Genomic DNA, 144,179 nt, shown 5'->3' with positions numbered 1-144,179 from the left:
TGTAATTCATCCCATTTTGTCTCATTCAGCATAGAGAAAAATATATTAATAAAAAATGATTAGAAAAACCTCAGATCTTGTTTGGGGCCTTAATTTGGGTATACATGCTTGCCAACAAAATTTCAAGTCATTTCGACATAGGCGGAGTCTACATGCTTCACAGAGGTACATAAGCCCTTTCATCGAACTATGACTATACACATAGGTTACCAAGGTTTCTGTGGTTCATACGTATTCCGATGTTGTATTGGTATCAAATTTTTCTTAGGCTTGCACGTGCAATGTGTGAAGGAAACACCTAGTTTGGGATTTTCTAGAGATGGTTTGCTACTTTCTGAGATTAAATTAAATTTTCACGCGGCGACACTGATTAATTATAGGTTGAACTGAGTCTACCAACGAAAAGATCCGGAATGGTACCAAACTTTTACGTAGGCTCTAATGTGTCCTAGGGATAAGATTTTTGTGGAAGTCGATGAAAAAATCTATTGGGTCCAAGATGAAATTCACCCTCTTTTGTCTTATTCAGCACACAGAAAAATATAATAAATAAAAAAACTAATAAAAAAACCTAAGATCCTATGTGGGGTCTTAATTTGGGTGTACATGCTTACCAAAAAAATTTAAGCCATTTCAACATAGGAATGCACATGCTTCTATTTATTCAGTATATAAAAGAAATTTTTTAATATATATAAACATCACTGTAGGTTTAAAAAACCGGCAGTGATGAGACAAAACTGACAGTGATGCTGGTTATCACTGTCGGTTTACTTTGAAAACCGATAGTGATATATAAAAAATTAAAAAAAATATGCCAGCCCTCAGGTTCGAGCTCGGGTCTCGGGCAGCAGAGTTCTGAGACTTAACCGTTCCGCTAGTATAGGATGTGTGAAGGCTAATTTATTTTTTCTTTTTGACCTTTGAGAGCGCTTAATAAATTATAAAATTAAACCAAAAAATTTGGGCCGCCTAGGACTCAAACACGGGTCTTGGGGGCTAAATTTCGGGGTCTTAACTGTTGAGCCGGTTAGAGGAATCCAAAAGAAAGGGAAAAGATATCCTCCTTAACCTGTAACCGCTACCCCGTAATCACTACCGGTTCAAAGACTAGCCTAGCAGTGATATTGCTTCATCACTGTCGGATTAGACTTACAACCGGTAGTGATGAACCATTGAGATAACAAAAAGGCATCGGGTGAAATTTTGCAAAGTCATTTAATAATTTTAACTTTTTAGATGAGAAAGTCTTTATTACAACAACAACAACAAAGCCTTTAAGTCCCAAACAAGTTGGGGATAGGCTAGAGTTAAAACCCAGCAGAAGCTATCAATGTCCAGGCATGTGAATAGCTATTAAGGTAGGCACTTAATATTGTGATACATCATGTTTGAATGACAACCTAATTTACTTAAATATATAGGCAACCATGGCATGGTATGTATTGCATGTTGGTCACGTGCCTATGATTTATCGAACCTAGGAAGATTGCTATGCTCAAGTCAATCGCTACCCTGGTAATTTGCACAAAAAATACAACACAGAAGCTAAAGCTTTGAGGGCCTACTATAGTCATTCGGCCTACCTTGCAAACTATGGGCAACCTGCCTACTATAGTCCAATGAATGCAAACCATGGTCATCCGATGGCACTAGAGATTGAAGAGAAGCTACCCACCGGAGATGTGAAGATTAGGAGAATTGCTCCTTGGTCTTGGAAAGATGTCATGCTTTTATTTATGGCTATGGTAATTGCTTTTCTTATTTGGAAGTTGATGTAGGCTTAGTTTTGTATAACAGTAGGTGGACTTTATTGTATGTGGTCAATCAAATAATGAATTTGTTCTAGGTGAACATATGCTATTATTTGACTCTGTTGTATGTGGACTTATTATTAGACTTTGCATTAAACATATTATATGTTTATATATAATATGAATATATGCTATTAGTAGTAGTCCATAGCCAAAACTAACCATGATCGTGTCACAGCCATGACTCATCGTCGCCTGTTACCCCATCGACGAAGAACAGATCGGCAACAAGAAGTGGCTGATATCGCTGGGATGGGAGAGCCGCATGTTCCGACAAATGGTGACGATGTCAATCAGGACGGTGAGAACGAGCAGCCATGGACCCCGTCTGGCCTTCTCGAGCTAGGTCAAAATGACCAAGATGGCCAAGTAACTTTGGTATCATGTGACTATGTAGCCACATGCGCTAATCAATTGAAAGGGTCATAGCTTACTTGGTGTCTCCAGCAGGAGCCTCCGTCAGCCGAGGAGCCAGAGGGTTTGGGTAGCAGGAAGGCCAGATCCAAGTGAGGCATGTTAAAGATTCCTGTTGGTAGGAATGCACACTAGCACATCACTGAGTTCGATGAATTCGGGGATCCACTCTCACCGCCTATAGCTTTGACAAAATACAAGACTATCCTCGGGTTACTTGTAAGGGACTTCATCCCGATTAGGTACAGGAAGTGGATTGGAAAAGATAATGACCCGTGGAGGGTTCTAGAAAGTGAGAAGGATTACATATGGGATATCATGATCCCAGAGTATTTCACTTTCCCAACGGAGTATGACAAGGAGTTAGTCAAGAAAAAAGCAAAACAAATCAATGGGACATGCTTCAAGAATTTCAAGGGGACATTGTACAAGAATTTTGTCCTCCAAAATAAAGAGCCAGATTTCGATGGTGGATAGTTTAGCAAACAGAAGGACTTCTGACAGGATTTCAAGGAATATATGTTATCCGAGGAGTACTTAGAACTAAGCAGGAAGAATAACGAGAACTCGTAGAAAGCGACTAATCCTCATCATCTCGGCTCTCATGGCTATACCAAAAAGATGCTAGAATTTAAAGCAAAACTTAAAATGATGGATCGCCTTGCTGAGGAAGGCGTTCAGGTTGAGACCGCCGATTGGGAGCTAAGATCAATAATATACTGTATGGGGAGAAATGTATGCCACGCCGAGGACGGGAGCTTTAGCTCCACAAATCAACCCATGAGCGAACTCATCTAGAGGATCTCCTAGGTAACTGAGGAGGTGAGGCAAGGGACTCGCACTTGTAATAGGGAGAAAGACGTGCTCACCCAAGCACTCGGAACCAAGGAGCACCCTGGTCGCACTAGAGGAATCGGTGCTGTTTCTTGGAAACTAGTATTTCCCCAAGAATCTAACACTTATCGGAGCCACTCGAGGGGTAGAGCGGATCAAGAGGTAGAGTGTTTAAGGCGACTAAAAGAGATAGAAGAAAGAATGGATGCACGAATTGAGGTGACTGTTGAAGCACGAGTCTAGCAAAATTTATAGTCCAAGGGGTCAGGATTACCACAAAACCCTACTCCTACTACCTTTAGCCCACAGTTTAGGGGTCGCAGCAGCTCGGATCGACCCCGCTCGACGAAGAAGATGCGAATGTGCCTCATCCGGTGGACGGCATCACTGAACCCATCAATATCAAGTTGTACATCCATCAGGAATGGACAAAGGACAAGGTGGCACTCGGCCAGGCTTGGCCTGCGGGAGATGGGACCATTAATGGCCACCCAATTCCACAGGGGTACGCTTGCATCACCATTGACAGAATACTTGATAAGAAGTATAATAAGATACACATTGAGTACCCCGCAACGAAAGATAGGCCAAAACTTGGTCATAACAAGGGCTCTCAAGTGGCTTGGCACAAGCGCTTTATTAAGCTTGACCACCAATTGTCCTCTGATGATGAGGACGACTATGAGTCTTCGCCTATCCGCGATGATCACCATCTCCCAACAGAGATCACTCCCCTCCTCATCCTTTGCCATCACCCCCAAGAAGACAGATGTCTCCTTCTATTCCTCCTCGTCCGACTCCATCTTCACCAGCCCCGAGAAAAGAGAAGACTCCTCCTCCTCCTCCTCCATCTTCATCAGCCCTGGGAAAACAGAATTCTCGTCATCATCCTCCTCCTCCACCTCAGCCCAAAACAAGATCAAAGGCATCCTTGTAGTCGCAGAAAAAGTCCTTGGATTCAGTCGCTAATCCTCCCAAAGTGGACCAACAAAAAATAAAAAGGCCATTCACCGGCAGCGTTACCACCTTGATGAAAGAAAAATTTACAGCACACATCTCGAAGGAAGATTGTGTTAGTTTCTTCAATCTCTATGCCTCATTGCCTCCGTGTTTGTTGAAGTCCAAATTCGAAATGCAAACACAGAATCAATACGCTATAATAAGAGCCGAAGAAATATACAATGAAGATTTAAGAAACATACAGAGGTACGTCGAAGACAACCCTGAATTAACCATGGAAGAGGCCATGAACATCTATTATGATGTACAAGGGATGGGAACATCGACAATAAATTATGAAAGGGGCAATCTTTTGGTTCCTGATCATGAGTATAAAAATTTAACAACATATATGCGTCAGTTGCATGAATATTACATGGCTCAAGCAACAGAGACTGAGGACTTTGGTTTTGAGGTTATTATCCGTTCGCCACATGTTTTTCATTATCCTGAAGAAGAGAAATTCGATATCGAGTGTGAGTGCTTGTTCCAGCTATACTAGAAACGCTCTCTCGATACACAAATGTTGACGTTGTGGACTATGTAAGTACCCTACACGCATGATATTACAATTAACTACTCTCTCGTGACACAAATTGTTAACTTTTGAGCTCTTTCCATGATTTTATGTAGGTGTATAGCAAAATTTTGCATTCTAAAAAGCAAATGGGATAACATAAGCTTCTTAGACCCCTTGTGAGTCAATGAGAAGACATGTTTAGACCTCCATGGATATGACGTGGAAGACCTGAAAGAGAGATTGATTGCTGTTTTTGATGAATTCAAGATGAACAAAACCCACATACTTCTAGCCTACAACTGCGAGTATGTGTTCTCGGCTTTTAATTTTATGCTTCTTTTTTCGTTAAGATTATTTGATAATTTGGATTCTGTGATTGCAGCAACCATTTCATCTTCATTTGTGTTAATCTTCCTAAAAATCTGATCGAGGTGTGGGACTCGAAGAAAAACCCATTTCATCATCTGGATGCACTCTGGTGGCAGTGCTAAATTAGTAAGCGATCCTAATAACATATTATTTTCTAATCACACATATCGCTTTCTAATGTTTCTTCTTTTAATGTTGCTCAGTGTCCGAAGAAGATATATCGGTGGGACGCATGTCCTATTCAAGGTTGTCGAAATAGAGAGAAAGTACCTAAAACAGCCGGCGGGAAACAATGAATGTGCAATCTTAGGATATCATCTTTTTTGAACGACAGCGCAAGAAATATAACCACGAAAGGCTGTTAGACATGGAGATCGTCGCACTGCAATCGGAGCTGGCAAAATTCATCTTAGCCGAGGTATTGAAAAAAGATGGAGTATTTTTCATTGCACAATCCGTGAAGTTCAAGGACCAGTATGGCCCAGAGCGGCTCGCTAGATTATTGTAAGAAGTCCGAGAAGCATTGTACAATATGTGAAGTTCGAGAACATTTCTTTTTTATTTTGAGGGATCGAGATCTTGATAAGAACATTTGAACTGTAACCATAACATTTGTAATGTTTAATATTGATGGACCTGCCGTCTACGCAGCGTATATAAAGCGAAACCCGATTCCACGAAAAAATATAAATTTAAATAAATTATAAAACAATAAAATACGAACGGGCCATCACTGCCAGTTAGCAGCATACCAGCAATCAATGTTTTCCTAAACGGTAAACGGTCTTTACACGATTGCCCTTTGTTTAGCGTTTAGGCTGTTTACTTTAAACGAAGTTAAACGGTTTTATACTTAAAAAAATATATAATTATATATGTGCATATAAAAAATCAAGTATTCTAGCATTTATACATATTTATCCGAGTAAAAATCAATTATTTTGGTATGTATATATATTTATGCATGTGAAAAGAAGTAAATATAGATATTTATGCATGTAACATATCAAGTGCACACATTTATAAATATAATTAACTTAAGTATATAAATTTGTCCATACAAAACTGAACTAGATTTACCTCGTGTTCGTCTAAACAACCATTTAAACAGCTGTTTAGTTCGTTTAATGCTGTTTATCTCCGTTCCATTTAGACCGTTTTTTCTCGTTTTTTTACTGTTAAAACGGTCAACTGTTTAATTTTTATTTATCCCGTAAACAAAACAGTTTACCACTGTTTATCATTTACTGGCCGTTTAGGCGAACACTGACGACAGTGTTGTCGTAGACATCACTGTCGGTTAGCAACAAACCAGCAGTGATTGCCAAGATGGCACTGTCGGCTTGAGCCACAAACCGGCAGCGTTGGTTTAGCCATCGCTGCCGGTTCTTGTCACAAACCAGCAGTGATTTTTCTGACAACTCTGCCGGTTGAAACATGAACCGGCAGTGATGGTTCGAGGTTACACTGCCGGGTGGTCTTATGAACCGGCAGTGTTGGTGGATCTAAATTCTACCGGTTTGTGTAAAGGACCGATAGTGAAGTTGAAGAACATTGCCGGTTTGTAGGAACCGACAGTGATAGCTAACCAACATCACTGCCGATATGGTTGTGCCGGTTCAAAATCCGACAGCGATGGGGTGTTTTGAACCGGCAGTATTGTCGTGATTTGGGTAGTGCCACAGGAAAAATCAGTGATTGCCAAAGTAGAAAGTCGGACAAAAAAATGTCATGCAACGCTTAGGAAATTACAACAATAGAGGTCTTTGCCAACAATGGATAGAGATTTAGCAATAGATCATGCTACAGGAATTGAGTTTTGTTTGGCAGTATTTATAGAACTTTTTTTTTTTTTGCTTCTGCTGCAGTTGCAACTATTGTAATAATGACTTGCTAAAGTATCTTATGATGTGGAGGCCGGAATGTCCATTCCTTTATCAAAAAAGCTACGAAGTACTCATGCGCTGTCATCTGCTTGGCCACCACCAACCGTGACCCCGCCATCCCAAACACCCGTGCCATGCACCACGTGATGGGACAACAGTTTCGTGGAATATGCATGCGGTGTGGTCCAAGGTAACGGTGGCAAATGGATACCAGATATCCAAATCCAATCCTATACTCCTAGAGCAACTCCAAGACACTTTTTATATCATTTCTAAATATTAGGAATAAAGAATTTAGTAAAAAAAACTACCCTCCAACAGTTTCTCTAAATATTTCGCAAGCCAAAAATAGAAGACACGAATGTCTCTCTAGAGTGAGCACGAGATATAGAAAAACTGTTGGGGGAATGAAAAGATATAGAAAATGATTTTTATGTAAATGACTCTTCAAATGATAATTTAAAGAGTGAAATTTAGAAAGGCTCTTGGAGATGCTCTTATAAAGCTAAACCTTACTAGAAATTTCTCTCAACAGGCAAGCTATCCACATCAACAATCCACTAAAACTTGCAATTATAGCCAACTAGCACATGTAATTATGATAGTTATCTCTTCATCCACTAACATACATTTAGCTGTTCACATCGATGTGTCAAACCATTCACCAAAATTAATTTAAGATAGTTTCATTCATATAACTATAAATATAAATAGTCTAATTTTTTTTAAATTATCTAGAATCCCCGCAGCAACGCGTGGGGTATTCTCCTAGTTATTCCATATTCATGTCCGTCAAAACATAAATATAAATATTTTGGATCCACATCTGATTTTAAAATGGATACCAGAGTTCATTTATTATTATTTTTCATGATCCAAATTCGGATCCGTATCTAAAATAAATATGGATATTTATGAATAGTCGATATATTTGTATAGAATAAAGCACTTCTCTAAACATGCTATAAGTATATTATTTTTATTTAGTTTTAAGCTAATACATTTATTGATATAGATTTTTTAAATATTTTATTTTATTTATTTAATAATTTATATATTTATTTATTAATAGATATGTTAGTTTTCAACCAGAAAATTGTATGTACATGTGTTATATACTCATATTATGCTTTTATTATCCCAAATCCATTGACAAAGCAATGGAATACTTGCTATCAATGCAACCAAATCGAGTAAACATGGAATCTGAATCCAAATTTTGGACAAGAAATGATGGTTGGTTAATTTACCGATCAGCCTGCCACAGTGGGTCCCACCACTTGTGTTTCTCTCGTGCTTAATTTAACGCTACTAATGAACACTGGACCCAGCGCTTGTGTCTATAGTCCGCAACGCCGAATATCGTGCCAGGCCAAAATTTTAGGGTTTTTTTTTATCAACGCCATTACAATCTTACAAGTTTAAAGATACGCCATTACAATTCGTCTATTTAGAGAATTGCCATTATAATTTCATGTCTCTCTTGTCCATGCCATTTTTCTACACTTATACCGTATATGCACCCATTGTCGGACATGTATGCATACAGATACGTGTACGACGTTAAGTCCCCGCCTCCTCTCCGTTAGAACAGGCCCACCCGCGGCGGACTGCGCGCAGGTGGAGCGGTGGCCTGCGCTCTCGCCCGTGGCGGTGGCCCTGTTTCCGTCCCGTCCCCTCGCCCGCTCCATGGCCGGAACCGGTGCCATGGCCGTCCTCTTCGATACCGAGCTCGCACGCGCCATGCCGCAGCCAAGCTTGCCCGGCGGCGTCCCCGTCCTAGCGTTGGAGGACGTGCACACGTCACTGGGGCCAAGGTTGTCGAACGGTAGCTGAGTAGCTCCCGCGGGTCGCCGGCACGGACGCGCAGCAGCCGTGGAAGACGGTGCCGTAGACGTGGAGCGAGAGCCGCCGCTCCGCCTCGCGCGCAAGCCTGTGTCAACGCTGCTCCCGCTCGACCTCCGCAACGTCCGCGGCGATCCCGAGCGACTGCTAGATGCACGCGAAGCTGTCGTCGAGCTCGTACATGGAGCAGGCGAACGCCTCCTCATCCGTCCCGCTGCGCCGTAGAGCTCCTCCAAAACGCCATCCACGGCCGAATCATGGAGGTAAACTAGCAAAACGCCCCGTGCCCTATGTTCGTTTCTGTTCCGCGATGAATAGCTGCAGCGTGGCTTCTCTCTGCAGTGAGCTGTGCTTTGCCTTGCGCTCATGGTTTGCTTGCGAGCTAATGGATTGGCCGTCAAGGATGCTCTCCCTTTTCGCAGTTCGTGGTCACCTACTGCCACTGACTGTTGGATTATCCGTTAGACTGGTCTGAATAGTGAATATACATCGCGAGTATTGCTTACTTTGCGTTAAAAACGAAAGAACCAAAAAAATGAATTAATTTTGATAGTCCAATGACATCGAAAAGGAGCAGCAGACTTTTGAGACAAAACAGAGCAAACTGGAAACCATGTGAAGATCTTGTGCACTGCGCTCCGCTCTGGTTCGTCGCGTGTTGCTGAACTTTAGCGTCAACGACCTCCGGCGACACTGCCCTGTCGTCGGCGAGCACGAGCTACTGCTGCTGGTGCTGCGCGGCGCCGGCGTTCCGCGCCACGAGCTCGCCAAGGCGTCGTTGGACATGTACCTGTACCACAGTACCACTACGAGCGCTGGGCGGCCAACACGACGCTGCAGGAAGGTGTTAAAGGGCATGACCGAGGCGCGTGGTTCTTCTCGCAGGGCCACGAAGCCGACGTGAGTTCACGGAGGCCGCTGCGGGCGAGCGCCGCCGCTCCGCCTCGCAAGCACGCAGGACTCCGACAGCTTTTCGGACTGCACGGCCGCCACCGTGTGCTGCGCCAGGAAGTTGCCCGCCATGTGGCGCGTCGGGCAAGCTCGGCTCCGGCCATGGCGCGGGTGAGGGGACGGGGACACCGCTGGGCAAGCTCGGCTCCGGCCATGGCCACAGCAAGGGTGGGCTCCGGCAATGGCGCGGGCGAGAGGACGGGAACGGGGACGCCGCCGGGGACGATGGCGCAGGCCGCCGCTCCGCTCGCGCGCAGTCCGCCGCGGGCGGGCCTGTTCTAACGGAGAGGACGCGGGGCCTTAACGTTTGTACACATCTCGTATTTGACAATGGGTCCATGTACGGGAGAAGCGTACAAAATGGCATGGATAGGAGAGACCAGGAATTATAGCGGTAGTTTTACAAATGGAAAAAGTCTACCTGACCCCCTCAACTATCATACTTGGTCTACTTCACCCCCTCAACTATGAAACCGTCTGTTTTACCCCATGAACTATCTAAAACCGTCTGATTTATCCCCGGTGGTTTTCAGCGACGGTTTTGCTACAGTAACAGCGGGTTTGCTACAGTGACGGAGGGTTTGCTACAGTACCCGTGTTTTGAATTTTCTTTTTTTATTTTCGGTGAATTTTTGAAAAATCATAGTAAATCATAGAAAAATCAGAAAATGAAAAATTTAATTTTATTGGACTCCACATGAGTAGATCTACATAGTGAATATATAATACGGTATACTTTAGTACAAAATTTTTACTGTAGCCTTAGATTAATTGGAAAATCTAATTTTGTCTGTAATTAATTAGAATAATTCATAGCTGCAGCTTCTATGGTCCAATTGTGGTGAAATTTTTATGGTACGCTAATTATTGTATGCTTGAACTATAGTAAAAATTTCGTACTCATTGAACTATGTATAACTTAGTTATAGATAAATTCTAATTAATTACAGACAAAATTGGATTTTCCAATTAATCTAAGGCTACAGTAAAAATTTTGTACTAAAGTATACCGTATTATATATTCACTATGTAGATCTACTCATGTGGAGTCCAATAAAATTAGATTTTTCATTTTATGATTTTTCTATGATTTACTATGATTTTTCAAAAATTCACCGAAAATAAATAAAAAAAAAGAAAATTCAAAACACGGATACTGTAGCAAACCCGCCGTCACTGTAGCAAACCCGCTGTTACTGTAGCAAAACCGCCGCTGAAAACCGCCCCAGGGGGTAAATCAGACGGTTTTAGATAGTTTATGGGGTAAAACAGACGGTTTCATAGTTGAGGGGGTGAAGTAGACCAAGTATAATAGTTGAGGGAGTCAGGTAGACTTTTTCCTTTTACAAATAGACGAACGGTAGTGACGTATCTCAAAACTTTTAAAATTATAATAGCGTGAATCAAAAAATCCCAATTTTTAAAGTGCTTCTCGCCCGCAAAACCCCTTCCACTACTAGCACACCTTTCCACTGCTACGTACCCACAGCAATATACATCTGAGGAAAGCTGTCCTTCTGCAGGATTTTGGCATCTCGTCATGAACCCGCACACCATGCTCATTCAAACCTAGCACACCTTTCCACCCGCAAAACCCGCATGTTTATTCATGAATATAAAATATTTTATATTCATAAATAAATAAAAACAAAATATTTAAAAGTAATATACTTCAATAAATATGTCAGTTTCAAATTAAATAACAATTAAATATTTATAGCATAGTTTAGATATGTGTTTATTCTATTCGAATATTAATAGTATCAGCTATCCATCCATATTCACGTTTATTTTCGAATACAAATCTAATTCGGATATTAAAAATCGAATATGAATGTATCCACTTAGTTACCATATCATAATCCGATGTACATCCATATACATTTTTGCGGATTCGAAAACCGGACATTTCGGATATTCACCTACCAATTGCCATCCCTAATCATTTTTTGCTTCTCCTATGCCACGTAGGCCCCGCACCGTGGTCCGTGGAATCAAGTCACGAGCGCCCAACGAGAGCGAGACGACAGCGGAGAAAGGCGCGGCTAGCTGCGCAATGCGTGCATGTCCTGCGCCGCGCCCGCGAAGTCTAGTCGCCGGACATGACTGTACTCCTCCACATGGTTGATGGGGGCCTGGCGCTAGCTGTGAAACCTGCAGGCTGCAGCTAGCTTGCCACTGGTGACGATGGTACATGCTCAGGTCATGTTTAGTTCCGAAAAGTTTCTCAAAAAATACTGCAATAGTAGTGAATCTTACGATACGTACATGGAGCATTAAATATAGATGAAAAAAACTAATTATATAATTTGGTTGGAAATCACGAGACGAATGTTTTGAGCCTAATTAGTTCATGACTGAACACTGATTGCCAAATAAAAATGAAAGTGCTACAGTAGCTAAATTCCTAAATTTCGCGAACTAAACACATCATTACATGCCATATATATCTAATTTTTTACAATTTAGCCTTTTTTAAGAAAATTTATGTTTAGCCCTGGTAGACTTAAACTCATCTTTGGATGTTGAGGATCGACGTCAGGACTTATGGCATCGAGGTAATACGTCTCGACGTCACAAATCTTTACTCATGGAGCTGACGATGATCGGTACGTCAACGCTAGAATACATAATGCCGTGCTCAGATGGACCTGTCGATCTTAGCGCTAAGTTCGACGCCGTACTTGCGCCGAGCTGGGCACGCACCCGCGCGGCGGGATGGGTGCGGGAGACACGGCCCCGACGCGGACTGCGCACTGCGGCGTGCGGCTGCTGCATGCGCTCCTCTCCCTCGGCACGCGTGGCTGGGTTTGCGGGGTAAGCTGTCCTCGCTCTTTGACCGGGGCCTTGTTTAGATTGAAATTTTTTTCAACCCGATGAATAGTACCACTTTCGTCTTATTTGACAAATATTATCCGATCGTGGACCAACTATGCTCAAAAGATTCATCTCGTGATTTCCAACTAAACTATGTAATTAGTTATTTTTTTACCTATATTTAATACTCCATGCAAGCGTCTAAAAATTGATGTGATGGAGAGAGAGTGAAAAAACTTAGAATTTTGATGGAATCTAAACAAGGCCTGGCTGGCTTTCAGCCGTTTGGCGCCGCGCCGCGAGGCTGAGCGCTACCTGACGTGACGGAGCGGAGCGTGCTGTGGGTTATCGTTCGGCGCGGAGCCCCACCTCCTGTACGGTAAGCTTGAATTCAGGTACCCCATGCAATGGCACAAGTGGTGTTTCCACACTGATGCCTGCCCTCGTACCCCGTTGGCTCGCTGAGTGCACAAGGATGCCCTTGTTTAGTTCGCGAAAAGTTTTTCCAAAAAGTGCTATAGTATTTGTCACATCGAATCTTGCGGTATGTGCATGGAGCATTAAATGTAGACGAAAATAAAAACTAATTGCACAGTTTGGTTGGAAATTGCGAGACGAACGTTTTGAGCCTAATTAGTCCATGATTGAACACTAATTGTCAAATAAAAACGAAAGTGCTACAGTAGCCAAATTCCGCACTTTTCGCGAACTAAACAAGGACGAAATTGCAATTTTGCTTGCAAGCAGTGATGAGCCACAGTTTTTTTTTCTAAAAGGTCACATCGCGTGGGGCGGTGGGTCCTCCTCCCCGACACAAGTGAGTGCAGTGCAGCGCGTAGTGCAGTGTTTACCGGGCTCCCGTCTCTGAGACTAGGCCAGCAGCGCACTGCGCATCGTGGGCTGGTTCTCACATCTCCCGCAAGATCCCGTCAGCAAAGCGTGACAAGAAAGGAGGCGCCGTACCGCAATGAAATCGACAGCAGCAGCTGGCCGCGGCCGCGCAGGCGCGGCGCATGTCCGGACGACAGTTCACAACTCAGGCCTCGTTTAGATCGAAAGTTTTTTCAAGCTGATGAATAGTACCACTTTCGTCTTATTTGACAAATATTATCTAATCGTGGACTAACTAGGCTCAAAAGATTTATCTCGTGATTTTCAACTAAACTATGTAATTAGTTATTTTTTTTATTTACATTTAATATTTCATGCAGGCATCCAAAAATTGATGTGATGGAGAGAGAGTGAAAAAACTTGAATTTTGATAGGAACTAAACAGGGCCTCAGAATGTGGCGTCGACGAGGAATTATAAATGCTACAGTCCGGAGCCGCGTCGACGAGGAATTATAAATGCTACAGTCAGGAGCCGAGCGAGCATTGCAGCGAGCCGCAAACATAGTAGGTAGTCCAGGGTGAACCCGCCGTCTACATAGAGGGGCAACAGAGCGCGGAGCCACAACCTGCCGCATCCTACTCTCACCACAAGCAGATCGATCGGCGACTCCCTCCTTCGCTCCAGGCATGTAACAACCTTCTTCTCCCTTCTGGCCTTGTTTAGTTCGTGAAATTTGGATTTTGGGACTACTGTAGCACCTTCGTTTTTATTTGGCAAATAGTGTCCAAATATTGACTAATTAGGCTTAAAACGTTCGTCTCGCAATTTCCCACCAAACTGTGCAATTAGTTTTTCTTTTCGTCTATATTTAATGCTCCATGCACGGGCCGCAAACATTCGATGTGACAGGTACTGTAGCAACTTTTTGGATTTTGGGGTGGAACTAAACCAGGCCTCTGTTACGTTCTACTGCTTTAGAGGTTTGGATCTAGCCAGTAGCTTGTTGGTGGAACTACATATATATGGTCACATTATCCAATCCGACCCTTGCTAGCTTGCAAGTGCTGTAGATTCTTAGTGTTTGTCGACAGCAGCATGCGTCTTCAACGAGTGTGATGTGTGCCTGGATGTTTTGATGCTGATAGGACCTTACATAGAGCCATCTAAATTCTCATGTTTATAGGAACTTGTACTCTTATAGCCCAACAATCTACTAGCTAGTGTAGATTGTGCAGTGGGAACGTAGCGTAGTCCTTAGCCCCCTTCCATTCTGAGGTGGATATGAGACACCCGCAACAGAGTGAACGCCACAGAGGGCTGCTAGGGATGGGGAACTGGCGGCAGGTCCTTGAGGTGAAGGGTAGCACAGGTGAGGCCATGAGGAGAGGGCAGGGGCGAGCTCCTGATGATGGGCAAACGGAGGTGAGGGGCCATGAGCCAGTGAGGGCTGCACAAGGTGACTACGTGCAGATCTTATTTGGCTTGTTGCATTAGCTGCTTGCTGATCTTTTGTTCATCTGAAAAGTGCTTCCATGCTGTTCGGTGCTCACTGTAAGCCTGTGAACTCTCTAATCTTGGAAGTTGGAATTGGTTATTTCTGAAGGGCATATTATTATTTGTTAATTTCTTGATTTGGTTATTATCTGGCAGCAGTTGTGTTGATGATCTAATATATGGGATTTTGTTTCTCTTGCTGTCCATGAAAATTTTTATCCCATTAGTATATATTGTCGTATTAAAGTCTACTCCACCCAGTGGGTTTTAGGCTGGACCCACCACTCCTCTGTTTTAGTCACTTTTCCTTTTTTTCACATGAAATTTGTGTAAAAAAGATTTTTTGAAAACTTACTTTGACAAGTTTCCCAAAAACTTACTAAGAAGTGTTCTTCAACTGAACTTGAGGTAAGTTTGTGAGGATTTCAACTAAATTTGATCTTTTAGGTTTCAATTTGGATAAACTTTATCAAAGTTTTTGCAATTTAGCTATACTAGCAAATTTGCCCGTGCGTTGCAACAGGAGAAAAACCTACCAGATGTCAATGAAAAACAATGACAAAAATAATACATATCTATTTATGATTTATCATTTTTTTTATAAATTTTAAGTCTATAATTTATTTTATAATGACCTACATCTATAATATAAGTTAATGTTGGCAATAATATAATAATGTTCTATTAAGCCTGTGTCAATTTAAAATACCACCATTACAACTTTTTTGTCCGGTTGCAAACCACAAAAGTAAAAGTATTTAAACTTAAATATAGAACAACTTTAATTTTAACTTTTAAGAGGAATTTTACTGTGCTTGCAAAAAAAAAGAGCCACTCATTTGGATCCCTATCCTCTCCCGCGACTCCCACTCGACACGCTGGCTGCGCGGCGACCCCTTGTACTCGCCATCGGCAGGCTCCACAGCGCGTGCGATCTCCGGTGGCCTTGCGCCGCACCTCCCTCTCCTAGTTCTTTAGTTCTTTAGGCCCAGTTTAGGCCCAGTTTAGTTACCGAAAATTTTGGCAAAACGACACTGTAGTATTTTTATTGTTATTTGGTAATTACTGTCCAATCATAGTCTAATTAGGCTTAAAAGATTCGTTTCGTAGATTTCGTCTAAACTATGTAATTAGTTTTATTTTTTATTTATATTTAATACTTTATACATGCGTCTAAAGATTCGATGTGACTAGAAATCTTAAAAATTTTGACATTTTGGAGTGAACTAAGGGTGTGTTTAGATCCAAAAATTTTTGGGTTTTGGGTACTGTAGCACTTTCGTTTTTATTTGGTAATTAGTATCTAATTATGGACTAATTAGGTTCAAAAGTTTCGTCTCGTGATTTCTCATCTAACTGTGCAATTAGTTTTTTTTCGTCTACATTTAGTACTCCATGCATGTGCCGTAAGATTTGATGTGATGGGTACTATGCAAAATTTTTTGGAAACTAAACGGGGCCTAAACATGCCCGCGACCCCATAGCAGGCGCACTCTACCGTGCGCACAGATTTCCCTGCCAGCGAGGCCCCCTGCTGTCGGATTCTGCTCTCCATGTGCGGCGTTCTATTTTGTCTGACGAAGAAAATTCAGGCACTGTTGGAAACGAGAAGTACATGCATCCAGCAAGTCCCCTTGCCAAATACATGCGTCCAGCATGGCCAATGGCCGAGGCGAAGCAAGATGCAACAGGGCCGCGACAAGGCATGCCGGAGGCGGAGTACTTGACAGGTTGCAGCGTACCGTTCGTTTTTTTGAATTTGCGGGCATCAATGCAATACGGTGGGCTGCAGAGCACGGTGAATTTCGGATGGCTTCGATGGTTGAATAGTGTTATGTGGAGAAAATAAGTTGAAGCTGAAAGTGTACCAGCCGAACATCCTCATAAGATCTATTTATATGAAGTAAAAAGCCCAGTTGAAAAAGACGCTTTGCTACATAGAAAGTAAAATAAGATTTTTTTCTAATTTATTTTCTATTTCAATTAGGATTCATATTCCTATTCAGGCTCGGAGAGATCTATTTATCATAACTATGTAGGGTCATATAAGTCAAGACAGAAGAAACTCTCGACTACCGGTAGCTAGGGCGGAGATGGACGAAAAAAATGGATGGACCAAAAAAGATGGCTGGAAATTTTGCCACTTTATTAATAGGTATAGATTTATTACTACATGGACCAAATGGAAACACCGGATGATACAAATACGTGCAGATTTGACCCTAGGTTCTATGTCTTATCCTACTCAGCTCTGAACCCTAAATCTCAAAGCCGTTTGAGGTGTCGCCTAAGAGTAGGTTCAGTAGTAGGACCTGTTATCTGGCCTGCACTCACAGAGGTGTGGTTCGATGACGAACTGTGCGTGTGTTTAGTTGGCAGGTCAAATTCTAAAAAAAAAGGTGCTACAGTACCTATTATAACGAATCTTGCGATACGTACATGGAGCATTAAATGTAGGAAAAAAAAACTAATTACACAGTTCGGTTGGAAATTACGAGACGAACGTTTTGAGCCTAATTAAACCATGATTGGACACTAATTACCAAATAAAAATAAAAGTGCTACAGTAACCCAAAATCCAAAATTCACCCAACTAAACACCCTCTATGTAAAGCATATGATTGCTCCTACCGAATTTTTTTTGCTCGCTCATAGGCACGTGGTTAGTACAAAAGGCTAGGGATAGTCGGCCAGTTTGTTTGGACCAATTTAGCTTAAAGGTCATGATTGAAAGTACTGTTGATTGATTTGATATGAGAGAAAAATACTGTTTGTTGACTGATAAGTCATGGCTTATAAGCCAAATACGACCAAGCGAACAGGCTGAGTGTTGTCCCTGTGGCCACCAAGGTCTCGTGTTGCCGGGGTCAAAGGAATGGGATAGATTATGGAAAGCCTTAAGATAAGGCAGGAACGAAAATGTTCCAGTGTTCCTGGAATGGGAACATCATTCTTGGGACGAAGAAATTCCTAGTGACATTGGTGAAAACATTAATAGAACCCTACCATGCCATGATGATGGACATCTCATGAAGGATCGGTTAATACCTCAAACCAAACACCTTGTTAAGGTTCCATACTTAATCTTCACACCTGATTAATCATATACTCACGTGCTGAACCCGTTTTGCTGCTGACATAAACTAGAGCCTCCACCCGGCCCCATCGTCTTGCTACTCTAGCATGAGTTATGTTAAGTTGGTAACTGTTCTTCTTCTTTGGCTATGTATAGTTGCAGCAGCCTCGCTGAGCAGGTGGTGACAAAAGAACTACTCTAGGGAACCAGGTGGTGACAAAGAAGTACTCTAGGGAACGCAGGACAATAGCAACTATATAACAAATAACGGAATACATAACCATGGAGCCACCACAAGTACTCACATATGAACTATTAGAATCCATAACTGGTGGTTTCTCGAAGGAGAACCAAATTGGCTCGGGCTCATATGGTGCGGTTTATCTGGTAAGATCATTACTAGTGTCGCTAAAAGTTCTGTGAAATATTTAGTACAGTTATGTGGAAATTACTCCTTACCTTAAATAGGGAACAATGCCTAATGGGGATAAGGTTGCTGTGAAGAAATTTCATGATTCAAGTCCAGCACGTGATGATTTTAATTTCAAAACCGAGTTTGACAACCTTACAAGGGTTCATCATCCACATATTGTCAAGATTGTTGGCTATTGCTATGAGGAAAAAAAGTTAAATGAATTGCACCAGGGACGTTTAGTTGAAGTTTTCAAGATATACAGAGTTCTCTGCTTGGAGTATTTACCCAAGGGGAGCCTTAAAGATTATCTATCAGGTACTAAGACCTGATCCAAAGCGACAATGCTAGTATGCAATTGAAGAGAAGTAGTTTTGCATATTTTCATTTGATTGATAATCTATTTGTTTACATCTAACAGATGGTTTCTATAATCTTGACTGGCATACATGTTACAAAATCATTAAGGGGATTTTTGAGGCAATAAAATACATTCATCTGGAACTGGGAGAAGCATTTTACCATTTGGACATAAAACCTGGCAACATATTGCTAGATGAGGTGGTGGGGGCAAAACTTGCAGATTTCGGTTTGTCCAAGGTCTTCCATGAAAGATTAACCAGAACCACAGACAGCTCCTACGGAACACGGTAAGTCCAGTGTTTGGTAGGAATGCTTGCTTTAGTAGTATTTGCCGCCGTTGACTTTTTGTCACGAGTTTAATCGCTCGTCTTATTTAAAATTTTTGTGCAAACATACAAAATATAAGCTATGCTTAAAATATTTTAGATGATGAAATTATCCATACATAAGATAAATGAAACTTATAAATTTTTTTGAATAAGATGAGCGGTCAAACTCGTGACCAAAAGTCAATGGTGACAAATATTTGGATACGGAGGGACTAACAAACAAAAAAGAGCTTAAAATAAATTGTTGTATTTGATGCCGTCCAGGGGATACCGTCCACCAGAGTTTGTGGACAGAAACCACGTCTCAGAAAAGTTCGACATATTCAGCATGGGTGTCGTAGTACTGGAGTTGGTGACAGGGCCTAAATGCTATCTGGAAATTGATGACACGCCTCACCCAGAATTTATTGATCAAGTAAGAAATGCTTTATGTCATGGGCAATTAATATCTTCTAACAAAAAAAAACTAGGCTATGATATACGTTTGCACAATATCAGTCCACCTCTAAATTCCAATTTCGCAGGCTCAAAAGAAATGGAGAGCAATGTTATGTCAAAAATACAAAGATTCCTTACTAGAAGCATATTGCAAACAAGTGGAGAAATGCGTTGAGATAGGATTGAAATGTGCAGAGAAAAATAGAAAGATGAGACCTGAAATAAGGGAAATCATTGACCAGCTGAATGAGACAGAAAGCTGTATTTCGATGTCAGATACAGTCCAGCGGGACAAGGTAATTGTACATATTCACTTACGCCTTTTTCATAATGATGTCGGAAAGTCATTTGGAAGTTATGATCCTCGAACTTCTCAATAGCAAGATTTTTATAAGATTCAATTAATGAAAGTTTTCAAAAATATTTAACAACGGCATATCTTGGGGCTTGTGGAGAGCCCCGGCATCGTGCCCTCCTTTCCGCCGACCCAAAGCATGCGCAGCGCCGCTCCTTCGCGAACCCTAGCGCCGCCGCCGCCATTCGCCGAGCTCCAAGCCCCAACGCCGATCCGCGCCGTGCTCGCCCGCCGTCGAGAAGGAGCCCCGGGATGCCGTCCGTGGAGCTGCATCGACACCGTTGGACCATTCCACGCCGTCCACCGTTCGCCTTTGCGAGCTCGGGCAACTGCCGAACCCCGTCGTTGCCGCCTTGCCATCGCTTGCTCTCGCTGCCGTTTGTCTGTGTGAGGTGAGGCCCAAGGTGGGTCCGCCGCATCGTGCGCCCCCGTTTCCACTGCTCGTCGGCGAGCTCCGCCGCCGGGAGCCCCAGCCGGCCAAGCCCGGCCATGGCACCACCGTGCGCCGGCCACCGGCCAAGCCGTTGGCGGGTTTAAGCCCTGCATGAACCATGGCAGTTGATGCTTAGATCAAGGGCCTGGATCCATCTAGCTTTTTTCGATTTATTTTATTAATTGATTGATTTTATAAAATATTTTTAAAAAAAATATGACGTCATGCTTGTGCAGTAAATCAATTTAGAATTGTTTTAATAGTTTTATTAACTGGATAATGTTAATTTGCATATAGAACCCTCGGTTTTACAAAAATTAACTTGATTTATTTCTGTTTCTATGATAACTTACGAAATAGCCCCTGTTATCTTTATTTCACTGCAATTAAGTCCCTGTAAACTTAAAAGAGGCATAACTTGTTCATTCTAAATCCAAATTTGACGAATTTTATATCAAAATGACCGACTCGATGTGTACTATCTGTTTATGCATGTTTCACTGTGCTTTGTTGATGTTTGGTGTACTGATGTTAGTATATATCTTGCTTGCATGTAATGTTGCTCGTGTGATGATTGATGCGTGTAGACGACTCGCAGTACGTGAACCTCCAGGATCAAGAGTTCAACACCTTTGAGCAGCAGCAATATCAAGAGGAAGGCAAGTGTTCCTTGAAGTATTTTGTACCTATTCTTTCTATCATTTATGCATGCTTAATTAATTTGCAACCTATTGTTAGCTTTTACCTAGTATTTTCCATATCGTCCTTGTCGTCATAGATACCATGCTAGCGTGTTCTTGGGATGGTTTGGGACTGGTATATCATACAAATGACTATTCGATCTCACGTGGGTTAATGGTTTAACATGTTAATTTTTAGCAACATGGAATATAGGGCCTTGAGCAAGTGGATTGTTGGTTCGGTTCAGAGTGCTACCAGTGATGTGTTCATGGTGGTGTGTTATTTCCCTGATCTTGCTCCAGTGTCCCTAGTAAGGACCAGTTCGTGGAGCGACCACCAAGGACAACAGTGCAACCATGGGACCAGAACATGGGTATGGCTTAGCTGAATAATTGGTAGGCTCTCAACACTGCTAGATGAGATGGTTAGTCGGCCTAGAGGGAAGTGCCAGGGCGGTGTATGGGAGAGGTGGGTAGCCTTAGCGATCATCATCGGCCGCTGGGTAGTACCGTAGGGTCTAGTGTGTGTTGAGAGACTCCTTGTCAGCCTGTTCGGCTGGGGTGAAACGAACGTAAACGATCGTAAATTTCTAGCCGGAACAGTATTTTTCTCTCACACAAATCAGCCAGCAGTACTTCTTCACGAACCAGCAAAGAAATGAACCAGCCAACCGAACAGGCTATGTAAAGGCTTCGTAGCAAAACTGTGCTGCACACCTTGTTTTGTGTGAAGTGGTTGGTCGCCACGGGCATTAACGGGGAACGTGACCCATGGGTAAAGAGCGTAAAACTGATATATCAACTATGCTCATGGTTACGAGCGGCCTGGACCCTCACATGATTAGAATTGGATGGTTGGGATGGTTGTCACAGTGGTTATCTGTGCTTTGGGCGTTGCGGGTGGTTAGCCCACTGGTAATGTTCTTTGCTACAGGTGGTTAGCCTGAGCACTTGTTGTCGGATGTGTCTCATTTATTTAATTCAACTACTTAAAATATGATTAGAATAGGTGCAATTCTGTTGTTTATCTTTATGTCAGCCTTTCTTGTTATTGCCTTACATTGCATTTATTACCAACATTTGCAGAGCACGACATATGCTCACATTTGCTATTTCCAACTCCATGTTGTGTACAAAACTAAATGCTGCTCAGAGGGAGGTGTTGCTGATTTCCCTGAAGACTTTGGAGATTGCTAGGCACACTGTTCACCGGTCGATCTGCCTGTGTGTTTATGGACTTCCGTTGCTATGTTGCTACATTAATACAGTTATGATACTCTGTTTAATTATGTCACAGTGATGTTATTTATCACTTTTGCGGACCAAAGGTGGTAATGTAAAGACTTTATTCGTGATGCCTGTTTCTGCTATTTACTCAAGATGTCGAGCTATATGTATGAAAATTGATCCTGGCATACATATGGTATGCATTTGGTTTAGCCTTGAAACTGGATGTGACAGGTACTACCCCACATATTGGAATCATAACTTAGGGTTGTCCAAGAGATGCACGATACACGCTCTGAGTGCTCTTTCATAGTTGCATTGTCCTGCTAATGCTTGGGCCTACTACATAGGTGCAAACTAAACCTTTACTTGACCATCCTTTGGGCTAGTCCCTTGCAAGATGCCTCACTTTCTCGCGTTCAGGACAATTCTTTATGAAGTGCCCCTCCTTCTGGCAGTTGTAGCTACCTTGGTGAGTTCACCTTGCTTTCCTCTATCCTTCGGTGTCTTCGGCTCGTGAATGCGTGGACTGTAGGCCTAGATCCGATTACGCCGCCGTGCTGGCCATGGCGCCACCGCCGCCAGGCTCGTCGCCGACCATGCCAGTAGCCTCTCCCCGTCCCATCTTATTTGAATTGTTGATTTTAAATCCAACGGTCCAGATTCACCCGTATCCCTTCGCCTGTCATTTTGCAAAAAAAAAGGCCCTTATAATTATTTGGATCTTAACCTGTCGTCCCTGTAATTTTGTTAAAAGAGCCCTTGTGTTTCTTCGTTTTCATGCCCACAGTCCCTGTTTCGGTTTAAAATCAGATTTTAATTATTTTAAATTCGGAAATTAAGTTTCATCTATTTACAAAACTGCTACTACCTTCTGTAGGCCATAAAATCTTCGTTTCAACTCTGATTTGATCCGTTCAATTTGCGTTAGGTTCGTAATTCCATAATCTACATGTTCATACTACTGTTAGGTATGTTTTCAACTTTTAAAATTTGAGGTTAGATTTAATATATTATTTTACTAAAGAAAATCTTGTTTAATTCATAACCTCTTCATTTTAGCTCTGATTTTCGTGATCTTCGCGTCTGTGTGTTCGTAGCAAGACGTAGAATCATTTTACAAACTTTTTATCTCGATTTTATGTTGTTGGTGTACTATTCTAATCTATAGCTTTTGTTTGCTATGCATGATTGCTTCTGGATTCTTGCATGTTGCTGTGATTAGCGAGTATATACGGTGAGCAATTCATGGGTGATCAAGAGTACTACTTTGACGAGCAGGATCAATAGGAACACTTTGTTCAAGGCAAGTATAGCATGGGATTATCCTTCACTACGGGAGAGCTTGGCTTTGCCGAGTGCTAAATGTCGGGCACTCGGCAAAGAGCTCTTTGCCGAGTGCCAGGAACTCGGCGAAGACCGGCACTCGGCAAAGCTCCCTTTGTCGAGTGCCCGGCACTCGGCGAAGACCGGCGCTCGGCAAAGGACGGCCCTCGGCAAAGAGCTGGCGGGGGTACTTGCCGTCACCTTTGCCGAGTGCCCCCCGTTAGGCACTCGACAAAGAGGCTTTGCCGAGTGCCAGAGTTGGGCACTCGGCAAAGCATAATTTTTTTGTTTTTTGCCTCCAAACTTTTTCTTCAACCCTTACACATTAAGTTGAAGTACATCCTCAAATTTGGCACATTTCTCGATCTTTTTGCTATATATCCTTAATTTATTTCATTTAATTGTATTTTTTCAGGAAATGTAAGTTTGAACTGCAGGTGCATCGAATCATGGAATTCGATGAGTGGAAAAATGATATTCGCGTTACTTATTGTATTTTGAGGCCGTTTCCAGGAACACGCCCGAAGTTTCAAACATCTCACGCACGAAACATGGTGACAAAATTATGGGTGAAGTGTTTTTTAATTATATAAAATGCAAACGAAGTTCGAAAATCATGAAACTTGGTGACGCGTCTTTACATCACATGTGGAGGCTATGGTAAAAATTTGAGAACATTTCACCTACGTTGTCACGTAGGATGGTTAGAAACCTAGACATCTCAGTTCTCAAATTTTTACCATAGCCTCCACATGTGATGTAAAGACGCGTCACCAAGTTTCATGATTTTCGAACTTTGTTTGCATTTTATATAATTAAAAAACACTTCACCCGCAATTTTGTCGCCATGTTTCGTGCGTGAGATGTTTGAAACTTCGGGCGTGTTCCTGGAAACGGCCTCAAAATACAATAAGTAACGCGAATATCATTTTTCCACTCGTCGAATTCCATGATTTGATGCACCTGCAGTTCAAACTTACATTTCTCGGAAAAATGCAATTAAATGAGATAAATTAAGGATATATAGCAAAAAGATCGAGAAATGTGCCAAATTTGAGGATGTACTTCAACTTAATGTGTAAGGGCTGAAGAAAAAGTTTGGAGGCAAAAACAAAAAAAATTATGCGGCAAAGCCTCTTTGCCGAGTGCCTAATGGGGGGCAATCGGCAAAGGTGAAAGTTAAAAAAAAACGCGGACGATTTCGGTTTTTTAATCTGAGCTTTGCCGAGTGCCAGATCTGCGGCACTCGGCAAAGAGGTAAGTTTTTTTCTTTTAAGTACGGTTGTTTTTTTTAAAAAAAAGAAAACTCTTTGCCAAGCGCCATATCTACGGCACTCGGCAAAGATATTTGAAAAAAATAAATAAAAATCCTTTGCCGAGTGCCAGTTCGCGGGCACTCGGCAAAGGAAAGGAATTTCCTTCAGCCGGCCCACCCCGAGGCCCCATCGGCCACACACGCGCGCCCCCCTCGCACCCGTCTCTATGGCCCGTCGCCGCCGCCGCCCGACCGCCCCCCTGCCGGCGAGACCCGCCACCGCCAGCGACCCCCGCGCCCCCATCCCCGCGCCGTGTCCCTGCCCTACGCCCCCAGCCGCGCCGCCCGCTACTGCGGGCCCGTGCTGCGCCGACGGCCACCGACCCCGCCGCTCTGGCCTGCCCGCCCCACCCACGCGCCCGCCTCTCCTCCCCTCCCCTCCCCTCCACGCCCCACCCACACCCCCGCCGGCGCCGCTGAATGTCGGCGGCCCACTACCACCAGAGAAGGAGAGGGTGGGCCGCCTTCACCTCCCCTCCCCATGGGGGCCACGCCCAGCCCGCCCCCCTCGCCGTTGATTCTTGGAGGGGAGGAGGCAGAGGTGAAGTAGGAGGAAGGAGAAGAGGAGAAGGAGGAAGGGGAAGAGAAGGAAGAAGAAGGAGGAAGGGGAAGAGAAGGAGAAGGAGGAGTTCTCGGCATCTTCTTCTACGCGTGCACGTCCCACCACCGCCCAAGGTATATGCACCATCCCTTTGTGAATGTCGGCCTTCATGCCGTGAATGTCGGCCTTCATGCCGTTGTGAATGTCGGCCTTCGTGCCCTTGTGAATGTCGGCCTTCGTGCCCTTGTGAATGTCGTGAATGTCGATATATGCAGGAGTACTTCAAACTTGACGATGGATTCGAGGGCACGGTGGAGGCAGTGGCTAAGCGAGCTTGCAGGAAACGCGTCGTCGACGTCCATCATGAGGCGCGACTCCAGGCCATCATAGATTACTATGGGACGAACCTCGAACAGAAGGTCACCAAGAAGGACATCCGAGAACAAGACTTGACGCTGACCAAACCCAATTCCTTGAGGTAGCTAAAGAACATTAAAATTGGTTCCTTTTGAGATTAAGTACGAATCGCTTGTTTTTCTAATATGTCAACTACTTGATGACGTGTAGGTGATTCCTTGGTGGTGCAATGGGTGCCCCGTGGCTTGGGCGAAGATGGTGGATAGGTGGTTAAGCGTGGAGTGGGCCGCTCAGCACGCGGCTGCCCGGCAGCGGCGTTTGTTCATGCCAGGTGTATCACACCATCAAGGCAACCGCAACCTCTCTAGATACGCCCGAGCGTGGGTACGTGGTCATGTTTCTATTCTTCTTGCTTTCGTTGAACTCGGCAAAGAATTCTAATCATCTTGTTTTCGTTCTTGCAGTCGGCGGCACATCAAGGCCAAGAGTGCTCCAACTTTGCCGCATTTGCCATGGCACACAAGGGCAAGGCGTCATCCGATGTCTCCTTCAACCCGGATGACCCGGCCGAGGCGTACACAAACTCGAGCGCCTACGAGAAAATCACGGAGTACACATCAGCGGCAAGGTCGATCCATGGGCCGGAGTACGATCCACGAACCGACAACATTGATGCAAACACCGTCATGAGGATTGGACAAGGCAAGAAGCATGGCCGCTACTGGATTGGCGACAGCGTGATCGACACAGCCTCTACTCCCACTCTCTCCTAGATCCGAGCACAGAGCATGACTGCCTCCTTACTCCCGGCGATACGCTCACGGCCGAGCATTTCACAACACCGGGTCAACACACTCCAGGTTGTTCATGTTTTACTCATCGTACATTGATCTTTACACAACTCTATTTCCTTTGCATTATTGTAACATTAGCTTTGCAACAATTTGTAGGCCCAGGTGGAAGAAGAAAACAGGAGGGCCCAGGAGCTGGAGCTAGGGTTGGCGGCCGAGCGGGCCACGCGGGAGGCCGACAAACTCGCCCAGGAGAAAAGGTTGGCGGACATTATTGCCTGGATGCAAACTACGATGGGTGCTGCTATGCCTCCTGGGTTAATGGGTCCACCTTAGGCTCCTCACTCCGCTACTCCAGTGAGTAATGTCACACATGCAAGGAATTGCTACAATCGCTATTCAACTAATCTTGTCTCATGCAATCTCTTCTCCTATGTGTAGCCTCAGTCGGCGGGTTTGAACAACCTAGCTTAGGGCACTCCGAACCAGCAGATGTTTCCTTCCCCGTCGTCAGCAGGATGGCCACATCAAGGGCCGCTTCAGTGAGTAGCGCTTGTAGTTTCATGTCTTGTTCTCTTCGCAATGGATTTCTGTCCGAGACAATGTTGTTGTCATGCATGTATTATTGTGACATGTGGTGATGGATTTGAACTACTTGTTGAATGATGTGGAATCCTGTCGAATAATGGATGGAATTACTGTGACATGTGGTGAACGGATGTGATTCATGTGGTATATGTGATGGATTGTGACATATATGGTGCTGGATGTGGTATATATGTGATGGATGTGATATATATGCTATATGTTGTGTTTACAGTGATCGATAGCAAAAAACAAAAAAAAACAAAAAATTTTGGTCACTTTGCCGAGTGTAACACTCGGCAAAGAGCCCTTGCCGAGCGCCTTTTGCCCTAGCACTCGGCAAAGCTGCCAAAAAAATACGCTACCAGGTCTCTTTGCCGAGTGCTAGTACCCTGGCACTCGGCAAAGCTGTGTACACTACCATGTGTTTCCCAGCTTTGCCGAGTGCCAGGACTCTGGCACTCGGCAAAGAATTTTCCAAAAAAATATTTTTTCTTTGCCGAGTGCCGTCTCAGCTAGGCACTCGGCAAAGGTTTTTTTTTAAAAAAATATTTTTTTCTTTGCCGAGTGCCGAGTGCCGGGTCAGGAAGGCACTCGGCAAAGGATTTTTCAAAAAAAAAAGGGAAAAGCTTTGCCGAGTGCCTTCCTCACCCGGCACTCGGCAAAGACACCGTCAACGGCTGACGGCCAATTTTCTTTGCCGAGTGCCGTCCTGGCACTCGACAAAGCCTTTGCCGAGTGCTCGACAAACGGCACTCGACAAAGAACCCTTAGCCGGATGCGGCTTTGCCATTTGCTCTTTGCCGAGTGTGGCACTCGGCAAAGCCTTTGCCGAGTGCAATAGGGCCTTTGTCGAGTGCCCCAGGCACTCAGCAAAGAGCGCGTCTCCAGTAGTGCTTGTTTCCTATCAACTTTAATGCATTTAATTCATGTTGCATTGTCACCTTGATAGGGATTCCCTAGAATTAATCTTATACCTTGCCACTTATGGGATATACATTGGGTAGCTTTGCTAGTGCTCAATTAAACCATGATCTTGTAACTTGACTAATGATATATGTAATAAACATTAAAATATGACTTTTCAGCAACTTAGAAACACGGGGCTGAAGTGTTTAGCTACTTTCTAAATGCTTTAGATTCCTTTCCCTAAGGACTTATCTATAAGCGAACATCTGGGACTTACAGTATAGCTGTGAGGGCTACATGGCTCTAGGTTTAGCTCAGTATGAGGACCTTTTCTAGCTTGTTAGTGGTTACCTTTATTGGCGTAAGAATGGCTTGACGAATCAGGTATAGGACTGCCTCTACTCTTTTGTGTATAGCCGTGAGGGAATTGTGCCATTCGACAGGGGGTTCCTATATCTATTTGCCGAGTGAATCTAATGGCCCTAACTTGTTAGATGAACCTTTGAAAGGCTTCATAGTGACCCCTGCCTGCTCACCTTGGAAGTGTTCTAGGAGTAATTAACCCAGACATATGGGTATCATGACTCACAGTGAATGTGTACAACCTCTGTAGAGTGTAAAACTGGTATATCAGCCGTGCTCACGATCATAAGCGGCCTTGGACCCTTATGGAATAGATGATTACTAAGAATTATTGGTTTATACTATTCATTATTTATGTTTACATTGATCATGTGTATTACTTTGGGATTGAAACAACTTGATGCTATTCTTATGCTAAAATTGTGACAACTAAAAGTTGAATGCTGTTAAATCTGTGTTAAGCCTTTTGAGCCTCATGAACCCCATGTTACACTTGTTGAGTATGACACGTACTTACGCTTGTTTATTTTCATTATTTGGATAAAAATCCTAGATGGGTAACAGATGTCTATGATAATGACGACTTTCCTGAGGATTACTAGACTTGTGGTCAACCAGTTGACGTCCCTGTGATATGGAGCTTCCGCGAGAGATTTTTTTTATACTTCCGCTACATTTATGTGAAGACTATGTATTATTATTCATGATATAATAAACACTTGTGATGATACTATTTATAATTTATCAACTGTGGGGGTATGGCCCCCGGTATCCACAAGACAAGACATGGGCCGCTGATCCATGGCGAACTAGATGGGATCTCAAGACTTACTTCCTGGCAAGATCAACTTTCATCTTGCCTACGACGTCTACACGGAGATTTGCTGCCGAACTCAAGTCGCCGTGCGAAGACTAACAGCCCAGATTGAAAACTCACTGCCCACCGGGTGCTCGCCGTCAACACCGACTAGATAACGCCATACGCCGCCAACCAGACTTTCTGTCTAAAGCTAAGTCACGCTTTAATATTCTTATAAATCTTCTCCAATCTCCGTATATCGCCATAATATTTCTCCGAGCTGTTTTCTCCATGTTTGCTCTACAAACGATTTTCTGAACCCCCGAACAGCCTTGTTGACGCTCGGATGTCCCTAGAGACGGCCCTGTCTCTGGCTCCTCCCTACACGTGCATGAGCGTCTGCCCTCTGTGTTATGTGTGGTCGGCAGCGGCTCCTTAGCGATGCTTTGTTCTTCCTACACGCACATGGGCTCCACGCTCCACGTTATGGTTAACAGGCTAGATAGGGCTAGAGACTCAGCTACACACTAACTGGTCGGGCGGTTTATATTAAATATAAATACATCTTCAGAATAACACTAAGTGTTCACACCAACTGATCGCCGAGCTGCATACGCTGTTTCATCACCATTGCTGATTTTTCTCCAGAGTTCATATATTTTTACATCATATACTACCCGTTCTACATATTTGTATTGTAGGATCATCATCCAGGTGATCGGACCACCTGGTGCTCGGACTTCTCCACCGATCAACTGGTCGGACCACTAGGTTCATGGACTTCGTCGCCGACTAGTTGATCAGACTGTTCGTCGGTCGCTTCTACTCAATGCTCACTTCGTCGCCGACTAGTTGACCAGACTGTTCATCGCTCGTGCTTCATCGCCAGCTACACCGAGGGCTCCTTGGTGCTTGGACATCTCCAGATACGTTGGGGACTCCTCGGTGCTCGGACATCGCCAGCTACGTCGGTTACTCCTCGACTCTCGGATTCTTCATGCTTGGGGACTAAGTGGGCACACTTCACCCCACTTCACCTTGGTGGTGCTCGGACATCGCCAGCTATGCTGGGGACTCCTCGGTGGTCGGACATCACCAGCTATGTCGGGGACTCCTCGGTGCTCGGAAATCGCTAGCTACGCCGAGGACTCCTTGGTGCTTGAACATCGCCAGCTACGCCGGAGACTCCTCGACGGTGCTCGGACATCGCCTGCTACGCTGGGGACTCCTCGATGCTCAGACGTCGCCAACTACACCGAGGACTCCCTTGATGGTCGGATCTTGCTACACCTCATCAGTGTGCTATCAAGCTGCTCCATGCTGTTCAGATCAGGGTGCTGATCTTGGGTGGCATATCTAGGGTCTTGATACGCGCATGTCAGACGACGTCTGCAAGCTTTCAGACTTCTTTTTCTTTGACCCTGCTACAAGATTTATTCTTCATCTTTGAGCAGGCTCGGGGACTAAGTGGGCACACTTCACCTTGCGGTGAATGTGCATTTTTCAATTCAGGGCTCCGCTCGTGGACTGGTTGCCTGCTCGGCCGGTCTTCTGCCTTTCTTCTACTTTCTGACCCTGGCACCATGTGACTACGTCACCTACTATTAGGCTTGGGGACTAGCTGTGGGGGTATGGCCCCTGGTATCCACAAGACAAGACATGGGCCACACCCTCAGAGGTGGCCTAGCCCACAAGATCAAGGCGTGCACGACACTGGTCGACATACACCGCAAGATATTGTATAGTACCAAATAGGATACTTTTCTTATAACCCTACCCCTCCAGAGCATATAAGGAGGGGCAGGGGTCATCGACATATATCTCATATTCAATACAATACATCAAAGACACATGACATAGGGTATTATGTCGATCAGATGGCCTGAACCTGTCTAAATCGCTGTCTCTGCGCCTTGTATCACCATCTAGTTCCTGATCACGTGCACCTCTGGCGATCAATCTACCTTTGTGGGATATCCCTCGGAGGACTACCGAGCATCTTTTGTCGACATCAACTTATGTGTATGACTGATCTCTGGGCTCACATAAGGTTATGCATCCCATTTTATCCTTAAAATCGGGTGTGACATAAACAAACCTAGGAGCCAAACACCTGCAACACAAAGATTAGGACAACAAATAAATAAATTTAGCATAGGCTGCTCATACAGGACACGTCCGATAGGTCACCAAGGCATGTCCGATATTCATGAGCTGTGCACACCAAGTTCCAAACTTGTCGCCTTTGATTTCAATTTCCAACACAAGTTGCAGGTATCTCCAGAGGGTTATGCCACCATAAATAAACCTGCACACAAGCTAGCACAACCCAAGGAGATTGAGACAAAACAAATATAAAATGAAATGCAATTGAGACATGATATTTATTTTATCGAAGTTTGGACTCCCTCGAGTCCTACTCTCCGTTGAGGAGGCAACGAGTGATCACTCTGGGATCCACTCTAGCCGTAGTCTCTTTCAAACACTTCCCTCAATCCACTAGATTGATTCCTTCCCTTGTAGAGGCAGAATCGAAGCCTTCACAAACTTGCCGAGGCACACCACAATCCTTGGTTGCTCTTCGCGACTCCTAGCCATCTAAGAGTGAGCTCCAAGAGTAATAAATACAAATCATGAGATCTATGAATGCCACAAGTGCTCAAGAGATGGATCTTACTCCTGGGGATGAAATCCATGAAGAACTCCCTTCAATCTCACTCATAAGGATGGGGATCCAAGAATGAGAGTGAGAGAGAGTGTGGGAGAAAGAAAGAAGGAGCAAGCTCTTTGTCTCAAGGTGGAAGGAGGCGAAAATGAGCCAGAGGGCCAGTAGGAAGGGGGCGTGGCTCCCAAATACACTCAGCTACGGCGTGTGACCGTTGGGCTAGATCAGATCTGAGCTGAATTTCTTATTGAGAAAAGAAAATTGTTGGTTAAGGTCTCACTGTTGGATGAGGGAGCCCACACCAGAATTTCTTGTTGAGAAAAGAAAATTGTTGGTTGAGGCATCACTGTTGAGAATTGATCAAGGAAATATTTGTGGGGTGTCTAGGAAATATATGATTGATCAACTGAGCACTTAGAGACAATCAACTATTATCATGTTGCATCCCTCTTAGTAGTATGGCATACCTATAAACACAAGTTTACATAAAATCAAATTCAAACCTCTTGAGTTAACCTTCATCGAACAATGCCATATCTTGCAATAATCATCAATAGAGGATGCCAACATGTTCATCTTCATTTTTGCTTGAGCATAGCCACCTTGAGCATGTGACTTGATCCAATTCCATTTATAAGAATCAACTCAATGACATCAAGTCACTTTCTTCAAATGATCCAACAATGATTTGATTCTCCTCACAATATAACTTCCTTTAGCATAATTAGTGACATGACTAAATGCAAGTACTTTCTTCTTCACCACAGCCATGGTCCTTTGGAGTCCAAGCCATCGCTTGCCCTTCACCTACGCTTGGCCATTCGAAGCCATTTCCTTGCTATCTTCACCTCACAAGCCAATCCAAGTCATACCATGATTTGAATCAACAATAAGCATACATTGAATTCCATAGAGTGAAAACAACTTCGTCAACATTGATTTCATAGCAAGCTCTTTAAACAAGACCATTCCATATGCAAGACCTCATGTCTCATATACCAATTCAAATATGCTTTTCGTATGAACCATAGATGTCCCATAATAGTCATTACTTGAATTTCATTTCAACACAATATGAAGCACCATCAAGTTAGCCTTTGTGATTGAGCCATTGATACACTTCACATGATTTAAAAACTCATATCTCAAGTGTATGTAATATAATAAATTACCTGTTTAACATTTAGCAAACTTGTTAGTCCTTTAATCGTGTTGTCATTCAGTCGTTCAAAACCCACGTACATTCACTTACACAAATCTTCTCCGCTTCGCGCCAAATCGGTGATTTCACATGCCAAATCCTATATTCCCGAAGCCGAATCATCTTCTTTGGTGATGATTTAAGTTCTCCTACTCTCTGTTCCAAGGTTTTCCATCTGTTACAACCCTACCTAGAACAAATCTGATGTCTCGTCGGTCAAAGAGAGAGATGGAGCCGCTGCCTCAGCCCACTACTACAGATATCATTTGTAGGGGCGACTCAAGACCATTTGTAGGGGTAGTTTGCCCAGCCGCCCCTACCAAACCATCTCTACAAATCATACATTTGTAGGGGCGGTTCCCAGACCACACCTATAAATAGATTTGTAGGGGCGGCTGTAGTACCAGCCGCCCCTATAATACCGATTTGTAGGGGCGGCCCAGTCTAGAACCGCCCCTACAGTACATTTTCCGCCAAAAAAATTCAAATTTACAATTCAATTTCGACCAGAACACTATTTGTTTCCACGTATTCCATCCAGCGTTCGCGTTGTCGAACGCCCCGCGACCAACATTCCGTCGAACGCCCGGTGACCAGTGTTCGCATTACCGAATGCCCCATGACCAACGTGAGCGAGGAAAGCGAGATAATTGTCACACCCAATTTTAAGAACAAAAGATGATGTATAAAGTCTTATGTGCACCCTAGGAACAGTCGCACACATAAGTGGACAAATTGTGAATTGTACCAGCACAGTGTTTATTACATAGCGAATAAATATTCAACACATAGTCTTAAACATAGATATAATAGCTGCTAAGATAACTCTCATGCAGAAGCTCCAACAGGGATGTCAACTGGTGAACACCAAGCCTAATACTCATCATGATAATCTTCAATCCAATCTTGATCTGTTACCCATCCGGGATTTGTCCAACATAAAAGATAAAGCAAGGCATAAGTACATGTTGTACTTAACAAGATAACTAAGGGTTCATGAGGCTCAAATAGCTGACACTGTTTTACTGCGGTTAGCATTTAAGTCATCATCAAGTTTAGCATTTATTAACATCAAGGTAGCAATAATCCCATAACACATGATCAATGAACATGAATAATCAATATCTTAAACAAACATAAATGATCATCTTAACAAGTAAAAGTCATTATCCCTTAATGTAAGTGTTTCAAGGCCGCTCGTATCCGTGAGTACGGCTAGTATACCAGTTTGTTAACTCTGCGCAGAGGTGTACACTTTCACTGTGAGTCATGATTTCCAAATGTATGGGTTTGCAAGGTCCAAAACACCAGAAATCATATAGAGCTACCTAAGAGCTCGTCTAACCGGCCAGGGCCGCAGGGTCATCAGATATAGGAACCCCCTTCCAAAAATAAAGAAAAAGGCCGCTTCCAAAGCTAGGCTCAATAGGACAGAGGCTGTCCTATACCCAACTCGCAGACCTCTAATCAGCTAGAAAAGGGTTTCTCAAATAACTAGAGCCAGAGCCATATAGCCCTCACAGCTGTATGTTAATCTCGGATAATCAGTTACAAGACAAGTCCTTCTATTGCTAAAAAGTCATCTTGTTTATGTTTATAACATATTCATTAATCAAGTTTCAAGATCATGATTATTGCACTAGCAATAGAACTACCCAATGCAAACCTCCTAGGGTGACAAGGTAATTGAGTATTCAAAATCTAAGAAATCCTACCATAGGTAGCAAGGAAGACACATGCATATGTATTTTAGTGAGCATCATGAATAGGACAACAAGGAAGGTCCTTAGCTATACTTGCCTTGATCAAAGTTCTCCTGAAAGTCTTGCTGGTCTTGCTGGTCGTAGAAGTTCTCTTGATCACCAACGTAAACCTCACCGTCTGAACTCGATCAACATCACCAAGCAGCAACATACAATCATCCGAGCAATCATACACGAGGCAAACAAATAAATTTAATTAGAACAGTACACCAACAGAGACAAACAGTTTTGAAAAGTTCATAAAACTATTCTACACATTGCTACGATCACACAGACGCGAAGATCACGAAAAACGGAGTTACAATGAGAAAGTTATGATTAAAACAAGTTTCCCTGTTAAAGAAATAGATTAAATCTAAACTCAAAATTTAAAGTTCAAAAACATGGTGACAAATTATATGAACAGATAGATCTCGAAAAGACGAATCTAACGCAAGTTGAACGGATCAATTTGGAGTTAAAACGAGCATTTTATAAGCATTTGAAATCAGTGGCAAAACTGTAATTAAATGTAACTTGATTTTGAATCTGTTAAATGAAAAATATGTTTTCCAAAAGAGAAAACGTATTCTCCGGATTATGTTTTGGACTGCGGGTTCAATTATTGAGAAATGTAGGGGCTCTTTATGAAGATTGCCGACGAAAGGGTACCCTCGATTCCTGGCCGTCCGATATGACTTGGATGGCTGGGATCGGATCAAGGCATCGGGTGGCGGCGCAGTCACCAGAGAAGAAAGGAACCGCGGTGGCGCCATGGCCGAAAGTTGCCAAACGGCACGGGACTGGGATGAATCGACTGCGGAGCTCAAGGCAAACTCACCTAGCTTGAAGATGGAGGCGGAGACCAGTTACGGACGGCGCGCGGCTGCGGAAGGCAGATGGCGCGCGGCTGCGAAAGGCGGACGATGGTTTCCTGCGTACGGCGGTGACCATGAGAGAGCGAACCAAAGCACAAAAAAGAAAGGAGAAAGGTTTGACATCTCCGAGAGAACCACATGGAGCTCGTACGACGGCTTATGGAGAGGATCGAGCGGCGGGAACGGCGAATCGACGGCAACAGCGGCCGCTTAGGGCTATGGCGGCTACTGTTACACCAAAGCGAGGCGGCGGGTGCAGCAGAGATCGAAAGATGACGTGGACGCGTGCACTATTTATGGACGCGCGGACGTGCGGGTTGCACCAGGACGTGAGGAAGCGCGTGGCTCGGTCGGTGCCATGTCCGACCCGAGTTCGGTTCGAGGAGGAAGACACCCCTTACGTGCGGGCCAGCCTCGTCAGCAAGATAGAGAGAGAGGAGGGCTGCCGCCGCAGTGGGCTGCCGTGAGTTGGGCCTCGACTTCGGCCCAAGAAAGAGGAGGAAGGAGGTCTGCTGCGCCCTGGGCCAGAGGGAAAGATGGGCCTCGTGGCCAGAACAGAGAAGAAGGAATTTCCATTTTTTTCCTTTTTATTTCCAGAATTTTCAAATGGATTTTCAAAAGGGATTTGAATTCCTTTTCACATGCAACAAAACCAGTCCATCACAAATAAAATATGCTCCAGCATGAGTGCATCAACATGTCTCTAGCCTTAGGTTGAATTTTAATTTCACAAAAAAATATTTATTTAACTAGATTTGCATGCTCACAAAATCACTAATAATTCAAATTCACTTATTTCAAAGTGATGCAAATTTTTGGGTGTTACAATAATCCCGCCGAACGCTCCGTGACCAACGTTCCAAACCATGTTCGCTCAAGAGTATTATATAAACTACAAGGACAAGAGTATTATATAAACTATAATTACAAGTCCAATTCATAAGAATATATACAATCCATCATTAAATAAACATAATTCACAAGGTAAAACCAATGTCAAATTCCGTACACATTGTTATCAATGTCCTAGAGCTATCCTTTCAGTCTCACGAAGGTGTTGGTACTAAGAATTTCTACCTAAGTCGGACTCTTGGTCATGGTAGGTGCCTTTGACGTGTATAATCTGGTCCAATATAAAGTTGCAAAGGTCGCCGACGAGATCTAAGAGTTGGTCATCCTTGTATGGGTGTCTTTTCATTTCTTTCTCTTCTTTCCACTACAAGAGAACAAGTTTCGGTTTAGTATTTCATACCATGTATGAAGTTTTTATACTACGGGTGAAGAGGTTCAAACTTACCCTTAAGGGGTGTCTCCTGTAGGCACTGGTGTTACTCATCATAGAACATATATAGTATCCATAATGTACACTCCCAGGCTTCTACTTGGGGCACTGTGTGTTTTGCATATGAAAATGTTAAGTAATGCTTTTGACAGCCATGTAATGGAGTACTAAAGAAGTAAGTTACACTTACCGCACATAGTGTTTTTATAGCCAGCTTTTCCTTCCTTGCTGGATCATGCCTTCCATGATGTTTAGTGACATAGAACCTAAATGCCCTGTTCAAATTATTTTAGCAAATACAACTTCTTAGTATCCAAAAGTGAACGTTACAAGTATGTATACAAACATATAAGCTAATGAGGATTGTCGATATGTATACGTCTTGAGAATCGATATGAAGTCTTTGTATGTCACTAGGTCCCTATCTATTGAATCAAAGACCCATACCATGCTCCTCCCGACATCGACGCCTATACAAATCCAGTGGTTGCTGCTTGGATTTAATCATAGAACTAGATAAGCTCTTTTGCATCGAATAAAATATATCAAACAAAGCTTTAAGTATAGAGTTGAACTTACTCGAAGTTGTATGGTAGCCATATAGTAGAGTACTATTGGAGAATTTTGAAAGCCAGGGCAATGTATGCTGCAACCTTAAGGGACTCTTCCCTTAGTTTCGCCGTAAGGATGTGCTCTTTCTCCCAAAGAGTCTTTCTAGCAGTTAGCTCTTTGGCATCCAGTAGCCATTGTTTAGGGTAATTAAAATTTGTTTGTGCTATAGCTTGAGGGTCTATATACCCGGCTTGAACTGGTCATCGGAATACCACTTGGACATCGATGAGACGTCTTTCATCAGAACATAAATTGGTCTTATGGTGATTGGATGCTTCTTTCGAAGTTCCCATTCAGGCATGTCCTCATCTTCTTGTGCATCTCCTTCTTCAGGAGGCACTCATTGTTCATATATCGGCTGTGCTTGTTGAGAAGACTGTGACATCTCTTCATGCACTTACTCGATACGAGCTGGAGAAGGCACATGCTCGCTAGGAGGCGGGGAAGAATGTGGCATCTCAGGAATGTGGTGGTCACGAGACAGTGAAAATATCTCCCCGACCTCAACAACTCGCTCCAAATTTGGGAGAGGAGGAGGCGACAAAGAAGCAGTTAATATAATGTCCCATTTGTGCCAGAGGATGAACTGCCCCATTATTTCTTCGAGTAACACTAGCCCCTCAGGAGTTGCGTAGTCTATCCTCCACTGCATGAACTCGGGCTTCACGGTATGCACCTCGACCCTAGTGTAGTCCGGTGGAATCTTATTATTATGGTGTAAGCCACCGGGAGGATGTGCCACACCCATTGCCACCTCCATCACAATGTATTGCCGGTCGCTGAGAAACACCAAGGTGCAGCTAGTTGGTTCCCATATACGATCGATAGGGGTTGTGGCTGCAGTGGAATATTGGCTACTAAGAACTTTTGAAGGGTTGTCAACTAATGCCAGTTCTCCTGATGGTGTCATTAATGTCCGTGGCTCCGTAGATAGTCCTTGATCCTCCAATGCCTTCGCAACTAGAGCCTTTACTTGGAGCTCAAGATTAGTCTCCCAGTCTCTGCCATGTTTCTTGTATATGTTCCTGTCCTCTTCGAATCCTTGCTTCTAGGTCATCCTTTTCTCTAGCCCCCTAGTGCGGCACGTGTGCTCCTTGTTTCCTAAGCCAAGGCTAAGCTCGTCCCTCTCTCTGGAAGGATTAAAAGAGCCCTTCTCCTTGTCTTTAGCATATTTCAGTATCCTTGATACTGCCTCTTGGTTCTCCGGCTTATCAAACTTAAGATTACCACCGGATAATTCTGTACTCCTCGCATATATCTAATTCCTTGAGCGTACCTTCAAATTTGTCACATCGATATTCCCAGTAGTTGTGGCCTCTTTGTCCATCTTCCTAAATTGCTCTTCTTTGGCATAGTGCCACCGGGGTCTAGATGATGGTGGTGTTTGTTCCTCTTCGCTAGCTCGGTGTTACGGGCACTGAGCTCCAATGCCTCCGGTGAAGTCTTCTGAGCCACGCGCTCCTCCTATTGACTAGGAGTTATTTTGTCAAACTCATTGAAGGGAGTTAACCCCTTTTGGATATACTTCTTGTTGAGCTTCGACCTCCAACATCGAAATGACTCTCCCATCATCCCGAAAGCATTTTTTTACCAGTTCGTGCTTACCCTCCGGAAATCTAAAATTGAGCTTCAGCTGCCTATCCCATAGTTCATCCTTTTTCTTCTCTGGTACCTCTTTCCAGTTAGGGATTGCTGGGTTGAATTTATCTCTTACTAGGGCCCGATCGCATTATGGAATCATCCTCTTAATTCCTTCAGCTCAAGGATCTCTCCTGCTAGCCCGACCTCTGTTATCACATAACATGCCTTATCTGGATATAGATTTGCTTTTCTATACCCTCATTTGCTCTTAGGCTTGATAGTCATGGTTGTGTCTTGAGGTTGTGGAGTAGAGGCCTCAATGTCCATCTTTATGGTTGTTGCCTCTACTCTCCTTTCCTCTACTCTATCTTGTCCAGCGAGATGTCGCGGACGTCGACATCATCTTTTCTGAGTTTCAGGAGCGACCTGTATATACGATAGGTCAAAGTGTTAGCAGAGGTAACACAGCCAAAGCTTTAGCAAAATTTACAAGTTAAGGCTTTATCCCTACCTCCTCGTTCGGGTCAAAATCCTTATCCAAATCTTCCTCCATTGGCCTCCTTCTGGCTTCACATGGGAAAGGATCCTTGGGACTTACATATCCCTCTTCTGAGTCATCATCATCATCCTCTTCTTCTTCGCCTTCAGCAGCCTCTCCTGCTCTTCCTTCTGCTCCCCCTTCCTCCTCGTCACACTGCTCCTGAGTAAGCATCACTTCTAGATCATTTTCTAACTCATTATCGAACTGCTTCTAAGTAAGCTGGTCCTCTAGTGCTTGCTCCTCATAGGTTGGCTGCTCATCATGCTCGGGGCATTGGGCTGCACTGTCTGGTGTCCGCGACATTATTTCACGCTTTGTTCTAATAGATGCAAGAAAGTGTGCTTTAGGTACGCGAGAAGGTATAAGAAATAAAAAAGGTCTATAAACTAAAGTAGTCCTATAAAACAACAGTATATAAAAAATGAGTAGTAGTAGTAGTAGTAGAGGCCTTAGAAACATATCAATCATCATCTGATCTTGAACTTGGAGCATCAAGGCATCATAACAGAGAAGAGAGGAGAAGGTAATGTAGGGGCAGCTGCTAATGATGCCAAGTTCCTCATAAGTTCTTGATCATCAGCTCATATTCCATATAATGTATGGACTTAGACAATTTTATCATCGGCAAAACAAAGGAGAGGAGAGGAGAGGAGAGGGGAGATTTGGCAAAAAAAGCAACAGCTGCTTAACAAACATAGAGAGGAAAAGGTGTAAAAAAGCAACTACTGCTTCCCAAACATAGAGGATAGGAAAAATAGCCAAAAAACAGTTGACTGCTGCCACATGTTTTGAAGACCCCTACATATCAAAATCTAGTAACTTAGATGTGGTAAATAATGGATTAGAGTAGAGGAGTAATAGTAGATAGAGTAATAGTAGAGGAGTAGAGTAGAGAAGGAGTAGAGAAGTGTAGCAGCCAGTAGTTAAGAGCAGCAGCCACTTAGATACAGTAGTAGTCGTAGATATAGTAGAAGTGAGCCACTTAGTAGTATAGGGAAGTGAGTAGAGTAGTAGTCAGCAGCTAGGGAAGAGAGTAGAGTAGCAGCCAGCTAGTAGTAGGAGTAGCTAGCAGTAGCAAGTAGAGTAGTAGTAGTTCAGTAGAGTAGTCTAGGACAATAGTATAGCAGTAGAGTAGTAATAGAGTAGAGAGTAGTTCAGTAGTAGTATAGTAGAGAGTAGTTGAGTAGTAGTAGAACAGTAGTATAGCAGGAGTAGTACACGAGCAGAGCCACTTAGTAGTGCAGTTGAGAGTAGTAGATGAGTAGTATGATAGTAGTATAGCAGGAGCCACTTAGTAAGTCAAACTGGAAGGAGATTCCAAGAGCTCAAATGCGAAAGATACGAACGAAACAGCTTGCTGGACTAGAAATTCCAAGAGCTGCAATTAGAAAATTAGTCTTCACAAGGCAACGCACAGCACAGGAAGGAGATGCTGCTGCTACACAAAAAACTTGGCTGATTTGCCTGGATGGCCTGGCGGATCAGTAGGCTTGGCCGAGCAGCCTTGCTGCTGCTACACACACACCAGAGAGAGAGAGAGGTATAGATGGAGATAAGCTCTCAACCATGCATACTACTCTAATCAAAATGAAGTAATATAACACATCCAATAAATATATAGCCAATGATTGATTATTGAGCTTTATCATGGTTTGTTGTTGTATTTCATTATTGAATACTACTTGTAAGTAAAAATTCATTTCAGCTTATATAGCATATATAGGAGATGCTATGTCCTTAAGCATGCATGAGTTGTGTTAGCAATGCTCCAGCAATGATATATACTAGATTTACAAATCCAAATGACATGCAACAAGACAATTTGGAAAGCTTATGAAATTGCCTAAAATTCATTTTCAGACCTCAAGGCATGATTCCAACTTTTACCAGGTCGAAATCACTTAACAACAGAAATCTGTCTTTACAAGATAGAGAGCAGCCAAAACTGGACTCAAACTGAGAACAGCCATATCTCCTAAATTACTTGGCCAAATGTCACCAAATTTTAACACAAGCTAGTTTAGTAAGTTAACTACAACTTTGGTACTCACATGATTCCCAGCAAACACAATTATAAAAGCCTAGTTCACCAAGTGCTAGAAACTGTCCAGAATTATAAAAATACTAAAATTAAATATTTACTTATGTGTCAAACATGATTTCTGACCAAACCAAGTGCATCACAAGTTCACACATGATATAAGATCACCAAAAAGTAAGGTGTTCACCACCAATTCATTTCTTTTAATGCCTTTCTTAATTTAATTTTTTATGATCAGAAAATATTTTCTAGAACTGTTATCATACTATACTATAGGTACTTTAATGGCTGATATGCATGCGTTGCAAGAGGGGTGTTCATGTTGTAGTGATTTAGCTAACTAATAGAGTGACCACAGGTTAACTATTTATTTTTAGCTAACTGATAGAGTGACCATTCATGTGCTTAAATTATTTGAGTCAAATAAATTATAATAAGCTGTCATTCAAACTTAAATCATACTCAGAACAGCTAATGTCGGGGACCAAGCAATAGGATTAGCCTTATTAAATAATATGAAAAACACTCTTCTATGTTCAATAAATGATGAATACTCGAATGTATTGATGCCTGCAATGTCCAATTTAGATTCCTATCAAGCAATCCATCATATATCTCATATTGTAAGAAACCAAACGAGTAAAATATATTGATGCTTGTGTAGAAATTGAACTGAAAGTGCTAAGGGAAGAAGTAACAAAAGAAAGAGTTGTGTCCATTGTTTCAGTAATCATAATGTATCCTAATGTTTCTATTATATATAAGCTCAGTTTTTTCATATTATATCCCATTCAGCAGGCCAATACAGGAAGATTACTTTTCACATTCAGTTACTACTTATTTGTTCATACTCTAACCCTACAAGCCAACAACTGAACAAATAATTCTCAGCTTTACAATCCTGCTCCAAATATCCAAAAGTCTACTTTTAAACTCTAACCCTACAAACTGAGCAGACAATTGAGGCAAGCACTTCAGCAGCAGCAGGGTGCAGAATAGAACATTTAATTTGGTACATTACGAGTTATTTTGAGTAAGCATTGATGCTAATTTCAGCAAAAACAAGTGCAAATTACAACTCGCTCTCATCACTCATCAACGTACGTTGCATAAAAACAATGCCTTCATCCTTCTACAACAAAGCTGCAAAAAAACAGCCTTTTCAGTCTGGTCAGTCTATGGTGCAAAGCAAGGGAAATTAGAAATAGTGCAGTTCAGGGCACTAGCACACCACCAATTAATCCTAACAAGATAAAAAATCATACAGGTTTCAGAATATTATAAGGGCACAAGCAGCTGGCCTCGGTTGCAGGCGTGGAACTGAAAGCACTGTCTAGGGAGGTCACCAAACTCATGGACCACAACGAGAGGCTCGCGAATGAGTTGGCTTTAGCAAGAAATTCAACACAACGATAGCGCAGATAGTGGAGGCATACCTAGAGCAGAGAGCAGGGGCGTTCAGATCAGCTCGCTTCACCAGGAAGTCGCGGACTGAGACAGGACGCGGTCGCTGGGGGAGTTCGTGCCGTCGGGAAGTCGCAGGGGCTAGGCGAGTCCGCGCCGCGGGGGAAGTCACGCCGAAGACAGTAGGAGGGTATGGTGCCAGCCCGTCTTCCTCAGCGCTGGGAAGGGGAAGCGGGAGGGGAAGGAGGCGGGCGACCTTCACTACCGTTGCAGATTGTGAGCTCTCGTGGAAACCCTAGCCACCGTGGCGGCCGGCCTGGGGAAGGTGGCGTTTGGGGGAGGAAGCGTGGTGGGGGACGGAGGCTGTCACAGGAGGACGACGGAGGTGAGAGGAAGCGGCATGAAGAGAGCGGTGGCTAGGGCACGGAGACGGTGGTGGCGGCGAGACATAGTTGGGTAGCCTGACGGCGTCAGAAGGAAGAAGAGAGCGGCCAACACCTGTTCACCTGAGTGCCAAGGATTTATACCCAGGACGATTTGTAGGGGCGGTTTCTGATCCAGCCGCCCCTACAAATACATTTCAAGGGGCGGTTCCTGATCCAGCCGCCCCTACAAATGCATTTGTAGGGGCAGTTCCTGATCTAGCCGCCCCTATAAATATTTTCTATTTTATTAAATTATTAATTATGTATTTTTTAAATCATAAAAACACAAAGTAAATGTATATAATATTTTGTATTATTCTATATATGCACAAATATATATATAAACAATTGTAGTCATAAAAGTTGTAAACATAACTCAATCTTGTCATGTGACTACAATTTGAATTTTAAAAATTTGAATTTTAAAACTTCGACTACAATTTTAGGACATTAAATGACCTAAAATAAAAATATTGTAAACATAAAAGTTGTATAACTCATCAACATATATAACTTTTATTTTGGCCATCTTGTCATGTGACTTTGTTTAAATTATTCAAAATTTAAAATTCAAACAATTTCAACTTGAAACAATATTTTGAAAGAGTAAATGATTTCAGTTGAAAAACTCATGAATACCAAAGTTGTAGAACTTATCAATATGTACAACTTTTATTTTGATCATCTTTTCATTTGACCAAATTTGAACAGTTGAAATTTTGAATTTCAATAAATGGCAACTTCAAACAAGATTTTAAAACCTTAAATGATTTCAACAATAAAAGTCGTGAACATAAAAGTTGTTGAACTCATCACTATCTACAACTTTTATTTTAGTCACTTTTTCATGTGTCAAAGTATTAGTAAATATTGCTCACAAATTCACATATGACTTATAGTTTCATGAACTATACGAGAGACATGTTAATTTATGAACAATGTTTACTATCACTTTATCAGATGAAGAAATGACCAAAATAAAAGTTGTAGATCTTGATGAGTTATACAACTTTGGTATTCATCACTTTTTTAGCTGAAATCATTTAATGGTTGAAAATCTCGTTAGAACTTATCATTTTTTTTCAAATTGAAAATTTGAATTGCTCAAACTTGATAGGGCATGATTTTAGAAAATTTTAGGAAAAAAATCATCATATTTGGAGCTAGTATGAGGGAGAAAGACTAGTTATAAATTTTACCCGAAGATTAATAAGAAAAATCACAACCGTTCATGATGATCAATAATGAACATGTGTGATTTCTCTTTTTAATCTGTGGCTAAAACTTATAACTAGTTTTTCTTCCTCATACTAACTCCAAATGTGATGGTTTTTTTCCTAAATTTTTCTAAAATCATGCTCCATCATTTTAGTCTAGTCATCTATCTTTGTCACTAATTTTAAACAATTTAAATTTTGAATTTCAGAAAATGATAGCTTCAAACCTGATTTTCAACGACTAAATGATTTCAGATGTAAAGGTGATGAATATAAAAGTTGTTGAACACATCACTATCTACAACTTTTATTTTGGTTATCTTTTTATTTGACAAAATTTGAACAGTTCAAATTTTAAATTTTAGAAAATTACAGCTTCAAACTTGATTTTCAACCACTAAATGATTTCAGTTGTAAAGGTGATGAATATAAAAGTTGTTGAACACATCACTATCTCCTATTTTTATTTTGGCCATTTCTTCATTTCATAAAGTGTTAAGTGATTTCATAAAGTTTTAGTAGTAATAAAGTGTATGTTGAAATAGATTCATCTGGATGTTGCAAAGGGTAGTCTCACACATATACATAAATGTAGTCTCACACACATACATAAATATATAGTCTTACACACATACATAAATATATAGTCTCAGGCGCATGCATAAATGAAGTCTTACAAACACACACTTACACAAACACTCCACGTTTAACAACTAGCTAGCCCGATGTAACGACTTTCCTCTTGACATATTTTTGTTCCCATGGCAATATATCTTTGGGTAGGTTCTTTTTCACAACACTGATCTTAGGAAAGTCGGTGAATAGCGGTATCTCATCGTAGTTATTGTAAGCTTCAACATCGTCCACGCCATCAACTCCGATAATGTGCTGTTTCCTAGAGGCAACCACGTGCTTTGTCTTCTTCTTTGGGGGGAGGTTACATTGTGAGTCAGACATATAGAAAACTTGTACAACATGTGAAGCGAGCACCCAAGGGTCATCTTGGTAGCCTAGATTCTCGAGGTCCAAGACTCCCAATCTGATCTTGTTCAGTTGGTGTTATTTGATCCAGCGGCATCGAAATAGGGCCACCGTTATATCCCTTCCATAGTCAAGTTCTCATATCTCTTCAATGATGCCAAAGTATTGGATCTTTCACCCCAATCCATCGAGAGCCTCTATTCGAACTCCACTATTTTGGTTCATATATTTACTATCCTTTGTGTGGGTATAGTACGTATACCCATTGATGTCATAAGTATTCTAAGATGTCACTTGTCTCGATGGCCCCTCCGCCAACCTACTGATGGTAATAGAGTCTATGGTTTCTCCAGGCGGTATGTTTTGGTCCTTCAACCATGTAGTTAGTCGTTGCTTATGTTGTTTCATGATCCAATCATCCGAATGACCATTTCTCTCCGCCATAATGATAGCCAAGTGTGCATCTATGTATAGTTGCATCAGTTGTGTACTCTACAAGACACTGTAATGTGCCTGACTCACCTCTTTGTAATCATGGTCGATGAACACTTTTCTACCACTGGTGCCCTTCCCAGCTAGCCTACCCTTATGACGAGAATCCAGTTTACCAATCCCTTTCTGTACTTTTAGGTACTCTTGACAGCACTCGATGACTTCTTTAGTACTGTAACCCTCTATCATGGAGCCCTCTGGGTATGCTCGATTATGCATATATCGACTTAGAACCGACATAAACCGCTCATAGGACCACATTTCATGCAAGTAGCAAGGGCCCAACGCCTATATCTGATGAACCATGTGAATCATGAGATGTGGTATTATATAAAAAAACAGGAGGTAAACACATCTCTAGTTGGTTTTGTGTCTCCACCACAAATTCATATAGGTCACTCAGCTCTTGCTTGCCAATCGTCTTCTGTGAGATCTTTGAAAAGAAGTAGCACATGCAGGTGATGGCCATTTTCAAGAACTCTAGCTTTATAGCCCTAATTGCAATAGGTAGAAACACTGTCAGCATCACATGACAATCGTGAGCCTTGCAGTGTGTTATTGACAAGTCCTTCATTGACACTAACCTCTTCACATTTGCTGAAAACCCAGTCGGGACTTGGACCCCCCTCAAGAAATTGCATATAGCTCTCTTCTCGTCTGGTGTTAGGTTGAAGCACGCCACGGGCAGAGTGTATTTTCCATTAGCCTCAGGTACTGGGTGAAGTTGTGGCATCACATTTAGCTGCACCATGTCTTTCTATGCTTTTAGGCCATCCGTTGACTTGCCTATGTCCATCAAGGTAGCAATAAGACTCTCAAAGACATTCTTCTGCACGTGCATAGCATCAATGGCATGGGGGACCTCCAAGTCTGGCCAATAAGGCAGATACTGAAAGAAGATCGATTGTTTCTTGAAAGGTACGCCTTCGACAGGAGGTGTGCTTCTATCTCTGTTCGTCCCATCTGGATTCTTCTTTCCACAGACGATGCGTATGTTTTTCACCATTTTGTACACGTGTTCTCTGTTATGATGTCTCTCTAGAGGGGGTTCAATCTCTAGGGTGTTGTCATAAAATCTAAAGAACAATTTGATGCAGTACTTGTGACTTGTCTTTAAGAAGCATCGGTTCCTTAAGTAAACTATCTTCTTTGATGCATCCAGCTACACCCATGTAGTATCATCCAAGCAAACCAAGCATCATGTCTTCCCTTTGATCTATCTAGACAAAGCAAACAGCGCGGGGTAATCATTGGTAGTAACAAATATTATTGCTCTACATATGAAGTCCTTCCTTCGGAACGCATCATACATCGGCTCCCCATGCCTCCATAGCCTCTCCATTTCTTGCATCAAAGGCTCGAGGAATACGTCTATATCAATGCCTGGTTGTTTATGTCCAGAAATAAGAATAGTGAGGAGAAGGTTCTTTCTCTTCTAACACAACCACGTTGGGATGTTGTACATGGTCAAGATCATTGGCCAAGTGCTGTGGTCGCTCATCCTCTCATTGAAGGGATTCATTCCATTAGTGCTCAAGCCAAATCATACATTTCTTGGGTCATCACTGAATTCTTTGTGCTTCTCATCGAACCTTTGCCACTGACTACAATCAGCCGGGTGTGCAATCTTATCATCATCCACCTTGCACTCATCATCCCACCATGTCATGACTGTGGCTTCTTTAGGGTTTAGGAAGATATGTCTCAAGCTATCGGTCACTGGCAGGTACCACATTACCAAGGCAGGAATTCTTCTCTGCTTTGCATCGTTGCCTAATGGAATGTCCTCTAGGGGCTGAGATTCTTATACCACCTTTTTTATACCCTTCTTATTCCTCTTTTTCCCCGTGGAGACTTTGTCCCCACCGTAAATGTCATTGTTCTTGTACCGGCTGGCCCCACACCGAGGACATTTATCCAGTGACTTGAATGTTTCGCCATAAAAAAGTATACAATGGTTGGGGCATGCATGGATTTTTTTCAACCCCCATTGTCAATGGACTTATGACCTTCTTCGCTTGGTATGTGTTGGCGGGAACTAAGTTTGGTTGTGGCAGCACCCATGACAAGAGATGCAATAGATCATTGAAACTGCAGTCTGACAAGCCGTACTTAGCCTTCAGGATGAGTAGCTCAAGCACAAAATATAGCAATGTACAATGTGTTGGACAACCCTTTTCAACACCATACACAGTCTCCTTCGATGCTTTTGTTACCCTTTCCAAATTTTCTAGACCTTTTGGGCTATTTACTAAAATCTCTGGTCCAAGGGCTCAAATCATCTTCTTCCTCGACACGTGCTCCACCATCATTATTGGCACCACCTTCATCGTTACCATCCCACCCCCAGCATCACCACCTTGTTCATTGCCAAACTCGGAATCCATTCGTGCATCAAGCTCTGCTGAATATTGGGACAGGGATTCTATACTTTCGTCGTCGTATTCCTCCTCATCCTCGTTGTTAACAATAACCGTTTCACCATGATGAATCCACACTGTGTAGTCCTCAACAAATCCTCGCATAATCAAATATGATCTGATGATAGTCACATCTGTCCATGACATACGGTTCTTGCAATCTTTACAAGGACAAATAATTGTATCCTTATTCTCTGTCAATGTCGTTGCATGCTTCTTTGTGGCTTCAATAAATTTATCCACCTCTTCATGGAAACCTGCCTTGAACCTTAACGAACCATACATCCAAGAGTTCCTGTACTCCATCTTTTACAACAACAACAAAACAAACATTAAAGGACTACTTATTCAGATATATATATATATATATATATATATAAATGAATCAAATTAATAATTACTTGAGAATAATTGTATATACTTCAGATATATACGAATATAAATCAAATATAATTACATGAAGCATACAAACACACCATGGTAGAGGAAAATTAATTAATGGCCCATTTATCCATAAATAATTAAAATACATATTTGTTGATTACAATAAATAATTTCAAAGACAACAATTATATTTTACCCAATATCTTTCATACAAACCCTACTCCAATTTCATCAAACACAAATTTAAAAAACAAAATTAATAAAAAAACCAAACCCTAGATCTAGATCTACATGCACATGAAACATCCATAAAACTAACTAATTGTTCACTAAAATTAAGAAACATGGAACAAATAAGGGTATAATCTTGTTCCCCTACCTAATTTACCCTAGTACATTCAAAACTTGGGTCTAATTTGCTTCATAAAGAGCTCAATCACCATAGAAGAGAGAGAAAAATAAAACTCTAATTACTCACTAACCAACCATTAAAACTTCAAAAAAATTGTGGAATAGCATTTTCTTACCTTCTACAACCTCTCCACCAAAGGATTTAAGACCAAAACCTTTCCCCCTTAGTAAAGCAATTTTTGGGAGGTGCCTAAGGCCTCCCCACCTTTCTTTAACGGATTGGAGTGAGTGACCCGAGGAGGAAGAAGGTGCTGCAATTTTTTTATATGTGGGTCATTTGTAGGGGTAGCTGGTGATTGAGCCGCCCCTACAAATAGCAGGTGTTTATACATGGAGCATTTGTAGGGGCGGTTCAATCACCAGCCGCACCTACAAATACCAACACCGGGGGCGGCTGGTGAGTGAGCTGCCCCTACAAATCGGACCCATTTGTAGGAGCGACTCGTATCACCAGCCGTCCCTGTTGTTTCATTTGTAGGGGCGACTGGTCTTTGGGCTCCTGAGCACACAACTGTAGAGGCGGCTCCATCACCAGCCGCCCCTATAAAAAAATTACTCAGTTGCTACAAATCTTTTTTCACGTAGTGACCACCAGTGTCCTCCATGCCTGGGTGTTTTCCTGCACCACCAACTTCCATGAAGACCACGCCGGGGTCTGCAGCTCCTAGCCCTTTCGTGCGGGCCACCGGTGCCCCAGCAAGCTATGCCGTGGTGGCCTGCGCCTAGCTGTGGTAGTGGCGCCGCTGCATCGTCTTCCCAACCAGTTCGAAAAGATGACATCGACTCTGATCCAAACAAATGGCAAGTACCTCCTGCAGCGTACATCTTTGCATCTTTTTTTACATCAAATATATCAGTGGAAAGTTGGGAGATCCTCTCGTTACTAGTCTTTATTCTAGAGCTTGTTAGTATGTAGCAATATTTATCCTAAATTTCTCTGCACATCTGAAAGGAATCCTGTTTTTTAATGTACGAGTATTCTAGTTTTAGTTGACTTCGTCCCTTTTTAAGCTGTTATAGTCATGTGGATTGATTTATCTAGCTATAGGGGTGTGGATAATCGCCCACCTGGTGGTTTCCTCGGTTTTTTCAATAATCCATGGAGTCCGACACTTCCCCAAGCGATCCCACCTCATTTAGTTCCTGGAAGTAGAGGGAAAAGGAGTCCAGGAATGTCAGTTTCTGAGTCTCATCTGCGACCCCAGCCCTTGATCAATTTATACAATGATGAGGATGATGGAAATGGTGCTAGGATTGACAGACAATGATGAGGATGATGGAAATGGCGCTAGGATTGACAGACGGCTACAATGGACGAAGCCGGAGGAAGAGCGCTTGGTGAGTTGCATTATTATATATTTATTTTGTATTTTAATATACGTCTTGCATGGCTAACAACACTAAAATTGCTTGAACTGTAGGTGGTTGCATGGTTGAACAATTCAAATGATCCAATCAATGGCAATTGCAAGAAGACTGATCGATATTGGGGAGATGTTACTAATGAGTATAATAGTACCACCCCTAAAAATAGAAGAAGAACATCAAAGCAATTGAAGGACCACCTTCAGAAAATTAAGAAAAAACTCACTTGGTTTTGCAGCTCATGGAAAGAGGCTATATCAATTTGGCCTAGTGGTCATTCTGATGACCAGATACTAGAGAAGGCCAAAGCTATCTATGAGGAATACAAAGATGGTCCATTTACGTTCAAGCATTGTTGGAAGATTCTACGTGATGGACCAAAGTGGCAAGTGCAACTGGTGGAGGGGGAGCAGTCAAATAAAAGGAATTTGGATACTGAGGGGAGTGTAAGAGAGCTCATGACCTCTTTGGCACAATCTGAAGTTCGTCCAATAGACAACAAGAAGTCAAAGAAAGAGGCCAAGAAATGTCCTTCACAGATGGATGATGTCCTACAGCAGCTTACAAAACTTTAGGGCACAAATGAAAGTCGAGAAAAGATGTTTAAAACCTAGAAACCTGTTTTAGGCGAGAAGCTTGAATCGGCTAGACTTAACCACCTTGTAGCCAAAGAAAATGCTAAGTCGGCTATGCTGGAGACATACAGAGCACTCAGTATGAAAGATACAAGCGGAACCATCATGCAGTCAACATTAGTAAATCACATAACTATCGTCTATGCTCCATCTATATATATTGCTCTCTCATCTCCTCTCCTCTGAAACTCATCTTCTTTCCATCTCAAACATCTCTCCCAACTATGTATGACTCGTCTTCTTCCTATTCTAATGATTCTGAGGAACTAGATCCAGCCAACATTATGGAAGAGTATATTGCCCAACAAAATGTCCTAGGCTCCATTGCTAGACAGCTGATAGACACCTTCAACTCAGGACCTTCTCATAGCCAAAGTGGTCCAAGGAAGTGTATCCAAAGGGACCATGAAGCTGCTCACCAATGTCTTGTAGCTGATTACTTTGCTAAAAATCCCCTCTACCCTGAAAGAATGTTCCGTACTAGATTTAGGATGAGAAAGCATCTCTTCCTACGAATCATCAATGCCCTAAGCGAGTGGTCTCCCTATTTCACTCTAAGAGCAGATTGTGCAAATCGCCAAGGGCTCTCGCCTCTGCAGAAGTGCACATCAGCAATTCGCATGCTTGCATATGTCACGCCTGCTGATGCCCTTGATGAGTACCTGAAGATTGGGAAGAGCACTGCATTGGAGTGCTTAGACAAGTTTGCACAAGGTGTGATTGAGGTGTTCTCAGGGGAGTATATTCGTGCTCCCACAGTTGAAGATATGCAGCGTCTACTTCAGGTCAATGAGTCTCATGGCTTTCTAGGCATGTTGGGAAGCATCGATTGCATGCATTGGAGGTGGGAAAATTATCCTACGGCTTGGAAGGGGCAATTTACCCGTGGTGACTACAGAGTCCCAACGATAATCCTGGAAGCAGTTGCTTCACAGGATCTCAGAATATGGCATGCTTTCTTTGGTGTGCCTGGTTCTAATAATGACATTAATGTGTTGAATCAGTCCCCGTTATTCATTAAAGCATTTAAAGGTCAAGCACCTCAAGTTTAGTTTTCTGTTAATGGGAGGCAATATAACACGGGCTACTACCTTGCTGATGGAATATACCCAGAATGGGCAGCCTTTGTGAAGTCAATAAAAGCACCTCAGATGGAGAAACACAAGTTGTATGCATTGAACTAAGAAGGGTGCAAGAAAGATATTGAGCGTGCTTTTCAGTCACGTTTTAATATCGTGCGTCGTCCATCATGGCTGTGGAAAAGGAAGAGTATTGGGAGAATAATGAAAGCTTGTGTCATACTCCACAATATGATAGTCGAAAATGAGAAAGAGATGGTGAAATTTCCTATTGACTTGAATGAGCATGGTGGATCATCAATTGCTCTACCTCCAGAAGTACAAAAGGGTGGTGGCCCAAATTTCATGAAATTTTACGTAGAAGAGCAGATATCCATCATCAACCAACACATACCCAACTGAAAAAGACTTAATTGAGCATATTTGGCAAAAGTTTGCCAATAGGAGAAATAATTAGTTGTGCCTGCAATATCCTCTTTCTTTTACATGTAAGATATAACCGTTCATTAGGTTTATTATTGTTTGTCATACCGTTCATTAATATACTTGTCCATTTCTTACAGGTTCCTGTTGGGGGTTCTTCCTAAAGACCTAAGTATCATCGGCGCGTGGCTGCTGGTCATCAAGAGATATGGCTAAATAAATTGATAACTGTGGATGCTAGATTTATTTCCAAGTCATTAGTGTAATAGCTGCTCATGGTAGTAGCCTTCTTTTGTTGATCAAGTTTTAGTTGCACTGTAGACCATGTTTTATTCCTTAAGCTTTTAAGTTTGTGTGTGTCCTTAGTCTATCTGATGCTATGAACTTGGTTGTAAGAGCCATCATATTTTACCAGTGAACAATATTATTGCTTATTTGCTTCAGTCGACACCTTGTTTGATTTATTTGTGAACATGTCCATAGACCTGAATGTGCCAGCAACACAAGTAGCTACAGAGATGTGTTTAGTATTGATCAGCAGGTCCAGGTGTACTTCAGTGACTTTAAATACATGAGTGTTTCTTGTACAGCCAAGCTGTTGTATTACTTATCTCTTGTGTTGTCTCAAGATGACGTGGACTTGGCTAACAGCCAAGCTTATTGGCCTTGCTCTTAGATAACATGTAGGGTGATGGTGCGCCATGGGCCCAATCAGTCACCACGTCACATTAAGCAGGAATTGACGGTGACGGTGGCACATTCACCGAAGAGTAAGGGCAACTGAGCTTTGGATGTGTTGGGCCGAAATCGGTCAACCGGTGCATCGGGTCTTCCATCCAGCAATAATTCCTGACGCTTGGGCTCCCTCTGCCTGCCTCCACAATGGGGAGGAAGTTGCTGTAAAGAAGTTGTTTTTCACTACTGGAATTTCGCTTTTTTCTGTGTGTGCGAAAACACATAGAAAAATGTGAATATCGTTAGAAAAATATTTTTCTGCCGTCAGAAACAATTTTTCTGTGGGTCTCACGCACAGAAAAATTATGTTCGCCCAGATTAAAACTAATTTTTCTATGTGTTAATCCACACAAAAAAAAGAAATAAATGTATAGAAAAACACATGTTTTTTTCTGTCGGTCTAGGTGAACTCACAGAAAAATTCATTTCGCCCAGATTAAAAATAATATTTCTGTGTAGCCAGCCTCATAGGAAAAAAGAGTTAAACACACAAAAAAATTATTTTAAAATAGTAGCAACAACATATTAAAATATATATTTTTCATACAGTAATTTCTGTGCATGACCAACAAGGTTTCATTCAAATAATACACAAATCAGTAGTTCATCATGAATGGAGTCAACACTTATGTCAAAAATAGAATCAATCTGATCTATCAGCACATATATCATATATACAGATATGATATCTGGTCATCTACATGTTCAACATGAATACTCTAGAACCCTGTATCATAGCAGTTGTTTGTTCTGTTGGGGTAATCATTAGCAGACTAGAACTAGATCCTGTGCCATTTGCGACAACGGCACCATCTAATCGTTGCCTAAGTTGAATGGCATGTTCAGCCTCTGCTCGAGCAACCTGTTATGGCAATCAGATAAGGGATTACCAATAATGTCATAAGACAGCTAAAAGATTATTACACCATAAATAAATTTCAGAAAAAAAGAAAGGAGCTAATTGAGAAGCAGCGACTGGAATCAAGACATGCATGTCGGCATCACCCAAGGCACAAAACAGAGAAATGCAAAGGCCAGACTAGAAGGATGTGAAGACCACTCTGAAAGGTGATCAAACATCTCAAGTTGCTATGGAAGCAGTCTAGGTGGGCTTTTTCAATATAACAGGCTTAATCTCAAGGTGCTAAGAAAGAACTCTAGGTGGATTTTCTCAACATAACAGACTTAAGTTGTAATCAATAAATAAATAGTTCAAGTGAGCAGTGGAATTAATAATTAGTTTTAAGTGAACATGGGTTTGGCCAAGTAGGAATCAGAACTGGCAAGAGGCATACTTGTGCCATAAAGGTGCTAGATGGCTCAGACAACACACATGCTCATGGCTTACTAGTGCAGGTGCCATTTATGAAAACAAGAATTCAGTTGGGAATGAACAGATTAGGTCTCTCTACTTGAAGTTCTACACATATCCTCTAATAGTACCCACTTTCATAGCTGTGGACGGACATGATTGCAAGGAACAATAACAGATGACAAGCCATCATGCAATAGGGCATAAAGAATAGTTCTTACTTGCAACTGGCTGCGGAGAATTTCTGACTTTTTGACTCCTATTATAGAAATAGGAAAGACAATTTCGAAAAGCATGAGTCATATGTAACTGAGATGGAACATTTGGAAGATAATGAAAGTGTGCATAAGACCTGTTCAATGAGAGCTTCTTTTAATTGATTTATCAGCGATATTTAGGAGATTTCATGCTAGCTATTTTATCTCAAAAGTTATCAACATGTTGCTAAAAAAACATTTAAGCTCTTGTTCTGATTCGAGACACATGTTTTGTGCTATAAACACAAGCAACCTTAATACACTTTGAGAAAGCATAGAACACAGATTAGAACTTAGGGCAAAACCAAAATGTCACTGCGATACAGGAGGTAGTATTTGCTAAGTTCCTCCAGACTTCAGTAGAAAAAAAAGCCATCCTACATATCCCATAGTTGTAACTTGTCATTGGAAAGTATGAAATTTGTTTAGCCAAAGCCCCTGCAGATAACTAAGCGTTCAGATAACATTTTGTTAATACTCAACTGGTTAAATACGCAACAGGTAAGAAACAAACACTAACTTTACTTTTTCGTACCACACATTGCAAGTGGATGGGCATGTAAATGGATATCACATAAATTCAGTACAAAATGCAGATACAAAGAACTAAATGACTAAGAGGATACATATGTTGGCTTTAATTGTGCGTTTAGAATACGTCGGCATAATATTTTAAGCCATCGATAAGGTTTACCTGATGCACATACAAGGTTACAAGATGTCCTTCCTGTCAAAATGCTTTACACTACTAGCCTACTAGTAAGAAAAGATCAAGGAAAAAAGAAAGAAAAATATTGCTAACATAACATACATTCAAATCAATAGGAGGCTGCTGATGTGATTTCTCTAGATTCTTAGAAGGGCTGGTGATGTGATTTCCCCATATTCAAATCAAGGAAAAAAGAAAGAAAAATATTGCTAACATAACATGGCATCCATGCATGCAAAAGTTTTAAAAGTAGCATAACCAAGATAGCATTCTAAATGTATATAGCACTTTTATTCTAGAGGTAGCATAATTCAGTTGCCAATTACGCTCCAAGTATTAGTTCTAAAAGTAGTATAATAAGAAAATCAACTGGCATGGTTCCTGTAGGCTGGCTGAAATAAACATGCTTTGCTCCTGTTATCACGCTGCTAAGATGACACAAAATCTTACTATATTCAGATACAATTGTAAATGAGACTGCTCAAAAGTAACCTGCATTCTGCAGGTTTCTGAGAATCATCATATAGCAGGAAAAAGATAATAGAGAACCCAAGCAGCAGTATGCACACCTAAATTTCATTCCAGTAATATCGAAATCATTTTGGATGTGCAAATGCAAATTAAACCACAAAGATTTTTTATATAAACCTAAAGTTGTTTCTATGTGTAAGTAGCCAGCCTTCCAGATTTTTCAATACAACCTTGAGAGACATCTCATCAAGCAATTTACACCGCACTGCATCTTAAGTTGACAAAAAGTAAGAATACAAAACAGCTATAACGAAGTTGACAAAAAGTGAGATTACAATGGATGCAAGGTAAAACAGATAGGATCAACCATGGCTACTAATTTTCTTTGTCTAGAGTCATATAGGAAGTAGAAGCAAATGGATAGAACACTACATGCATTCGGAATTCCAGAATAGCACAAATTTGTTTTCCTGCTAGATTGCAGCTATTGAACTCCTAGTACTCCTAATGACTAATACACTGAAAGGAGATGCAGGTACTGGTTTCAGTGGATTGATGACAAACTTGTTGTCCAGACTCAATAGCAGCTATTTGCCAACCAGTCAGAGGAACCACACACGCTGCATTACAGCTGAACTGAGAAACCAAGGCAGCTGAACTCTGGCCGGGGAAGAAGAAGGGGGAGGGGAGGGGCACCGGTGGGGGAGAAGAAGGGGGAGGGGAGGGCCACCGCCACCACCACGCCCCGCCGCCGGCCGCCACCACCACCACCGTAGCCACTGGCCAGATCCGGGAGAGGGAGGGCCAGATTCGGCCAGGTGAAGAAGGGGAGGGGAGGGGCACCCGCTAAGGAAGAAGAAGGGGGAGGGGAGGGGCGCCGGCGGGGGAGAAGAAGGGGGAGGGGAGGGCCACCGCCACCACCACGCCCCATCGCCGGCCACCACCACCACCACCGTAGCCACCGGCCGGATTTAGGAGAGGGAGGGCCGGATCCGGCCGGGTGAAGAAGGGGGAGGGGAGGGGCACCCACCGGGGAAGAAGAAGGGGGAGGGGAGGGGCGCCTGCCAGGGAAGAAGAAGGGGGAGGGGAGGGGCACCGGCGGGGGAGAAGAAAGGGGAGGGGAGGGCCGCTGCCACCACCACGCCCCGCTACCGGCCACCACCACCACCACTGCAGCCACCGGCTGGATCCGGGAGAGGGAGGGCCGGATCCAGCCAGGTGAAGAAGGGGGAGGGGAGGGGCACCGGCGGGGGAGAAGAAGGGGAGGGTGCGGATCTGCTCGGTCGGCGGCGGCGGTGATGGATCCGGATGCGGCCCCGCCTCATCCTCGCGCCACCGGTGAGGGAGGGAGAGTAGAACCGCCGGAGTTGATGACGATGCGCGCGGCCGTCGGCATGGAGGTGGTGGCGCTAGATCCAGCCGCCTGGGGGCGCGCCCGCCATGGATTTGGCCGGATCCGGGGGTGAAGGAGAGGGGCCGCGCCCGCCGCGTCGATGAAGAGGGAGAGGGAGGAGGGGAGGAGCGGTGGCGCTGCTTGGGTATGGGAGGAGTGACGGCGCTGCTCGGGGAGGGGAGGAGTCCCCGCGCTGAGTCGCAGAGGGAGGGGCGTGGCGCTAAGTCGCGAGGCACTGAAAGGAGAGAGTGAGGGAGGGGGCGCGGTCTAGTGCGTGCGTGAGAGAGTGTTTGGGGCGCGGCGGCCGGTGGGTTAGGGTTAGGATTTTTCTGTACGTGCACATATTTTTTCCTGTGCATTTTTAAAGAACCGACAGAATAAATTGCATCTTTCTGTGAGTGCTGATTTTTTCCGTGTGTGTATTGTCACGCACAAAAAAAAAATCATACAATTTTTTATGGATTTTCGTATTTTTTGTCGGGATATTTTGGAACCGACAGAAAAATCATAATTTTTCTGTGCGTACCGAAAAAAATGCATAGAAAATTCACAACCACTCCAGTAGTGTTTGGTGCCCGGACTTGAGGATGAGGCGTTTGAAAATGAATTTAATAATCTTATGAAGGTTAAACATAAAAATGTAATCCGGCTGATTCGATACTGCTATGAGATAGCACACAAACATACTGAGCACAACGGAAAACTTGTTTTTGCTCTAGTAATAGAGCGAGCTCTCTGCTTCGAATATATGCAGGGAGGAAGCCTTCTCAAGCATATTTCTGGTACGATATATTGGTGCTCTACCTCCTCGATTCTACTATTATACTCTATATATTTAGATTAGCCGAAAATGGTTTTATCCAATTTTTCATTGAGAAATGCACATTTGTATCCCTTCTGCAGATAAGTCGTGCATACATGATTGGCCCACAACCTACAAAATAATTAAAGGGACTTGTGAGGGTATACACTATCTTCATAAAGGAAGAGGTGAGAAGAATTATATTTACCATCTGGACTTAAAACCTGAAAACATATTGTTGGATGAGAACATGGTGCCCAAAATTGGAGATTTCGGTTTGTCTAGGCTCTTCGGTGAATCAATGACCCACAAAACAAGCACTACGAAAGGAACACTGTAAGTTGACATATGGTTCTAGTGGCCATACTCGATATCCCTGTTATGTAGATAAATCCTTAAGTAAGCATATTTATGGTGCTCTTGCTGTTTAACTGAATGGTGCATATGGTATCAGAGACAGATATTTTGAGTTAAGGACATATACAGATGCAATTTAATAAAAATATTGTTCACTCCTATTTTCTACGTTTATGATGTGCAAGAGTGAACTCACCATACCCTTTTTTTTTTCTGTGCAACTGCCTGATACATAGAAGTCCAATACTAGTACTTGCTAACTATATACATGTGGTTCTTATGATTTCATACAGTGGGTTCATGCCACCAGAATACATAAATAATCGAATAGTCACACCAAAGAATGACGTGTTCAGTCTTGGAGTCATAATTTTCCGCTTAATGGCGGGAGAAAATGGCTACAACGATTATTGCGACTCACGCTACAGTCAACAGTTCCTAGAAAAACATCGTCCAGAATTTCTTGCGAGTGTAAGAAACGTCCGTTATTCCTTTAATTCTTTTCACATTATACCATATTATATATATTTCATGCACACCTAGACATATATATTAATGGTATATTTATATTGTAACTTCGCAGGTACAAGAATACTGGAAGAAAAAGATGCAGGCAACTGCAGGCTATGAATGGAACGAAACAGACCTCCTAGGAGTGAAGAAATGTACTGAAATTGCAATGAGTTGTGTGGAGACTAACCGAAATAAAAGGCCTACAACCGAGATGGTTATTAATGATCTCAATGAGCTAGATGCTCAAATCGAGAAAATTTTAAGGAAAGATCCAAAGTCACTTATTGCCCAGGTATATAGCCTGTCATACTCATCACCTAATGATTTTTTTATTAGGATAGCTACCAGACTTTTTTTTTCTTTCATTACCAGAAAGAAGAACGTTACAACACTATCATAGGAGGCCTAGGTTTGCTAAATGGTACTTCATCCCTAAATAAACCCAATCCTAGAGGTGTCTAAAGTCATTTTTTTTATGTTTGACCGAATTTTTAGAAAATGACACAGATTGTTTATGAAAACAAATAAACACAATATATAAATATATTTTAGGTGTATCTAATGGTACTAATTTGGTATCATAAATCTTTACATTTTTTTATAAATTCTGTCGAATTTTAAAAAGTTCGACTTACAACTCTAGAAATTGTTTATTTAGAGACGGAGGTAGTTATAACAAAGATAAAAGTCTAGAGCATTGATATTACTCCTATGAAATATTTTTTTGCGATCTAGTCAACCAAGAGGCCTAGATTTGGGTTAGAGTCTTTACAACGCCGGTTCAAACCAATAACAGCCATGCATGATAAACTATATACACGACAATAAGAGTATACGAGTACATAACAACCAAATAAATGTTTGTTTTACGATACAAAAGAAAACACCGAATATTACAGAGAAAAAGGGAACCCTATTATTTAGCCCTATCATTTCCAAAACATTTTTCAAAGGTTTGCACTTGCTTCCTTATTGCGCGTGCCACTCAAACTAATATATATAGATTGTTAGTTCTCACCTGGTGGCACTTAGACACACTGGCGGAGCTACGTTAGGGCCAAACTGGGTCCTGGCCCCCTCTTGCTCTGCAGTTCTACCATGAATACACGGCTGCACCAATGGAAGTTTGCGAGTCGCTGCATGCATGCAATTAACTACTACCTCTCTCGTTGTCCTATATATGCTTGCTAGCTACTCCATTCTTGCTGATGAGCCAAAGGCAGCTTGCAAGTATGCCAATCTGCACATATTCTTCATTCAACTTTGACATTATTTTTTTTATTATTCATTGTAGTCTGACTAGAACTTGAAAAAACAAAGGTCATTCCATGGAATTTCAATTGTCTATATTACTGTTGGTAATTTACTGTAGCAGTGTAGGTTTGAATTTGCCCCCCCCCCCCCCCCCCCCCCCCCTACACATTTAGGCACGCTCCGCCACTGCTTAGACACCCATATTAGCCAAATAAAATCCCCTCTTTATACCGGCCAATCACTTGTCTACGCACCGAGGCCGATAAAAGAGAAAAACCCTACTCAGTTATACCTTAGCCATCGGGTTTGCCTCCATTCTTCTCATCCATTCATCATCTTTATCTCTAAGTTGAGCACCTGCATTATGGACTTCATCATCTCCACCATGCATGCCATGTTCAACACCATCTTATGAACTAACCTAACGTACCCATCTCAAGCAAAGCATTAGTCTATTAGTTGACACTCAATTAATGAAGAGATGGCAGGGGCATATTGGGTCCATTTGGGCCGTACCGATAGGCCAGGAGATCTCGATCAGGCCGGGGGGCTTTTGGCTGGGATGTGGAAGGTTTTAGCTGGGCCGGATCATGTCCTCTGACTTCCAGACCTCGACCAGCAGAGTAGAAGGGACAGCGGTCACTTAAGAGCGCTTGCCAGCCGCTCGAGCAAATGCCCGATGGGACTTGTCGTGTGCCAAATCGTGGCATCCTGTGCACAGTGCACGTGACCTCATGGCGAGGTAGGGTTGCGATGGCTGGCATCTACGGCTCGGCAGCAGGAAGAAGAGGTGGAAGACTTAGGCTTGGTGGCTGGGTTGCGTGGTGCATACGGGCAGACTAGGTGAGGGAGACAGAGGGACTAGGATGGCGAGTTGTCGCGAGGGATGGCAGACCGGCGTGGGTGTGCCGGTGCTGTGTCTGTGTGGGTGGCTGGGGTTCGAAGAGCTCCGCGCGAGGGCATCCTGTGTGGAGGTGACCTCAGGGCTGGCTGGTCTGTATACAGTGGCTCGAAGGCCGGCAACCCATCCACAGTGGTGACAGCAAGGAAAGATGATCTGATCTGAGTCGGCCCCTTGGGATGCATTTAGATATAACATATGTCTGGCATAGTAAATTCTATGTATGAAAAAAGTCAAAGCGACATATAATTTGGAACGAAGGGAGTAATTGTTAGGAATAGAGATTTTGATGGGAAAAATACCCTCCAACCGCTTTTGTTTGGTTATCTAAATATAGTCATCTTCTATTCCAGATTCCACGCTAGCCAAAGATAGAAAATAAGAATGACTCTCTAGAGTACACACAAGATATAAAAAAATTATTGAAGAATAGAAAGATATAGAAAGCGATTTCTATAGAAATGGCTCTCTCCAAATGATGATTTAGAGAGTGAAATTTGGAAAGACTCTTGGAGATGCTCTTAGATACGAGTGTCCCTAGTATCGTCCCCAGCTATTGAATCGGATAGCACATTTTCAAAATATGAAGATCAATATAGATCCTATATAATATGAATAATCAGATCTTTGGCATCTGTCTCCAATTCGGATATCATAATGTTCAATAATAATTCTATTTTTTCATTTCAATAATTAAATGTTATATATTAGCTTATGGACAAAAATATATTGCTTTTATTCGTAACTGATTACTAGTTCAGCCTTGAAGTCAGAAATTGCTAGGGAAAAGAATATTATAGGTCATGTTGTTTTAATCCATTAATATGTTCTCAAGATACTAAATAATGTTCATAGTAGCTGCAACTGCTCTCACGAAAACAATGTAGTAGTATATATATATATATATATATATATAAACGGTACCATTAAAGGTAACTTTTAAAAGTAACGCATTAGAATTAGTAATGACTGCTAAAGAGCTTTTAGACCTTACACTCACTAGTAGAGAACAGACCTTTGATCCTCGGTGAAAATGGGCTCTAGTCCCGGGATTTTTTGCGCCCGGGACTAGAGATACCTTTAGTCCCGGTTGGTGGATCCAACCGGGACTAAAGGTCCCTGCCCAACGGCTACTGCGCCAGACAGAGGTGGCAGGGACCTTTAGTCCCGGTTGGAGCCACCAACCGGGACTAAAAGTATACTTTTACTCCTGGTTGGTGGATCCAACTGGGAGTAAAGGTCTACTCCCGGGCCGTGGCTGCGCCCGGGGTTGGAAAGTTACCTTTAGTCCCGGTTGGATCCATCAACCGGGACTAAATGTTCTCCCTTTATAAATCGGCCGTCTCCTCCTTCCTCCCCGAGCCCGAGCTCAGCACATTTTGAAGCTCACTGCAGTAGTGTTCTTGCTTCCTCCCTCCCTCCATTGTTCCTCCATCCATTCTTCGATTCCTTCATCGATTTCTTCGATTCCTCCGTCGATTCTTCAGTTGTAAAGGTTACCAATCTCATACTCTCATTTTTTACCATTTTCTTATGCCATTTTGTTCACTATATATATTTATGGTTCTTTATTGTGGTTTTTTTTATTTGTAAGCAATTTGAGCTCAAAATCACTTCAAGCTTGCATATTTACATGAAAGAAGGTTAAAGTATATATAAATATAAAGTTAGAAAAAATAGTTAGAAAATTATAGCAAATCCTTACTAGTTGAACTTGCGGACCGTGTTCAGGTCGGCGAGGATGTTCTCTGCCGAGCGGTAACGGACGTCAAGGAGGAGCTTTGATTCTACGAGGGAGAGCGACAACGGTCGTGGAAGACCGTGTTCCCTTCCTCGTAGAATCGGAGCTCTTCCTTGACCAAGTACGGTGCCGTCCGGTGGAGAAATGCTCGCCGAGCTGATCACGTAAGCAAGGTCAACTAGTACGGATGTTTATTTATTCACATGTCCCGATATCGTCGCAGTAGTCTGTCAATCACCGTACCTAAACGTAGTATATATAAATAAAAACTTAGAAAATAGTTAGAAAATTATAGAAAATCCGTACTAGTTGAACTTGCGGACCGTGTTCAGCTCGGCAAGCATGTTCTCTGTCGAGCGGTAACGGACATCAAGGAGGAGCTTTGATTCTACGAGGGAGAGCGACAACGGTCGTGGGAGACCGTGTTCCCTTCCTCGTAGAATCGGAGCTCTTCCTTGACCAAGTACGGTGCCGTCCGGTGGAGAAATGCTCGCCGAGATGATCACGTAAGCAAGTTCAACTAGTACGGATGGTTATTTATTCACATGTCCCGATATCGTCGTAGTAGTCTGTCAATCACCGTACTTTTTATTTTAACTTTTTATGAAATGAAAAACTTAGAAAATAGTTAGAAAATTATAGAAAATCCGTACTAGTTGAACTAGCGGACCGTGTTCATTTCGGTGAGCATGTTCTCTGCCGAGCGGTAACGGACGTCAAGGAGGAGCTTTGATTCTACGAGGGAGAGCGGCAACGGTCGTGGAAGACCGTGTTCCCTTCCTCGTAGAATTGGAGCTCTTCCGTGGCCAAGTACGGTGCCGTCCGGTGGAGAAATGCTCGCCGAGATGATCACGTAAGCAAGGTCAACTAGTACGGATGATTATTTATTCACACGTCCCGATATCGTCGTAGTAGTCTGTTATGTGTGTACATTCCCATTCTTCTGTTAATTTGCGGAAATATCATATGAATTACTTACCTGCCGCAGTAAAAGACGAGAACACAATGACCATTAAAAATATCATTGTTTAGAGATCTAGATAATTTTATAGTTTGTTAATTTTATTTGTTTATAAAAGGAGAAATTTATAGTGTATTAAAAAATGAGTATAGAGAGTAGATGGCAACTGCTTCCGGGTCCTCGGCCTCTCATGGGTTTCCAAAGCGACTTAGGCCGGGCCTTCCTCTCATTCCATGCGGCAAGTGTCGTGATGAGACGAAGATTGTGATGGAGTACCGAGTGAAGAAGGAGGGTCCCAACAAGGATCGTATCTTCTACATGTGTCCGGATCGCAATGTGAGTTATTTTATCGTATTTAATGATTATGGTTAGTTTATACCTATTTTCATGATGGTTGTGATTAAAGTTCTAATTTTTGTTTTAATTTCAGTGGGATGGCAGTGGACGATGTTCAGGCTTCTACTGGGAGGAAGAGTATGTTGAACTCGTGCAAAAATATCTTGCACAACAGGCAGATACGGCGGCTAATGAGGCAGTGATCCAGCCGAAGAAGCCCAAAGATGTTGCACAATCGGGGGATCTGTCTGTTTTAGTTGAGATTGGTCACGAAATCCTTGTGCTCCTGAAATGTATTTTAGCTTTAGTTCTTTTAGTGGTAGTTGGGATTGTCTACATTGTAGCGATGCTTTCATAAATTTGTATCCTTTGTGGTGGCACGCATGTTGTATAAATAATTAATTATGATCTAGGTTTTAATATGATATTTATGTCATGTAATGCAGATGAGCCGTCATTGGATGTATAATGCTGATCGCCGCTCCCAAGAGTTCATTGACGGCGTGCATTCTTTGTTACGTGCGGCCGAGGCAAACAAACGCGACGGTTTCATGTGCTGCCCATGTGCCATATGTAAGAATACGGTGGAATATCCTTGCTCAAGGACTCTTCATTCACACTTGTTCAAGTCGGGTTTCATGCCAAACTATATTTGTTGGACAAAGCACGGAGAAACCGGTGTTGTAATGGAAGAAGGTGAAGAAGAACAATGGGACGACAATGATATTATTCCTGATGGTGCGTGCTTCAATGATACTGCAATGGGAGAAGCTGAAGAAGAGGTAGCCGCAGAAGATGAGCCGGCTGATGATCTTTGTCAGGTCATTCGTGATGCACAAAGAGAATGTGAAAGTGAAAAGGAGAATATCAAGTTCGAGCGGATGCTAGAAGATCACAAGAAATTGTTGTACCCAACTTGTGATGCAGGGCAGAAAAAGTTGGGAACCACACTAGAATTGCTGCAATGGAAGGCAAAGAATGGTGTATCTGACAAGGGATTTGGAGAGTTACTAAAAATCCAAAAGAAGATGCTTCCAAAGTACAATGAATTGCCTGCCACTACCTACGAAGCAAAACAAGTTGTCTGTCCTATGGGGCTAGAAATAGAGAAGATACATGCATGTACTAATGACTGCATCCTATACCGTGGCAAAGAGTACGAGAAATTGGATGCATGCCCGGTATGCCATGCGTCGCGGTATAAGATCAGGCGAGATGACCCTGGTGATGTTGAGGGCGAACGTCCGCGTAAGAAAATCCCTGCCAAGGTTATGTGGTATGCTCCTATAATACCACGCTTGAAACGTCTGTTCAGAAACAAAGAACATGCAAAATTGTTATGATGGCACAAAGAAGACCGTAAGGTAGACAATATGTTGAGACACCCTGCTGATGGGTCCCAGTGGAGAGCAATCAACAGAGAATTCCCGAAGTTTGCAAATGACGCAAGAAACTTAAGGTTTGCTTTAAGTACAGATGGTATCAATCCTTTTGGAGAGCAGAACAGTAGTCATAGCACTTGGCCTGTTACTCTAAGTATCTACAACATTCCTCCTTGGTTATGCATGAAGCGGAAGTTCATTATGATGCCTGTGCTCATCCAAGGCCCGAAGCAACCTGGCAATGACATCGATGTGTACCTGAGACCACTTATTGATGAACTTCTCATTTTGTGGAATAAAGAAGGTGTACGTGTGTGGGATGAGTACAAACAGGAACACTTTGATCTGCGAGCATTGTTGTTCGTAACAATCAATGATTGGCCTGCTCTAAGTAATCTTTCAGGACAGTCAAACAAGGGATATAATGCATGCACACACTGCTTCGGTGATATTAGAGGTGTATTCTTGAAAAAATGTCGAAAGGTCGTGTACCTTGGCCATCGTCGATTTCTTCCTACAAATCACCCCGTAAGAAAGAAAGGCAAGCATTTTAAAGGGAAGGCAGACCACCTGACCAAGCCTCGCAACCGAACTGGTGAGGATGTACTCGATATGGTCAATGATGTGAAAGTCGTCTTTGGAAAAGGACATGGAAGCCAACCTATTCCGAAAGACGCTAACGGTCACGCACCCATGTGGAAGAAAAAGTCCATATTTTGGGACCTACCCTATTGGCAAGTCCTGGAGGTCCGTAGCTCGATCGACGTGATGCACCTGACGAAGAATCTTTGTGTGAACCTGCTAGGCTTTATGGGTGTGTATGGAAAGCCTAAGGACACATTTGAAGCACGACAGGACCTGCGTTGTTTGAGAGAAAGAGACAACCTGCATCCAGAGAAGACAGATGATGGACGCCATTACTTACGTCCTGCTAGCTACACTCTAAGCAAAGAGGAGAAGGAAATCATGTTTGAATGCTTAAACAACATCAAGGTACCATCTGGATTCTGGTATTATAAATGTGCCAGAGAAGAAATTCTGTAACTTAAAGTCCCATGACTGTCACGTTCTCATGACGCAATTACTTCCAGTTGCATTAAGAGGAATTCTACCTCCAAATGTATGTCTAGCCACCGTGAAGCTATGTGCATTCCTTAATGCAATTTCTCAGAAGGCAATTGATCCAACTGATCTAGCTAAACTACAAAATGATGTGGTTCAATGTCTCGTCAGCTTTGAGTTAGTGTTCCCTCCTTCCTTCTTTGATATTATGACACACCTCCTAGTTCACCTAGTCAAGGAGATTTTCACTCTCGGTCCTGTGTTCCTACACAACATGTTCCCCTTAGAGAGATTCATGGGAGTCCTGAAGAAATATGTTCACAACTGTGCTCGCCCAGAAGGAAGCATCGCCAAGGGCTATGGAACAGAAGAGGTCATTGAGTTCTGTGTTGACTTTATTCCCGACCTTGACTCGATTGGTGTTCCTGAATCGAGACATGAGGGGAGACTAAGCGGAAAGGGGACACTAGGGAGGAAAATATATATTGGTATGGATGATGATTATTTCAATAAAGCGCACTACACAGTTCTACAGAACTCCTCTTTGGTAGATCCGTATATTGAGACACACAAGGATCTCTTACGATCCGAGTTTCTAGGGAAGACTGAAGCTTGGATTACGCATAAGCACATGGAAACTTTTGGCAGTTGGTTGCGAAAAAAATGTCAAGGTGATGAGAGCATCCATGAGCAACTGTATTTATTGGCTATGCAACCATCATGGCATATCGTCACATACAAAGGGTACGAGATAAATGGGAACATATTCTACACAGTAGCCCAAGATAAAAGGAGTACCAACCAAAACAGTGGTGTCCGCATAGATGCCACAGACCCGAATGGGAATAAGCAGACATATTATGGACGCATAGATGAAATATGGGAACTAGAATATGCACCTACTTTGAAGATCCCATTGTTCAAGTTCCAATGGGTCAAGGTGACCGGAGGCGGGGTAATAGTAGACAACGAGTATGGAATGACAACAGTAGACCTTAGTAATATTGGGTACAAAGACGAACCATTCGTCCTTGCCAAGGATGTGAATCAGGTGTTCTATGTCAATGATATGTCTACCAAACCAAAAAGAGGGAAAAACGATAATGACTCAACCAAAGAGCCAAAGCGCCACATAGTTCTTTCAGGGAAAAGAGTCATCGTGGGAATTGAGGACAAGTCGGACATGTCAGAAGAATATGAAAAGGATGACCGAATTCCGCCCTTCAAAGTGAACAAAGACCCTAGCATCTTGGTAAATGATGAGGACACTCTATGGTTACGAAGCGATCATAACCAAGGGACATACGTAAAGAAGAAGTTCACTGCTGTGCCCACTTGATGATATAGTGATTTAATATAGTGTGTGTTTGAGATATTATGTAATAATTGTGAATTCAGATGTTTATTATGTCATGTTTCAAATTAAATCAATGTTTGATTTGGTGGGATTTCTCTCTCAAAAAGGTAAATTAGGATACTGAGTGATGAAAAATTAAAATATTAACGTTAAAATGATGTAAAAACAAATTTCCTGTCCAAAACCAATAGTTTTAATAATTTTAATTAAACACTACATTTTTGCATTAACGAAATAATAAATATTAGTTACATTATGTTTTATAATTCTAACAAAAAATAAAAAAAGTTATGTTATAGATTTTTCCTATGTGCAATAAACAAAAAGAAAATTCATATTTTTAACAAAATAATTTTATGCCTTTTATTTAATTTACTAAGTATTTAACAAAAACTATTGCATTTCTATTGTATTTAACAAGACTATTGCTTAAAACAGGCGGGAAACGAAACTGCAGGCCCACCCGGGAGTAAAGGTGGGCTGCAGTTTCGTGGCCCGCCAAAAAAACCCTTTACTCCCAGTGCGTGTTACCAACCGGGAGTAAAGGTATACCTTTACTCCCGGTTGGTAACACGCACCGGGAGTAAAGGTACCTTTACTCCCGGTTGGTAATACTCACCGGGAGTAAAGGGTTTTTACTCCCGGTTGGTGGCTGGCACCGGTTGTAATTCTCTCTGATATATAACCTCCAGCGCCTGGCGCAGATCGATCCGCTCGTCTTCTTCCTCGTCGAACACCGCCGCCCTCTTCTTCCTCGCGCCGCGTCCGTTCGCCTTCCGTGACACCGGCGCCGCCCTCTTGTTCCTCGTGCGGCCTCCACCGCGCGCGCCCGTGCCCCTCCTCCGCGTGCGCCCGTGGCCCTCCACCGCGCCCTCCTCCGCGCCCGAGGCCCTCCACCGCGCATTGCCCCACCGCGCCCGAGGCCCTCCACACTGCCGAGCTCGATCGAGGTGATATATTCGTCGATCTCTTTGTACATTCGTCCGAGCCCTCCACTGCCGAGTTATAGATCACGTCAAAAACTACAACTTTGGTGTAAGCCATGTCAACACTCAAGGTCGATTGAAAATTCCAAATTTTGAATCACAAAATCTAGGAACTAAAAATGAATATTTGGAACTCTAAATGATTTTAAATAAAAAACATATCTTAACGCAAGTTTTGAATATTTGGATATTATATGGATAAATTAGCAAGTTTAATTAGAGTGTCAAAAACTGCATTTTATGGTACAAAAATACATTTTAAGATCACTGGGACATGAACTCATGATAAGTTTAATTAAGGACCACCAATGAAATTACTTTAGAAATTAATTAGATCGATGTAAATCCATGGCTTGTATAATAAACACGCTATATATTATTTGGAAACAACGCTACGAACCATCCGCTAATGAACTTTCATTACAAACTCCTCAGGATGGCAACCATTGTCGTTGTCACTAAAGCTGAAAATGATCCAGCCCATCAACCGTCATATATTCATCACTATATGATATGCCATTATTCCAAGATGCAGTTTCAATAGAAGAATTTTTTCTATCTTCATAGATCAATGTTTGTTAACGAAATTTTATCCAAATATATTCATGTAGGGTCTTTTTTTTGAAGGATTTGTTGTAGGATATATAATGGTCAAATAGGAACTCAATTTTGATACCCAGTTTGTAAACTAAGCGTTTTTAGTTTATCAAAAATATCACATGTGATGATGTTAGCAGTTTTGGTTGGACTTGCATGCATGGCTACAGACAAATGAAGGAAAACTTCAATGTTTCTTCATTTGTGAACTTTGAATATATAGATATAATATATTAATGTTGCTAAAGTAATATTCATATGCATTTCGTCCATGTGTTTCTATGTATACGGCGGAGCACCGCCGCCCTCGTTCACCCATGTGTACAGACATATATACGGCGGAGTGGAGCACCGCCACTCTTGTCACACCGCCCTTTCTCGTGGCCTAGTTGATCAACATTCGTATTATCATTATCGTTAATGCTAAACAATCACACCAGGGCGAACCGCGCTGTTGATGTCACCGACGTGGTTCGCCCTAGTCACCGACGCAATTTGCCCTCGGCCGTTTATGTATAGCCCTAATTCGCCCTAGTACCGACGTAGTTCGTCCTAGTGTGGCGAATTGCGTCCGTGACCGAGGGGCAAGATTTAATAATGCATATTGTTCGTAGATTTTACGCATGTAATAAGCAAAGATTTGACGTACTATATATTGGTTTTGTTTTTTGTAGCTAGATGGCCGACCCGAGAAATATGGATGAGGAGGAGTTGATGATGAATTTGATCAACACTGGCACTCAAGTTGCCGGCGATGATGGTGCTAAAAATAATGTGCAAGAGGATGCAGATGACGGGAGTTAGTACTTAGCTCTTGAACAAAATGAGCAACAACATATTGGCCAAGTATATATTTTTTATTATTAGCTATATATATTATCATATGTCTTATGTGTGCTCATGACATTAAAAATAATGTTTATGTTTTGTAGCCCTCTGGATCGACATCAACAACTACAACGAAGAGTAAAAATGTTCGAGGTCCCAAAAAGCCATTGGAGGGTCGCTTCATCATCTCGGAGTTCAATGTGGATACAGGAGAACCGGGGGGGGGCGAATAAAATGAAATTTGTGCACCACTGTGGTTACCTTGTACGGGACCGGCTCCCGATTAGTACCCGTGAATGGAAGAAGAAGACCAATGCTCCTCATATCAGTTTTGTCTCCGATCGTGACAAGGCGTTAATTTGGAATGATGTCTTGGTACATTTCACGCTCCAAACAGATGGTTATGATGATATAATAGATGGTGATGAATTGAAGGAGCGAGTTAGGGATTAGGCAATGAAGAAGATAGCCACCCAGTTTCAGACTTGGAAGAAACACCTATACACGACGTATGTCAAGAAGAACATAGCACCAGATTTTACTGTCCCAGGCCCGATCTCAAAGCAGAGGCCCTATTGGGATGAGTTTGTACAGTACAAGACTTCGGAAGAGGGTGTGAGTCGGGTGATAAAGAACCAACGTAATGCCCAACAGAAGACATACCACCATACCTTGGGATCAGGTGGCTACCCGACTGCCATTAAGAAGTGGAACAAAATGGAAGCAGACCTTCTTGCCAAGGGTATCAGACCAGAATCACTCGAGTGGGGAGAATGTGCAAAGAATTGGTTTTTCGGTCATGGGGGAACACTAGACCAGGAGACAGGGAAGCGCGTTTATGGCGCAAGACTGCAAGAAGCAGCAGAAAGATTGTTTTATGCTCAGAGAGCTACTGCTAGTGGTGCGTTCAGGTCCAACAGAGAGAAGGATGAGCTGACATACGCCATCGGGACTATTGAACATGGTGGCCGAACTAGAGGCAAAGGAAGTGTCTCGTGGGAGCATGGATTCCCTCAGGACAGACCTTCCTACAGAAGTCGCTAGAGAAAGAAGGAAGAAGAGGCACAGCGGCTCCAGAGGTTGGAGGAAGCGGTGCGTGAAGCACAGGAGCGGGAAAAAAACCTTGAAGCGAGAATGCAGGAGGAAATCAGAAGGCAAGTGCAAATAGCAGTGAGTGCAAGCAAGCAGGCATCAGAGCCAGGAATCAACATTAGCCAATCTATTCAGTTGAAAAGCAGCTGCGCTTCCACGGAGATACCAAATCAAGGGGACACAGGACTGCGCTTCCCTGTGGATGACGTCACTGAACCTTGTACAACGTGTGAGCTACACATTCCGAAGGAGAATTCCACAATCAAGGTGGCTATCGGTCTTGTTAATCCTATCGACCGAACCAAGACACCAAGTATTCATGGGAATATAATCCAAGAAGGATATGCTACCATCTCGGTAGATAAAGCTGAAAAAGGTTTTAGTGATTTGCCTCTTGACATTCCTAGAGGTGATGGCGAGAAGACTCTAGGAGAAGCGGAGAAGACATTCATTCTATGGCGCAAGCGCTACATCATCATTCCAGGGATGTCGGCTCCACCTCCTCCTGAACTACCTCACCATAGGTACGTGCAGATGAAAACACTACATCATTAATTTGTATTGGCTTAAATAATTAATAATCTGCTCATAATAATATATCATTCCTTTTTTTGTAGCAGATCCTCCCCCAACCTAAATCCAATTGTTCAATCGCCAGATCATCATAGTGCTCTGTACGATGACATTGTGTTGGAAGACGAGGCTGCATCCACACCATCTCCAAGGAGGTCTCCAACGTCGCAGCCGCCACCTCCAAGGAGGTCTCCAACGCCGCTGCCAACACCTCCAAGGAGGTCTCCAACGCCTCCCCCGCCCCCACCTACCAAGAAGCCTAGCAAGAGGCCAGCCCCTCAAACGAAGAACCAGTCCCCGCCTGCAAAGAAAGCCACCGTGAAACCAAGGGCTATTCCCAAAATAATATCTGAAAAGAAGGAAGAAGGAACTGATGCATATAAAAAAGACATGTCTAGATTCTATGACAAACTTAAAATGAATCAAGAAGCAAGGAGAAACCCGGAGAAACCGTACTTCTTCGTAGCTCCAAATATTCTAAGAAAAAAGGTGACTTCTTACCAGCAACAACAGCGGGAATCTCGTAAGCCGTCCAAATCAACGTTATCAGACTATGACCGCACTCTCACCAAGTCAATTGAGGCGGCACAGAAAAAGAAGCGGGCAGGGAAAGGAGTTGCCCAACTCGGACAACAAGCGCACCAATCAATCCCCCCGCTAGATGTTGGTAATGAATATGGTTCGAATTTAGGATTAATGCATCAGGCAAACATACCTCCGGATGTCGATTTGGATCACCTTGGTGAATTTCTTGATGAGACTGGTCTCGACCTTTACCATATGTTTGGTGATGGAAACATTGAGAGTGCGGCGGAGGTTGATATTTGGAAGAAAAAATTTGTACTAGGCCAGAGTCTATACAACCCTCAAGCCTTATCTGATCTGGGGACGCAAATGTACCTGCTAAACAAGTGGTACATGCAGGCGTCTACCAGTGGAGACTTCTGCGTTGGTGTCAGAATTAGAGACGAACATTGGTTCCGTGGCGATGATGTTATGTATGTTGACTTTGCAGAATTTCATCAACTATGCCACCTGACCTCTCTGGACAAAGTTATCATTAGCTGCTATTGCCTATAAGTAATAATTTTTTTGATCTATTATTAAACTCATCATATGTGTGTATATGCATATAAATTATCCTAACAAGTATTATATATATGCAGATTTACAATGATAGAGCTCAGAAAGGAAGGCTGCAATGAAATTGGTTTTGTTGATCCCCATATAGTATTCAAAGACCCAATTACTCCAAAGACTAATTGGAAGTCTGAGTCAGAGAGTAACCTCATGAACTTCTTAGTGAACCAACGCCACAAGAAGGATATACTCTTTCCCTATAACTTCAAGTGAGTGTTAATCATGTCGATCATAGCCTTAATGGCTCATATGTTGATTCTAGTTAATTAATGAGTGTTATGCGTTATATCCTATAAACACATGCAGCAATCACTGGATATTGATGGACATCGATCTGGTGAAAAGTCACTTGATAATCTATGACTCGATGAGAAAACCACAACAAGACTACCAAGATATGATAGATATTATCCAGAGGTAATTTCGGGATCTCTAGCAACTATATATACACACAAACATGATGATTAACTATATCTGATGACGTGGCAAATTTTTTATTGGGCAGTGTTTGGAAAACCTTTATTGAGAAGCAACACATGGAAAAATGCAAAGCGCCACTGAATGTAATCCCTTTGAAAGTAAGTCCCCTGAATCGCATCATCTTTATTAATTAAACATATAGCTTTCACCGGATCACCAGATTGGATGACAAATCTTTTTCTCGTAAAGTGGTGTCTGAGGCAGGAACAGGGAAACAACTACTGTGGTTACTATGTTTGCAAGTTTATCAAGGTGCTCTCCCAAAGAACTCCTACAGAGAGACTCAAAGTACGTTAAAAATACACTATATATTCATTTAATTATTATTATTGATTGTGTTACTATGTCTTTATATATATATATGTACATATATTAATTTATTTTCCTTTAATTCAAACCTGTAGACTCGATGGTTGGAGGAAAAGGTCATACGGCAAGACCAAATCAAAGCAATTCAAGAGTCTATAGCCGGATTTTTTAATGAGCAGGTCATCGATTCCAAGGGCGAGTTCTACTTCGACCCAACACTGCCATTGAAGCCAAGCTAGAGGATGAGAGGAAACTTGTTATGTCACAACAACTATAATGCAATCTTTTGTAATATATGCACATGAAATAATATAATGTAAAATACACATATGCATGCATGCATGTAAATATATATATGATGCATGCATGCATATATATATATATATATATATATATATATATATATATATATATATATATATATATATATATATTTCTATGCTTGAATTATGTGATTTAATACGTTCATTGTGCTTGAACCGAAACATACTATATGCGCGTATAAATGTATAATTAGCAGCGTACAATATGACTTCGAAAACCTATTTTGAAAAGAAAACAAAAAAATGAAAAGAAAAGAAAAAAGAAAAAGACCTTTAGTCCCGGTTCGTATTACCAACCGGGACTAAAGGTGCCGGCCATCGTGGCATGTCGGGAGGCACCTTTAGTCTCGGTTGGTGTTACCCACCGGGACTAAAGGTCCTCCTTTAGTCCCGGTTCCTGACCCGGGACTAAAGGACCCCCCCTTTAGTCCCGGATGCTTGCTCCCGGGTGGGGAACCGGGACTAGAGGGGGTTCCCCACCGGGAGTAAAGCTCGGTTCTCTACCAGTGACTAATGATGTTTTGATCCAAGTATTGTTTTTTTATCTCCAATTAGAGGCAATTCTAGAGCTGACTAGGCATGATAGTGCGGTGTTCCACGTAGGCCAAGTGACGAATTTGGGCTAAAAAGAAGAGTTTGAGGATTGAAAATACACTTGATAGTTCTTGGATAAAATTGAGCCCAAAACGCAAAGTTTGAGAACTAAAACGGTTAATTCACTAGTACGAAAACATTTCACATACAACATTTTTTGCATTTGTTTTGATAGTTTTGTGAACCGCCAATGAGAGAAGCCAATGAAAATGGTGATGTTCCACCTCCAATGTAAATGTTTACGCTAGCGGTTAGCTTAGAGCTACCGGCATTACACTGGTGGCATGCTTACACAAACCACCAATATAAATATTTTTATATAATTCATAAAATGGGCCAAAAAAAGAATTTTTGTTTACCCTGGAAGAAGCTAACTCACAACTTTAGGCCTCACGTGTTGCTTTCTTACCATAGCGTCTTAGAGTCACTTGTGACTAAGTGGCTGATGCATTTCTTTTATATTCAGTTTAGTAAATATTAATGCATATTTGATATCCTAAACAAATTTAAATGAAAAAGTTTGAAGAAAGTTTTAGATTTCTTTGAGTACTAGAACTTTGGTTTAGGTCAAGTTTTTATTGTAGTCATCTAAAAATTCATAAAAATATTAATTTCAATCATTAATCTTAAAATAGATTTTTGGGGCTTTAAATGATTTCAAATGGAAGTAGTCAACTAAAAGGTCATATATCTTTTTGACTACAACTTTGGTTTAGGTTATTTCTGCATCCAAGGTTATTTGAAAAAAAATCCAATAAAATTAATTTTAAATTATTTGTACTGTTGGTGGGTTAAGAAAATCGTCGATGTAAACATATCTATACTAATGGTTAAGAAAACCAATACAAATCCTAGATTTACACTATTAGTAGATTTAAGACAACCGCCGTTATAAATCCATTCCCACGTGCGGTTGTTTTAAGCCTACTACTAGTGTCAATAGAGGATTTGTACTGGTGGTAACCAAATCCATAGGTAGAGATGTATCTCATGTGGTGGTTCATACCCATAGGCTCACAGTTCTATTTCTATTGACACCTATTCTTTATGATGAATCGTCAAGTGGAAAAAAATCCCAAGCATTGACCAAAACTATTTCTGTAGAAATGATTTGGTAGTTCTGAGATGAAACTAAGCACAATAGTTGACTTTGAAGACTGAAACGATCGTTTGGAAAATTCAAGGAAGAAATTGAGCCATATTTAGGGGACAAAAATGACTACTCTGCCTTTAGAAATGAATGAACTTTAAGTGATGTCCGCAATAAAATACCTAACGGTGCCTAAATGACGACCTAATAATCCCATTTTTTGCTTTCAGTTATCCAAGTTCAAGAATGATATTGCACTCGATCCATCCTTGGAGCTGCGCTTTCCGTTTGAGCCAAAGAGGGAGCTGTCTTGCTGCCTGCATATAACCAACAAGGCGGACAGCTTCCTTGCATTTTTTGTAAAGACTGATCAAAACAAGTATTGCGCAAAGCCAAACAAAGGAATCATGTCGCCATGTTCCAGGTGTTATATCACTATTAAGTCTCAAGCACAGGAGAAGGCACCGATGTGCCTTGACATGATAATTGTGCAGGGCACGAGAGTGACCCAGGACTTCACATCCGACAAGATCACTGAAGACTTCCTCAAACATGCGACTGCGGTGGATGAGGTGACATTGCCTATTGTTTATGTCTAAGGTAAAGTACCTCAAACATGAAAACAAAATAAAATTGGAGCACCATGAGTTATGCCATTTATTTATTTTCTGGGTATATAGTTTCCAGCAATGCCTGATCCTTTATTTCTGTAATAGACTCTGCGCGGTTTGCAGATAATTGATATTTTAGGCTACCATCAGCTAGTTACTCTAAACTTTTATTACATATTACATTTCTCCCAATAATTTACTGTGAGTTAAGTAAAACGAATAGAAGAAAGACTCAGTAGTTGGAAAATAAACCATCTATCGGTTGGGAAAAGACTAGTGTTGATTAACTCAGATTATCAAGCATTTCTATGATTATGCTATTTTTCTTTGAAATCCCTAGAGATATTGTCAAAAAAAGGTTTTCACAGATCATGGTTTTTTTTTGGCAAAATGGTTAACACAAAAAGAAGCATAGACTAGTTAGGTAGCCACTGTTATGTCAGCCCCGAGAACAAAGGGGGTTTAGGCATTATAAATCTTGACAGAACAGAGAATGCTTTTAAATAGAAAAAAATATATATGTACACCTGAGGAAATGTGTTTACCTGTACACTGTATGGATCACCATAGTTAGAAATACAAAATCGCAGAGGACTAAAACACCTAAGATAGGCCACAGACGTGTTGTAATACTACTAAAAAAAGGCTGCATCAGTGATCATTGTATCTTTATGACACTTATATAGCCTTGACTTGACTGTACATTTTACATGGATCTCAAATAATTAACTTCGATGCTTTCCAAATGTGAACGGTTAGACGAAAGAATTAAACAAGCACCAAATCATAGTTGGCTCAAGAAGGGGTTGCGAGCCTTTCCTGTGACCAAGCATCAGATCATTCCTGAAATAGATGTGTTACCCCAATATTCTTTTTTTTAAGGATGAATCCCATTATACGGAAGCTTGAAGTATATCCTGCCATACCTCCCATTATTCTTTTTTTTAAGGATGAATCCCATTAAACACTTGCAAAAATACCTGAAAAACACTTGAAAACCATTGCTAACAAGCGCGACATCCAGATAAAACACTTGCAACATATGTGTAACACCCTAAAAATTGCATGATTTTGAAATAGGAGAATTTGATTTATTATGCATTTTGTGAGCATTTAAATTTAGAAAAAAATAATAACTTTGTTAAAAATAAAATCAAATATAGGTCTACATACATGTATGTGCATACATGTTGCTGCATATTTTACTTATGATGCTTTGGTTTGATTGAAATCTGCAAAAGAATTTAAATTTAAGTTTAAATTGGATTTGAAAATGTGTTAAGAAAAATAGAAAAAAAAGATTTTATTTTCTTCTTCTTTCTTTCTCGGCTTTTGGCCCGAGCGGCCCACTTCTCCCGCTCGGCCTTCTCTCCCCTCACCGGCCCAGCTCGGTCTATCTTGTTTTTTTTCTCCTGCAGTGGCCCAACAGACGCCTCCGCACCATCCTCCGCAACGGCCCAGTAGGCGGCTCAAGTCACCGCGCCGTGTTTCACGCCCCTCCTCCCGCGCCCTGTGCCACTGCCAGCCGGCCCCACGTGTCAGCGACACTGTTCTTCTTCCCCGCATGTCTCTGCCTCGGTCACGACTGCCGCCGCCCCAGAGTCCGCTCCGCCAATGCCTTGATCCTTGCCGTGTAGCCCAAGGCTCCCTGGGCCTCAAATACCAACTGCCCACGCCCGTGCCTCCCCATCCCAAGCCTCGGAGCCGCAGCCGTCTTCGTTGAGTCGCCGCATTCGCCAAACCCTAGCCGCCATCACCGCCCGCTTCGCCGCCGAGCCGTGCACCGCCCTCCGTCGCTCTGCGCCTCGGTAAGCTACCTCCTACCTCGCCGAGCTCGCCGCTTCTTCCTCTATCTCCTAGTGCCCTTGGTTTGCTATTCCACGACCCATGGGCCCTTCTTCAAGATCGTCAGCGAGTTCTTCATGACCGGCCATGGCGCCACCGCCGCGCACAGTGACGCCGACGAGCTTTCCCCTCCCGATCTGTTTTGGACCGTCTGATCTTAATCCAATGGTCCAGAATTCATGATACCCTTTCGGCTAGTCTATTTGCAAAAGACCCTCCCCCCGCAATTTTATAAGTTCTAACCCACGGTACTTGACTTATTCCCCATAATATGTTTTCTGTTTTCGAAAACGTATTTTCCTTTGGTTATTCTCAAAATACACTTTCAGCTATTTATAGTTTTGCCACTAATCTTGTTTTAGCCCTAAAATCTTCGTTTTAACTCCGATTTGATCTGTTCAAGTTGCGTTAGATTTGTAATTGTGTAATCTACATGTTCATACTACTGTTAAGTATGTTTTCAACTTTTAAAATTCAATGTTAGATTTAATCTATTATTTTATTAAAGGAAATCTTGTTTAATTCATAACTTCTTTGTTTTATCTCCGATTTTTGTGATCTTCGCGTCTGTGTGTTCATAGTGAGACGTAGATTCGTTTTACAAACTTTTCATCTTAATTTTTTGTTGATTGGTGTACTGTTCTAATCTATAGCCTTTGATTGCTATGCATGATTTCTTCTGGATGCTTGTATGTTGCTGTGATTATCAAGTATAGACGGTGAGCAATTCGTGGGTGATCAAGAGTACTACTTTGACGAGCAGGATCAATAGGAACACTTTGTTCAAGGCAAGTATAGCATGGGATCATCCTTGTTTCCTATCAACTTTAATACATTTAATTCATATTGTATGTGTCACCTTGATAGGGATTCCCTAGAATTGAACTTATACCTTGTCTCCTATGGGATATGCATTGGGTAGCTTTGCTAGTGCTCAACTAAACCATAATCTTGTAACCTGACTAATGGTATATGCAATAAACATTAAAACATGACTTTTTTAGCAACTTGGAAACAGGGGGGCTGGAGTGTTTAGCTACTTTTCTAAATGCTTCAGACTCCTCTCCCTAAGGACTTATCTGTAAGTGATCATTCGGGACTTACTGTATAGCTGTGAGGGCCATATGGCTCTGGCTTTAGCTCAGTATGAGGATCTTTTCTAGCTTGTTAGTGGTTACCTTTATGGCGTAAGAATGGCTTTGACGAATTGGGTATAGGATAGCCTCTACTCTTATGTGTATAGCCATGATGGAATTGTGCCATTCGATAGGGGGTTCCTATATCTGTTTACCAAGAAAATCTAATGGCCCTAACTTGTTAGATGAACCTTTGAAAGGCTTCATAGTGAACCCTGTCTACTCACCTTTGAAGTGTTTTGGGGGTAATTAATCCGGGCATATGGGTATCACGACTCACAGTGAAAGTGTACAACCTCTACAGAGTGTAAAACTGGTATATCAGCCATGCTCACGGTCACGAGCGTCCTTGAAACCCTTATGGAATAGATGATCACTATTAATTATTCGTTTATGCTATTCATTTTTCCTGTTTACATTGATCATGTGTTTCAATTGGGATTAAAACAACTTGTTGCTACTCTTATGTTAAAATTGTGACAACTAAAAGTTGAATGCTATTAAACCTGTGTCAAGCCTTTTGAGCCTCATGAACCCCATGTTACACTTGTTGAGTATGACACGTACTTACGCTTGTTTATTTTCATTATTTGGATAAAAATCCTGGATGGGTAACAGATGGCTATGGTAATAACGACTTACCTGAGGACTTGTGGTCAACCAGTTGACGTCCCAGTGATATGGAGCTTCCGCGAGAGATTTTTGTTTATACTTCCGCTACATTTATGTGAAGACTCTGTCTTATTATACGTGATGTAATAAACATTTATGATGGTACTATCTATAATTTGTCGGCTTATGTGTGTGACTGATCTCTGGGCGCACATAAGATTATGCATCCTATTTTTTCCTTAAAATCGGGTGTGACAATACACAACATCCAGATAAACACACTTGCAACATATGACTGAAAAAACAGATGAAACATTGGGAACAGACCCTTGCAACATACATGTAGTACAATTACAACATCTCGATCTATTTTGCAACATCTGTATGAAACACTTAAAACATAGGTTTGCAACATGTCTAAAAATGCCTGAAACACAACGTCGTCGGTGACCACGGCCTACATGGTGGGGAACAGCGGTAGCGCAGGCCTCCCCTTCTTGCCGATGACGCGAGGTGGATGGGGGCCTAGGCGCAGGTGCAAGCACAAGTTTAGCCTCCTCTGCCTCTCTATCGGGTTCATAAACCTAAGGTCCCCAATGGACCTGCTTCCCTGCAAAAACTTGGCCCAGCAGAAGGCGTAGCGACAACGCGCGCCTCCTGGGCCGGCCTAGTTACGTAATGATAGGCCAGGACAATGATCTAGTCCCCGACCGGAAGACCTGGCCAAGGTGGGGACACAGTCCAACTCTGACCCCCTTTTTCGACTGGGGATACGCCGGACCTCTACTCGCGACTCTTCCCCGACCGACACGGTCAAGGCCGACTAGGAACGATCGACCGGGGATGCCCACTCAGTGAAGGCCTAGGGATCAAGCGAAGCAGATAAGGTAAGGCACTCAAGTCAACTGTGATACCGAGGACCGTATCCTGCCATACCCTACACACCTACTCGACATCGCCACAAACCACGCCTCCGGGCCATGCCTGACGGGCACTATGCAACCTTCTAGGAGTGTCAGAGCACGAACAGTATTGTAGGCGCCGATGTTTGCCATACCAGGCGAACACGGTAGAGCCTGCGACATGCGTCTGACATAAATAGTATTGTGGGCGCCGACGACCGTCTCATACCCGACAGCGTTGGCAACAAGACTAGGTAGCACACGTATACATTCTTTATTTCTCTGAGTTGTAAGGCCATCCCCTTTGACTATAAAATGGGATGAGCTCTCTCCTAAAAAGCTCTCTGGCCGGCTCTGGCTCTCCTCCAAAAAAGAGAAGCTAGATGATTCGAGGACTCAACAATCTGAGGACTCGAACAGCTCAATAGCTCTAGAATTCTAAAGCTACATAGAGCATGCGCTCTAGTACTTAGCACACATTAGAGCACCGGCCACTCTCGGCCCTTCGGTTCAGAGTCCGACCAGGTCTTTAGCACCCCCCTTCTCACTCCTACTCGTTTATAACCCCACAGCAAACTTTGAGCACCTAGGCTCATGAATAAAGTCACCAACCGACTAAAACAGGACGTAGGGCATGTTGCCTGAACCAGTATAAATCCTGTATCATTGAGTGCTAGGCCACATCCGATCACAACGCACGGCAAAACTATAAATATTTACTTATTGGTCACTTTTCGCACCGATAGTTGGCGCCGTCCATGGGGAGAACGCCATGCGTTCACACTTTTGGTCATCGGATGGTCCACTTTCCCACCGTCATCGTCATGGCGGGCTCGAGCGATACAATTCACTTTGGCTCGCTGGAGTTTCCTACGCTCCCACCTGTTGGGATATGGGTTCCTCCTGTCTTCCAACCGCTCTAGACTTTCCTCTTTGGGAGTCTGGACTTCGTCTCCGACCGGCTCAGCGTACTACGCCTTCGCGAGGAGGCGCTCATCCCGACATCCACTGGAGGAGGAGTGCTCTCCACTAGCCCCGAGCCACTCGACGACTCTAGCATCGAGACACTCGCGCTTCCCCTCGAGCCCATGCTGGGCTCAAACCCCACGGTGAGTGATGTACATTTTGTTCTTTACTCACTATTTTATACCTTCTGCCGACTCTCTGGAGGGACCCTGTTGTCCCCACCACGACCGACGTGCGACCGGTTCCCCTATGGCTTTGCATCCCCTATGGACGCGTACATGTGGGGGCTCCGAACAATGCAGACGCCACCCTATCTCACATCTGAATTCATGGGGATGGCGAGCTACGCTCCTACCTCCTTTCATGACCTCATGGATGACGAGGTCAAAAGCGACGGCTCCAGCATCGGCAATGTCGTGGCACCTGGCCACCCTCTATCATAGGAGTGTGCTATGGCGGACGCCCTGGGATTGCCACCGGTGGTATAGGAGCCTCTGCAGACTCACACCCCTCTGAACCCTCGTGTGAATGCCCTCGCATGTGCGCAGGAGCACGGCGAGGAGTTACGACAAAGGCAGCAGAGTCAGCCGCCACGTGCACTGGCACGCTCGGCGCAGCACACTGTGCCACATACGTGTCACCTGGTGAGCGGCGCTCGAGGCCATGCCCGTCAGGTCTAGCGTAACATCCTAGACGGAGGGAACGATCCCCCTCAGTTTTCTCAGGCTGGCCAAAACATCGCTGCTGAGGCGATGCTTCTGTGTGGCCTCCCAGAGCATGCCGACCCTAGGAACAGGCAATCCACCGGAACCTATGGGCGCTGGTGGAGATCGCCACCATTCAATAGGCAGAGAACTCTGCATCGTGACACCGGCTTTCGGCCTCTTGCCCCACCGGGGGACTTGGGGCGCACCAGTTGAATCGCTCCATCCACTCGCCACTACAGTTGTCGGGCGTGGGGTGGGAAGTCACGGCTGCACCACAGCCCGACCCGGTGCCCGCTCCACACCGACCACCTATGTGTGAACAGCTCGAGCTGAACCATAACGCTAGCAGCGTCATCAGCAATCAACGCCATGCCTAGCACAATGATGATGTCTATTGAGTGGAGGCGAGAGCAGGTGGCACGGGCCCTAGCCTGACCATCGAGGGATGCGGGGACACACACCCCAGGCATGGCGGCCGATCAAACGACCGGAGCCCAGCCTGGATGGCCTAGGGCCACGGGCCTTCGATCGTCGCATCCAGAGAGCGTCGTTCCCACATCGCTTCCGACCACCCACCAACATTGCCAGATACACCGGGCAGACCAACCCTGGTATATTGCTCGAAGACTTCTAGCTCGCTTGTTGAGCCAGAGGAGTGGATGATGACCACTTCATCATCCAGTATCTCCTAATCTGCGTGGGGGAGCATGTTCGAGCATTCATCGAATTCCTTCTGCCCGACAGTATTTGCGACTGGGCGGATCTCAAGAGGGTCTTCGTCGGCAATTTCTAGGGGACATATGTCCATCCTAGAAATTCCTGGGACATCAAGAGCTGCCAGCAGGAGCCCAACGAGTCCCTATGGGATTACATCCATGGGTTCTCAAAGCGGTCAACTCTCTTTTTGATGTCGTCGATGCGGACGTCATCAACGCGTTCCTCTCTGGGACAACCTATGAGTCCTTGATCCATAAGCTTGGTTGTGTGAAGCTCTAGACCACTTGCGACCTGCTAGACATCGCCACAAACCACGCATCCGGTGAGGAGGCGGTCGGGGCGGTCTTCAGCGGTGGTCGGGACAGGGACAAGGCCAAGTGCGAGGACCAAGGCAAGGGCCCCTCCACACAAAAGGGGAAGAAGAGCAAGAAGGATCGCGGTAACCGACCAACACAACTTTGGTCGCCATAGCCGATCATATGGGCAAGTAGCCCCAGCAAGGCTAGCCCGACCACTTCAACAAGCTCATGGAGAGCTTGTACACCAACCATGCTTACCCCATCAAGCACCTCTATAAGGATTGTGAGCTCCTCAAGTGCTTTATGCGGCAGGCCAGCAAGCCAAAGGAAGGAAAAGGCAAAGAGGAGGCGACCAAGAAAGGAGGTGCGGCGAGCAAGGATGATGATGGCTTCCCCGACCCCGAGGAATGCCTCATGATCTTTGAGGGATCCAACGACATCCACTCCAAGCACTAGCACAAGGTACGCTATAGAGAGGCATGCGCCACCGAATCGGCCATCCGCTCTTTCCTTAGCTGGTCGGACTCCCTGATCACTTTTGATCGGAGAGACCATCCTTCCCACATCACTCGACCTGGTCGCTACCCGCTCGTCGTCGACCCCATCGTCCGCAAGAAGTGCCTCACTAAGGTGCTGATGGACGGAGGCAGCGGACTCAACATTCTCTACGTCGGTACCCTTGACGCTATGCGCATCCCCCGATTGGAGCTCCGTCCAGTGAGCTATCCCTTCCATGACGTAATCCTAGGGACACATGCGTACCCGCTCGGGCAGATCAACCTGCCCATCACATTTGGCGACCGAGCCAACTTCCGCTCGGAGGTCCTCACCTTTGAGGTGGTGGACTTTCTAGGGTCCTACCACACCATCTTGGGGCAGCCATGCTACGCCTACCTTAAGCTGAAGATGCTGGGACCGAATGACGTCATCACCGTGGGAAGCACCTTTTCGCACGCCTATACGTGCGACGGCAAGCATTACGAGCTCGCCACTACTACATCAACTCCGCCGAGCTCCCAGAGCTCAAAAATTCGTCGACCCCAGCAGTCCCCGACTGCAACGAGCCAACCTCCTCAAGCGCCTTCTGCCTGACTGAAGAAACCAAGGTGGTGGGGATCGACCCCTCTGAACCAACCAAGACAGTGCGGATCGGGACCAAGCTCTCGGCCAAATAGGAGAACGAGCTCGCTGACTTCCTACGCGCCAATCATGATGTCTTCGCGTGGAAACCTTCTAACATGCCGCCCATACCAAGGGAGGTCGCCGAGCACGCATTACGCCTCGTCCTGGGCTCAAAGTCCACCAAGCAACGCCTGCGTTGCTTTGATGATGAGATGTGTAGGGCCATAGGCAAAGAGATCGCCAAGCTCCTAGCAGCTGGCTTCATCAAAGAGGTATAGCACTCTGACTGGCTAGCCAGTCCTATTCTTGTGAAAAAGAAAACTAGGAAATGGAGAATGTGTGTTGATTATACTGGCCTCAACAAGGCATGCCCAAAGGACCATTTTCCTTTGCCACACATCGACCAGATATTCGACTCCACCTTAGGATGCGAAATCCTCTCCTTTCTGGATGCCTACTCAGGCTACCACCAGATCGCGATGAAAGAGTCCAACCAGATCATGACTTCATTCATCACCCCATACGGTTCATACTACTACATAACCATGCCTTTCACTCTGAAGAATGTTGCCGCCACCTATCAACGGTGCATGCAGGAACGACGCATCACGCGGACCCAGTCCAGGGCCATACCACTTATGCGGTATGTGGGTCTCTCTGCGACAACCACTCTGTCTCCGCTTCCCACCAACTACTACAGTGGTTTGGCCGATCCAAACTGGCATGCGGCCATGGCTGAGGAGTACAAGGCACTCATCGACAATGGGACGTGGCGCCTCGTGCCCCGGCCACCCGGCGCCAACATGGTCACATGCAAGTGGATATTCAAGCACAAGTACCACTCTGATGGTACCCTCGCCCACCACAAGGCTTGCTAGGTGGTTCGTGGTTTCTCCCAGCGCCATGGCATCGACTACGACAAGACATTCAGCCCGGTGGTCAAACCAGCAACCATCTGGGCTGTTCTCAACATTGCTGCCTCACATGTCTGGCCTATTCATCAGCTAGACGTCAAGAATGATTTTCTCCATGGACATCTGGAGGAGACCGTCTACCGCCAGCAGCCCTCAGGCTTTGTCGATCCTATCTTTCCTGACCATGTGTGTCTATTGCAGCGCTCCCTATACGGACTGAAGCAGGCTCCCTAAGCCTGGTACCAGTGTTTTGCGACATACATTCGCCAGCTCGGCTTCATTGCCTCGACCTCCGACACCTCCCTCTTTGTCTACAAAGACGGGACCAATACCGCCTACCTGCTTCTCTACGTTGACGACATCATCCTTACTACGTCCTTGACGGCATTTCTTCAGCAGATCATCGGGCGCCTCCACTCTAAGTTTGCCATGACTGACCTGGGCGCACTCCATCACTTCCTCGGGATCTTTGTCACTCACTCCGCCGACGGCTTGTTCTTATCCCAGCGACCATACGCCGTTGAGCTTCTTCAACGCGCTGGCATGACTGAGTGTCACTCTACGTCGACACCTGTTGACACTCATGCCAAGCTATCCACAACTGATGGTGCTCCTATTGCTGATTCGTCCGCATACTGGAGCCTTGCTGGCGCGCTCCAGTACCTCACGCTGACGCTTCCTGACTTGACATACGCCATCCAATAGGTGTGCCTCTTCATGCATGATCCCCGCGAGCCGCACCTCTCGATGATCAAGCGGATCCTCCACTACTTGAAGGGCACTCTCCTCTAGCCTCCACATCAGTGTCGGCCCTGTTCAGTAACTGGTCGCCTACTCCGATGCCGACTGGGTTGGCTGTCTAGATTCTCGGCGCTCCACCTCCGGCTATTGTGTCTACCTCGGTGACAATCTGATTTCTTGGTCCTCCAAGCGTTAGACCACGGTCTCCCGCTCCAGTGCAGAAGCAGAGTACCGTGTTGTTGCTCATGTGGTGGCCGAGTGTTGCTGGTTGCGCCAGCTCCTGCAGGAGCTCCACGTCTCCATTGCTTCGGCGACGGTTGTCTACTGCGACAATGTCAGCGCTCTCTACATGACAACCAACCTCGTTCATCATCGTCGCACGAAGCACATTTAGATTGACATTCACTTCGTCTGTGAGAAGGTCGCCTTGGGACAAGTTCGGGTTCTTCATGTGCCGTCCTCTCACCAGTTCGCATACATCATGACCAAGGGCCTTCCTGTACACCTATTTACCAGTCTATGCGTCCGGGATCCTCCCGCTTAGACTGCGGGCGGGTATTAGGCAGGTATGTGTGATTAGCTATAATTAGCTCCTGCTATGTATACTTAATTGTATTCCTTATATACCCAGCCATATTGGCTATATATATGAAGGTCACCCCCCCATATTGGGTGTGAGGTGTGTCTCTACATGAAGAAGCCACATAAAGACTTTAATTTTCAGAGGGATTTTGGCTTGCCAAATATGTTTTAAGTTTTGACCCTGATCATTTTGAATAAATGTTTATACAATGATTTGTTATCTCCTATTTCACGTGAGGGGAGCCATGTGATAGGTGTTAAATATAACTGAATTGAACACATTTCCTTATCAGCTTAGGCTTGTGAGTGCAATGGTGTTGGTGTATGTAGCTCAATAACTAAAACTGGTTTGAACACTTTACAGTGACTAACTTTGACAGTTGTTAAATGTGCATGTTTTTTTACAAACCCTGACACTTGTTTTTCTACTAGAAAATGGGCAGTCAGGCAGTGAAATCGTTTCGGGTATTTCTGATGATGATGTGGATTTGGAGACGTCATCTAGTATGCCAGAGAGGACAGCAACCCTTCTTGATCTGTATTCTGGCTGTGGGGGCATGTCCACTGGTCTTTGCTTGGGTGCAGCTCTTTCTGGCTTGAAACTTGAAACTGTAATCTTCTACCTAGTTATCTGTTGGATAGAATATGTTCATGATCTCAGCACTAATTCTACTGTTCTGGCTATGATTGCAGCGATGGGCTGTTGATCTTAACAGTTTTGCGTGCCAAAGTTTAAAGTACAATCATCCACTGTATCTTGGATTCCATCTGTTCTGTCCAGCTGCTCTCACAAAGTTCCTTTGGATCTTTGAATGTAGGTGTGAAATGAGAAAGCCGATGAGTTCCTTGCTCTCCTTAAGGAATGGGCAGTCCTATGTGAAAAATATGTCCAAGACATGGATTCGAATTTAGCAGGTGCAGAGGATCAAGAGGATGAAGGCAGCCCTCTTGACAAGGACGAATTTGTTGTAGAGAAGCTTATTGGGATATGCTATGGTGGCAGTGGAAGAAAAAATGGCATCTATTTTAAGGTACTTAAGCGTTATCTGTTCATCTGTACTTGATTCCAAGAAAAGAAGTTCAATTACTATGGCAATATAGAAAAAAACTAAGCTTTTCAAGCAATGGATATTTCTGTGTATTTTGTTGTAATGCTAGATTTCTGCAGGTCCAGTAGGAAGGATATGGTCCTGAAGAGGATACATGGGAACCGATTGATAACCTGAGGTTAGTATTTGGTATGTCATCTGCTTGTTGCCTTGTACATCTATTTGTACTCTAATCCTTGTTTCACAAACCAGTGACTGCCCACTGAAAATTAGAGAATTTGTACAAGAAGGGTGTTAGTTAAATTGATGCACGGCATTCATGTAATCGTAGTCCTAAAGGAGTCTAGGCAGGTCAGGTAGGGGAGAGCATGGTCGTAGGCGTGCACGGCCATGACTCGGCCGTGGAGTCCGTCAGGTTCACGTCACATTGTTCAAAGCGCGCGTAGCGCACGCCGCAGCGAAACGGCGTTGCGATCTTTGCGCAATGTGGCGTGGGGGGTTTGGAGTCTGTAAACCTCAAGTATACCTATAAATATAAGAAACAAAGAGCCAAATAAGCTGCGGTTGCTGGCAGCGTCCAATCTTCATAGTTTCCTCTAAGGTTTGCATCTGTTCGCGCACTCGCCGTAGTCACCACGTCGCTGACGTCGCTCACGATCCGATCTCGTTCATCGTTCGAGTTCTAACAACGTGGTATCAGAGCCGAAGGTAGACGAAGGAGGAGGTGTCTGGTGATAGGGAGTCATCGGAGAGATAGCCGAGTGATCGAGTTCGTCGATCGCGAGCAGAAGGAGACGTGAATCCGAAGAACTGTCGACATGGGCTCGACCGGAGAGGAGAAGGAAACCATGGAACGTGCATGGAATCAGGCGTCGGGAAACCTAGTTTGGCCGATATTATCTTGTACCAACTATCAAGAGTGGTCCGCTCATGTCCAATGTAACCTCGAAGTGATGTATCTATGGGACGCGATCGAGAGTGACAAGGTCGAGCGGCGACGTGATCGACTTGCGCTCGGCGCCATGATTCGTGGCGTGCCCGGCGAGATGCACTCTATGTTGCTGAACAAGAAATCGGCGAAGGAGGCATGGGAAGCTGTTAAATCGATGCGTCTGGGGGCAGAACGCGTGAAAGAGGTGAATGCGCAGAAGTTACTTGCGGAATTTGAATCAATCTCGTTCAAGACGGGAGAATCAATTGATGACTTCGCAGTTCGGATCGGCAAGCTGGCAACCGATCTGAAGGGCCTTGGTGATGAAAGCGTGGATGATACAAGAGTGGTCAAGAAGTTCCTGAGAGTTGTTCCCCCGCGCTACAATCAAGTAGCGGTCGCGATCGAGATGTTCTGCGACTTGAAGACTTTGTCTGTCGAAGAACTCGTCGGTCGGCTCAGGGCGGCTGAAGACCGATTCGAGCCTACGCCAGATCAAGTCACCGATAAGGCGAAGCCCTCTCTTCTCCTCACGGAGGAGGAGTGGATGGCGAAGAACAGGAGTCGCATCATTCACACCGACTCGTCCTCATCTGGAGGTAAGGGCGGTGGAAATTATGCAAAGAAGGACAAACAAGGAGTGCGCGGCGGCGGCAGCGGGAAGCATGATCGCGAGAGGCATGACTCAGGTTGTCATCCTTCGACGGGGACACTGCGTCGGAAGGGAAGATGCAAGAAGTGTGGTGTGTTTGGCCACTGGGCAAGGGAGTGCCTGAACAAGAAATCCGGGAAGGAAGACCATGATGATGCCGCTCACCATGTCAGTGGTGACACAGACAAGAACCCGGCGCTCCTGGTGGCCCAGGTGTGCGATGTCTTGCACACTCCAAGGACAGGCGGCCAAGGCCTGCTCCTGAACCAGGAACGTTTGTTCCCGGCCAAGTACGATGAGGACGCTTGGGTGTTGGACACAGGCGCAACAAATCATATGACAGGTTGCCGATCCTCGTTGGCAGACTTAGATGAATCGGTGCGCGGCGCGGTGAAATTTGGTGATGGCTCCACCGTAGAAATCTGCGGTGTCGGTGCAGTGCCAATGGCCGGCAAGAACAAGGAGCAATGTGTGATCACCGAGGTGTATTTCATTCCATCACTGAGGTGTAACATTGTGAGCCTCGGACAGTTGGAAGAAGCAGGATGTCGAGTTGAGATTGACAAGGGTGTTCTGGAAGTGTTCGAGAGAGAACAGCAAGGCAATGCTCGAGGTGTTCTGATCCGAGCAGAAAGAAGAAACTGCTTGTATGTCATGAAGGTCAACCTGACAGCACCGATCTGTTTACTGACCAAGATGGAGGAGGAAGCCTGGCGGTGGCATGCTCGCTTTGGCCATTTAAATTTCAGGGCGCTACATGATCTTAGTGTCAAGGAGATGGTGGAGGGGCTACCACTGATCAAGAAGATAGAACAGGTGTGCGATGGCTGCGCACTTGGCAAGCAGCACCGCACTCCTTTTCCTCGAGCTTCGGCATGGCGAGCATCATCAGTACTTGAGCTTGTACACATGGACTTGTGTGGGCAAATAACGCCACCCACACCCGGAGGCAAGTCTTACTTTTTGCTTATTGTAGATGATTTTAGTCGTTACATGTGGCTTGAGGTATTGGCTGCGAAGTCAGAGGCGTTGGAATACTTCAAGAGATTCAGAGCGGCGGCAGAACTTGAGTCAGGGCGCCGTCTGAAGGCATTCAGAACTGACAGGGGAGGCGAGTTCAACTCAGGAGCGTTTGTGGTGTTTTGCAGTGATCATGGGATTAAGCACAACACCACCACACCGTATACTCCTCAACAGAATGGTGTTGTGGAGAGAAGAAATCAGACGGTGGTAGAGATGGCGAGGTGCTTGCTGAAAAGCATGGGCGTGCCGTCCAAGTTCTGGGGTGAAGCCGTCATAACGGCTGTTTATATTTTGAATCGCTCTCCCACTAAGAGTTTGAATGGCAAGACTCCATATGAAGCATGGTTGGGTCGAAAACCCGGGGTCAAGCATCTGAAGACTTTTGGATGCGTTGCATATGCGAAGACAGTTGGACCCGGGGTGAGCAAGCTAACTGACAGAGCAGTTTCAGGTGTGTTCCTTGGGTACGAACTAGGAACGAAGGGCTATCGCATCTATGATCCGGTGAAGGACAAATTATTGGTGACTCGGGATGTAGTGTTTGACGAGAAGAAGCCGTGGAATTGGGAAGGGAAGGACAGCTGGGTGATCAGAGGCACAACAGCAACAGAAGCGCCTGACATCTTTCAGGTTTAGTGGGAAGACACTGTAGCCGGTCCGACAACAGGGCTTGCGGAGCCTGATTTTTCTGAACCTGATGCCGGTGATCCCGGATCGCCTACTGTGTCGGTGTTAATTCCACAGTCTGGGGGTGGATCAAACTCACCTCCATACACTCCCAACTCCAACTCAATCCTAGGAGTGCCGATGACCCAATGGGCAACACCGCCCACCGGGCAGTCTGCAGATTCAGAAGGTGCCCCACTGCGTTACCGTACAATCCCAAATTTGCTTGATACTACTGAAGAAGTGCAGGATTTTGAGTATAGCGGTCTTTGTCTTATTGCGGCTGAGGAACCAAGATCAGTCCAAGAGGCATTAACCGAGCAGTGTTGGAGGCAGACCATGCAGTCCGAGATGCAAGCCATAGAAGCAAATCGCACCTGGGAAGTCAGTGTGTTGCCACCAAAACACAAGGCCATCGGCCTGAAGTGGGTTTTCAAGGTCAAAAAGGACCCGGAAGGGAATGTGATCAAGCATAAAGCTCGTTTGGTGGCTAAAGGATATGCTCAACAGTTTGGAGTCGATTTCGATGAGGTGTATGCTCTGGTTGCTAGGATTGAAACTGTACGAGTTCTGTTAGCACTTGCAGCACAAGGTGGTTGGGAAGTTCACCATATGGACGTCAAATCTGCATTTTTGAATGGTGATCTGTCTGAGACCGTATACGTGCAACAGCCTCCAGGTTTTGTGGTCGGCAAAGGAGACAAGGTCCTCAGATTGAGAAAGGCTCTTTACGGGTTGAAGCAAGCACCGAGGGCATGGAATGCAAAACTCGATAAGGAGTTGTTGGCTCTAGGTTTTGTGAGAAGCAAGCTTGATCATGCTGTTTACAGGAGAAGCAGCAAAAGTTCATTCTTACTTGTGGGAGTATATGTCGACGATTTGATCATCTCTGGACCAGATGTGCAAGACATCAAGATGTTTAAGTCTGAGATGAAAAAGAAGTTTAGCATGAGTGATTTGGGGTTCTTGAGCTATTACCTTGGCATAGAGGTCAAGCAAGATGGCAATGGGATTACATTGTGTCAGAGTTCCTATGCTGCAAAGATTCTAGAAGGTGCAGGGATGAGGAACTGTAACTCATGTGAAACACCAATGGGATGTCGACTGAAACTTAGCAAGCTGAAGAGTGGAGATCCAATAAATCCAACAGAGTATAGAAGCATCATAGGGACCCTCAGGTACATTGTCAACACCAGGCCAGACTTAGCTTTTGCTGTTGGTGTTGTAAGCAGATACATGGAGGCACCCGGGAAAGAACATTGGGCTGCTGTGAAACACTTCCTGAGGTACCTGAAGGGTACTATGGGATATGGCTGCAAATATGAGAGAGGTGCTGAACTAAAACCGATCCTAGTTGGCTATAGCGATAGCGACTATGCAGGAGATCCAGAAGACAGAAAGAGCACGACGGGAATTGGCTACTTTCTGGGGAGCAGTTTGGTGACCTGGGCATCACAGAAACAAAGAATTGTTGCTTTGTCTTCGTGTGAAGCTGAGTACGTGGCAGCAGCAGCGGCGGCATGTCAGGGCATTTGGCTAAACCGACTGATTGCAGACATGTTGGGGACTAAGGAGATGACAGTGAAGCTTCTCATGGATAATATGTCCGCGATCGCGCTCAGCAAGAATCCAGTGCATCACGATCGTAGCAAGCATATTGATACAAGGTATCATTTTCTTTGTGAATGCATAGAAGAAGGCAAGGTGGAAGTTGGTCATGTTGGGACTGCAGAACAGCTCGCCGATCTCTTCACCAAATCGCTGGGGCGAGTCAAGTTCGTGGAGTTGAGGAGTGCTTTAGGTGTCGTCGAGGTGCATCAAGTTTAGGGGGTGTTTTGTTAGTTAAATTGATGCACGGCATTCATGTAATCGTAGTCCTAAAGGAGTCTAGGCAGGTCAGGTAGGGGAGAGCATGGTCGTAGGCGTGCACGACCATGACTCGATCGTGGAGTCCGTCAGGTTCACGTCACATTGTTCAGAGCGCGCGTAGCGCACGCCGCAGCGAAATGGCGTTGCGATCTTTGCGCAATGTGGTGTGGGGGGTTTGGAGTCTGTAAACCTCGAGTATACCTATAAATATAAGGAACAAAGAGCCAAATAAGCTGCGGTTGCTGGCAGCGTCCAATCTTCATAGTTCCCTCTAAGGTTTGCATCTGTTCGCGCACTCGCCGTAGTCACCACGTTGCTGACGTCGCTCACGATCCGATCTCGTTCATCGTTCAAGTTCTAACAAAGGGCACAGAAGAAAAATTCTCCCACTGCCTGTGAGTGTTTAGCTGGGTGTGGTTTTCTCCCTGTTTGTTTAGCTCCCCATTTTTTTGGTGATATCTACCTAATCTATCCTTTCAAAAGGGTGATGTTGATGTCAAGGTATCAGTGGGTTTAATCGGTTCAGAAACCGTGATGAGCCACTTAAAGATGAGAAAATCAAGCAAATGGTGACTTTCATGGATATTGTGGCATACTTGAAGCCCAAGAATGTTCTCATGGAAAATGTTGTGGACATACTGAAATTTGCTGATGGCTACCTAGGAAAATATGCTTTGAGCTGCGTAGTTGCTATGAAGTACCAAGCATGCCTTGGAATGATGGTAGCAGGCTACTATGGTCTGCCACAGTTCAGGATGCGTGTGTTCCTCTGGGGTGCTCTTTCTTCTATGGTCTGTTTTGTACCTTGCTGTTTTATATGCTTTGCTAGATTTATGTTGCATTGTTGACTGCTGGCTAATCAGGTGTATTTGACAATGTAGGTGCTCCCTAAGTATCCTCTGCCTACATATGACGTTGTAGTTCGTGGAGGAGCCCCTAATGCCTTTTCAGTAAGTGCAATCACTACATTGAAATCCTTTGGAATGTGTAAAATTTGTTGACCAACTAAATTTGTTTGCAGCAATGTATGGTTGCATATGATGAGACAAAAAAAACCATCCCTGAAGAAAGCTTTGCTTCTTGGTGATGCAATTTCAGATTTACCAAAGGCAAGTGTTTGGTCAAGTTCATACGTTTCTCAATGTGCATGCAATCTTACTCTTCTCTGCAGGTTGAAAACCATCAACCTAACGACGTAATGGAGTATGGTGGTTCCCCCAAGACAGAATTCCAGCGCTACATTCGACTTGGTCGTAAAGGTAAAAGGCCCAGTGAACTTTAATGGTTGAGCTTCTCCATGAATTTCAGAAGAACCACCTTTTTTTCTTTGTTCTTTGCTACTACTACAGCAAGTTCACTCTGTTTTATTCTTTCAGACATGTTGGATTGGTCCTTTGGTGAGGAGGCTGGTCCAGATGAAGGCAAGCTCTTGGATCACCAGCCCTTATGGCTTAACAATGATGATTATGAGCGGGTTCAGCAAATTCCTGTCAAGAAGGTTGGTGGCTTGATAGCAGTTGTGCCTTCCTTTGTTGTTTCTCCTTCTGAAACAATCATCACTCTTTCCTATGACAGGGAGCCAACTTCCGTGACTTAAAGGGTGTCAAGGTTGGAGCAAACAATATTGTTGAGTGGGATCCAGAAATCGAGCGTGTGAAACTTTCATCTGGAAAACCACTGGTATGAGTTATTTTGTGCTGTTGTTTCTATAACAGTGCAACATTTATGTTACATATTCATACTCATAACTGATGAGATGCTGCAACTACTGTAAGATTTATGGTTAAGACATGATAAGATTTTGCACAAATCTTTGTTATCTAGGTTCCTGACTATGCAATGTCATTCATCAAGGGCAAATCACTCAAGTAAGTTGCAAAATGGGCCCTTTTTTTGAAAAAGTAGGTTATTGGTTACTTGTCCTTACATATGATGTTGTTGCCCATTTGGGCGCTTGTGGTGGGACAAGACAGTTCCTACAGTTGCAACTAGAGCAGAGCGTCACAACCAGGTCAGCTTCAGTAGAAACTACCCCTTTATGCTAATCCCTGCAACTGTATTTAATGTTAGTGTTGTCCGCATATGATCCTGATTGAACATGTTGTCCACAGGTTATATTGCATCCGACTCAAGCAAGAATCCTGACTATCCGGGAGAACGCAAGGTTACAGGGTTTCCCTGATTACTACCGATTGTTTGGTCCGATCAAGGAGAAGTAAGTTCCTCTTTTCAGTTTGCCTGTACCTGATCTAGTCACTCTTGAAAGTTGTCAGTAGTAAGCCATTGATCAGTCAGTTAAAGCTCTTGAAATCAGAAGCAGGATCATGCTGCATTGTAATCCTTGCATCTGAACATGTATGCTTTCTCTGATGGTGACAAGTATATTCAAGTCGGAAATGCAGTAGCTGTCCCTGTTGCCCGGGCACTGAGCTACTGTCTGGGGCAAGCCTACCTAGGTGAATCTGAGGGAAGTCACCCTTTGTACCAGCTGCCTCCAAGTTTCACCGCTTTGGTTCAAACTGCGGTGCAGGCGAGGGCCTCTTCTGTTGGCACTCCTGCAGGGGAGGTGGTTGAGCAGTAAAAGGATCAGAGCTGAGCTGATCAGACCAACAGCCAATGGCAGGAGCATCTCTTGTTGGGTCCGATTCGGGCCCATCCAATAGCATGTTAAACAATAAATAATCAGCGCATCGTGCTGATTCTTATGATTGGAGATGAATGTAGGCAGGGTGCACTCGAGCTCGAGTGCTTGTTGTACTGTAGGTTGAGGTTTCAAAACATTCATTTCATTCATGGGCCCGCCCATTTGTGGCTGATGTTTCTCGTGTCATTTCAGTGTAGCAATCTGCTGATTTGAGGCTTTGTCATGTATGTGTATTCCACCATTCATTCTTGTTAAATGCAAGTAAGACAACATTTGATCCTTGTTTAACATGAGCATATTTTTGTCCACTGCTTGAGTAGGGACTGAATTAAGTCTCTCAATGCTTTGGCCATTGAACGATTGGGGCTTGTTTGATAGGGCTTCTCTCCGGCTTCTTTAGAGGAGATCTAATAAATGTTTTTTAAAGAAAAACAAAGGAGCTGAAGTTGTTCTGGAGGAGTTATATCCTCCTAAAGAGCTCTGGCTCCTCAGGAGGAGGCATACCAAACATACCCTTGAGTTGTCTTGTTCAATCTTACGGTAGTCTTTACATTTATTTTCAGCGGAGTGTAGGGAAGGCAACTCACGATGAGCACCTTTATTCTATCTAAAAGGACTTTGATGTCGCCTAGATGGGGGTTGAATAGGCGCTTCTGGAAATTAACAACAAATAAAACTTGCTGCGGATTAGTAGAGTGTGTGGCACTACTGCTCTGTCGCGCGACACTATCGCACTGCAGTACTACCTCGTTGAGAATGCGGCACTGCCACGCCTGCGCAGAGAGCTTCAACAGCAGCTACGCCTAGAACCCAAACTTGGAGATGTGCATGGAGATGTCCAGTGGCAAGTCCACTAAGTACCTGCACTTATAAACACGCACAACCAAGTAGATCAAGTGGAACACGGATAATGCAATTCAAAGCATAAAGAAGATCAGACATAAGATTTATCCCATGGTTCAGCTCACCACCAAGGCTTGCCTATGTCCACGTTATTGAGGAAGCCACTAAGGCTTAGGCTTTGCAACCCTTATCCTCGTTCTCAAGTCAAGAGAGTGAACTCTTAAGATGAGGAGTCTCCACTAGATCAATGGGGGTAATACAAACTTTCCCGCGGCTCACCACAAGCACGGGAGCTCGTCGGGCGATACCTAGCCGTCTAGGAGGCTTCACCTCCAAGAGTAACAAATGTGCAACGGAGATTGATGAAGCCCGACAAGTGCTTAAGGATTGGCTTGCTCTTAATTACTCTCTAACACTTAGTCAAACACTAATCACTCACTCTCACAAATAGAGGGGTTAGAGAGAGCTCACAAATGGCTTGGGAAGGGTTGGGAGTGATCTGAGCATCAGCAACAACACTAAGAGGCGTGGGATGAGTATTTATAGCCATCCCACACAAGCTGGCCGTTGTAGTTCAAAAACTAGCCGTTGTGACCTGTACTGGTGCGGCACTACCGCGGCAACTCGCGGCACTGCCACGGCGCGGCACTGTCGCAGCTCTCAGAAACAGCACAGGTCACCTCACAGATAACACCATAACTTTTTACTTCAAACTCTATTTTCAGTGATCTTGACTTTTCGGAAAGCTTGTTTCGAGGGCTATCCAACCCAATAGAGAACAAGCCCCAAGGTCAACAAGTGCAAGTGTTGTGATAATGTGTTTCTCTCATGTTAGCACTTAGGTTTGGTTAGTTTGAGCACTTAAAACTTGCCTATGATTCGTATTGCATCCCCCTTGATAGTACGGCATACTTATACTCAAGATCAAGAGAATATAACCATTTTAACCACTTGAGTCTTCAATGTCTTCATATGCTATTTCTTCTCAATATCACTTCATAAGGGGTTGCAATCATCTTTATCTCATCTATTCGAGCAAACACACCTTGAGCATGTGACTTGAACCATTTCCATACATATAAGTTCACCTCAATGGCTTCAAGTCACTTCACTAATGATTTGAACATCAACACAATATGACTCATCATAGCTTGATTAGTTCTTTGACTCAATGCAAGTACTCTCTTCTTCACCTTAGCCATGGTACCTCGGTCCTTAAGCCATCGCTTGCCCTTCACCTTTGCTTAGTCCATCGAAGCCCTTTCCTTGCTATCTTCACCTTATCAAGCCATACTCAAGTCATATCATATTAAGCATCCATTGAAAAACCATTTCTTCAATAGTATGATCCTTGCTTGAATATCTTATAGATATGAATGTTGAGATCAATCAAGCTTTAGTTTGATTCACATAAAGACATATATGAATCAACATCAATATGGTCAAGCCAATTCATGATTCCTTATATCCTCTTCATCTTGGCTTAACACTTCTAACACTCACTTCAATATCTATCTTCATACTTCTAGCTTGATCAAAGCAATGCAAAGTGATTTTCCAAATCTTTATTCATACAAGCAAACCAACATAGAGACCGACTTATATCCAATATGAGTTGTGTCCTTTGTCATTTAAACATTTGCTTGGTATTTCTTCACTTATGCATTCTTGACTCATTCTTCAATCCGTGATCAAAGCTAATCCACTATCAAACTCTTCTTGTTCATGCAAAGCAAGCCATTATTGAGACCAATCCAAAATCATCAACTCATGTCTCTTTTAACATTTGTCAAATATGCTTGCTTTCTAATGATACTATGGCATTCCTCAACATAGAAGTCATTTCATCAACTCCATTTGCATTATTATCTTTCTCTTGAACTATATTATTTTTGTGATCTTCCAACACAACAATACATAATTTTGACCTTGATTTGAACATTATGTGGAATATCATCAAGTTTGCCTTCTTGTTGAACCTATATACACTTCTCATTCCACAATCCACAAGTGTATGCAATAAACTCAATTTTCTATTCAACACTTAGCAAACTTATTAGACCTTTAATGCTGTTGTCATTCAATTCACCAAAACCCACTAAAGGGCTAGATGCACTTACACTATCATTTTTGAGAAGTCAAACGGTTGGAACTTGGATTAAAATTATATAAAAATAGTAACATTTATAATACAAACTAAGTACTATTTCATAATATATTTATATGAAAACATAAATGCTAATACTATTTGCTATAAATTTGGTCAAATTTGAGCTCGTTTGACCGGCACGGATCCTATAATTGCATTTTTTTTTATGAACGGAGGGAGTACTGTGCAAAAAGATTGCCTTAGATGGTTTACAAGACAGTTTGATCCACTTTGCTTGTTTGGCCGCAAGATGATGATGTTGAGGATAGCGACTGTGTGGTTAACTAGCTCATGCGTGGGTTTTATCTGTACTACCTCTGCTTTAAAAACAATGCAATTATTCTAAGTTTGGATCGAATGCCTGTTTGATTCGCTGCCAATCATTGTCACGCCATATATTAGGCATGTCACAGTTTTTAGAAGCTGTATGGTTCACTGTAGTAAGCCAACAACTATGATGTGCCAAAATTAGTCACAAACGTGTGGCTTTCATTTGCTTGCCACACTTTCTATGGCAGCCATAGTTTGCCTATAGTTCGATGTGATAATGTTTGATAACGAACTAAACAAGCCATGAATCAAACTTTTTTAAGTTGGCTAAGTTTATAGAAAAAGTTATTAATATTTAAAACTCCAAATAAATATACTATGAAAATATATTTTATGATTACTCTAATGACACTTATTAGATATTATAAATGCTATTTCTCCTTCTAAATTATAAGCCATTTTTATTTTATATAGTTTTTACCATATAGCTAGACATATTGACATATATAGGTGATCTTTGGCATGTATATGCCCATATGCGTGCACCAACTTTTTTTTATTTGTTCCTTTGAGGATTAAAGTTGTGGAACGAAGATTAAAGTTGTAAGCTTAGATTTCCATGTGTCCATTTATTTGTTCATGTGCTAACCTCATTCTACTTTTTATACAAAAAAAATGATTGCAGTCCATGCGTTTATTTCCATGCCGTGGAGCTTATGGATTTGTCTGTTTGTCCATGCGTTCATTTCCATGCCTTCATGCATCAGCTACGGGTGTTCCCTATTTGCAAGCAGGTCTCTGTGCGACTTTCTTATAATTTGCTCCCTGATATCTTCATCATTGAGCTTTAGCCAAAATGTAAAGGGCCCCGTACGTGTCCCTGAATATAACACCGGCAGTCACTCCACAAGTCAGAGGGCCTCGCAAGACTACACGCTCAAAATGTACAATATGTGTGCGCAAGCATTGAAAAGCCCGAGGGGACCAATTAAGGCGAAAAAGTTGATCAGTGTCGTTGGATGCCTCGTAAGACTAGCCAAATGCTTAATGCAATCCAAATTTTCATCCTGTAGTGTCTTCAATTATATATAACATATTTTGTAATAAGGTGACTGATGATTTGGTAGTTTACGAAAGTCGTATGTTGTCCTATGACTCTAAGTTGTTGACGAGCCAAAGCCCTGAGTTTGTAAATGAATTTGTTTTTGACGATTAGGCTAAACGTGCTTTTATGCAGATGTTATTTTACTTTTAAAAAATGGTACAAATACTTAGGGTGTGAGGGTGCTTCAGGGCCTGATGCTGGTTTGCCGCGGGGTGGGGTCGGGGGGGGGGGGGGGGGGGGGGGGGGGAGGGGAGTTGTGGGGTTGTGTCGGGCAGGAAGGCCGAAGGCAGCGGTGGCTGGCGAGGGTGTGCGGGGTGCGGGCGATGGGCGTGCGGCGGCTGGCGGGGGTGTGCAGGGTGCGGGCGGTGGGCGTGCGGCGGCAGGGGGTGGGGATGGAATGAAACTAGGGTTCCTGACTTGCTGGTCTTCCAATATATACTTAGCTGGCTGTGACCCCACTTGTCGGGTACTAAGGCGGGTTTGCGGATACGAGCAGCCATATTCTTACATGTTAACAAATGCACATTTGATTTATACCTTTGCCCGCACCCGTGCCCGCGGATGCACTTTGGTGCCAGTATCCGCGCCCGCCGGGTTTGATACCCGCGGGTATGCGGGTATTCTGTACCCATTGCCATCTGGATCCTTTTGTTGTTTGTCATTATGGGCCATAGCACATGATCGTGAGAGAAGCAACTAAAAATTGATTTTGGCCCACATGGATGGTCTAGAAGTTTGAATGTACGAGCGTCACTTCTTTATACTATATGAGAAATGCAGACGCAGAAAAAATAATTTGGAAGAAAAAATGTGTTTGAAAAGTAAGGACAAATTAATTTCAAAAATGTCCTAAAAATCGTTACCACTATTTATTATGTTTGTCATGGCTCTATTTTTTTTGAAAGACCACGGCTCTAATTAGGAAGAAAAATATAAACGGCACTGCGATCATATAAAAGAACAAGCTGCTAAGTGGAGGTCAAATTATAAAAATAAACCGTAAACAACAACAATAAAAAAACAAGTTGTCATCTAGGGATCATGAACACCCCTAAAACAACGGTACAAAAAGTTAGCCACCGACAGATAAATTATAAAAAAGCTACTAAATAAAAACAATATAGCAAAAAAAAGAACAAGCTGCAAATTGAAGACCGAACAAATAAATTAAAGTTGACAACTGGGGACTAAATTATAAAGAAAAAACAAACAACAAAAACAAAAAAATAAAACTGGCAACTAGTTAGGGGGGCTAATTATAAAACAACCCTGAACAATTCCTAAAAAAGAAAGAACAAGCTACCAACTAAGGGCCACTATAGAGACAACCACTAACTACGTCAACAAAAAAATGACAATTGAGGGCAAAATTATAAAAACAACCCCAAACAACAAAAACAAAAAATTGTAAGCTGCCAACTGGGAGCAAAGTATAAAAACAATCTCGAACAACAGGCCGGGACAAAAAAAGGTGAAAGCTGCCATGGGGGCCAAATCATAAAAACAACCCCAAACAACAAGAAAAAAATTAAGCTACCAACTCAGAGCTAAATTATTAAAACAACCCTAACCACGTCAACAAAAAAGAACAAGCTACCAACTAAGGGTCACTATAAAAAAAAACACTAACAACATTAACAAAAAACTGACATTTGATGGCTAAATTATAAAAACAACCCAAAACAACAAGAACAAAAAAGAACAAGCTGCCAACTAGAGGGCAAATTATAAAAATAACCCGAACAACTGGAACAAATAAATTACTACTGTCAACCAGGGGCCAAATTATAAAAAAAACATCTAACCACGTCAAAAAAAGAACAAACGCGCTGCCAACTAGGGACCAAACTATAAACACAACACTAACACCATCAACAAAAAAGCTGGCAATTGAGGATCAAATTATAAAAACAACCCCATGCAACAAGCACAAAAAAACCAAGCCAACTAAGGGCTAAAGTATTAAAACAACCCCGAACAATGGAAAAAAAAATAAAGCTACCAACTAAAGGCCAAATTATAAAAACAACCCAAAACAATAAGAAAAAACATGAGGACCAAATTATAAAAGCAACTCTACATAAAAAGAACATGGTGTACCACCAGCTCATCTTCTTTCTTCTGATGATAAGAAAGAACGCATCATCTTTACTTCTCACACATTCTTGGAGTCTGCAGCAATGGACTTCTTCGCCTCCCATGGGTGATCTTATGTCTTTAGACTTATGAACTAAGTTTGTTTGGCTTATGAGATTGATTTTGCTTTAAGCATTTGTATCCTATAATAACTTTGGTCAGATTCTTCACTTATGGGGATGAAGGTGGATATTCATCCATTATATTATCTAAAAAACAGTGCAGTTTGAATAATCTCATAAAAAATCACTTCACTGGTCGAGAAATTAAATTTCTTTCCGGAATTATCGTTCTGTTGAGTTGTGTAGCCAGTTGATTAATTCTTCTCTCATGAGTTTGTAATGCATGTTCCTAATAACATGACTTTGTCTTTTGGTTGCCTGTAACTTTCTACTCACCACTGCAGACGCCCTCTTTGCCGAGTGCTGGGGGCACTCGGCAAAGCCAGCCAAGCACTCGGCAAAGGCTTTGCCGAGTGCCGCACTCGACAAAGGTCTCTCGGCAAAGATTTTATCGGCAAAAATTTCTTTGCCGAGTACCAAAAATCGACACTCGGCAAAGTCTTTGCCGAGTGCCAAGCCCGCACTCGGCAAAAAAATAACTGCCGTCAACATTTGACGCCGGCTTTGCCGAGTGCCTAGGGACTGGCACTCGGCAAAATTTGAATTTTTGCCGAGAGCCAGGGCTCAGCACTCGGCAAAGAAACCATTTTTTTTAAAAAAAATCTTTTTAAAAATAGTCTTTGCCGAGTGGTACCACCTGGCACTCGGCAAAATTGATCTCTTTGCCGAGTGCCAGGCTGTGGCACTCGGCAAAACTGAGGAAGTGGCTGTTTTTGCAGCATTTTTTTCCAGCTTTGCCGAGTGCCACACCCCTGGCACTCGGCAAAGCTGGGAAGTTTGCTATTTTTTTTGTTTGTTGCTTTCCTTCGAAAGCAAACACGCAAAACTCATATATAATACATAAGACAGCACACAGGCATTTAGCATCACACAAAACGCATACATAATTCATCACATACATCCATAATACATCACAAGCACATCCATCACAAGCACATCCTCCTACATAATCCATCACACGCACATCCAATGTGCAAATCCATGACAACATCTAAGAAGTCTTCATCCAACACAAGTCCTAGATCAAGAAAAGTCAATGAAACATGAAGGGGCACCACCTACTGCCACTGATCCCAATGGGAGCCTGAAGGGGCACCTCCGTGCGGTGGTGGACCTGTCCAGCCGGGGTGTGTGTGCTGAGGCGAAGGAGTCGGGTTCGAACCCGACGACTGTTACTGCACAAAGGAGAATTGAATTCATTAGTATCTACACAAGCTAAAGGACTTGATCAACCATATATATATACTCACCGGAGTGCCTAGAGCCAGAGGAGTAGGAGGCACAACTGGAGCGAGCAGCGACTGGGGCACTACCACACCCGGGAGAGTGGTGCCGAGGCTCGACATGAATGAGAACATGTCATGCATCCTCTACGCCTCGGCTGCCCTCTGGGCCCTCAGGACCTCCCACTCGGCCCTCTTGGCCTCCCTCTAGGCCCTCTCCCTCTCCCTCTCGACCCTCTCGGCCTCCTTCCTCTCCACAGTGGCTTTTCCGAAGAACCTTTAGACATCTCTCGATTGGATAGCACCAACGGGCTTGCACGGGCCCCCCATTCGTGCCTCGTGAGGCAGGTGCAAAATCAGATGCTGCATTGAGAGGAAGAAGCCGGGTGAGAAGATCTTCTCCATCTTACAGAGCAACACAGGTGCCACTTTCTCTAAGTCATCAATCACGGCCCGAGATAGCTCCTTGGCACAAAGCTGGCGGAAGAAATAGCTCAACTCTGCCAGGACGCGCCACACATGCTCGGGGACGAAACCTCTGGTCATCGCTGGAAGGAGCCGCTCAATCCATATGTGATATCTGATATCACATGTGATGATGTCCTGGTTTGTGAACACCATACGTGATGACGTCCTCCAAACGTTTTCAAATTTTTACCACCGCATATGCATGTGATATCACGACATCTCGCCAAGTTTCATGATTTTCGGGATTCGTTTGAATTTTATAGAATTAAATAACCACTCGCACGCAAGTTCGCGACGTTGCCCCGTGAGCACGTTGATTGAAATTTGGAGACAGTTCCTAGATTTAGCATAAAGTGATACTAACAAACAAGAATAACATTTTTGGAATGGATCAAAACTTTTTTTCGATGCACCTGCAGTTCAAACCTACATTTTCCGGAAAATTGCAAGAAAACGAAATAAAGTGAAGAAATATAGCAACCAGCAATGAAATTGTGCCAAATTTGAACATGTTGTTCATGGTACAAATACAAATCTTAGAAAAAAGTTGGTGGCAAAAAACAAAAAAAAAATTATTTTGCCGAGTGCCAAGGTTTGGCACTCGGCAAAGTGAATATTTTGCCGAGTGCTAACCCTAGGCACTCGGCAAAGCCAATTTTTGCCGAGTGCCAAACAGAAGGCACTCGACAAAGAGGACGGCGTTGGGTACTGTTATCCCCGGGCGCCTCTTTGCCGAGTGTCCAACTTTGCGAGTGTCTGGCACTGGGCAAAGTTTGGCTTTGCCGAGTGCCTTATTTTGCCGAGTGCCAGACACTCGGCAAAGCCCTATTTGCCGAGTGCCAAGTTTGGCCGAGTGCGGCACTCGGCAAAGGTGGCCTTTGCCGAGTGCCCGATATTTGGCACTCGGCAAAGATTTGAGCACTGGGCAAAGTCCCGGTTTCCTGTAGTGACTTTACCCTTGCCCTGCTACGGGCGCACAAAATTAGAACGAAATAATATAATGTAAAACACATGATATATAGATTATTTCTTGTGGTGGATACAATTTCATCTCAGGAAGAAGAAAACGTACGAAACTATTAGGGTCCGGCTGGAAACCACAAACAGTCTAGTCTAGAATTATAGATGAAAGGATTAGAAACAAAACGAAAAGAGTGATTACATGTAATCAATTAATTAACTAGGATCAGATTGGTATGGGTAATCAGTTAGCTAGGATTTGGTTTTGGTTCAGTTGTCACTCTCACCTCTATTTGGTAGTAGTGACAGTTGTAATATGCTTTGGTCGGCTCAATAGCAGTGATGTTTGCATCTCTACTTTCGAGTGCCAGCTGCTTTGTTTGAAGAATGGGATATGTATGGTAAATTTTGTGAGATTTATGCTGGTAGTGTAGCAATAGTAACCAAGGCTACAAGGCCCCCTGGAGGAGATCAGTTTGAATTGCATGAAGTGCATGATTCTGCGGATATGACTGAAGCAATCATCGTCAACCGGGACTGAAATGAAAGTGATGTAGACTCGATCTCGTTCGTAAATCGAAACAGCTAGCCATGCCATGGTAATATACAGAAAGGTTATTTTGTGTTTTTTTATTTTTTTTCTTGCCTGGCGTGGCTGAGCCCAAATTCTGCAGTGCAGCAAGTCAGCTGCTTTGCAGCAGCACAGAAGTGACGCGATGATGAGGTTTACCTGCCCAGAGGACAGACCGTGCAGATGCGGGAGGCCGTTGACGACCGAGGTCGTCGTTGCAAGGCCAATCTCAATAAGGATTTGACAGAGTATTATGAATATTAAATATACCGACATGACACCATATTGATGAAGAGAGAGATGATAAGAGTTTCATAGGAGTAGAGAGAGTTTCATAGGGGAAGAAGCTTTACTGCATTGTTTTTAAAATATAGGTGTATTGAAAATGGGTGACCTAAATCTGCATGCAAATGCAAGGCGTATCTCGGGTCGAATTCGAAACAAAACACCAAAAAAACGTTGGCCATTACGATGACGGATGTAGACGCCGACGACGACGATGTAGACGCCTAGACCTAGACGACGCATTCAAATTTGAAGCGGACGTACGGGCACTCCAGTGAATAACGGGCCGGATATTTTAAACGAACACCCGCGGCCTGCATGTCGTTGTGCATGCATGCAGCACAAGTCGGCGAGGCGGAGCACCGTTGTGCGATGAGTTATCGTGTGTCAAATACGTAATAGACGAGTTCATGTTTATGCATCTTTGGAAGGACATATGCCCCTCCCTGAAAGGTCCATTAATATGACATATATCATCAGTCATCACTAGATGATAGACTCTAAGCCTTAACAATTACTAGCACACATGTCTAATGATCTATCTAATCATCTCTGGTAATAATCAATCATCTAGTAATATTGTATGACCGGGCGGAGTACTGCACGAGCATTAGGACCTTGTCCAGTGCAGCAGAGATGTTGGCGTGCATCGCTCTCAACTCTTCCTGCATGCATGCATAGTCGTACCGTTGCATTTTGGTTGGGAAGAAGAAATTGAAGAAGATGCATGGACCGTAAACGTACCTGAGCTTCCCGTATGGATATGGATTGCAAGTTGTGGATGCGAATGAGAGGTCGTCGAGTGCATGCTGGATCTCCCTCCTGCTCTCCTCAACTTTAATCAGTCAGGTACTTCCCTATTCACAATAGTCACTAGTAGACAACAGACCTTTGATTCTCGGCCAAAATAGACTCTAGTCCCGGAATTTTTTGCGCCCGGGACTAGAGATACCTTTAGTTCCGGTTGGTGGCTCCAACCGGGACTAAAGGTCCCTGCCCAACGGCTACTGCGCCAGACAGAGGTGGCAGGGACCTTTAGTCCCGGTTGGAGCCACCAACCGGGACTAAAGGTATACTTTTACTCCCGGTTGGTGGCTCCAACCGGAAGTAAAGGTCTACTCCCGGGCCGTGGCTGCGCCCGGGGTTGGAAAGTTACCTTTAGTCCCGGTTGGAGCCACCAACCGGGACTAAAGGTCCCCCTTTATATCCCGGCCGTCTCCTTTCTCCTCGAGCCCGAGCTCAGCACATTTTGAAGCTCACTGCAGTAGTGTTCTTGCTTCCTCCCTCCCTCCATTGTTCCTCCATCCATTCTTCGATTTCTTCGATTTCTCCGTCGATTCTTCAGTTGTAAAGGTTACCAATCTCATACTCTCATTTTTCACCATTGTCTTATCTCATTTTGTTCACTATATATATATTGTTCTTTATTGTGGTTTTTTTCATTTGTAAGCAATTTGAGCTCAAAATCACTTCAAGCTTTCATATTTACATGAAAGAAGGTTAAAGTAGCTAGTTGAACTTGCGGACCGTGTTCATCTCGGCGACCATGTTCTCTGCCGAGCGGTAATGGACGTCAAGGAGGAGCTTTGATTCTACGAGGGAGAGCGGCAACGGTCGTGGAAGACCGTGTTCCCTTCCTCGTAGAATCGGAGCTCTTCCGTGGCAAGTACGGTGCCGTCCGGTGGAGAAATGCTCGCCGAGATGATCACGTAAGCAAGTTCAACTAGTACGGATGGTTATTTATTCACATGTCCCGATATCGTCGCAGTAGTCTGTCAATCACCGTACTTTTTATTTTAACTTTTTATGAAATGAAAAACTTAGAAAATAGTTAGAAAATTATAGAAAATCCGTACTAGTTGAACTTGCAGACCGTGTTCATCTCGGCGAGCATGTTCTCTGTCGAGCGGTAACGGACATCAAGGAGGAGCTTTGATTCTACGAGGTAGAGCGACAATGGTCGTGAAAGACCTTGTTCCCTTCCTCGTAGAATCGGAGCTCTTCCGTGGCAAGTACGGTGCCGTCCGGTGGAGAAATGCTCGCCGAGATGATCACGTAAGCAAGTTCAACTAGTACAGATGGTTATTTATTCACATGTCCTAATATCGTCGCAGTAGTCTGTCAATCACCGTACTTTTTATTTTAACTTTTTATGAAATGAAAAACTTAGAAAATAGTTAGAAAATTATAGAAAATCCGTACTAGTTGAACTTACGGACCGTGTTCATCTCGGCGAGCATGTTCTCTGTCGAGCGGTAACGGACATCAAGGGAGAGCTTTGATTTTACGAGGGAGAGCGACAACGGTCGTGGAAGACCGTGTTCCCTTCCTCGTAGAATCGGAGCTCTTCCTTGACCAAGTACGGTGCCGTCCGGTGGAGAAATGCTCGCCGAGATGATCACGTAAGCAAGTTCAACTAGTACAGATGGTTATTTATTCACATGTCCCGATATCGTCGCAGTAGTCTGTCAATCACCGTACTTTTTATTTTAACTTTTTATAAAATGAAAAACTTAGAAAATAGTTAGAAAATTATAGAAAATCCATACTAGTTGAACTTGCGGACCTTGTTCAGCTCGGCGAGCATGTTCTCTGTCGAGCGGTAACGGACATCAAGGAGAAGCTTTGTTTCTACGAGGGAGAGCGACAACGGTCGTGGAAGACCGTGTTCCCTTCCTCGTAGAATCGGAGCTCTTCCTTGACCAAGTACGGTGCCGTCCAGTGGAGAAATGCTCGCCGAGATGATCACGTAAGCAAGTTCAACTAGTACGGATGGTTATTTATTCACATGTCCCGATATCGTCGCAGTAGTCTGTCAATCACCGTACTTTTTATTTTAACTTTTTATAAAATGAAAAACTTAGAAAATAGTTAGAAAATTATAGAAAATTCGTACTAGTTGAACTTGCAGACCGTGTTTAGCTCGGCGAGCATGTTCTCTGTCGAGCGGTAACGGACATCAAGGAGGAGCTTTGATTCTACGAGGGAGAGCGACAACGGTCGTGGAAGACCGTGTTCCCTTCTTCGTAGAATCGGAGCTCTTCCTTGACCAAGTATGGTGCCGTCCGGTGGAGAAATGCTCGCCGAGATGATCACGTAAGCAAGGTCAACTAGTACGGATGGTTATTTATTAAAACATATTTTTGAGCTATAGTGTATTAAAAAATGAGTATAGAGATATAGATAATTTTATAGTTTCTTAATTTTATTTATTTATAAAATAAGAAATTTATAGTGTATTAAAAAATGAGTATAGAGAGTAGATGGCAACTGCTTCATTGTTTAGAGATATAGATAATTTTATAGTTTCTTAATTTTATTTGTTTATAAAATGAGAAATTTATAGTGTATTAAAAAATGAGTATAGAGAGTAGATGGCAACTGCTTTCGGGTCCTCGGCCTCTCATGGGTTTCCAAAGCGACTTAGGCCGGGCCTCCCTCTCATTCCATGCAGCAAGTGTCGTGATGAGATGAAGATTGTGATGGAGTACCGAGTGAAGAAGGAGGGTCCCAACAAGGATCGTATCTTCTACAAGTGTCCGGATCGCAATGTGAGTTATTTTATCGTATTTAATGATTATGGTTAGTTTATACCTATTTTCATGATGGTTGTGATTAAAGTTCTAATTTTTTGTTTTAATTTCAGTGGGATGGTAGTGGACGATGTTCAGCCTTCTACTGGGAGGAAGAGTATGTTGAACTCGTGCAAAAATATCTTACACAACAGGTAGATACGGCGGCTAATGAGGCAGTGATCCAGCCGAAGAAGCCCAAAGATGTTGCACAATCGGGGAATCTGTCTGTTTTAGTTGAGATTGGTCGCGAAATCCTTGTGCTCCTAAAATGTATTTTAGCTTTAGTTCTTTTAGTGGTAGTTGGGATTGTCTACATTGTAGCGATGCTTTCATAAATTTGTACCTTTTGTGGTGGCACGCATGTTGTATAAATAATTAATTATGATCTAGGTTTTAATATGGTATTTATGTCATGTAATGCAGATGAGCCGGCATTGGATGTACAATGCTGATCGCCGCTCCCAAGAGTTCATTGACGGCGTGCATTCTTTGTTACGTGCGGCCGAGGCAAACAAACGCGATGGTTTTATGTGCTGCCCATGTGCCATATGTAAGAATACGGTGGAATATCCTTGCTCAAAGACTCTTCATTCACACTTGTTCAAGTCGGGTTTCATGTCAAACTATATTTGTTGGACGAAGCACTGAGAAACCGGTGTTGTAATGGAAGAAGGTGAAGAAGAACAATGGGACGATAATAATATTATTCCTGATGGTGCGTGCTTCAATGATACTGCAATGGGAGAAGCTGAAGAAGAGGTAGCCGCAGAAGATGATCCGGCTGATGATCTTTGTCAGGTCATTCGTGACGCACAAAGAGAATGTGAAAGTGAAAAGGAGAAGATCAAGTTTGAGCGGATGCTAGAAGATCACAAGAAATTGTTGTACCCAACTTGTGATGCAGGGCAGAAAAAGTTGGGAACCACACTAGAATTGCTGCAATGGAAGGTAAAGAATGGTGTATCTGATAAGGGATTTGGAGAGTTACTAAAAATCCAAAAGAAGATGCTTCCGAAGAACAATGAATTGCCCGCCACTACCTACGAAGCAAAACAAGTTGTCTGTCCTATGGGGCTAGAAATCGAGAAGATACATGCATGTCCTAATGACTGCATCCTATAACCGTGGCAAAGAGTACAAGAAATTGGATGCATGCCCGGTATGCCATGCATCACGGTATAAGATCAGGCGAGATGACCTGGTGATGTTGAGGGCAAACGTCCGCGGAAGAAAATCCCTACCAAGGTTATGTGGTATGCTCCTATAATACCACGCTTGAAACGTCTGTTCAGAAACAAAGAACATGCAAAATTGTTGCGATGGCACAAAGAAGACCGTAAGGTAGACAATATGTTGAGACACCCTGCTGATGGGTCCCAGTGGAGAGCAATCGACAGAGAATTCCTAGAGTTTGCAAATGACGCAAGAAACTTAAGGTTTGCTTTAAGTACAGATGGTATCAATCCTTTTGGAGAGCAGAACAGTAGTCATAGCACTTGGCCTGTTACTCTAAGTATCTACAACATTCCTCCTTGGTTATGCATGAAGCGGAAGTTCATTATGATGCCTGTGCTCATCCAAGACCCGAAGCAACCTGGCAATGACATCGATGTATACCTGAGACCACTTATTGACGAACTTCTCATTTTGTGGAATAAAGAAGGTGTACGTGTGTGGGATGAGTACAAACAGGAACACTTTGATCTGCGAGCATTGTTGTTCGTAACAATCAATGATTGGCCTGCTCTAAGTAATCTTTCAGGACAGTCAAACAAGGGATATAATGCATGCACACACTGCTTCGGTGATATTAGAGGTGTATTCTTGAAAAAATGTCGAAAGATCGTGTACCTTGGCCATCGTCGATTTCTTCCTACAAATCACCCCGTAAGAAAGAAAGGCAAGCATTTTAAAGGAAAGGCAGACCACCTGACCAAGCCTCGCAACCGAACCGGTGAGGATGTACTCGATATGGTCAATGATGTGAAAGTCGTTTTTGGAAAAGGACATGGCAGCCAACCTGTTTCGAACGACGCTAATGGTCACGCACCCATGTGGAAGAAAAAGTCCATATTTTGGGACCTACCTATTGGCAAGTCCTAGAGGTCCGTAGCTCGATCGACATGATGCACCTGACGAAGAATCTTTGTGTGAACCTGCTAGGCTTCATGGGTGTGTATGGGAAGCCTAAGGACACATTTGAAGCACGACAGGACCTACGTTGTTTGAGAGAAAGAGACAACCTGCATCCAGAGAAGACAGATGATGGACGCCATTACTTACGTCCTGCCAGCTACACTCTAAGCAAAGAGGAGAAGGAAATCATGTTTGAATGCTTAAACAACATCAAGGTACCATCTGGATTCTCCTCGAATATAAAAGGTATTATAAATGTGCCAGAGAAGAAATTCTGTAACTTAAAGTCCCATGACTGTCACGTTCTCATGACGCAATTACTTCCAGTTGCATTAAGAGGAATTCTACCTCCAAATGTACGTCTAGCCACCGTGAAGCTATGTGCATTCCTCAATGTAATTTCTCAGAAGGCAATTGATCCAACTGATCTAGCTAAACTATAGAATGATGTGGTTTAATGTCTTGTCAGCTTTGAGTTGGTGTTCCCTCCTTCCTTCTTTGATATCATGACACACCTCCTAGTTCACCTAGTCAAGGAGATTTTTATTCTCGGTCCTGTGTTCCTACACAACATGTTCCCCTTAGAGAGATTCATGGGAGTCCTGAAGAAATATGTTCACAACCGTGCTCGCCCAGAAGGAAGCATCGCCAAGGGCTATGGAATAGAAGAGGTCATTGAGTTCTATGTTGACTTTATTCCCGACCTTGACTCGATTGGTGTTCCTGAATCGAGACATGAGGGGAGACTAAGCGGAAAGGGGACACTAGAGAGGAAAACATATATTGGTACGGATGATGATTATTTCAATAAAGCGCACTACACAATTCTACAGAACTCCTCTTTGGTAGATCCGTATATTGAGACACACAAGGATCTCTTACGATCCGAGTTTCCAGGGAAGACTGAAGCTTGGATTACGCGTAAGCACATAGAAACTTTCGGCGGTTGGTTGCGAAAAAAATGTCAAGGTGATGAGAGCATCCATGAGCAACTGTATTTATTGGCTATACAACCATCATGGCATATCGTCACATACAAAGGGTACGAGATAAATGGGAACATATTCTACACAGTAGCCCAAGATAAAAGGAGTACCAACCAAAACAGTGGTGTCCGCATAGATGCCACAGACCCGAATAGGAATAAGCAGACATATTATGGACGCATAGATGAAATATGGGAACTAGAATATGCACCTACTTTGAAGATCCCATTGTTCAAGTGCCAATGGGTCAAGGTGACCGGAGGCAGGGTAATAGTAGACAACGAGTATGGAATGACAACAGTAGACCTTAGTAATATTGGGTACAAAGACGAACCATTCATCCTTGCCAAGGATGTGAATCAGGTGTTCTATGGCAATGATATGTATACCAAACCAAAAAGAGGGGAAAACGATAATGACTCAACCAAAGAGCCAAAGCGATATTGGGTACAAGACTTTGGAAGAGAGTGTGAGTCGGGTGATAAAGAACCAACGTAATGCCCAACAGAAGACATACCACCATAACTTGGGATCAGGTGGCTACCCGACTGCCATTAAGAAGTGGAACAAAATGGAAGCAGACCTTCTTGCCAAGGGTATCACACTAGAATCACTCGAGTGGGGAGAACGTGCAAAGAATTGGTTTTTCGCTCATGGGGGAACACTGGACCAGGAGACAGGGAAGTGCGTTTATGGCGCAAGACTGCAAGAAGCAGCAGAAAGATTGTTTTATGCTCAGAGAGCTACTACTAGTGTGCGTTTAGGCCCAACAGAGAGAAGGATGAGCTGACATACGCCATCGGGACTATTGAACATGGTGGCCGAACTAGAGGCAAAGGAAGTGTCTCGTGGGAGCATGGATTCCCTCAGGACAGACCTTCCTATAGAAGCCGCTAGAGAAAAAAGGAAGAAGAGGCACAGCGGCTCCAGAGGTTGGAGGAAGCGGTGCGTGAAGCACAAGAGCGGGAAAAAAACCTTGAAGCGAGAATGCAGGAGAAAATCAGAAGGCAAGTGCAAATAGCAGTGAGTGCAAGCAAGCAGGCATCAGAGCCAGGAATCAATATTAGCCAATCTGTTTAGTTGAAAAGCAGTTGCGCTTCCATGGAGATACCAAATCAAGGGGACACAGGACTGCGCTTCCCTATGGATGACGTCACTGAACCTTGTACATCGTGTGAGCTACACATTCTGAAGGGGAATTCCACAATCAAGGTGGCTATCGGTCTTGTTAATCCTATCGACCGAACCAAGACACCAAGGATTCATGGTAATATAATCCAAGAAGGATATGCTACCATCTCGGTAGATAAAGCTGAAAAAGGTTTTAGTGGTTTGCCTCTTGACATTCCTGGAGGTGATGGCGAGAAGACTCTAGGAGAAGCAGAGAAGACATCCATTCTATGGCGCAAGCACTACATCATCATTCCTAGGATGTCGGCTCCACCTCCTCCTGAACTACCTCACAATAGGTACGTGCGGATGAAAACACTACATCATTAATTTGTATTGGCTTAAATAATTAACAATCTGCTCATAATAATATGTCATTCCTTTTTTTGTAGCAGATCCTCCCCCAACCTAAATCCAATTGTTCAATCGCCAGATCATCATAGTGCTCTGTACGATGACATTGTGTTGGAAGGCGAGGCTGCATCCACACCATCTCCAAGGAGGTCTCCAACGCCACAGCCGCCACCTCCAAGGAGGTCTCCAACGCCGCTGCCACCACCTCCAAGGAGGTCTCCAACGCCTCCCCCGCCCCGCCTACCAAGAAGCCTAGCAAGAGGCCAGCCCCGCAAACGAAGAACCAGTCCCCGCCGGCAAAGAAAGCCACCGTGAAACCAAGGGCTATTCCCAAAATAATATCTGAAGAGAAGGAAGAAGGAACTGATGCATATAAAAAAGATATGTCTAGATTCTATGACAAACTTAAAAAGAATCAAGAAGCAAGGAGAAACCCAGAGAAACCGTACTTCTTCGTAGCTCCAGATATTCTAAGAAAAAGGGTGGCTTCTTACCAGCAACAACAGCGGGAATCTCGTAAGCCGTCCAAATCAACGTTAACGGACTATGACCGCACTCTCACCAAGTCAATTGAGGCGGCACAGAAAAAGAAGCGGGCAGGGAAAGGAGTTGCCCAACTCGGACAACAAGCGCACCAATCAGTCCCCCCGCTAGTTGTTGGTAATGAATATGGTTCGAATTTAGGATTAATGCATCAGGCAAACATACCTCCGGATGTCGATTTGGATCACCTTGGTGAATTTATTGATAAGACTGGTCTCGACCTTTACCAGATGTTTGGTGATGGAAACATTGAGAGTGCGGCGGAGGTTGATATTTGGAAAAAAAATTGTACTAGGCCAGAGTCTATACAACCCTCAAGTCTTATCTGATCTGGGGACGCAAATGTACCTCCTAAACAAGTGGTACATGCAGGCGTCTACCGGTGGAGACTTCTGCGTTGGTGTCAGAATTAGAGACGAACATTGGTTCCATGGCGATGATGTTATGTATGTTGACTTTGCAGAAATTCATCAACTATGCCACCTGACCTCTCTGGACAAAGTTATCATTAGCTGCTATTGCCTGTAAGTAATAATTCTTTCGATCTATTATTAAACTCATCATATGTGTGTATATGCATATAAATTATCCTAACAAGTACTATATATATGTAGGTTTACAATAACAGAGCTCAGAAAGGAATGCTGCAATGAAATTGGTTTTGTTGATCCCCATATAGTATTCAAAGACCCAGTTACTCCAAAGACTAATTGGAAGTCTGAGTCAGAGAGTAACCTCATGAACTTCTTAGTGAACCAACGCCACAAGAAGGATATACTCTTTTCCTACAACTTCAATTGAGTGTTAATAATGTCGATCATCCTTAATGGCTCATATGTTCATTCTAGTTAATTAATGAGTGTTATGCGTTATATCCTATAAACACATGCAGCAATCACTGGATATTGATGGACATTGATCTGGTGAAAAGTCACTTGATAATCTATGACTCGATGAGAAAACCACAACAAGACTACCAAGATATGATAGATATTATCCAGATGTAATTTCGGTATCTCTAGCAACTATATATACACACAAACATGATGATTAACTATATCTGATGACGTGTCAAATTTTTTATTGGATAGTGTTTGGAAAACCTTTATTGAGAAGCAACACATGGGAAAATGCAAAGCGCCACTGAATGTAATCCCTTTGAAAGTAAGTCCCCTAAATCGCATCATCTTTATTAATTAAACATATAGCTTTCACCGGATCACCAGATTGGATGACAAATCTTTTTCTCGTAAAGTGGTGTCTGAGGCAGGAACAGAGGAACAACTACTGTGGTTACTATGTTTGCAAGTTTATCAAGGTGGTCTCCTAAAGAACTCCTACATAGAGACTCAAAGTACGCTAAAAATACACTATATATTCATTTAATTATTATTATTGATTGTGTTACTATGTCTATATATATATATGTACATATATTAATTTATTTTCCTTTAATTCAAACCTGTAGACTCGATGGTTGGAGGAAAAGGTCATACGGCAAGACCAAATCAAAGCAATTCAAGAGTCTATAGCCGGATTTTTTAATGAGCAGGTCATCGATTCCAAGGGCGAGTTCTACTTCGACCCAACACTGCCATGGAAGCCAAGCTAGAGGATGAGAGGAAACTTGTTATATCACAACAACTGTAATGCAATCTTTTTGTAATATATGCACATGAAATAATATAATGTAAAATACACATATGCATGCATGCATGCATGTATATATATATATATATATATATATATATATATATATATATATATATATATATATATATATATATATATATATATATATATATATATTTTCTATGCTTGAATTGTGTGATTTAATACATTCATTGTGCTTGAACCGAAACATACTATACGCGCGTATAAATGTATAATTAGCAGCGTACAATACGACTTCGAAAACCTATTTTGAAAAGAAAACAAAAAAATGAAAAGAAAAGAAAAAAGAAAAAAACCTTTAGTCCCGGTTCGTATTACCAACCGGGACTAAAGGTGCCGGCCATCGTGGCATGTCAGGAGGCATCTTTAGTCCCGGTTGGTGTTACCCACCGCCTTTAGTCCCGGTTCCTGACCCGGGACTAAAGGACCCTCTTTAGTCCCGGATGCTTGCTCCCGGGTGGGGAACCGGGACTAGAGGGGGTTTCCCACCGGAAGTAAAGCTCTGTTCTCTACCAATGAGTATGAGATGCAGACTTTGATATGACTCCGCTCCCCAGTGTGTAAGGCCCCGTTTAGTTTTGAAAATTTTTGGCTTTTGGCTACTGTAGCATTTTCGTTTTTATTTGGCAAAAATTGTCTAATTATGGACTATTTAGGCTTAAAAGATTTGTCTCACGATTTCTCGGCTAACTGTATAATTAGTTTTTTTTTCGTCTACATTTAGTACTCTATGCATGTGTCGCAAGATTTGATGTGACGAAAAATCTTGAAAATTTTTGATTTTCGGCTTGGAACTAAACGGGGCCTAAGTCTATCTCCATTTATGGGTCTTCCTCAGCTCTCTGTGTTTCCTGTCCGCAGTTCCCACCATCACTCGTGCGTGATGCCACCCGCGGCACCTAATCGCAGGCGCGGCTTCCTCAGTTCCTGGATATGTGCGCTCCATGCACCTGCTTCTCCTTCCTTTACAACCGTGACTTTTTTCGCCTGTCTGCTCAGCCTCCAGGTATATTACTTTGTTGTTATAGTTTTTAGATTTATTTGTGCTTCAAGAGATTTACTCATGCCTTTGGAACAAAAAAAAAAATCCTCTTAACTGCAGATCTTGCTTCCTACACTGAGATGATGTACCCAGAGGATCAAAAAAAAAAAAAAAAAACCCTCCATATTGTATTTGTGCCTTAGTTGTTATCATCTGCAGTCTGTTTTTAGCATCCCTGCTGCAGAATGCAGATAGGTGCTGCAGACCTGCATCTGCCGTCTGCATACTAACCATGGCAGGACATACCTATTGTAATGCTCTACTCAGCTTATTTGACGCTACTACGTGCCTCTGCTATTTGCGTCTTCATTTCGTCATCCATATACTAACATGTCAACACGACCTGTTCTGCACTATCTATATTATGCTTTCAAATTTCTTTTTCCCTTGGCACCACCATTTGCCTTCACCGCCAGGTTAGCTCTCTACACAGCCTTCATTCAGCGCAGAGGCAAAATTATACACGCTCTATTCAGTACAGCAGAAAATCATTATTCACCTGCCCGCAGCGAAGCGTGGGGCTCCACCTAGTATATATAGTATTTATTTACACAACAATTGACGGATTTTTTTTCCCAACAACAACAAACTAGTAGTCGTAGAGGTTCCCGAGATGTGGCGATCGAGGTGGGCGCGTTGTAGGCGGGCAGAGCACAGAAACCTTGGGGCTTTACGACGACCGATCGGAGCGCTAGGCCAGCGAGCGCATCGCATTCAGTTTCAAACGGACGGACGGACGGCTGAACGACTGCGGATCTCTGAAACGGGATAAACCAACATCCGCAGATCACACAAAACACTTCAACCAGATATTTTGATTTTTAAAAATCTCTGGTGCTGTTGTGCATGCATGCACAATTCGGCGGGGTACCGTTGTGCATGCATGAGCTTTGTATAGATTCGATTCGATCGATGTGATGTTTTGAAAAATCAATTACTTCCTCATTTTGGGACAGAGCGAGTACAAAACTACATCAATGGCGGCGTTGGCCAAGCCTCCCGTCTTCCGAGTACCGTACATTCCCCGAGTCTGTCGCTATCGATTGATCCGTTTGCTTGCGACGGAGTTTCCTTGCTTAGAGCATCTACACCAACTCTTTTGTTTTTTGAATAAGAACAACGGAGGACAATGAGTTCCCACCTGATTATATTACCACTAATTCCATACGTATCTGGTGGGTGGATGGCCGTGGCCCGAGTTTTGGCTTGGCGCCGGTTACATCATCCAGAGAAAGAAGAGGAAAGTTTACATCCAAACTATCGAGCTCCAAAAACTAGAGAGTAGGGGAGCGTTCCTAGGAATACGACACTGACAAAGCTGTGCAGTCTGTCCACGCTAGGAGTAAGGCTTCGGAATACCACATCATGTCGGTGTTTCCATAATTCCCAGCAGCAGAGAAGGATCCATGTCGACGCCGCCCTCTTTAATAGAACTCCCCTAATAAAATAGTCTAGTAATAGGGATGATCTAATACCACATTATAGATCTTTTGGAGAAGATACTCTTACATATCACCAATAATCTCCCTCGGCACATAGAACCCGTCTGTCACGTATCATTTTTTATTTTCTTCCTTTCCTTTTGTCCCCGGCCCTTCTTCTCACACGCTCTCGAGATGCCCCTCTCCGTCGTCCCCTCCACGCGTGCTCAGGCCTCCATGCGCAGGGAGGGGCGGCGGTCTTGTTCCCCAGTCGCGGCACGCGAGGTGGCCACGAGGACTCTCGCCGGCGTGAGCGCAGCACGGCGACATAATGAGGCGATGTGAAGCGCGCTAGGAGCCGGGGAAGGATGTGGCCTCGTCCCCATCTATCAGGCATTCAGGCCTCTATTCAAGGGTCGCCCAACAACGAGATACACACAGAACCAACAACGAGCAGCGACCATACATCACAGTCTACATGGCATGAGATTTATGGAAGGAAAGATGTATGCGCATCGTTGACTACAAAAGCACAAAACGAACAGCAACTGCTAGCAGCGATATAGTATAGAATAAAAATATGGTCGCTCCGGTTAGCTAGAGGGCATTCGATCGGAATAGCCCCTTATCAGTGCCCAATTGGGTTTTTTGTAAATATATATAGTTGTTAATTTCTTCTACTTCTAATTTCATCCCTATAACTTAGTTGTACTATACTAATGTTTTCAACTAAGTGAAAAGGCAGAGCACCTAATAATTATGCTAAAAAAAACTTTTTTAGTTATATACATATCTAGACAAGAAAACAACTAAAATAGTCAAAAAAAGAAAACAACTAAAATATTTAGCATTTCCAACAGACTAGCCAAAAGGAATATCTAAATTTAGTGATTTAGCTATTTTCTAAAATGGATCTCTTCTAAAGAAAATAGACTACTTCAACAGGCCATGTAAATTGAGACTCTATATTTTTTTTTTGTCTTTGGATCCATCCCGATCCCATCCGTTCTTTTTTCTCGGGTCATCAACGCAGCAGTAAATCCAGGGACTAAAGTTTAGGGGTGTCACATCGAATGTTTGGATAGTAATAATAAAACAAATTACACAAGTCCTTAGTAATCCACGAAACGAATTTATTAAGCCTATTTAATCCGTCGTTAGCACATGTTTACCTTAGCATCATGTTGTCAAATCATGGACTAATTAGGCTTAAAAATTTCGTCTCGCAAATTAGTAGTAATCTATGTAATTAGTTATTTTTTAGTCTATATTTAATACTACATGTATGTGTCTAAATATTCGATGAATAAAATAGAAACTAAACAGTGTAGGGGCACCCGCTGGCCGGCTGCCGAGGCATCGTCAATGCTCACGTCCAGCAAGCCACACAGAAGGAGCAAAGTCGCCCAGGGCATGCAAGCAGGCAGGTCGATCCAGCCCCGGGCGCCGTAAATCGACGGCCTGGGTGAGATGCCTGGCCAGGCAAGATTCCGTCTTCAAAGCAAACAAGCGTGTAAAGTTCAAGTTCAGCCTTGATGTGACAATCAGACTTGACTGATTGTCAATCCAAGGCCTCAAGTGACCTCAGCCTGTACTACGAAGCCCGTGTTTAGTTCCTACACGAAAATTTTAGTCTCTATCTCAGCCTGTACTACAAAGCCCGTGTTTAGTTCCTACATGAAAATTTTAGTCTCTATCTCATCGAATGTTTGACATATGCATAAAGTATTAAATATAGACGAAAAAATTAACTAATTGCACAGATTGTGGCTAATTTGCGAGATGAAATTTTTAAGCCTACTTAATCCATGATTTGACAATATTGTGCTACAGTAAATATGTGCTAATGACGGATTAATTAGGCTTAATAAATTCGTCTTGGAAATTAGTCTCCATCTGTGTAATTAGTTTTATAATTAACTCATATTTAGTTCTCCTAAATAGTATCCGAACGTCCGATGTGACATGGACTAAAATTTAGTTCAGAAAACCAAACACCCCGGCCTTGTTTAGATTAAGGTTAGGAATCAGTATTTGGCACTGTAGCACTTTCGTTTGTATTTGACAATTATTGTCCAATCATGGCCTAACTAGGCTCAAAAGATTCGTCTCGTAATTTACAATTAAACTGTGTAATTAGTTATTTTTTTATCTATATTTAATACTTCATGCATGTGTCCAAAGATTTGATGTGATAGAGAGAGAGTGAAAAAACTTGCAATCTAAACAAGGCCGAAGTGCAGGAAATAAATTCAACATGACAGAATTGCTGAAAACTACCTGTCTCTTTCAAGCAAAGGTTAATCATTTGGTTTTTAAAATTAAAACTATGCCTTGTTCTCATTAAGATGCAACAGCTGCAAGGCAGCAAGAATAATATTAAAAAAACTGACCTTGCCCATTGCCTTGCATCAATACTGCACAAACAAACAATAATATTAATTTCCAATCTAAATATCACTCTGAAACTGGAGAAAATATATGAGTTCAGTCTCAACAAATTTCTATCTATACTAGAGAAAATAAACCAGTTCAGTCTCTAAAATGTCACTCTGATACCGGAGAAATCTAGCCCATTAAGTCTCAAACAAATTTCGACCTCAAACTCACATATGATATGTTGACATAACCGAACATCACCTTCTGAAATTGGTATTTGTACTGATCACACAGCCAAACATCAATATCTAAAATTGCTACATAAACTCTCCATTGTCATCACTTCTGAATGCAATTATTCCCAAACAAGAGGACATGTATAATTCAGCCATCCACTACAGTATTTTACCAAAATTCATCCGTTGAACAGAGGAGCAAGATATGGACAACAATCATGACAACTCATTGTTAGATTTTCTTTTGTGAATTAAATCATTGCTGCTCAGAGCAAGACCAACACACTGCTATGAACAAACTAAGAAACGAAATAAAATTAGCAAGGCGTCACCGGACAATTCCTCCTCGCCGTCGACCTGGGCTGCACCAGGGAAGGGGAAGTGCGGTGGCTGCCCACCGGCTGAGAAAGAGAACGAGGGCCTGTTTGGAATGCATGATTTTTTTTCCTATTCCTGCGTTTTTCTTGTGAAATTGAACTGATTTCTGTAAAATTTCTGTGTGATTCCTGCGTTCCAAACAGGCCCTGAGCCTTGCTTCTAGGCACGGGTTTTGGTACTCTAACGAATTGCTACCCACATATATTTTGGTGGTTAGAGTAGAACAAAAAACTATCTGTTTCTAACAAAATCAAGAGATCCAAACAAATAGACTACAACAAGTGGACACTCTATTTGAAGCAGAGAAAAGGCATCTTTGCCGGTTTGATACAAATGAAATAGGACAAATAAAAAAGCATATCCTTGCTACCTAATCTATGTACTAGTGTAGTGCACGATGACCTGGCTTGGCTTGCTGGCTGCCGTTGCTCTCTACCGACTCTTTGTTTTGACTCGAGACTCGACTGTACAGGTGGCCCCGCCCACCCACCCCTCCAGATAAGCACCCCGCCCGACGATGACGGTGACTGATGAGAAAGAGGCGGCACGGTGATTTGGCTGCTGGCTCGCGGCACAGCGCCGCCCACTCGCCTTCCCGCGTCAGCACAGCACGCTCCTCATTTCCCTTCTCTCCTCTCGTCTCCTACTCCCAATCTAGAACCCCCTCCTCCCCTGCTTTTCCCCGCCCCCCGCATCCCCCTTCCGTTCACGATTGACCCAGCGTGCGTTCCTGTGCCCCTCTCGCTCTCCGACGGCTGGTGGGCCGCCGGCGCCGGCGCCGCCCTACGCCAGGCGCTGAGGTGTTCGTCGGTATCTTCGCCGGCAACGAGCACCCGCCAGGTATTCCCATCCCTTCTCTCCCCTTCCTGCTGTGGGACGGCCGAGCACTCAAACCCTAACCTAAAGCTAGTTGGCTGTTTGATTGATGCCTCCTAACTTCAAGCTTTCTGGAAAAAAATTATCGGGGACCTTTGCTGGGTCGGCCAAGAGGTAGTGACTAGTGAAGTACTGAGATGGTGCAAAGACAAGTTTTTTTTTTCTCTGAGCAAAGACGAGTTGCTACTGGACTACTAGAGTACTAGAAACAGAGTATCGACTCCATGATTCGGGAACAGGCACTCAAGAAGATGGAGGAGGAATGGAGGATGTGCACTAATCGCTGGAGGAGGACCTCATCTTCGTCAGACGAGGTGGCGCCAGCTGGCGTGGTGGGAAGAGAAGAGGTGGCCCGTGGGGCTGGCGGCGAGAGCTTCAGTGTCCTGCCTGCACGAGCTCCCTGCTCCAGTCGTTCTGGTGGCGCAGTAGGGATGGTGGTGGGGAGGAGGCGACGGCAGGTAGGGAAGGTAAGGGTGCGGCGGTGGCCAGCGGTGCTGCTTCTCCCCTGCCTGCACGACGAGATCCTATCGGTAGCGGCATGGCTGGTTGGTGGAGAGTGGGGAGTGAGATGCTGGTGGATGGAGAGTGGGGAGTTAGAGGCTTTCAACTGTAGAGGAGGTTTGCAGTCTCTAAACTGGGTAGAAAAAGAAATGCCCAGGTAGTCCCCAGATGCAGCTCACAACCCCAGCTGCCCAGCAGTTGTAAACTTGTTACTTGTTTCAATTCAACCACACCTTAGTCATCCAACTAACCGTGATTAGTCGATGACTAATAGGACAACCACAATTATAGTCGTCCAGGTCAAGTCGTAGCACCTAGTTGAGTCTGGGGAGCCGACTAGTCGCGATTAATTAGACGACTTGATAACACCGCTTAGTAACACAAGTACCTCATCACAAGTATTGTAATTTCCCTGTAGCACTGTTCAACTTAAAATAGTTTTGTCATAGACCCTCAAGCAACCCGAGTAGAAAGCTCCTAGTGATCGGGAATATTTTCACCTGAAGACGTTTGTTCATGCTTTAGTCATTGACTTGGGGAGCTTTATAGCTTGTAAGTTTGTTCTGTTGGTGTAGTTTCTTGCTAGTTCTTCCTTTTATCATCATTAATTTTACTGCAGTTCACTATCTGCGAAGGTTTGTAGCGTCACTCAATCTGTTGTCGCACACAACAAAATGCATGTTTCCTAAACTACGACCCAATTGACCTCTTTTTTTTTTTTTTCTTTTTTTTCTCATGCTCCTTGCTAAGCATTATCCTTGTGTCCTTTGCTGCAGGTTGAACTACCTTTTACTCGGTGTTCTGTGCTCTCCAACTGCTTCGCTTGTCACATAAAAATTGTAGAGGAAAATGGACTACTATCAGCTGAATGGATAGCATGATGATGAATTGTATATCCTGCTTCATTTTTATACTTTAGATAAGACAGCTTGATGGAACCTAGAAAAGATGACGTTCGCTCTGCTGCTCAAAGTTCCATTCGTGGGTCCTCAAGCTCAGCATGTACCAGTTATCCCATTCCAGAGTACCCTGTCGCAGGCACCGTTAAGCCTGTCCTTAATTATTCAATTCAAACTGGGGAGGAGTTCTCTCTTGAATTCATGAGAGCTATACCCAAGAAACATCCTGTTCCTGGTATGCCTCATAATCAGAATGTCACTTCCAGTGCTGGTCACAAAGATTCTAGAGTAAGCCTTGGTGCTCATCGCACAGGAGGTGAAACTAGATTTGATGCATCGATATTTCTGACCTCAGATAACCATCAACCAGATGAGGTTGAAAGAAAACCTTTTTCTGAAAATGAAAACAGAAGAAGGCACATGTCAAGTACATCAGTTCCACGAGTTCCATCTGGTGGTGGAAGTAGTCAGGGACTGTCCCGTGGCTATGCTTCTTCTGAGGCTTCCGAAACTTCCAGAATGATTAAAATTCTCTGTAGCTTCGGGGGGAAAATATTACCCCGACCGAGTGATGGAAAGCTTAGGTATGTTGGTGGTGAGACCCATATAATTCGGATTAGTAGGAATGTTTCCTGGCAGGAGCTTAAACAGAAGACAACTGCCATATATAATCAACCTCATGCTATCAAGTATCAGTTACTCGGTGAGGATCTTGATGCCTTGATCTCAGTTTCAAATGACGAAGATTTGAGAAATATGATGGAAGAATGTGGTTTGCTTGATGGAGATGGGTCCCAGAAGCTTAGGATATTCCTTGTTTCTTCTATTGAATTTGATGACATGAGTTTCAGCCTGGGTAGTATGGATAGTGATTCTGGGATCCAATATGTTGCTGCCATCAACGGGATGGATGGAATAGCTGTGAATTCATCTAGCGGCCAGGGTTTAGTAAATACATCCATGAATGAACCCGATCAGTTCATTAATCTCAATTTTGATAGTAGGCTGACAAACTTAAGCAGAGATGGTTCAAATTTGCATGCAGTGAATGCGTCTACTTTCATGCCTCCAGAGATGCTCTCAAGACCAATGCCATCAGCTCTATACAGTGATAATACTGCAAATTTGCACTCTTACTATAGCCATGGGGTGCAGAATTTGCAGGGTTCTGATTACTCTAACCCAGCTACCAGTGAAAGATTTCATGATAGTGAGGGCCAGAGGATGCAGAATTTGCAGGGTTCTGATTACTCTAACCCAGCTACCATTGAAAGATTTCATGACATTGAGGGCCAGATATCTATTCCTCTATCTACACCTTCTGATTATAGATATACGTCCCAGTATGCACCTTTCTCAGGAACTGCTTCACAGCGATCTTTTGATCAACAGTTTTATCAGGATGCTCAGACAGAAGCATCAGTGAAGGAGGAAAAGAGGTTTTCTGGTAACATGCCTAATCAAAATAATGAACTAGATTACTTTCAGTCGCTTGAAAATCTCAGTGGCCATACGAAGCATCATGACTCATCTGCTTCAAACTATATGCATTCAGGAGCCCCCCCTACTGCTGGTATTCAAGAAGGTGTGACATCTTCTCTTCAACCAAGTGACAGTGTCAAGAGCCTAGAGACTTGTTCCATGCCAAGAGCTAGGTCGACAACACAGGGTTCAGATATCAGTGAAGATGATCGCCACTCTGGTGGAGCTTTTGCATCTGGCTGTTCTGACTTTCAGGCTGACATGATAGATCACAGCTATAAGATTCCGTCTCCTCACCCTGGGCGAGTTTTTCATTCTGAGTGGATTCCTAGGGAGCAAGCAGGCTTTCTGAACCGGCTATCTAAATCTGAAGATTCGCTTAATCCTGAACTTTTGATTCGTCAATCGCAGTCTGGCGTTGCAAGTGAACACATTGCAGAAAATATTGACTCTGCAGAGGGGACTGAAAAACCAAATTTAGCTGCCCAGGCTATAAATCTGAATGATCCAGCTGTCGATGATAGTCTCATACAGTTTGAGAAAGGGTTTACCAACACTGTACATCAAGTTTCTCCATTTAGTGAACATCTGCTTGGTGAAAAGAGGTCCTCAGATGACACGAGCAATGGAAATGTGGACAAAGTTAGCCATGCAGCTGAACAGGTTGCAGCTAAAGGCAAACTTGATGAGGAAACTTCTCAAGATGTAGAAACAACTAATCAGCTGGGTTCTCATGCTGCTGTGCCACATCATATTAGTTGGGATGCTCCTAAGCCAACACCGCCAACTGATTGTGAATACGATCCTGTTGTACCATGTTCCACCAGCTCTGTGGATGTTTCTCACAAGGAAACTATTATCCCAAGCACACAGAATAGAGACATTGCTGGTAGTACAGAGAGGACCTCCCCTGACATTCTTTCTGATTTCTTTGCAAATGCTAATTCTTCAGCACAGTCATCCAGTGCTTTTATTGATCCTATCCATAGCCTGAATATGCCTAATTATGAACCCCAGCGATGGTCATTTTTCAGAAATCTTGCACAAAATGAGTTTCCAAAAAAGGATGAGGCCCAAGATCTGGCAAAGATCGAGGAGGGAGTTTATCCCTTAGATCACTTAGAGCATGATACAACTAATGTGAAGAATTTGGCTCCTCAGAGTGATGCCCCTGTGGAAGTGCCTCCAGTAGCTTCCCACACCAATGTTGATCCTAGCATTTCACTTCCAGGTTTTGTCTCATCACAGATTGACAATCCAACGACAACGAAGAGCGTTGAAGGGTTCCAAGTTGATAATCCTTTTACAAATATGCATGAAATGATGCCATCTCATCTGGATTTTGAGGTATGCATGTCTGGAAAGAAGGCTGAAGTGTTCTTTATTCTTTGATGTTGAGAGTCCTTCACTTTGAAATTGTTTACTTGGTCCCAGGAACAGAAGACTGAAGAGGGTAGGGCTGTTGGACCAGTCATGGATGCTTCCTTTAAAGACAATGATTTTGAATACTTGCAGGTATAAGTGGCTTTTGCTTGCAGAGAAGTTTATGCTATTTTCTGGTTATGATGTCCTTTTACATATTATGAGCGCTTGGCTGTATTCTAGAAGTACAATCTCCCAGTGCTGATTCATGCTAATGCCTGTACCCTACTATGTATCTGTATGTAGGCAAACCGATATGTTCTTTGGCTTGAATGAATTTTGAAACAAGTTGTAAAATAGCAAGTTAGGCAGCAGAGGTGTAGCTAAAGCAATGGATTTGGTGACCTGCCGCTTTATAATACACAATTTGCTAAATCCAACTATATAAATAGAAAAAATGGATTGTCATGAACTGTTACTGGCTAGGTTCCAACTTGTTTGGCCAATCATCTTTTGTACAATTTATTTTCATGTTTGGTTTTTTACTTATGTGGTTATTTTGGTTATACAAGTGACTCCATAAAACCAAAATGATTCTTCACAGATGTTATTGCCTTTTGCAATTCATGTCCAAAACCAATGTGGCTGGAGCATTCATCCCAGTTATATGATTCTAGTCCCCTGAAGCAGCATGCATTTTAACTATTATACATTTTCCTCAGAGAAAAGAAATCATCAAAACACGTAAAGCCTAAGGAGTCTTGGTATGCTTATAGGGTTAATATATGGTTTTTTGAACTAATTTGTGGGGTCCAACATATTTGTTTGGTTTAGATTCCCTGTCATTTCATTAGATTAGGAAGCAGTGGAGTAAAGTCTCTTCTTTTGAAGTCTTTGGATGGTTCATCACATTTGTTATGAGATCCAACACCATACTCTGTTACCAAAGTAACCACAGATTTCTTGCTTGATAAGATGAATTTCGTCATGAAATATGTGATGCTTTATTGGAATATAATTGTAGTAGGTGTGAAGTATTTCTGCGTTATCCATGCCACTAACCATGGCAGTGCCGACGAAAGGGCAATGTGAGCCACAGCTTTGACACCCATATTGTGGAGCATGAAGGGTACCATGCCTCAAATCATGACATTTTTGTGCCTAGCACAATGTGCAACATGTCATGTTGGAAGATCTCATCTGCTCCCTTAGGGTGGTTTCTTGCTCTAGTGAGTCAGTGACATCTTCGTCATCTGAAAATACCAAGTAGGCATCTTTCCTTGGCCAAGCACCAAACCCCTGCTAATATCAGCATGTAGGGTATGATATCCCTAATGCATTGTATTTTGTTGCAATCATGCTACCTAGTCTTACCTCCAAGGACTTATCCTGGCTGCATCATGTTCATAGAATGAGCTTTCAATCAATGATAGAGAAGCGACCATGTATAGATATCAACACAAGTGTGGGCCCAAGCTCGTTTCCACATTAGCCATGGCCCATGGCAACACCAGCCATTCCAATTGCTTCGCCTTGAAAGCGATAGATTAAGGGGAGATAAAATTTACTAAGTTAGATATGAGGTGGTTAGGTTTAAATTGATTGGCATTCTTTTGCAAGATTATTTTGTTAAACTTGGTAGGTCAATTAATGGTGTCTAAACCTACAAAAATATCATATTGTGGTCTTAAATGGGGTATAAATAAGGCCCTGTTTAGATCCCACCCAAAATCCAAAATTTTTCAAGATTCTCCGTCACATCAAATCTTGCGGCACATGCATGGAGCATTAAATGTAGGTAAAAAGAATAACTAATTGCACAGTTTGTCCGTAATTGGCGAGACGAATCTTTTAAGCCTAAATAGTCCATAATTGAACAATTTTTGCCAAATACAAACGAAAGTGCTACAGTAGCCAAAAGCCAAAAATTTTCACATCTAAACGGGGCCTAAGAAAGGAACTTCCCGTGCCACCATGTTTGTGAAGACCAAACCCCTTTGGCATAGCAGGAGGCCAAGGCAAGCAACGATCGACCTTTTGCTACCATTTTCTTTTGTGATGTAGAACCAAAATTACTCCCAACTTTGCCATTTCTTATGCTCTTATGCCGAATGGGGAATGTCTACATACCTTGAAATCATCACTGTGTGTGCCAAGATGGCGATGAGAGAGGCTAACAAGGCCTCGGTCAATGTGAACAACATGATGTTATGTTGCATGTGCCACATTTATCACTTTCTTTGTGCTATAAGCCGAAGCTCCTCCCAACTTTGCTATCTTTGATGTTCTTATGACAAAATGCTTTGGACCTTGGAATAATCATTGTGCATGCCAACATGGGGATTGGGGCATGAGAGGCCAAGAACGCTTGGGCCGAGGTGGATGATGTCATGTTGCACATTAATGAAATATTTATGTCACACAGTCACACAGACCAGACTAGCCGTAAACTCATTGAACCACATGGCACATGGTGTGAAGGCATTGAAAAGAACCTCCAGTCATAGGTGACAGGGGGTTAGGCCTGGCGTAATCCTCGTCCTTGTGACGCTGTCCCGAATTGCCGATTTGCGGACGAGATGTGTCGATGTCCCGATTTTGAATTAATCATGCCTTGCCGTAGGGGTTTAAGATGGGTGCGTCCTAACTCTGGACTGGCCATTGCCCCATTGCTGCTGGGTTTCCAGACGGGACAAGGTGTAGATGAAGATTATTGTCATACACTTGGGGTTCTTGATTGCCTAGTGAGGCCTGGTCGTGGCATCGCCGTCTCCTCACTGTCTGTGATGATGCTCCATGACAGCACCCATGGCCGATTGTTCGCGCATTGGACAGCTGCTAGCACCTCATCATAGCAAAGCGTGAAACCATGGACAAAACTTAGAGCGCATCAGGGAAGAGGGATCCATGAGCAATATGTTTTACTAGTCATGGTGTGTGGCAATGGGTGATTGATTTGTGGCTTTCACAGGAGAACAAAGAGAAAAAAAAGAAAGCAAGGCAGCAAACATGGACGAGAGGCGGCGGCTACTTGTATCTTAGTCATGATTCATGAGAGGGCGCGAGATGATAGGAGGCTTAGGGTTACAATTGTGGGTCGTATGGCCAGCACACAACCAGTGAACCGCACATTTAACCTTTCTTTTATCTTTTTCCCTCTTCTTTTTTTTTCTGTCTTTGTGATCAATCTTACCTTCTAGGAGCAAGTTATACATCGTCCATTGACCTGGGTCATTCGACCCTAACTGCCCCATTCGACCCTCATTTTTAGCTACCTTTGACCCTGACTTGCACCCAGTAGACCTAGATTTTTTGTGACGATGCCTCTATTATCTCTAGAGGCACCTCCACAACCTTCTGCCAACGCAACTAGATCAAAATGGCCTTCTGCAGTCCTTGAAATCAAGTTGGTTGTCTGGGAGGACACCTTCCTTTGTTTTGTAGTGAATATTCAAAATGATGTTTGTTGACATACCCCAAGTAGGCTCACTTCATCGCTTTGGTGTACCAGAGGGTCAAGAACTCATGATTCACATGAGCTGCACTAGGCAATTTCTATGTCATTATGTGTACATTACTGTGTGCCTTTGCCGATTGTGCAGAGATCTTCCAAAGCATTGATGTGGTGGCTTCCAAGGGTCAAGGGGTAGAATTGTGGTAGAACTATTCGTTCCAAACTATTCTCTTGCATGATGTCATTCCAGGTTGCATTTACATGATCACTAAAATATACTGTCCTACCAACCCAAGAAAATGAAAGCTGTCATATCAAGGGGGACAACTCAGATTCAGGGATGAAATCGGATAAGATACAAAAGGATATGTACAGATACGAATATGGTAGTTGTTTTTTTTCTTAGATTGGATACGAATAGTGTCAGATGCATTGAATATTGGTATCCATCCCATATCCATACTAGATATCAGGCGATACGGTACAGATATTGAATGTCCTGATTCAGATACGGATTATCCATTTAGTAACTGAACCCCTTTGGACGGATGGATAGTCGGGAAATATCCATCCTGTTTTCACCCCTACTCAGTTTGATTGGAAAGTATATGTGCAAAAAGTGTCACATTAATCATGGCAGCACCATCTACACCAGTTTGCTTCAGTTTGAAGCAAGCACATCAAGGGGAGTAAGTTTAGTTGATTATCGTCGTTTCCACTTTCCAAATATGTTTTTTAAAGTTTTAGTAGGTCAATTAGTTGCACTTAAACCTGTAATGGCTGCCTATTATGCACTCAGGAGGAGCAAATCCGGACAACCCCTCCCCCCGCCCCCCTACCCACCCCCCCACCCCCTCTCCATTAATAAATTGGTAAAAGACAAGAGCGTTCTGTCACATCCAGGAGCAACTGGATGTGGCCAGGCGGGTGATCAATCACTTCACCCTACAACAGATGTTCCATGTCCAGAACTGATGGATTGCTCCATAGGCATTTACCCTATAACTCATGCCACATCAGTAGTGCTACTTTGCTTTAACAGTATCACACTGTTAGACACGTTATGCAGGGAGGTGGCCAGCTATGATTTAGTTTCTTAAGCCTTTGTTGTTTAGATCTAACTTAATGTTTAGTGATCCCTTAGTAACTATAGATAGTGTTTCATTGTTTTGTTAGCTTTCTTTTTTATATTTATGTTGGATTTTTTTGGTACACTCTTGCTTAGAGGAGGCTCTGTAAGTCAGATCAAGCAATAGTTGAACTAAAGCCTCCTCTTCTTTCCAAGGTTCATATCAACAGATTCAAAAGTATTTAGACTGGACCTTTGCTGTCGTACAACTGTTACCTCTTTTATCAACATGGCATTTCCTTTAAAATTGGAAAAAAATAGACACCAATCTAAGAGAAGTCAGCATATTGAAAAGAAATTGCTTTTGTTGTGGTTATCATGTTGTCATGACAATCAGCAGTAATATGGAAAGTGAGCTTTTTCAGAATCCATGAGAGAAACATGCAATGTACTTGAGATAGTAGGATTGAAGGAGTTGCCTCGTAGCTGTTGAATTTACGGGGTTTGAACCCTAGTTGACACTATCTACTGCATTTTATACCCTAGCCGATAATAGTAGATTGATACCGAATACTATTAATCGTCCAATTTCTACCTATACGGGAAAAAAAGGACACTGGATGCTATTTCAATTAAATGGCATCCAATACCAAGCGACCATTCCGTTAGGGTGTTCAAAAAGTTGTAGTTTGTGTTACTAGGGGCATAATAGTTGTAGTTCTGAGTAAAGCCACTATAAAGTACAGTATCTAGTGATAGTTTAACTGTACACATGGATAGCCTGGTACAGTGAAGTTATACATGTGGGTGTGGGTACCTTGATTTGATTCTGCTGAGGCGAGTTGTAAACTAACATTTTCCTTAATTTGATTTTGTTTTTATAATCTGCTTCAGAGAACATTCTCCTTTTTTTCACATCAAATTGGTAATGTCAATGGACTAGAATGGACATTAGAGCATTTATTAATCTTAATGAGATACTATCCCCTTTAGTTACTGTTCTAGGATTTAGTTGTGCATGTGTGATACCGCACCTTTATTTGCATCATTTTTTGAATTTTTATTTGTTAAATTAGTCATGATGAATGGTACATCCTGTCCAGAATGTCCAATAGTTGTGCCTGGTAGGCTGGTACACCATTGAGCTGTATACTCATTTGATTAATTTCTTTTTTAAGCTATCATATTGGAGTACTGAACATAGGAACATTCTCCACAGATTATCAAGGATGAAGACCTTGAAGAGCTTAGGGAACTTGGTTCAGGCACATTTGGAACTGTATACCATGGAAAATGGAGGGGCAGTGATGTAGCCATTAAGAGAATAAAGAAAAGCTGCTTCACAGGACGGTCTTCAGAGCTAGAAAGACTAGTAAGCTCTGAACCACCACTTTTGTACATCTACGATTCAGATGTTATATCCATTTTTGGAGTAATGTGGCAGTAGGCCATTGGATGAAAGGTTGTAGCACTATTGCAGTATAACAACTCTTGACCTATGTCATGTATTAACAATTGCTACATGCACCAAACCAGACATGGCACCACTTTGGCCAGATGCTGATTAATATGGCTTAAACTATCTCAATAAGCAAATAACCTTTGGCTGACAGCTGGTTCATCAAAATTTACTTCCTTGCTTGGTTGTTTAGGCGCACGAATTCTGGCGAGAAGCTGAAATTCTTTCAAAGCTTCATCATCCAAATGTTGTGGCATTTTATGGCGTTGTGAAAGATGGGCCAGGTGGTACATTGGCAACCGTGACTGAGTTCATGGTTAATGGTTCTCTTCGACATGTTTTGCAGCGCAAGGACAAGTAATTGCTTCCTGTGATTACTTTGGTTTCACTTATTATTTACTGTAACAAAATGCTTTCTTCCTGGACAGATATCTCGATCGTCGTAAGCGGCTTATCATAGCAATGGATGCTGCATTTGGCCTGGAATATTTGCACTCGAAAAATATTGTGCACTTTGACTTGAAGTGTGATAACTTGCTCGTAAATCTTAAAGATCAATCACGTCCCATATGTAAAGTGAGCATCACTTCCATCTATAGTGTTATTGTATAACTGTATTGTGCGTGATTTTCAATTACTTTGCATTATACTCATGTGGTGAATTTATGATTTATATACAGGTTGGTGACTTTGGCTTGTCCAAAATAAAAAGAAATACCTTGGTTTCAGGAGGTGTGAGGGGGACTCTCCCATGGATGGCTCCAGAATTACTCAATGGAGGCAGCAATAAGGTGTCAGAGAAGGTATAATCATAGTTCTTGGGTCTTTTCAGCTGTGGTTTTAGGGGTTGTTTGGTTTGTGGGATGAGGTGATCTATTTTGTTCCACTCAGATTTTTGTTTGGTTTGAGGAATGGAATGGGTTGATCCATCACCAACTCATTCCTCACACGCACATGATGCCTCAAACCAAACACCCTCGTCTTGTTCCAAACTTGTTCATAAAATTTGCCATCATGTGGTGATCCTTTATCTTACTATATTCATTTACTCCAGAACCAATAATATCCATGTCTGCTTCATTTATGTGTATAAAGAAGTTACATTTAAGGTGCTGAGTTTGTTTCCACTGATACAGGTTGATGTATTTTCTTTCGGTATTGTTATGTGGGAAATCCTCACTGGCGAAGAACCATATGCCAATATGCACTATGGCGCAATTATAGGTATACAATTCATCACCTACAATTAGTCCATGAATTGTTTGTTTAGACTTGAGAATGTTACTGGTGGTTTCCTATGTTTTTCTATTCAGTTTCAGAGAATGATCTTCCCTCAATACTCAGCCCTGCCTTTGTTTTGTTTTGTCTGTTGACGTTCAGTTTCTAGGGTTGATGATTATATGATCAAATAAAGGGCGAAAAGGCCAATAGAAGTTATTACTTCAGCCAATAAAATTGGAGGTTTGGGCCTGGGACTGGTAGTTTGGGTAGCTCAAATCCTATGCTGTGTTAAACATTATTACCAAAGTTATTGTCATGGCACTAACCCAGTTTTGGTAATTCACTTTTTTGGAGGGTGGCTACTGAATTGTTGTTAGAAGCTTCTACATTATTGTTACTGATATAAGCAGAAAGAATACAGTTAAGGGTATTCAACCATTAGAATCTTCATCATTTTGCTGTCAATAATGTCTACATTGCCCTTTAGTGGAACTGTTGAAGATGGGACTATGTGAAAACGGATTATCGTGCACCTCTTATTCTCACCACTTCCACTCTTTTAGCTTTGGTTGCCCTGGTATTCTGATTTATTTTTCAACGTCATCTGTGTCTTCTGATGAAGATTTTGCCCCTCCTGTGAATTTATTCATTTTTCCATGATCCTAGTTTTTTTTTTCCTTTGATCAGTTAGCACATGCGTGACTCTTAGAACCTCCTTTGCAGGGGGCATTGTAAACAACACACTGAGGCCACCTGTGCCAGCTTCATGTGATCCGGAGTGGAGAAGGCTCATGGAGCAGTGCTGGGCTCCAGATCCGGCACAGCGCCCAGCGTTCACAGAGATTGCTGGACGGCTTCGCTCCATGTCAGTTGCAGCAAATCAGGCGAAGGCAACCAAATAAGATACAGGTGGAGTACTTCCTTTCAACCCCCTATTTGTTGGGGGTTCACTTCACTTCTCTCTTTTCTTTTTCCTTCACTTTTTGACTGGAGAGTAATACATATACATGTATGTTATGTTATAGAGTGCTGTAAAAATTAGTGCGTCAATTTATTTATACCATGTCATGGGCTGGACGTATCCGGTAATATACTGGACTCGGTTTGAAGGTTGTGATGTGTATAAAGTTTTAGTTGGAATTTGTTCGCAGGTGTGCTCCCTCAAACAGAAATGAATGTTGTAATATATTCAAAACTGTGAACAAGAAGCTCCATACCACACCTTTGGACTTCACATCATACGTTTTTCTTTACAAAAGAGTGTATAAAAAGTTTCTTGATTACACTTCTGGTCCTGCTGTGCAGTCTTCCCAAAAGATACATGCTGGATGCTGTTCATGGAAATCGAGGTGACCCATAGATGATGAATCATATCTTTGGCCTTGTACGCTTGTCTTATAATCCGTACTTTTCGACTTGTCTTTTCAACAGGAACAATGTTTTCTCTCAAAACAAATCAGTCGGAACATTGTTTTAGCTTGTTTTTTTTTTCCAGTGAAGTGAACGGCCTTGTTCTCTAGTCTCTACCCATTCGGTTGAGTGCAAGAGTCCCATGTGGTGCATTTTACACCTTCATAGAAAATTGGTACGTTGTGACCGTGCCAAATCATGATATTTCATTTTCATTGAAATACGTGAGCCTCAGCATTACTGAATTCTAAGGTGCAGATCTTATGAACAGGTAGTATTGTGCAATGTACATTAGGTATGGAAGAAAATGCAACAGGCAACACTTTCAGAGGACTGAATGTACTATCTTCGAGTAATCTTGTCGGGTTCATAAACCCGGGGTCCCTCATGCATCGACTTCCCAGCAAAGGCTTAGTCTAGCAGACAATGTTGCGAACCAACGCGTAACTTTTGGGCCGGCCTAAGTACCTAAACGACAGGCCAAAAGGGCGATTTAATCACCGACCAGAAGGTCTAGCCGAGGATGAACGGCGTCCGCTTCCGACTCTGGCCTGCCTCTCAGACCGGAGCGCTCGCTTCGGTCTCCAGCCCGTCTCCGGACGGCCTCTCCGACCGGAAGGTCTGGCCAAAACACCACTTTCGACTCCGACCCACTTCTCCAACCGGGAAAACGCCGAACTTACAGCTCCTCTTTGAGTGGCGTAATTAGAGCCGACTGGGACCAACCGACCGGGGACGCCCGCTAGGTAAGGACCAGGAAACGGACGAAGAAAGTAAAGCAGGGCGCACAAGTCAAACCGCAATACCAGGGACCGTATCCTATGCACATGCCAGACAGTACCCTGCGACCCTCTTGGCACAACAGAACCCAAGCAGTCTTGTAGGCGCCGACATTTTCCGTAACAGTGTTGTGGGCGCCATCAACTCCCATACCAGACAAACACGGTAAGGCTCCTCCTACATGCCTCTGGGCATCAACAGTGTTGTGGGCGCCGGCATTTTCCTTACTAGGCGAATGCGGTAAAACCCCTCACATGCCTCTGGGCATCAACGGTATAGCAGGCACCGACATCTGCTATGCCGGAAGAAGACGACGCGACCTCCCACATGCATCTGACATTAAACAGTGACATTAATAGTGTTATGGGCGCCTACAATCATCTTGTACCCGACGACGTGGGCAACAAAACTTAGCATACGTACTCTCTCTCTCTTGTAAGGCCATTTCCTTCATCTATAAAAGGGGATGCGCTCTCTCCCAAAAGAGATCGATCAGTTCACCTACATTGATTCACCCTCTGTAACTTGAGACACTCTAAAGTTATACCGAGCACACGCTCGAACACTTAGTATATAGTGGGCCCCCCATCACTCTCGACCCTTCAGACCAGAGTCCGACCGGACCTCTTGTACCCTCCATCTTTCTTCCTTCCATTTGTAACCCCACAACAAACTTCGAGCACCTGGGCTCAGGGATAAAGTCACCGCCTGACTCAAACTGGACGTCGGGCACGTTGCCTGAACCAGTATAAACCCTGTGTCATTGAGTGCTAGGCCACCTCCGATTACAACGTACAGCAAAACTACAAATATTTACGTGTTGGTCACTTTCTGCACTGGCAGTTGGCGTCGTCTGTGGGGAAGACGTTGTACGTTCAACACTTTTTGGTCATTGGATGGCCCGCTTTTCCGCCACCTTTGCCATGGCGGGCTCAAGTGATACGACTCGCTTCGGCCCACTGGAGTTTCCCGCACTCCCACCTGTTGGGATGTGGGTTCCACCCATCTTCGAGCCATCCCAGGCCTTCCTCTTCGGAAGCCTAGACTTCGTCGCTGACCGGCTCGGCGTACTACACCTCCGCGAGGAGGCACTTGTTCCGGCGCCCATCGGAGGGGCGCCCTCCATCGGCTTCGGGACGCACGACGACTTCGACGATGAGGCACATGCGCTTCATCCCAAGCAAACTCTCTGTTCAAACCCCACTGTGAGTAATATACATGCTGTTATTTACTCGCTATTCACTATCCTCCGCCGATTATCCGTAGGGACCCCGTTGTCCCTGCCGCGACCGCCATGCGACTGATTCCCCTACGGCCTCGCGTCCCCCGCAGATGCGTACGCCCGAGGGCTCCGAAGGATGCCGGCGCTGCCCCCTCTCACGTCTGAATTCATGGGGATGGCGAGCTATGCTCCCACCTATTTCCTCGACCTCGTGGATGATGATGTTGAGAGTGACGGCTCCAGTATCGGCGACGTGGCACCTAGCTACCGTCCATCCCGGGAGTGCGCTATGACAGACGCTCCGGGACAGCCACCGGTGATAGCGGAGTCCTTGCAGACTAACACCCCTCCAGACCCTCATGCGGGGACCCTCGCGCTCATACGAGAGCACGGCGAGGAGCTACGACAACGGCGGTAGAACTAGCCGCCATCTACGCCGGCGTGCTCGCCGCACCACGCTGCGCCCCGTGCACATAAACCGGCGAGCGGCGCCCGGGGTCGTGCCCGCCAGGTCCAGCGCAACATCATGGACAGGGGGAACGATTCCCCATAGTTCGCTCGGGCTGACCACAACATCGCCGCTGTGGCGATGTTTCTACGCGGCCTTCCCGAGCCGAACGACCCCCAGGAACAGGCGATCCACCGGAACCTCTGGGCATTGGTGGAAACCACCGCCGTTCAATAGGCGGAGAGCTCTGCATCACGACACCGACTCGCGGTCTCTCTCCCCACTAGGGGAGTGGGGACGCACCAGACGAACCGCTCCACCCGCTCACCGCTACAGCCGCCGAGCGCAGCACAGGAGGCCGCATTTGCGCCCTGGCTTGACCTGCCGCCCGCTCTGCACCGACCGCCTGTATGCGAGCGGCTCGGGTCGAACCAAGACTCTCGCAGCGTCATCAGCAACCGACGTCGGTCCCGGCATGATGATGACGTCCATCGAGCGACAATGATGGCAGGCGACACAGACCCCGGCCAGACCATCACGAGGAGTGGTGAAACACACCCCAGGCGTGGTCGCCGGCCGAAGTCCCAGCCCGAATGGCCCGAGACCACGGGCCTTTGCCCGACGCATCTAGAGAGCGCCGCTCCCACAACGCTTCAACGGAGGCTGAGGCAAAGGCAAGGCCAAGCATGAGGATCAGGACGAGGGCCCTCTACGCAGAGGGGCAAAAAGAACAAAAAAGATCGTCGCTGACCGGCCAACTCTGTGTTGGTCGCCAAGGCTGATCACACGGACAAGTAGCCCCAGTAGGGCCTTCCGGACCACTTCAACGAGCTCATGGAGAGCCCATACACCAACCACGCCTACCCCGTCAAACACTTCTACAAGGACTGCGAGCTCCTCAAACGCCTTCTGCGACAGGCTGGCGGGCCGAAGGAAGGAAAAGGCAAAGAAGCAGCGGCCAAGAAAGGGGGCGTAGCAGACAAGGATCCGGACGACTGAAGGTCCCTATACGGCGACCGAGGTGATAAGACCGGACACCTACCGACTGAAAGACGACAACGACAACGTTCTCACCAACACTTGGAACAGCGAACAACTACGTCGTTTCTTCCCCCTAAAATTCAGTCTTACCATTGTTTACTTAACGTTTGCTCCTATAAAAGCGCCCCGACCTGAACACTTTCGGCCCGGGTCGCTTGGGGGCTCCACGGGGGTGCACTACCACCTCTCTTTTCGTTTACTATCATACGGTAAAACTCCTTCCTACCCGAACAAAAGGGTAGTTCGATCCTTTAAATTACCTTACGTAGCTTTGCTTTAAATATTCCGACCGATCGCACCCCACCTCTACCTACGGTTACGAGCAGCTGAGCCTCGCGGGCCACGCCTAGGCTCCTAAGGCTGCAGCCTACGGGACGAATTGGCAAGTACAAAAAAGAAAGGATAAAAAACAAAATTGTGCTAAGGTAAAACTAAGGAACGAATGGGGCAAGCTTCTCCGAACGAAGTGATTCCATCACAAAAAATGAAACTGATTGTATTCATTGAGTACACAAGAACGTTTACATGGGGGCTCCCCCATGAACTTAACTTTTTACATCTGCTAAACTATTTATACTTTACAAGCTATTGAAGCTGCCTGGCGGCATCTGTTGTCGGTGCGACCGGCGAAGGCATGGGTTGCTCGCTCCCTGGCTGGACGACATTCGGCCTCTATAGGAGGCAGGGCGACGTTCATCTTCGACCTAGGCTCCACGCCATCCGTAGGCTGGGCGACGTCCTCCTGACGCACGCTTCCGGCCATGTCCGCACGGCGAGCATCCATCACCCACTGCGTGGAGACTTGCTCGGCCAACAACTTTGCGTGTGGCAGCAAGCTCTCCCCGAGCGACTGGATGTCCTCCGTGCTATAGCCGTCGGCATACCCACTGCAGATGGTGGCAAAGTCTAGGTCCGGGTGGTACGTCGCCACCGAAGTCAACACCCCCGACGCTCCGTAGAACAGCCCGTCGGTGATGAGGGCCCGTACCTCATCTGGAACCTCCGCCAGCCAGATGGCGGGCGCACTAGTACTTGGTGCCGACCCGAAGACCTCCGAGACGATGAGCTGGGCAACATTGTGGATCTGGTCAAGTTCCCCCTCGGGAGCACATCGCTCTTCAAGGGACTTAGCCAGCGCCTCCGCATTACGGCCAAACGTCGCCTTGGCCGTCTCCAGGTCCTGCTCCAACGATTCCACCTTTCTACCCAGCTCTGGAAAAAGGACGACAAGCTCATAATCAAGCTAAAGAAAGAAACCAACACGTCGAAAGCAGAAAAGGTACTTACCGAGGCGGATATTCTCGAGGATAGAGACCTCTTGTACCCCCATCTTTCTCCCTTTCGTTTGTAACCCCACAACAAACTTCGAGCACCTGGGCTCAGGAATAAAGTCACCGACCGACTTAAACTGGACGTAGGGCACGTTGCCTAAACCGGTATAAACCCTGTGTCATTGAATGCTAGGCCACCTCCAATCACAACTTACAGCAAAACTACAAATATTTACGTGTTGGTCACTTTCTGCCCCAACAGTTCTCAAACATGAAATGTAGCTTGGGAGCACTTAGAAAAATAATAATGTCATTACAAAAACTAGTATATTGCACAAACGATATGTTGGATACAGTAAACCTTCAGACTAAAATGCTAGATGCAAGGACACTAGGGCTCTGTTTGGTTGCTCTTTAAGGTGGTAGATGTTGATACTCTTTTAGTCAAGTTTAGAATGGCTTGACTTTACCTGAAAATATATCATCATATTACAGAACCAGGAGTACTTAGAACTAATAAGAATGCATGTAAACAGCAGTAAAAATTAAAAGATGGAGGTTGCGCAAGTGGTAACAACTAGTACTAGCATTCTAAAATTAGGATGTCTACATTAAACAGAACCCAGCCTTAGGTCTACGATCCATCTGCTTGGTCAGACGAAAATCATAGTAGTGACATGAACAGGAGCCTCATTTACATCAGCATACTTTGGGACGAAGAACTGGATGGAGGTGTTGGGATCTGGCAGCCCATTCGAGGGACACATGCATGCAACTTGGAACTGAGATTTCTAGTAATGCCCACGCTGGAGGAGCTGGACATGCTTGAACTGCATGAAGTAGAGCTGGAGTTCGCATGTCGTGTTCTTGCTAGTCGCCGGTGACGCGGAGCTGATGGCCGTGGCGGCCAGACAGCCTACCGAGACCGCAGAGATAGCGTGGCCGAACGGTGTACTCACCATGTTCAGCAGGAGCCGGTACTGGGTGCTGCCACGGACGGCTGTGAGGAAGTTGAAGCCATCGCGGAGGTAGACGCCAAAGGACTCGCCGCCTCGCCGGCACTGACCTCGGCGGTGCACGGCCAGTCGTGCACTGCCTTGAGGTGCGTAACGAGCGTCGCTACAGGGCTGACGAAGCCGCAGGCGCCGTCGGGACAGCAGCACGGCGCGTGCGGGCACTCTAGGAGGTGCTCCCCCTGGGCGTGGTACGCAGTCCTCGTGTCACAGCCGTACAGCGCGTGCGGACACGGCATGCGGATGGAGTCCACCACGCGCTCCATGGCGTGGCAGCGCTGGTAGCCGCCGGGCATCGCGACGCGGCATACGTGGCAGTGGACGGCGTCCTTGAGCCTGTCGGAGCATAGCGAGCACACCACATGCCCCTTGGCGAACTGCAAATACATGGCGACTCTAACAGTAATAAGCAAATAAAGGACAGACAAACGGATCGACGACGCGGGAAATGTCCAGATTAGCAGGACCTATGTACCTGGAAGATGGGTGGCTTCAGCGGGCGGTAGCAGATGCTGCACTCTAGGACGTCGATGTCCTCGTCGGCCACTGTCACATCATGCATCATTGCCGAGCCTGACAAAGAGCCATTCTCGATGCCTCCTCCTGCGGTGCCCCAAGGCTCCCATCCTCTTCCTCCTGGGGTGTAGGAAGGCTCCCATCCTCCTGCGTCGACGAGAGCGGATCGCATCGGGTTTGGCTCTTGCCCTCCAGCCGGCATGGTGCCCGAGGAGCACCGCTCAGACATCCGTGATCGGGTGGACCTGTCAACTCGCTCTCCTCAGCTGGTGCTGCTGGAACAGAACACAAGTAAAAATGCACAACAGACTTGAACAGTTAAGAGTGTTGGTACTGACGTTTATTTGCAGTCAAGGAAAGCCCCCTTCTCAGAAGCCCTGTACCAGGACAACATATGCCATGGCAAAAGAAAAAAAATGAATTTCCGTTCCAGACAATAGAAGCCTATGCACCTTACAATTCACTCCTAGAACTTCTCATTCTCATTGAGCTGACCAGTGAGTCATCAAGTGGGCTGCAGGCATGCAGCTGAATGGGAGGATGGCTAATAATTAGGGTGGTTGTATTAAATATGTAAGTATTTAAAGTGGGCATATGCATATGATCTACAACTCTATGGTTATTTCAAGAACAATCATATTAAAAAACCATATGGGACATACAAAATAGATTAATACCGTAATATAATAATATATACTCCATCATGATATTACCAAAACAGATTAACATAATATGGCAATACCTATATAGAAACAAATTGGCTTAAACTTATCACGCATATAACTTATTACTTTGAGGCAATATTCCACGCATACAATCAATTTCTAAAAGTATATTCACCAACAAGCTATATACCATATGAATTACAGAATCAGAAATGTACTAGCCCACTGCTCACCTGTGCTCCAGCATTGCGGGGGTATAACCCCGATACCAGCAGGGCTGTATAAGGGATGAGCCGCTAGGGGAGGTCCAGCCCACAAGACTATGCATGGGCCACGCCACTGGTGGAGGCCCGGCCTACAAGATTGCGCCGTGCGAGGCATGACACAGGTCGGCATGCCTCGCAAGCCCGCTTGAAGATCTTCGGTGATCTAGGAGACTCGCTCGGATATGCCAGATCTCGTAATATCTATAACTTCCTATCTTGTAAAACTGATCATGATAGAAACAACTGATCTGTAACCCTACCCCCGAGCTATATAAGGCGAGTAGGGACCCTCTCATTTTCATCTGATCATACGCAATACAATCCACAAAGACACATGACATAGGGTATTACATCAAGCTACGGCCCGAACCTGTCTAATCGTTGTCTCTTGCGTTCTGTGTCACCATCCGGTTCTCTCACGCGCACCTCCACCGATTCATCTACTATCATGGGCATACCCCTCGGTAGACTGCCAGACGTATTTCGTCGACAGTGGCGCTCCAGGTAGGGGGTGTGCGTGCTGAATTCATGGCATACCAGATGGTCACTTTCCCGAGCTCCATGGCCTTTCCCAAGACGGGCTAGATCTTCATGATCGGATCCATGACCTGGGTCATCGGCCCCGACGGCAACGGGAAGATCGTGGAGACGGTGCAGGATCATCCTGTGCCAATCACGCCAACACCTGCAATGACATCTCCAATCATGGTGCCCCGCCGCTGGGTTAGGAGATCCATCAGCGTTGATGATCTGATCGGATTCATCGATCGGGTCACAGACCGCTTAGCGGAATGCCAACTC

At 43.7% G+C, this 144,179-nt stretch overlaps 5 protein-coding genes and 1 pseudogene across 6 annotated transcripts; all 6 read left to right on the top strand.

The window, feature by feature from the left end:
* Positions 1 to 13,816: 13,816 nt before the first annotated feature.
* LOC136513864 (probable leucine-rich repeat receptor-like protein kinase At5g49770) lies at positions 13,817 to 22,301 on the top strand. 2 transcript variants are annotated; one of them, XM_066507844.1, is made up of 8 exons: positions 13,817 to 13,966; positions 18,009 to 18,239; positions 18,321 to 18,582; positions 18,686 to 18,914; positions 19,221 to 19,371; positions 19,481 to 19,690; positions 20,770 to 20,841; positions 22,016 to 22,301. In XM_066507844.1, exons 2-7 carry the CDS (start codon positions 18,135 to 18,137, stop codon positions 20,785 to 20,787), a joined length of 975 nt encoding a protein of 324 aa, XP_066363941.1. In that variant the 5' UTR covers positions 13,817 to 13,966; positions 18,009 to 18,134; the 3' UTR covers positions 20,788 to 20,841; positions 22,016 to 22,301. The 2 variants fall into 2 exon arrangements, with proteins under 2 accessions (XP_066363941.1, XP_066363940.1); XM_066507843.1 differs by having other exon boundaries at positions 21,949 to 22,301.
* A 28,278-nt stretch (positions 22,302 to 50,579) lies between these two features.
* On the top strand, positions 50,580 to 51,292 carry LOC136510187 (glutathione S-transferase T3-like). The gene is made up of 2 exons (XM_066504733.1): positions 50,580 to 50,690; positions 50,774 to 51,292. The coding sequence occupies exons 1-2, from the start codon at positions 50,580 to 50,582 to the stop codon at positions 51,290 to 51,292; spliced, it is 630 nt and encodes a 209-aa protein (XP_066360830.1).
* Positions 51,293 to 51,822: 530 nt separating this feature from the next.
* Positions 51,823 to 52,404, top strand: LOC136513230 (uncharacterized). Its single transcript, XM_066507228.1, has one exon. The coding sequence runs from the start codon at positions 51,823 to 51,825 to the stop codon at positions 52,402 to 52,404; it is 582 nt and encodes a 193-aa protein (XP_066363325.1).
* Positions 52,405 to 59,271: 6,867 nt separating this feature from the next.
* On the top strand, positions 59,272 to 77,008 carry LOC136510186 (vesicle-associated protein 3-1-like). The gene is made up of 3 exons (XM_066504732.1): positions 59,272 to 59,361; positions 59,474 to 59,695; positions 76,640 to 77,008. Exons 1-3 carry the CDS (start codon positions 59,272 to 59,274, stop codon positions 77,006 to 77,008), a joined length of 681 nt encoding a protein of 226 aa, XP_066360829.1.
* A 9,049-nt stretch (positions 77,009 to 86,057) lies between these two features.
* LOC136510185 (DNA (cytosine-5)-methyltransferase 1-like) lies at positions 86,058 to 96,334 on the top strand (annotated as a pseudogene).
* Positions 96,335 to 123,078: 26,744 nt separating this feature from the next.
* Positions 123,079 to 135,980, top strand: LOC136513506 (uncharacterized). Its single transcript, XM_066507496.1, has 9 exons — positions 123,079 to 123,263; positions 124,577 to 127,528; positions 127,616 to 127,696; positions 133,286 to 133,438; positions 133,719 to 133,882; positions 133,954 to 134,101; positions 134,206 to 134,328; positions 134,662 to 134,749; positions 135,470 to 135,980. Exons 2-9 carry the CDS (start codon positions 124,733 to 124,735, stop codon positions 135,646 to 135,648), a joined length of 3,732 nt encoding a protein of 1,243 aa, XP_066363593.1. The 5' UTR covers positions 123,079 to 123,263; positions 124,577 to 124,732; the 3' UTR covers positions 135,649 to 135,980.
* The last annotated feature ends 8,199 nt before the right edge of the window (positions 135,981 to 144,179 follow it).

This window comes from Miscanthus floridulus, chromosome 16 (assembly GCF_019320115.1).
Source record: "Miscanthus floridulus cultivar M001 chromosome 16, ASM1932011v1, whole genome shotgun sequence".
Classification (NCBI taxonomy): domain Eukaryota; kingdom Viridiplantae; phylum Streptophyta; class Magnoliopsida; order Poales; family Poaceae; genus Miscanthus; species Miscanthus floridulus.
The sequence above is the reverse complement of the archived record's forward strand: the minus strand, read 5'-3'. Positions and strand labels throughout refer to the sequence as shown.

Bases quoted from the DNA above. Each gene is read 5' to 3' on its own strand.
- LOC136513864 (XM_066507844.1), top strand. From the start codon at position 18,135: ATGGAGCCACCACAAGTACTCACATATGAACTATTAGAATCCATAACT. The intron at 18,915-19,220 runs GTAAGTCCAGTG...GATGCCGTCCAG, and splicing joins GACAGCTCCTACGGAACACG to GGGATACCGTCCACCAGAGT. The intron at 19,372-19,480 runs GTAAGAAATGCT...CCAATTTCGCAG, and splicing joins ACCCAGAATTTATTGATCAA to GCTCAAAAGAAATGGAGAGC.
- LOC136510186 (XM_066504732.1), top strand. From the start codon at position 59,272: ATGGCGGGAGAAAATGGCTACAACGATTATTGCGACTCACGCTACAGT. The intron at 59,362-59,473 runs GTAAGAAACGTC...GTAACTTCGCAG, and splicing joins GTCCAGAATTTCTTGCGAGT to GTACAAGAATACTGGAAGAA. The intron at 59,696-76,639 runs GTATATAGCCTG...TTTTGCTTTCAG, and splicing joins CAAAGTCACTTATTGCCCAG to TTATCCAAGTTCAAGAATGA.
- LOC136513230 (XM_066507228.1), top strand. From the start codon at position 51,823: ATGTTCCGTACTAGATTTAGGATGAGAAAGCATCTCTTCCTACGAATC.
- LOC136510187 (XM_066504733.1), top strand. From the start codon at position 50,580: ATGAGGATGATGGAAATGGTGCTAGGATTGACAGACAATGATGAGGAT. The intron at 50,691-50,773 runs GTGAGTTGCATT...CTTGAACTGTAG, and splicing joins AGCCGGAGGAAGAGCGCTTG to GTGGTTGCATGGTTGAACAA.
- LOC136513506 (XM_066507496.1), top strand. From the start codon at position 124,733: ATGGAACCTAGAAAAGATGACGTTCGCTCTGCTGCTCAAAGTTCCATT. The intron at 127,529-127,615 runs GTATGCATGTCT...ACTTGGTCCCAG, and splicing joins CATCTCATCTGGATTTTGAG to GAACAGAAGACTGAAGAGGG. The intron at 133,883-133,953 runs GTAATTGCTTCC...CTTCCTGGACAG, and splicing joins GTTTTGCAGCGCAAGGACAA to ATATCTCGATCGTCGTAAGC.